General features: G+C 42.9%; 7 protein-coding genes, 2 long non-coding RNA genes and 2 pseudogenes across 22 annotated transcripts in view; 2 read left to right on the top strand and 9 right to left on the bottom strand.

Annotated features, from left to right (window-relative positions):
- LOC125753593 (uncharacterized) overlaps positions 1-812 on the top strand; it is a 1,945-nt gene extending 1,133 nt beyond the window's left edge. The window contains exon 3 of the long non-coding RNA XR_007405739.1: positions 401-812. This is a non-coding gene — a long non-coding RNA (uncharacterized LOC125753593). The remainder of the gene's footprint in view (positions 1-400) is intronic.
- A 32,563-nt stretch (positions 813-33,375) lies between these two features.
- LOC112670013 (olfactory receptor 12-like) lies at positions 33,376-84,224 on the bottom strand. 6 transcript variants are annotated; one of them, XM_049100853.1, is made up of 2 exons: positions 84,084-84,224; positions 33,376-34,576 (listed from the first exon to the last, which is right to left on the bottom strand). In XM_049100853.1, the coding sequence occupies exon 2, from the start codon at positions 34,495-34,497 to the stop codon at positions 33,547-33,549; it is 951 nt and encodes a 316-aa protein (XP_048956810.1). In that variant the 5' UTR covers positions 34,498-34,576; positions 84,084-84,224; the 3' UTR covers positions 33,376-33,546. The 6 variants fall into 6 exon arrangements, with proteins under 6 accessions (XP_048956810.1, XP_048956809.1, XP_048956807.1 ...); XM_049100852.1 differs by lacking the exon at positions 84,084-84,224 and adding an exon at positions 64,946-65,553; XM_049100850.1 differs by lacking the exon at positions 84,084-84,224 and adding an exon at positions 64,982-65,553.
- On the bottom strand, positions 45,427-80,429 carry LOC112670012 (olfactory receptor 12-like). Of its 2 annotated transcripts, none has more exons than XM_035716471.2 (2): positions 80,170-80,429; positions 45,427-47,026 (listed from the first exon to the last, which is right to left on the bottom strand). In XM_035716471.2, the coding sequence occupies exon 2, from the start codon at positions 46,582-46,584 to the stop codon at positions 45,634-45,636; it is 951 nt and encodes a 316-aa protein (XP_035572364.1). In that variant the 5' UTR covers positions 46,585-47,026; positions 80,170-80,429; the 3' UTR covers positions 45,427-45,633. The 2 variants fall into 2 exon arrangements, with proteins under 2 accessions (XP_035572364.1, XP_035572360.1); XM_035716467.2 differs by lacking the exon at positions 80,170-80,429 and adding an exon at positions 54,918-54,964.
- LOC125753592 (olfactory receptor 12-like) lies at positions 55,703-56,700 on the bottom strand (annotated as a pseudogene).
- LOC125752110 (olfactory receptor 12-like) lies at positions 65,739-106,038 on the bottom strand. Of its 2 annotated transcripts, none has more exons than XM_049100849.1 (2): positions 106,008-106,038; positions 65,739-67,250 (listed from the first exon to the last, which is right to left on the bottom strand). In XM_049100849.1, exon 2 carries the CDS (start codon positions 66,806-66,808, stop codon positions 65,858-65,860), a length of 951 nt encoding a protein of 316 aa, XP_048956806.1. In that variant the 5' UTR covers positions 66,809-67,250; positions 106,008-106,038; the 3' UTR covers positions 65,739-65,857. The 2 variants fall into 2 exon arrangements, with proteins under 2 accessions (XP_048956806.1, XP_048956805.1); XM_049100848.1 differs by lacking the exon at positions 106,008-106,038 and adding an exon at positions 84,084-84,219.
- On the top strand, positions 66,600-120,191 carry LOC125753594 (uncharacterized). Its single transcript, XR_007405740.1, has 3 exons — positions 66,600-67,169; positions 78,522-78,753; positions 119,741-120,191. It is a non-coding gene; the product is annotated as an uncharacterized LOC125753594 (long non-coding RNA).
- LOC112670011 (olfactory receptor 12-like) lies at positions 84,721-106,131 on the bottom strand. Of its 2 annotated transcripts, none has more exons than XM_035716462.2 (2): positions 106,008-106,131; positions 84,721-85,975 (listed from the first exon to the last, which is right to left on the bottom strand). In XM_035716462.2, exons 1-2 carry the CDS (start codon positions 106,025-106,027, stop codon positions 84,961-84,963), a joined length of 1,035 nt encoding a protein of 344 aa, XP_035572355.2. In that variant the 5' UTR covers positions 106,028-106,131; the 3' UTR covers positions 84,721-84,960. The 2 variants fall into 2 exon arrangements, with proteins under 2 accessions (XP_035572355.2, XP_035572351.2); XM_035716458.2 differs by lacking the exon at positions 106,008-106,131 and adding an exon at positions 92,409-92,638.
- LOC125752127 (olfactory receptor 12-like) lies at positions 94,069-118,288 on the bottom strand. 6 transcript variants are annotated; one of them, XM_049100857.1, is made up of 4 exons: positions 101,679-101,888; positions 98,761-98,952; positions 95,444-95,686; positions 94,069-95,322 (listed from the first exon to the last, which is right to left on the bottom strand). In XM_049100857.1, the coding sequence occupies exon 4, from the start codon at positions 95,251-95,253 to the stop codon at positions 94,306-94,308; it is 948 nt and encodes a 315-aa protein (XP_048956814.1). In that variant the 5' UTR covers positions 95,254-95,322; positions 95,444-95,686; positions 98,761-98,952; positions 101,679-101,888; the 3' UTR covers positions 94,069-94,305. The 6 variants fall into 6 exon arrangements, with proteins under 6 accessions (XP_048956814.1, XP_048956816.1, XP_048956815.1 ...); XM_049100859.1 differs by lacking the exon at positions 95,444-95,686; XM_049100858.1 differs by lacking the exon at positions 98,761-98,952.
- Positions 116,874-118,045, bottom strand: LOC112642131 (olfactory receptor 12-like). The gene has a single exon (XM_025419553.3). It carries the CDS (start codon positions 117,997-117,999, stop codon positions 117,049-117,051), a length of 951 nt encoding a protein of 316 aa, XP_025275338.3. The 5' UTR covers positions 118,000-118,045; the 3' UTR covers positions 116,874-117,048.
- A 6,778-nt stretch (positions 120,192-126,969) lies between the features above and the next one.
- Positions 126,970-128,666, bottom strand: LOC112642309 (olfactory receptor 12-like). The gene has a single exon (XM_035716455.2). The coding sequence runs from the start codon at positions 128,238-128,240 to the stop codon at positions 127,272-127,274; it is 969 nt and encodes a 322-aa protein (XP_035572348.2). The 5' UTR covers positions 128,241-128,666; the 3' UTR covers positions 126,970-127,271.
- Positions 128,667-139,952: 11,286 nt separating this feature from the next.
- On the bottom strand, positions 139,953-141,634 carry LOC112642304 (olfactory receptor 12-like; annotated as a pseudogene).
- Positions 141,635-143,803: the final 2,169 nt, after the last annotated feature.

The following is a 143,803-nucleotide window of genomic DNA, read 5'->3' as shown; positions in this document are numbered from 1 at the left end:
CTGTGTGGCTTGTGCCGTTTTGCGTCGGGGCTGGCTGGGGCTCAGACCCGCAGCGACCCTGCAGTGACCCCTGTGTTGAGTGTCACCAAGGAGCTGTGGGCCCCGCCCAACCCCCCTCACCTGTCGGGCCTCCTTCTTTGTCGGCAGACGAGGCCCTTGGTCCCTGACATGGCTCCTGGTTCTTGGGCCTCTGCTTGTCAGCAGGAGGGGGTGGCCCGAGGTGGAGGAAGGGGAACCAGAGCACGGGAACTCCATGGCTGCAGTGGGGAGCTCTGTGTGAGCCTTAGAATCCCGGGCGAGTCTGTCCCAGCAGCTGTGTGAGTGCTAATCCCCGTGTGTGTGACACACGCGGTTAGACCCGTTAGGCATTTGTGCCCTGGACCACCTTTTGCCTTCACAGAAGCTGCAGCTTCCTGGTGCCATGAGGCTCAGAGACAGAATTTGCACCTTCTCCCCCTTTGTCTCGCTGCGCCTCGGCCATCCCCATGGGGAAGCGGCGAGTACGGTAGGAGACAGCAGCATCCGCTTGTCCTGTGCGTGTGCGGACTCTTGCCGTTGTCAGTCATGTGTCTTCATTGACAGTGGCAAAAACACACTTCCTCTAATTTTTTCTACCTCCTTGCCTTGATCATGGGGCCTCGTGTGCCCATCTCTGGCACATTTAGAAATGCTGTGGGACGCCTGGGGGGCTCAGCGGTGGAGCGCCTGCCTTCAGCTCAGGTCATGATCCCGGGATTGAGTCCCACATCGGGCTGCCCGCTGGGAGCCTGCTTCTCCCTCTGCCTGTGTCTCTGCCTCTCTCTCTGTGTCTCTCATGAATAAATAAATAAATCTTAAAAAAAAGAAATGCCGTGGAGTTATGCCACACTTGACGTCAGGCCCAGCTGCCAGCCAAGGGGTGGAACGTGAGAAGGTGAGGCACAGCTGGGCCGGAACCCCTGGGGCTGCTTGGAGACCCAGCTGAGGGTAAGGAGACTCCTCAGTGAGGACGGGAGGCAGCTTACGCACCAGAGCCTGTGAGTGGAAGCGGGGATTTGTGGGCAGGCTGGAAGGACAGGTGAACAGAGGACAGCTGGCCCCAGGCTCTGGGACCCTCGAGGGGGCCGTCCCCCCACTTCCCCTGCCACGGGCTTCTCGGGCCAGGTGGGGCCAGGGTCCTGACAGTGCTGGCTGTAGCTGGCCCCGTGTGCCCCCCGACCTGCCAGCCGTGGCCAGGCTGCCGCTGGGACAGTGGGTGGCAGTGCCCACTCAGACCCCGGAGCTGGGGAAGCACCTTTGTACAGAGCGGAAGGTGTCCGCTCCATGGCCGTGATGGGTTCTTTGGGGAATATTCTGTTAACTGTTGGGGGATCCTCGGGATCTGAAGTTACCGGTCCTTGGATGTGAGGATGCTAACGAGAGGGAGCCCTTTCAAGACCTCGTGACCAACTACACGTGTGGGGCTCAGGAAGCGACCCGAGAGGAAGACTGTCCCGAGTTTCACACTGGCAGGACTTCAGTCGGGGCCTCTGAAGGGACCGTCCCCTCTCCTGGCCCTCGTGTCCTCCCGAGTGGGGGCAGCGTTCACCTCACGCCAGCTCTGGCCCGGCCCTCCGTTCGAGCAGAGATGTGCCTGTGGCCTCTCAGGACTCCGGATACCACCCGAGACGGGGCGGGGGGCCGGCCTCTGAGTTCTGGCACAAACACCAGACAGCTGGGCTGAGCACGCTTCCAAAACAAGTCACATTTTTTAAAAAGCAGCGTTAGTGATTTTAGAAATCTTACCGCTGTGAATTCCGCCTGGAGCCAGGAGAAAGTGCTGAGGAGAGGCGCCCAGATAATAGGGCCCTTTGTTTCTCCAGAGGCTGAAGATGGACCCCGAGGGGCCGCAGAAGCAAAGCCTCGGCCAAGGGCAAGGGTGACTGCCCCACTCCCGCCCCCAAGGAGGTGGATGCAGCATCTCTGCACCCACCTCCTGCACCCAGCTCAGGTCAGTGCGGGGGTGTCAGCCCCACGGTGAGATCTGCGGGTGCCGCGTGTTGTGTGGATGATGCTTAACCCCGACGAGCCAGAAAGTGAGCTGCTCAGAGGTATGGCTCACTGGTGTAACTCGGGGGAGCGCATGTGGTGCCCTGGAAATGGCAAGTGCCCTCCAGGCGAAGAGCATCACCCCTTGGGGAGGGGCGGTGGCAGGGAGGGAGAGTCCCCTGGCCCGTGAGTGGCCGCGCACCGGAGGGGCAGCTTGTAGCCAAGCAGTGGCTGCCACGCAGTCGTGCTCAGGAAGCGCCTGGATAATAAGTGGCACTTGTGTGTGGTGCTGCGGCAGCGTGCGTCCCCACCACAGTGCACAAGGGCTCCTTTTCTCCACGGCCTCGCCAGCACCTGTTTCTTGTGTTTCTGACTTTAGCCATTCTGACAGGTGTGGGGTGATTCCTCATCGGCATCGTGATTTGCCTTCCCTTGCTGATGAGCGATGTGGAGCATCTCTCTGTTGGCCGTCTGGGCATCTTTAGAGAAACGTCTCTTCAGGTCCTCAGCGTGTTCTTGAATCACGTTATTTGGGGTGTTGTGGTTGTTGTTGAGTTGTAGAAGTTCTTTACGTGTTCTGGACACGCACCCTTCACTGAATACGTCATTTGCGGATACCCTCTCCCATTCGGTAGGCCGCCCTTTACACGTTGCTGACAGTGGTCTCCACCGTGTGAAAGCTTTTTATTTTGGTGAAGTCCCAGTAGTTTATGTTTGCTTTTATTTTTCTTGCTTCAGGAGACACATCTAGGAAAAGTTGCCATGTCTGATGTTGGAGAAATCACCGCCGCTGGTGCTCTTTTCTAGGAGTTTAGAAAAGGGTTTCTTGCCTCACATTTAGGTCTGAACTTATTTTTGTGTGCGGCGTAGCAGAGTGGCCCAGTGTCCCTGTTCTGCACGCGGCTGTCCAGTGCTCCAGCACCATTTGTGGAAGAGCCTGTCTTGTCCCCCCCGTGTACCCGCCCCTGCCCTGTCCAGGGTTGGGTGACCATATAAGCAGGGGCTTATTTCTGGCCTCGCTTTGCTCCCATGGACGCAGGTGTCTGTTCCGGTGCCGGTACTGCGCTGCTTTGATTACGGTGGCTTTGTGGGATTGTTGAAATTTGGGGTTGCGATGTCTCCAGCTTGGTTCTTCTTTCTCAAGAAAGAGCACCTTTGGCTGTTGGGAGTCTTTAGTGGTTCCACACAGACGTTAGTGATATTTGTTCTAGTTCTGTGAGAAGTGATCCAGCCAAGTGCACCACGCACCACTGGGTACTCACCCAAAGGAAAGGAAGAACACTAATTGGAAAAGATGCACGCAGCTCGTGTTTGTTGCAGCATGATTTGCAGTAGCCGAGACCTGGAAGGAAGGGCTGCGTGTGTGTAACGGATTATCACTCAGCCGTAACAAAGGCCGAGGTCTTGCAGCTCCGTGGATGGACCTAGAGGGTGTTATGCTAAGTGTAGTAAGTCAGAGAAAGATGAATGCCGTGATTTCATGCGTATGTGGAATCTAGAACACAAAACAAATGAATAAACAAAAAGACACAGACCTGTAAACAGAGGACACACTGGTGGCTGCTGGGGCGGGGCGGTGAGCAGAATGGGGAAGGGGAGCGGGAGGCGCAGGCTTTCTGACCGCGGGGATGAACGGCACAGTCGGTGGCACTGGGGAGCGTGTGGTGCCGTGGTAGTGACGTGGTAGTGACGCTGGTGAGCACAGCGTTAACACCCTGGGCACTCTTGTGCTGTCGTGCATCAACTGCACTCAAGAATACGTGAATCTAAATAAACACAAGTGTATTGGATACGCAAGGGACTTTGAAAATAATCAAGTCCTGGGTCCTGCTGGAGGACAGCAGCCCGGGGAGGTTGTGCGTGGGGCCCAGCGCCTGCTCCGCTCACCTCGGGGGCTCCCGGCGCCCCCAGCCAGGCTGGCAGGGCGGGGAGAGTGGGGCCTCCGGAAGTGCCAGGCACGGGGCGTGGGGAAAGGCTGGGACATGGATTTCCATTCGTCTTCCAGTCACAGCTGGCGAGAGAGAGGCTGCCCTGAGAGACCCCTCATCAGGTCCCTAGAGGTGGCACGGGCCAGACCTTGCCGGGACCCAACAGGCCCTGCCAGGTGAAGTGCTGCCCCCGCCTCCCGAAACGTGCAGGCTGTGCTGACCCTGCCTGGAGACAGCCCAATGCTTCGAGGGGCCTGGGCGAGGCTCTAGGCCGTCCCTCCTGGAGCCGGGGGCGGGGGGCGGGAGGGGAGGGCCTGCCTGCACTTTGCAGAGAGCTCCCTGTTCCTGCTTGGGGCCAGCTCTCCTGCTGCCCACCCCCACCCAGTTCATTAGATCATTTGGGGGAGGGAATTGGGGTGCAGATGCTGCACAGAGAGAAGGCGGATCCTGCCGCCAGTAGAGCCCCAGGACCGAGCTGCAAGGTCCTGTGGACTCCGGTGTCGGTGGGCCCAGCCCAGCCCAGCCCAGCCCCATGTTGGATGCACAATGGAGGAAGCCGGGCCTCAGGCAGGAGGAACAAGTGACCTGCGGTCCTGCAGGCCCAACACTCCAGGAGGTGGGGTCCTCACAGCCCCAGGTGACCTCCTAGACTTGGGGTCCCGGGGCACATCGGGATGAGAGATTGTGCAAACACATCCCAGTCCGAGGCTGCCTGCCACACGGCCCAGGGGCACAGGGGACCTGAAGGTGCGCCCCTCCTGGTGGGGAGACAAAGGCAGAGGGGCAGGCGGGGTGCACAAGGTGGCGGTGACCAGGCTCCCTGGAGCTGCTCCCCCCCCGACTTGCCCCCCCTGTGCCTGCCTGAGCTGTGAAGTGGGGCTGCTGAGAGTGAGCAGGGCCCGAGTTACGCCCAGATTGCCCCCTGCACGTGGCACTGCGAGCTGTGAGCACGCCCGTGGGCCCCGGGAACCTTGGGTCCTCTGTCCTCCGCCTACCCCTGCCCCTGAGTTCCTGTCCCTGTGGAGTCACCATCTGCTCACGGCACAAGGGGATTTGCCCCCCGTGGCGCAGGTCTCAGGAGGCGCCTGGCCCCAGCCCCAGCCCCGGGCTCGGGCGGCCTTCTCTCTCCCCAGAGGTGCGGACAGGCCGGGAGACAAACGGCGAATGTGGAAGGACCCACGGGAAGCGCACACCACAGACGCAGGGCCGCGGGGCCAGTGTGGACCGGGGTCGGGCGCCTGTGCAGAAGGGCAGCGGAGCCGCGCAAAGGAAAGGATGGGCCCGGGGACCGGGAAGACCGTGCGCAGAACCACGGCCCGTGCGAGGCTGCAGCTGCCGGTAGATGTCCGGTGAGGCAACACCTCACTCTCCTCACTAGAGGGGCAGACGTTTAAAAGACTTCATTATGTTGACTTGAAGATAGTGTAGTTGGGGTACACGATCGGTGTCGGGTGTACCACGTGGGTCACACGGTCTGTGCGTGACTCCGTGCTCGCCATCTGAGCGTGGTCCCTCCTCCCCGCGCAGCGCCACGGCGATCTCACTGGCCACCCTCCCCACGCGGCCCTTCCCGGCCCTGCGCCCCACTGCTTCACAGCCGGGGCTTTATCCGTCTCCGTCCCCTTCCCTACTCTGCCCACCCCCGCCCTGGCAACCACCAGTTTGAACAGGTCTGTGTTCACAGGGCTGATTCTGTTTTCAGTTTGTTTATTCATCTATTTTTGTGGATTCACATAAATAAGTGGAATCATATGGTGTTTGTCTTTCTCTGACTTGTTTTCACTTAGCGTTAACACCCTCCAGCTTCGGGACGCCTGGGTGGCTCCGTGGGTGAGCGTCTTCGCCCAGGGTGTGACCCCGGGGTCCTGGGATCGAGTCCCGCATCAGGATCCCTGCAGGGAGCCTGCTTCTGCCTCTGCCTGTGTCTCTGTGTCTCCTGAATAAGTAAATACAATCTTTAAAAAAACAAAACAAAAAAAAACAACCGACACCTAGCTTCATCCAGGTCATCGCAAATAGCAAGACCTCCTCCTTTTGTATGGCTGACGGGTATTCCACTGTGTGTGTGCAAGGTGAGGTGCAGGGGGTGGGGCGGTTACTTGATACACTTACACCTATTCATCTAATACATAGAATTGACCTTTTGCTGTGCGTGTACAGATGTGTGTTCCGGGGGAGGGCACGCACGCGGTGTGTGCCCACCTGTACCTGTACGGCCGCCCCCCCTCAGCCCATGGCTGTGACCATACACAGGGTACATGCTCACATATGTGGGGGGGTGTGTCCCAGAAGGTGGAACTCACGGCCCCGCGGGGAAGGACACACCTGAAGAGCCTGAGCAAGTAGCGTGAGGGCAGGTGCTGGGGCAGGTGTAGGCTGCACTCTGGAGGAAGCCCCGGGTGGTGAGGAGGAGAGGGAGAGAAGAGTGGCCGGGTGTGTGCAGGATCCGGGCCAGGTGGCCGGTGGGGTGGCCACGGGGAGATTCGTGCGGGGCTCGGGGTGATTGGTTTTAGCCGCAGTCTCTGGACCGTGTTACTGGTTTTGTTCTGTTTGGTCCATCTCTGTACTCTTCCAACTTGAACTTTCATTTTGCTGAGACCTAATTTATCCTGTCACTAGGGGGGCAGGCTTCAGCCCCCAGCCGTGCCCAGCACGGTTAAGTAAATGTTGAAAGAACCTGTTGGAACTTTTGCTGAGACAGGAAAACCACCAGGCCTGCCGTGAAAATAACATTTGGAGCAATTGGCTGTGTTTTTTCTTAGCCTCTTGCTGAGGATCTGAACAGTCCCACAAGGTGGCATTCATTGAAAGCCAACTCTGAGCACCACGTTTCCATTATTCCATCGTGAAGCCCCAGGATGTCCCAGAGGGCAGGTGGTGTGCCACTGGCACGAATAAACTGAGGCTCACCACGGCGACGTGACTTGCCCGGGCAGGTCCTCTGAGGACAGGAGGAGCAGGACGGTGCCTGGAGAGGTACAGCAGGGCCACCCTGCCTAGGACACGGGTGCGGGTCTCACCCTCTGAGATGTGTGACCTGGGGCCCGGCCCTCTGCTCCCGTAGGGTTAGAGAGACACCTAGCTCAAGACGAAATGAACACTTTCTGCTTGACAAAAGATGCCATTGGGGGACCATCAAGCTGCAGACGGAGGAATATCGTAGCTGACAAGGGGCCCACCTCCAAAATACACAAAGGGCTTCTGCAAATCAACAATAAAAGCAGGAACAACCTAATGGAACTGGGAACAGGGCGTTTATAAAAGGAGGTAGGCAAGTGACCAGGGCCCCCTGAGAGGATGCCGGGCATCATGGATCAGGGCAATGGCGCCGGGATGTGATCTCGCATTTGCTTGAATGGCCACAGTCTGAAACAACAAGGACGGATGTCGGGGCTGGGGGGCCCTCGGGGGGCCGTGTCCGGCCTGCCATGCGGGGCGGTGGCTGGGCAGCCGCCTTACTAGGCTAAGCCTCCACCCTCCTGCAGGCCCTCTGCCTGCGAGCTGCACTTTCAGGCATTTGCCTAAGAGGGAGGAGTCTGCCAGCACCAAGCTGGGCCCAGACTGGCCCCTGCCCCCGTGCGCCCAGCCGTGGAGCCCGGAGAGCGCGTGGGGGACACCGCAGCCTGGGGCTAGAGAAAGCAGCCAGGCCCGGAGGAGAGCAGGAGCAGGTGCGGGCGGAGCTCATCCAGGGGACACGGGTTAGAGCCTGGAGGGGTGGGGGTGGCCCTGACGGGCAGTGCAGGCTGAAGCGGCCGCTGGGTCGGAAGTTTCCGTCTCGTGTGCAGCTGGTGGTTTTGTGGTTGTATTTAATCATCAGGACCCATCAGACTGAGCGCTTAGGTGTGTGCATTTGATGATCTGTCGGCTGCTCGATGATTTTTTTTCAAGGGCAGCACGTTATTGTTATTAGTGTGCTGGGGCGGCTTCAACAGCAGAGACTTTCCTCCGAGTCTGGAGGCAGGAGGTCCCAGATCACGGTGTTGCCAGGGCTGGTTTCTGCTGAGACGGCTCTCCGCGGCCTGCAGACGGCTGTCTCCTCCTGTCCTCCCTGGCCTCGTCCCCGTCGGCGTCGGGTGTCTCCTCCTCCTCCTGGAGGGACACCAGGCCTATGGAGCCGGGGACCCACTCTTCGGCCTCATTTAGCTTCAGCTGTGTCCTCAAAAGCCCTGTCACCAGATCCAGTCACGTGGGGTGTTGGGCTTCAATCTGTGAACTTCGCGGGGGTGGGGAGGGACACAACTCAGTTCATAACAAAGAGTTTTTTTTTTATTATTATTGGTGTTCAGTTTGCCAACATATAGCATAACACCCAGTGCTCATCCCATCAAGTGCTCCCCTCCGTGCCCATCACCCAGTCACCCCACCTCCCGCCCACCTCCCTTTCTACCACCCCTAGTTCGTTTCCCAGAGTTAGGAGTCACAAAGAGAGTTTTTGAAAGAGAAAAAGAATACCTGCTCGCAGAGTGGTCGTGAGGATTACACCAAGGAAGACAGCCCTGAACACAGCCCCCGCCACGCACCCCGCCTGAGCAAGAGGGCGCCGTCATGGTCAGCAGCTCTGGAAGGCCGGGCTGTTTGGCCTCCATCCTTAGGGGCTGTTCACCCGGATCGCGTGCGGGTCCTAGCTCGTCCTGGCACGAAACCGCTGTGGAAGGAAGGAGCACTTTGTCAACTAAGGAATTCGCGCCGCCTGCTGACCGAGGACACCGCCCTGGTTGCTGATCAGAGGCAAGATGGTCTTCCCAGCGTGCCTGGGTCTGGCCGCTTTCGCCTCTCACCCTTGGAAGCAAAATGCAGGGAACTCGTTGAATCCTCGAACTGTGTTCTATGGAGAGGTGTGGACATTTAAGGTAAAAGAAAAGAAAACGGCTCCGGATGTCTGTATTCAGAACCGAAATAAGAAATGAAGCTGCCCCTGCTCCTCGAATCACCAGGCAGAAAACAAGAATTTTCAAGTGCTTATTCGTTCAGAGTAACTTTGCTGCCGTTCCGTTCACCCGCAGTTCAAGGCACCCATTTTAAGGGTACGGGTGATGATGTGGGAAATGTGTGTATCCACGTAACTTGTGTCACATTCAAGATCCAGGACATTTCCATCATCCCCAAACCCCAGACATCCCCTCCTACTCCTCCGTAGTCAGAACCCTCCACCTGCAATGTCTAACCCACTTTCTGTAACCACAGCAGCGTTGTGCCGCTCTAGCGTCTCATACACACACGTCATACCCCTTCGCATCTGGGGTATTTTCCCGAGATGATGTTTTTGAGATTCGTCCACCCCAATCCGTGTACCAGCAGCTCATTCTTTATTGCTGAATATGTGCCATCGTACGGGCGCCGTCTTCTATGTTTTTTTTTTTCTAGAAGTTATGTTTTGTACCTGTGATCCATTTCAAATTAATATATATGCACAGCAAGGGCAAGATTTGAGGATCATTTTATATTTTCACATGGATGTCTAGTTTGTCTAGCAATTGATTTCCATATTGATAATAGCATCAGATAATCAGACTGTCTTTATTACTATAGCAATGGGGTGAGTCTTGAAGTCAGGTAGTATCAATCCTCCAACTTTGTTTTGCTCCTTTGATGTTTTGTCGTCTCCTCCCAGTCTTTTACTTCTCCACAGAAAATTTAGAATCAGTTTCTTAATATCCACAAGATAACTGCCTGTGACTTTGATTGGGATTGCATTGAATCTATAGATTGAGTTGGAAAAAACTTCACATCTTGACAATAGTGAGCCTTGCTATCCATGAACATGAGATGTCCCTCCATTTATCTGGCTCTCCTTTGTTTCCTTTCATCACACATTTGTAGTTTTTCTCATACAGATTTTGTACCTACTTTGTCAAATGTACACCCGAGCATTTCATTTCCAGGGAGTGATAATGTGAGCAGTGATACTATAAATAGTGTTGTGTTTACAATGTCAATTTCTGCTCATTTATTGCTGGTATATAAGGCTAAAAATTAGCCTTATATCCTGCAAGCTTGCTGTAATTGCTTATTAGTGCCAAGAGGTTTTGTTGTTGTTGCTGTTGATTCTTTTGGATTTTGTACAGGTGATTGTGTCATCTGTGAACAAAGTTTTATTTCTTCCTTCTCAATCAGGAGGTCTTATGTTTCCTTTTTTTCCTCTCTGTTTTATGGAATTTGCTTGGACTTCCAGCATGATCTTGAAACGGCGTGGTGAGAGGGGATATCCTTTTCTTGCTCCTGATCCAAGTGGAAAAGCGTCACATCGCACACCATTAAGTATGATGTCAGCTCTAGGTTTCTTGTAGACATTCTCTATCAAGTTGAGGAAGTTGCTTTCATTCCTAATTTACTGATAGTTTTTTTTAAAAATCATAAATGGATGTTGGATCATGACAAATGCTTTTTCTACATCTATTGATATGATCACATGATTTTTTTTCTTTAGCCTGTTAATTTGATGGATTATATTATTTGACTTAAAATGTTTAATTAGCTTTGCATACCTGGGATAAATCTCACTTGGTTGTGGTGTGTGATTATTTTTATATTGTTTCTTTTTCAGATGTAGAGTTCGGTAATTCATCAGTTGCATATAACAGCCAGTGGTCATCCCATCAAGTGCCCTCCTCAAGGCCCATCACCCCGTTACCCCATCCCCCCCCACCTCCCCTGCAGCAACCCTCAGTTTATTTCCTATAGTTAAGTGTCTCTCATGGTTTGTCTCCCTCTCTGATGACTTCCCATTCAGTGTTCTCTCCCTTCCCCTATGATCCTTTGTGCTGTTTCTTATGTTCCATGTATGAGTGAAATCATATGATAATTGTCTTTCTCTGATTGCCTTATTTCACTCAGCATAATACCTTCTAGTTCCTTCCATGTCGATATAAATGGTGGATATTCATCCTTTCTGATGGCTGAGTAATATTCCATTGTATATATAGACCACATCTTCTTTATCCGTTCATCTGCCCGTGGACACTTGGTCTCTTTCCATAGTTTGGCTCTTGTGGACATTGCTGCTATAAACACTGGGGGGCAGGTGTCCCAGTGTTTCACTTCATCTGTATCTTTGGGGTACATACCCAGTAGTGCAACTGGGTCATAGGGTAGCTCTATTTTTAACTTTCTGAGGAACCTCCACACTGTTCTCCAGAGTGGCCACACCAGCTTGCATTCCCACCAACAGTGCAAGAGGGTTGGTTCCCTTTTCTCTGCATCCTCGCCAACATTTGTCGTTCCTGACTTGTTAATTGTAGCCATTCTGGCTGGTGTGAGGTGGTATCTTACTGTGGTTTTGATTTATATTTCCCTGATGCCCAGTGATGTTGAGCATTTTTTCATGTGTCTGCTGGCAATTTGTATGTCTTCTTTGGAGAAATGTCTGTTCATGTCTTCTGTCCATTTCTTGACTGAATTATTTGTTTTTTGAGTGTTGAGTTTGGTAAATTCTTTATAAATCTTGGATCAATATGCTAATATTTTGTTGGGGATTTTTGTATCTTTGTTCATGAGAGGTATTGGTCTGTACTTTTCTTGTGATGTCTCTACCTGGTTTTGGTATTAGGGTAATTCTGGCCTCATATAATGACTTGGAAAGCATTCCTCTGAGAGAGATTGTAGAGGATTTGTACAATCTATTCTTTAAATGTTTGGTAGAATTCATCAGTGTCTGAGTTTAGTGCTTTCTGTTTTGGAAGGTTATTAACTACTGGTTTCAATTTCTTTAAAAGATATAGGCATATCCAGATTGCCAGTTTCTTCTTGTGTGAATTTTGGCAAATTGTGTTTTTAAAGAAATTGGTCCATTTAATTTACCAAGTTTTTGGACATTGAGTTGTTTTAGTAATCTTTTATGATCCATTTAATGTCCATAGGTCTGTAGTGATGTCCTCTTTGTCATTTCTGATATTAATAATTTTTGTCCTCTCTGTTTTCCTTAGTCTGGCTAGAGGCTCATCAGTTTTGTCGATTTTTTTTAAGTGACAATGTTTGATTTCATTGTTTTCCTCTATCGTTTTTCTGTTTTTAATTAGTTTCTGCTCTAATTATTTTTCCTTTTACTTATTTGGATATAATTAGTGCTTCTTTTTCTATTTTTTAAAGACAGAACCTTAGATGATTGACTGTAGATCTTTCTTGTACTCTTATATATGCATTCAGTGCTGTAAATTTCCCCCTGAGCACTACTTTATATGCACCCCACAAATTCTGATGAGTTATGTTTTCATTTTCACTTACTTCAAAATATATTTAAATTTATTTTGATATTTCTTTAACCCTTGTGTTATTTAGAAGTATGTTTAATATCCATGTATTTTGGGATTTTGTAGCTATCTTTCTGTTACTGAGTTCTAGTTTTTTTCTACTGGGGGCTGAGAGTAGACATTGCATGTTTTCTATTTTTTAAATTTGTTTAAGATGTGTTTTATACCCAGAATGTAGTCTACCTTGATGAATGTTCCAAGGAAGTTTGAGAACAATATGCCTTCTCAAATGTTGTTGGATAAAATGATCTGTAGATGTCTGTTACGTCCAACTGACTGATAGAATTGTTGAACTCAACCATGTCCTTACTACTTTTCTGCCAGTTGGATATAACCATTGGTGTTAAAGTCTTTGACTATAATAATAATGGATTTATCTGTTTTTCCTAGCAGTTCTACCAATTTTTGTGCTGTGCAATTTAATGCTGTCTTGTTTGTCCCATACACATTAAAGATTGTTTTATCTTCTTAGAGAACTGACCCCTTTATCATTATGTAGTATCTCTCTCTATTCCTGATAATTTTCCTTGCTGTGAAGTCAGCTCTGTCTGAAATTAATATAGCTGCTCCTGCTCTCTTTTGACTAGCTTGGATTCTCTTTCTCCATTCATTTCATTTTAATCAATATTTTAAGTGGGGTTTTTATAAACTACATGTAATTGGGTTTTGTTTTTTGATACATCCTGACAATCTATATAATTTAATTGGTGCATTTAGACCATTGACATTCAAAGTGATTATTGATATGGTTGGACTAATATCTACCATATTTGTTACTGTTTTCTACTCTTCCCCTTGTTCTTTATCCCTGTTTTTGTCTTATACTCTTTTTCTGCCTTTTGTGGTTTAATGGAGCATTGATTTGATTTCATTTTATCTTTTCTTGCCATAATAATTATGTGTGTGTGTATATATATATATATTTGTATATTTTTATTGGAGTTCAATTTGCCAACATACAGCATATCATCCAGTGCTCATCCCGTCAAGTACCCCCCTCAGTGGCCGTCACCCAGTCACCCCAACCCCCTGCCCATCTCCCCTACCACTACCCCTTGTTCATTTCCCAGAGTTAGGAGTCTCTCATGTTCTGTCTCCCTCTCTGATTTTTCCCATTTTATCTCCTTTCCCCTATAATCCCTTTCACTACCTTTTATATTCCCCGTATGAATGAAACCATGTGATGATTATTCTTCTCCAATTGACTCACTTCACTCAGCATAATACCCTCCAGTTCCATCCACGTCTAAGTACAGGGTAGGTATTTGTCATTTCTATTGGTGTTCAATTTACTAACATACAGAATAACACCCAGTGCCCGTCACCCATTCACTCCCACCCCCCGCCCTCCTCCCCTTCTACCACCCCTAGTTCGTTTCCCAGAGTTAGCAGTCTTTACGTTCTGTCTCCCTTTCTGATATTTCCCACACATTTCTTCTCCCTTCCCTTATTTTCCCTTTCACTATTATTTATATTCCCCAAATGAATGAGAACATATAATGTTTGTCCTTCTCCGACTGACTTACTTCACTCAGCATAATACCCTCCAGTTCCATCCACGTTGAAGCAAATGGTGGGTATTTGTCATTTCTAATAGCTGAGTAATATTCCATTGTATACATAAACCACATCTTCTTTATCCATTCATCTTTCGTTGGACACCGAGGCTCCTTCCACAGTTTGGCTATAGTGGCCATTGCTGCTAGAAACATCGGGGTGCAGGTGTCCCGGCGTTTCATTGCATTTGTATCTTTGGGGTAAATCCCCAACAGTGCAATTGCTGGGTCGTAGGGCAGGTCTATTTTTAACTGTTTGAGGAACCTCCACACAGTTTTCCAGAGTGGCTGCACCAGTTCACATTCCCACCAACAGTGTAGGAGGGTTCCCTTTTCTCCGCATCCTCTCCAACATTTGTTGTTTCCTGCCTTGTTAATTTTCCCCATTCTCACTGGTGTGAGGTGGTATCTCATTGTAGTTTTGATTTGTATTTCCCTGATGGCAAGTGATGCAGAGCATTTTCTCATATGCATGTTGGCCATGTCTATGTCTTCCTCTGTGAGATTTCTGTTCATGTCTTTTGCCCATTTCATGATTGGATTGTTTGTTTCTTTGGTGTTGAGTTTAATAAGTTCTTTATAGATCTTGGAAACTAGTCCTTTATCTGATATGTCATTTGCAAATATCTTCTCCCATTCTGTAGGTTGTCTTTGAGTTTTGTTGACTGTATCCTTTGCTGTGCAAAAGCTTCTTATCTTGATGAAGTCCCAATAGTTCATTTTTGCTTTTGTTTCTTTTGCCTTTGTGGATGTATCTTGCAAGAAGTTACTATGGCCGAGTTCAAAAAGGGTGTTGCCTGTGTTCTTCTCTAGGATTTTGATGGAATCTTGTCTCACATTTAGATCTTTCATCCATTTTGAGTTTATCTTTGTGTATGGTGAAAGAGAGTGGTCTAGTTTCATTCTTCTGCATGTGGATGTCCAATTTTCCCAGCACCATTTATTGAAGAGACTGTCTTTCTTCCAATGGATAGTCTTTCCTCCTTTATCGAATATTAGTTGCCCATAAAGTTCAGGGTCCACTTCTGGATTCTCTATTCTGTTCCACTGATCTATGTGTCTGTTTTTGTGCCAGTACCACACTGTCTTGATGACCACAGCTTTGTAGTACAACCTAAAATCTGGCATTGTGATGCCCCCAGATATGGTTTTCTTTTTTAAAATTCCCCTGGCTATTCGGGGTCTTTTCCGATTCCACACAAATCTTAAAATAATTTGTTCTAACTCTCTGAAGAAAGTCCATGGTATTTTGATAGGGATTGCATTAAACGTGTATATTGCCCTGGGTAACATTGACATTTTCACAATATTAATTCTGCCAATCCATGAGCATGGAATATTTTTCCATCTCTTTGTGTCTTCCTCAATTTCTTTCAGAAGTGTTCTATAGTTTTGAGGGTATAGATCCTTTACATCTTTGGTGAGGTTTATTCCTAGGTATCTTATGCTTTTGGGTGCAATTGTAAATGGGATTGACTCCTTAATTTCTCTTTCTTCAGTCTCATTGTTAGTGTATAGAAATGCCACTGACTTCTGGGCATTGATTTTGTATCCTGCCACGCTACCGAATTGCTGTATGAGTTCTAGCAATCTTGGGGTGGAGACTTTTGGGTTTTCTATGTAGAGTATCATGTCATCGGCGAAGAGGGAGAGTTTGACTTCTTCTTTGCCAATTTGGATGCCTTTAATGTCTTTTTGTTGTCTGATTGCTGAGGCTAGGACTTCCAGTACTATGTTGAATAGCAGTGGTGAGAGTGGACATCCCTGTCTTGTTCCTGATCTTAGGGGAAAGGCTCCCAGTGCTTCCCCATTGAGAATGATATTTGCTGTGGGCTTTTCATAGATGGCTTTTAAGATGTCGAGGAATGTTCCCTCTATCCCTACACTCTGAAGAGTTTTGATCAGGAATGGATGCTGTATTTTGTCAAATGCTTTCTCTGCATCCAATGAGAGGATCATATGGTTCTTGGTTTTTCTCTTGCTGATATGATGAATCACATTGATTGTTTTACGGGTGTTGAACCAGCCTTGTGTCCCAGGGATAAATCCTACTTGGTCATGGTGAATAATTTTCTTAATGTACTGTTGGATCCTATTGGCCAGTATCTTGTTGAGAATTTTTGCATCCATGTTCATCAGGGATATTGGTCTGTAATTCTCCTTTTTGGCGGGGTCTTTGTCTGGCTTTGGAATTAAGGTGATGCTGGCTTCATAGAACGAATTTGGAAGTACTCCATCTCTTTCTATCTTTCCAAACAGCTTTAGGAGAATAGGTATGATTTCTTCTTTAAACGTTTGATAAAATTCTCCTGGGAAGCCATCTGGCCCTGGACTCTTGTGTCTTGGGAGGTTTTTGATGACTGCTTCAATTTCCTCCCTGGTTATTGGCCTGTTCAGGTTTTCTATTTCTTCCTGTTCCAGTTTTGGTAGTTTGTGGCTTTCCAGGAATGCGTCCATTTCTTCTAGATTGCCTAATTTATTGGCGTATAGCTGTTCATAATATGTTTTTAAAATCGTTTGTATTTCCTTGGTGTTGGTAGTGATCTCTCCTTTCTCATTCATGATTTTATTAATTTGAGTCTTCTCTCTCTTCTTTTTAATAAGGCTGGCTAATGGTTTATCTATCTTATTAATTCTTTCAAAGAACCAACTCCTGGTTCTGTTGATCTGTTCCACAGTTCTTCTGGTCTCGATTTCGTTAAGTTCTGCTCGAATCTTTATTAACTCCCTTCTTCTCTTGGGTGTAGGATCTATTTGCTGTTTTTTCTCTAGCTCCTTTATGTGTAAGGTTAGCTTTTGTATTTGAGTTCTTTCCAGTTTTTGAATGGATGCTTGTATTGCGATGTATTTCCCCCTTAGGACTGCTTTTGCTGCATCCCAAAGATTTTGAACGGTTGTATCTTCATTCTCATTAGTTTCCATGAATCTTTTTAATTCTTCCTTAATTTCCTGGTTGACCCTTTTATCTTTTAGCAGGATGGTCCTTAACCTCCATGTGTTTGAGGTCCTTCCAAACTTCTTGTTGTGATTTAGTTCTAATTTCAAGGCATTATGGTCCGAGAATATGCAGGGGACAATCCCAATCTTTTGGTATCGGTTCAGACCCGATTTGTGACCCAATATGTGGTCTATTCTGGAGAAAGTTCCATGTGCGCTTGAGAAGAATGTGTATTCAGTTGAGTTTGGATGTAAAGTTCTGTAGATATCTGTGAAATCCATCTGGTCCAGTGTATCATTTAAAGCTCTCGTTTCTTTGGAGATGTTGTGCTTAGAAGACCTATCGAGTATAGAAAGAGCTAGATTGAAGTCACCAAGTATAAGTGTATTATTATCTAAGTATTTCTTCACTTTGGTTAATAATTGATTTATATATTTGGCAGCTCCCACATTGGGAGCATATATATTGAGGATTGTTAAGTCCTCTTGTTGAATAGATCCTTTAAGTATGATATAGTGTCCCTCTTCATCTCTCACTACAGTCTTTGGGGTAAATTTTAGTTTATCTGATATAAGGATGGCTACCCCTGCTTTCTTTTGAGGACCATTCGAATGGTAAATGGTTCTCCAACCTTTTATTTTCAGGCTGTAGGTGTCCTTCTGTCTAAAATGAGTCTCTTGTAGACAGCAAATGATGGGTCCTGCTTTTTTATCCAGTCTGAAACCCTGCGCCTTTTGATGGGGTCATTAAGCCCGTTCACATTCAGAGTTACTATTGAGAGATATGAGTTTAGTGTCATCATGATATCTATTCAGTCTTTGTTTTTGTGGACTGTTCCACTGAACTTCTTCTTAAAGGGGAATTTTAAGAGGCCCCCTTAAAATTTCTTGCAGAGCTGGTTTGGAGGTCACATATTCTTTTAGTTGCTGCCTGTCTTGGAAGCTCTTTATCTCTCCTTCCATTTTGAATGAGAGCCTTGCTGGATAAAGTATTCTTGGTTGCATGTTCTTCTCATTTAGGACCCTGAATATATCCTGCCAGCCCTTTCTGGCCTGCCAGGTCTCTGTGGAGAGGTCTGCTGTTACCCTAATACTCCTCCCCATAAAAGTCAGGGATTTCTTGTCTCTTGCTGCTTTAAGGATCTTCTCCTTATCTTTGGAATTTGCAAGCTTCACAATTAAATGTCGAGGTGTTGAATGGTTTTTATTGATTTTGGGGGGGATCTCTCTATTTCCTGGATCTGAATGCCTGTTTCCCTTCCCAGATTAGGAAAGTTTTCAGCTAGAATTTGTTCAAATACATATTCTGGCCCTCTGTCCCTTTCGGCGCCCTCGGGAACCCCAATTAAACGTAGGTTTTTCTTCCTCAGGCTGTCGTTTATTTCCCTTAATCTATCTTCATGGTCTTTTAATTGTTTGTCTCTTTTTTCCTCAGTTTCCCTCTTTGCTATCAACTTGTCTTCTAGGTCACTCACTCGTTCTTCCACCTCGTTAACCCTCGTCGTTAGGACTTCTAGTTTGGATTGCATCTCATTCAATTGATTTTTAATTTCTGCCTGATTAGCTCTAAATTCTGCAGTCATGAAGTCTCTTGAGTCCTTTATACTTTTTTCTAGAGCCACCAGTAGCTGTATAATAGTGCTTCTGAATTGGCTTTCTGACATTGAATTGTAATCCAGATTTTGTAACTCTGTGGGAGAGAGGACTGTTTCTGATTCTTTCTTTTGAGGTGAGGTTTTCCTTCTAGTCATTTTGCTCAGTGCAGAGTGGCCAAAAGCAAGTTGTATTGGGAAAAAGAGAAAAAGAGAGGAGAGAAAGAAGGAAAGAAAAGAGAAAGAGAAAAAAAAAGGGAAGAAAAAGAAAAAAAAAAAAAGAAAAAAAAAAGAAAAAGAGAAAGAAAAAGAAAGGAGAAAAAAAAAGGGGGTGGGGGAAGGAAACAAATCAAAAAGCAAAACAAAATAAAAACAAAAACAAAAACAAACAAACAAAAAAAGAACCACGGGGCAGTATCTTCTGATTCTGTGTACTTTAAGTCCCTTGGCTTCCTCTGGAAGTTGTCCGTCCAGCTGGTCTTCTGGGGGAGGGGCCTGTTGTGCTGGTTTTCAGGTGTTAGCAGTTGGGGGAGCTGCTGTGCCCCTGCCTGGTGCAGGGCTCAGTGGGGGTTGTTTACCCCGTGAGGCCGCAGGAGGAACAGCCCCAGTGGCGGGGCAGCTCTGGAAACCTGGATTCAGCTCCGGCAGGAACTCCGTCTGCAGGGCCTGGAGGCTCCGGGGCGGGGCCGCTGATCTGCTCAGCTGGGGCAGGAGCGTCCTCGCTGTCCTGGGCCCTCCCGGCCTCTGCCTGTCCCGGGGGAGGCGGGATCCTGGGCTGTGTCCCGGCGCCCTGTGCTCCGGAGCCTGCGCTGGTGGATTCGCGCTCCCGGGCCGCGCAGCCCCCTCCGCGGAGCCGCCGCCCGAGCCCCTCCGAGCTGCTCCTGGAACCGCGCAGCCCCCTCCGCACGGAGCCTCCTCCTCTGCCCGAGCCCCTCCGAGCTGCTCCCGGGGCCGCGCAGCCCCCTCCGCGGAGCCGCCGCCCGAGCCCCCCGAGCTGCTCCGGGTCCCGCCGGTCCCGCCGTGCGCGCTGCAGCCCTTAGGGAGCTCGGCGCACTCTCCTGGGCGCGCAGTTGCTGTTACTGTCCCCGGGAGCCCGAGGGCATCCCCGCCCTCCTGGTCCTGCTCCACCTCCCCGCGAGCCCCTTTCCCCCGGGAAGGTCGGTGCAGCTCCTGCTCCTCCGGGACGGGGCTCTCCTGTCCTGGGGACACTCGCCCCGGCCTCAGCCCGGCTCCTCGCGGGCCCCTCCCCCTTGGAGGCCTTTGTTTCTTTATTTCTTTTTCCCCGTCTTCCTACCTTGATAGATGCGCGAACTCTTCTCACTGTAGCATTCCAGCTGGTCTCTCTTTAAATCTCAGGCCGAATTCATAGATTTTCAGGATAATTTGAAGGTTTTCTAGGTAGTTTGGTGGAGACAGGTGATTTGGAGACCCTACTCCTCCGCCATCTTGCTCCTCCCCCCGGTATTTGTCATTTCTAATGGCTGAGGAATATTCCATTGTATATATAGACCACATCTTCTTTATCCATTCATCTTTCAATGGACACCAAGGCTCTTTCCACAGTGTGGCTATTGTGGACATTGCTGCTGTGAACATTGGGATGCAGGTGCCCCTTTGAATCACTGTATTTGTATCCTTTGTATGCAATTGTTGGATCATAGAGTAGCTCTGATTTTAAGTTTTTGTGGAATTTCCATATTGTTTTCCAGAGTGGATGCACCAGTGTGCATTCCCACCAGCAGTGTTAGGAGAGCTCTCTACATCCTCACTAATACCTGTTGTTCTGAGTTGCTCATTTTAGCCATTCTGGCCAGTGTGGTGTGGTATCTCATTGTGGTTTTGATGTGTATTTTCCTGATGCTGATGTCTGAGAAAGTCTGTATTTCTGCTTCACTTTTGAAAGATGATTTCACAGGGTACAGAATTCTAGGTTGATTTTTTTCCCTCTCAACATTTTAAGTATTAATGCTACTCTCCTCTTGCTTGCATGTTTTTTGAGAAGTTGGTTATAATTCTTACCTTTGCTCCTATATAGATAAGGTAATCTCTTTTCTCTCTGGCTCCTTTCAGGATTTTTTCCTTATTTTTGGTTCTGAATATGATATGTCTAGGTATAGTTTTTTTTTTTTTTTTTTTTGGTATTTAATATACCTGTCATTCTCTGAACTCCCTGGATCTGTGGTAGGTGTTTCATAGAAACTGAATGTGTCTCCCGCCCCCCAACAACCAAATTAATCTATTAAGTCCCTAATCCCTACTGTGATGATATTCAGAGATTATACATCAGGAGGTAATTAGATCTTGAAGGTTGGGCCCTCATAATGAGACAGGTGCCCTTATAAGAAGGGACCCCAGAGAGCTTGCTTCCTCTCTATCAGCCACGTGGACACAGTTAGGAGGTGACCATCTACAAACCAGAAAGAACGTCCTCACCAGACCCTGGATCTTGGATTTTCCAGCCTCCAGAACTGTGAACAAAACCCACAAATGTTTGTTGTTTAGCCCCCCTTGTCTGATCTTAATGTAGGGAAAATTACCAGTCAGTGTTGCTCCTTCCCCACTTTCCCTTCGGGTGTTCCATTACATGTATATTACACCTTCTCTACACTGTGTCTCACAGTTCTTGGATATTATGGGGGCTTTTCCCTTAGTTTTTCTTCCTATGCTTTTCAGTTTTGGAAGTTTCTGTTGTCATGTTTTCTAGCTCATCGGAGCATAACTTGGTTGTGTCCCCCACTAATAAGCCCATCCGAGACATCCTCCATTTCTATCAGTGTTTTTTATGTCTTACATTTCCTTTGGATTCTTCCTTAGAATTTATACCTCTCCATTTACATTTTCTCATCTATTTTTTGAAACTGTCTACTTTATCCACTAGACCCCCATAGTGTATTACTCAGAAGTGTTTTAGATTCCTGGTCTTACAATTCCAGCATCTCTGTCATACCTGGACCTGGTTCTGATGCTTCCTTTCTTTTTTTAAACTTTGGTTTTATGGTTTTAGTATGCCTTGTAATTTTTTCCTCAGACATGAGGTACTGGGTAAAAGTTGCTGCTGGAAACAGGCCTTTGGTGAGATGGTGATGAGATGTAAGGGGAAGGGAAGCACTCTGTAGTCCTGTGATTTCATCTCCATCTTGTAATGAGCCTAAGTCTCTGGACTGTGACCTCACAACTGCTTCTCAATTGTCATTTGTTTTCACACACGCCTGGCACAATGTGGTTAGAATGGACTGCAGTTGGATGTTTCCCTTCCCCCCAGGTCACTATTTCCACTAGATAATTTCCACTAGATTGGACCATGGTTAAATGATAATTTCCACTAGATTGGACCATGGTTAAATAGTGAAGTAGCCCTTTCCTGAAGGCACACCTTAGAAAGACAGAAAATTCTGGCATATTTCAGAATGGCCGCTTGCCTCCTCCCTCTTCCAGAAGCATGAAGGGATTTTTCTCGAGTATTTATGTGAGACCTGGTAGGACTCCAGGAGGTAAACTCCCCAGAGTGTGGGGCCCCTGATGGGTGCATCCCCCTTGAGTTTTTATCTCTCAGCCTTATTCACACCAAGCCTCCAGTAGTTCATCAGCTGTGGTTCAGGTTTTCCAAGATGGTGCTGGTCCCATAGACTTTTCAGCTCTGAGTTTCTGCTCCAGTATGTTGTGATTCTCTGTAATCCCTGTCTTTGGAAGCAGTGGTTTACCCTCTGACCTCACTTCTCTTGTGGATCTAAGAAGAGTTGTTGATTTCTCAGTTTGTTCAGCCTTTTACTTCTTGGTAGGATTGAGTGGGGAATTATGAGCCCCTCTCATGCTGGAGAAACCACAAGTCTCCATGCCTATTTTTATTCCTGTCATCCCTTCCTTGTCCTTCTCAGGCAACCACTGACCTCTTTTCTATATAGATAATGTTGTATTTGATAGAGTTTTATACACATTGAATCATGCGGTACATACTCATTTCTTTGGCCTTTTAAATTGAGCATACTGATTCTGAGATCCATCCCTGCTGTTGGGTGTATCAATAGTTTGTTAATTTTTATTGCAGAGTTACTCATACATTGTATGCATTTACCGCAATCTCTTTATTCATCTATCTGTTGATGTACTTGGGTTGTTTCCATTCTTTGGCTATTATATTGTGGATGCTATGAACATTCACTCATAAGTCTCTGTATTGACATATGCTACCATTTCTCTTGGGTAAATATCTGGGAATGGATTGGCTAGGTCATATGGTAGGTGTATGTTTAACTTTTTAATAAATTGTTAAACTGTTTCCCAAAGAAATTGTATCATTTTACATTCTTACCTGCAATATATGAGAGTTCTTAATTTTCTTTTTTATTAGACTTAAATTTTAGCCATTCTGGCGAGCATATAATGGTGTCTCATTGTGATTTTCATTTGTATTTCCTAATTAATTATGTTGAACATAATTTGTTCATTTGTTTATTTGGTTGTATATAATATATATATAATTTTATATAGTATAATATACTATATTATATTTGTTATATGTAATCTTAAATGAGGAGTGGCAGATATTCTCTTCTATTCTGTGATTTGTATGGTGTGTAGGCAACCTTCATGATGGCGCTAAAGATCTTCATCACCACCACCACCTCCGCCCTCCCTGCCCCCCCCCACCCCGGTTTCACATTGTTGTTTTATCCCCTTCCTGGAGGTGGGTGTGATTTAGTTACTTCCTTCTAATGAGTAGAATATGGCAGAAGTGATGGTATGTTTCTGTCGATATTAGTTTAGTTATATAAAGCCAGACTTCTCATTCGCTCCCTTTATTCCCTTCTCTGTCTCATCATTTTCTTAAATAAGACAGTTTGCATATTTTAAGGACACTTAGGCACCATATAGAGATATCTGCTTAGAAAACTGGTGCAGCCACTCTGCAAAACAGTATGGAGTTATCTCAAAAACTTGAAAATAGAGCTACCCTGTAACCCAGCAATTGCACTACTAAATTTTTATCCGAAGGACACAAATACAGCGATTTGAAGGGGCACATGCACACCAATATTTATAACAGCAATGTCCATAGTAGCCAGACTATGGAGAATCCTAGATGCCCTTGACAGATGACTGGATAAAGAAGATTAAAAAAAAGAAGAAGAAGATGTGGTATGTATACAGTGGAATATTATGTAGCCATCAAAAAGAATGAAATCTTGCCATTTGCAATGATGTAGATGGAACTAGAGGGTATTATGCCAAGTGAACCAAGTCAGTCAGAGAAAGACAAATACCACATGATTTTACTCATATGTGGAATTTAAGAAACAAAACAGATGAACATAGGGGAAGGGAAAGAAAAATAAGATGAAAACGGAGACAAAACATAAAAGATTCTTAACTATAGAGAACAAACGGAGGGTTGCTAGAGGGGTGGGGGTATGGGGTAACTGGGTGATGGGCATTAAGGGGGGCACTTGTGATGAGCACTGAGTGTTATATGCAACTGATGAATCACTAAATTGTACCCTGGAAATTAATAATATACTATAAGTTAACTAACTTGAATATAAAACAAACAAACGAGATATCTACTTGACAAGGATGTGAGTTATTCAGTGAATAACTGACATTTATCAACAATCACATGGGTAACCTTAAAAGCAGATCTTTCAGTCGGCTGCTTTCTCATTATTAACCCTGAGAAAGAATCACCCACCTAAGCTGTTTCCAGATTGCAGATGCTCAGTAACTTTGTGAGATGATGTATATTCTTTGTTTTAAGCTGCTGAGTTTGGGGGTAATTTGTTATGCATCAATACATAACTAAAACAGACTTTGGACCTGGAAGTGGGGTGCTTCCATAAAAGATGGGAAACTGTGGAAGTGGCTTTGGAACCAGATCATGGGCTTTGGAGGTAGTATTTGTGAAAGTCTAGAGTGCCTAGAGGAAACTGACGGTCTCTGATAAAGGCTCACAGGAAAGTGAGGTGAATTTTATTGGAAACCGTATAGAAGCAGAAGCTATGTAGTGGCACAAAGTGTGGCAACATTGTTGCTTAGATAATGAGGAAAGCAGAAATTATGCCAAATGCATTAGAAAATCAAGCTAAGGAAATTACAAGTGCCACTTGTTTCCTTGCTGCTTATACTAAAGTGCAAGACGATCAAGATTTTTTTTTTTAAAGAGAAATACTCTTAAGCAGAAAGGTACCAGAAATTTATATTTTGAAAATTCTCAGCCTTTCCAGATGACAAATGATGTTAAAATTAAGAAATGGCCTCTAAGAAAGGCTCAAATCTAAGGCATTTCCAGGAAAACTAGACACAGAAATCAAGCCAAGAGTATGACTGAACTCCTTTGTTAAGACCTTAGAAAGATCTAAAGTTGTGCCTAAGTCATATAAGTCTTTGGAAGAGAGTAAGAATGTGCATCCAAGATGCTTTTACTCACACAGTAGCATCACTAGGAAGCTAAGGACCTCATCCTTACCAGTCTGAGCAGGAAGCCAAAGCGTGGAGGAATTACTTCAAAGGGCCTCAAGATTTGCAGAGACCTTCGTGTTCTTAAAAGGGTTCAATATGCATCAACACCACCAGCTAGCTGTGAGAAGGACAGTGATAAATGAGAATGGGGAGAAGCCTTTGGGCCCCCAGAATCATACTGGCAAAAATCAGGGTGAGAGAGCTATTTAGTTAAAAGCATTTTATACCATTCACGCAAAAGGAGAGATGACCCAGAGGGCAGAGCCACAGAGAATTATTCCCGGGCCATCAGACACAGTTAAGGAACTTAAGAGAATTTCCCAGCTGGATTTCAAAATTGCTAGGTCCAGTGACACCTCTGTGCCTCTCACTTCCCTGTTTTTGAACAGGAACTTCTACAGAAGTTTTTCCATGTGCATCCAGTGTTGCATGTTGGGTATATGTGGATTCACATGACTTCTCTCTGTAGGTTCACCAATCTACATATTGAGAAAAACTGTACTCAATGAGCCATAATTAAGGAAATGTTCCTGAGAAGCTACATCCACATGTGGACCCAATATAAATTATGAGATTCTAGATGATGCAGTCATGAGATAAAATTGTGGGAGCCTTGTGATGAAATGAGTGTATCATCTCATACTGGAGAGAAATAAACCAAATGAATACAGAAAAAAATGCTGGGATGTTATTCTGTGTTTATTTTTTTAAATAAATTTATTTTTTTATTGGTGTTCAATTTGCCAACATATAGAATAACACCCAGTGCTCATCCCGTCAAGTGCTCACCTCAGTGCCCGTCACCCAGTCACCCCCACCCCCTGCCCACCTCCCCTTCCACCACCCCTAGTTCGTTTCCCAGAGTTAGGAGTCTTTCATGTTCTGTCTCCCTTTCTGATATTTCCACTCATTTTTTCTCCTTTCCCTTTCATTCCTTTTCACTATTTTTTATATTCCCCAAATGAATGAGACCATATGTTTGTCCTTCTCCGATTGACTTATAAATTATGACTCTACTTCCACACTGGTGTCTTCTCTTCCCCCCAGACCACCCCCCCTTTCACTGCCCATTTGGAGAGAGTCAGCTGCAGTGTCATTGGTTAGTCCTGGGGCCGAGCTGCATGAACAAGCTTGGGAGAAGGGCTTTTGAGGCCTTGTCTGTGGACACATGAGTGATCTCAGGCCTTTAGGTGACCACAACCCAGGGTGACACTTCGCTGCCTCCAGAAAGACGTCAAGCTAGGACTGCCTGCTACGGTGTGTCTGCATTCCTGGCCCACAGAAACTGGTGTGATAACATGTTTGGGTTTTTTTTTTTTAAGCTTCTATAACAAATAGAACTGTTTGCCTTTTTATGTAAATTTTAGAATTAGCTCATCAATATCTTTAAAGAGCCTATTGCAATTTTGATCAGGTTTGCATTGAATCTATAGAGCAAATTTGGGTGAATGGATATCTTAACAATATAGAGTATTCCAATTCATAAACACAGTTTATCTCTCCATTTATTTAGACTTTCTTTAATTTTTAAAGCAGCCTTTATAATTTTACACAAATATATCTTCATTTTGTTAGATTTATACTGAAGCATTCTATTTTTGTGATGTTATTGTAAACTATACTATTGAAATTTCAAATTCCAACTGTTTATTGCTAATCTATAGATATATTACTGATTTTGTATTCTGACTTTGCTCCCTGAGACTTTGCTAAACTAATTTATTGTTCTAGGAGATATTTTGTAGATTCCTTGAAAATTTCCATATAACTGGAATTAGCTACTAATGTTAAACAGGCCCCAATGACCCAGAAACTTCAGTTCCTTGGCATAGTTGCAACACAAATCAGTGCTTATGGCCATCAAAACACATGCAAACGATTGCTCATAGCAGTTTGAGTTGTAACAGCTCCCAAATTGGAACAACTTAAATGACCATCAGCAGTAGAGAGGATAAGTTGTGTGTTTATGTAATAACATAGTATGCAGCAGTAGGAAAGAGTGAACTTCTACAACAAGAACAGCATGGAGGACTTACACAGGAATTACACTGAGCCAAGTAAGCCAGACAAAAGAGGACACAGTGTATAATTCTATTCTTAAGATGTTTAGAATAGAAAAAACTGATTTATATTATTAGAGATTAGAATAGTTATCACCCTAGGTATTGATTGGGAAGGGGCACAAAAGGGCTTCTTTGGTTCTGAAAATGTTTCAGTCTTGGCATGGGTGGTAGTTTTATGGGGATTTTCACATGTGAGAATCACTAAGCTGCACATGTAATAATTGTGCATTATGGCTGGGGATGGATGTGATTGGAGGGTCTCATATGGAGACCGTGACCTCAGAGGTCAATGATGGGGGCAAATGGACCCTGGAGAGATGGGAGGCAGGAACAGCCCCCAGGCGGGCATCAGCATTTAAATGGCATGAAAGAGAGGGCCCACCATGAGTGTCTGGGTAGGAATGATCAGAGGCATTTGGAAAGAACAGGGATTGCCACATGCCCCAGACATTAAAGGAGGAGAAGCTGTCAAAGAAGAAAGGGGTAACATTGACATTTTCACAATATTAATTCTGCCAATCCATGGGCATGGAATATTTTTCCATCTCTTTGTGTCTTCCTCAATTTCTTTCAGAAGTGTTCTTTAGTTTTTAGGGTATAGATCCTTTACCTCTTTGGTTAGGTTTATTCCTAGGTATCTTATGCTTTTGGGTGCAATTGTAAATGGGATTGACTCCTTAATTTCTCTTTCTTCAGTCTCATTGTTAGTGTATAGAAATGCCATTGATTTCTGGGCATTGATTTTGTATCCTGCCACACTGCCAAATTGCTGTATGAGTTCTAGCAATCTTGGGGTGGAGGCTTTTGGGTTTTCTATGTAGAGTATCATGTCATCGGTGAAGAGGGAGAGTTTGACTTCTTTGCCAATGTTAATGTTACCCAGGGCAATTTACACGTTTAATGGAATCCCTATCAAAATACCATGGACTTTCTTCAGAGAGTTAGAACAAATTATTTTAAGATTTGTGTGGAATCAGAAAAGACCCCAAATAGCCAGGGGAATTTTAAAAAAGAAAACCATATCTGGGGGCATCACAATGCCAGATTTCAGGTTGTACTGCAAAGCTGTGGTCATCAAGACAGTGTGGTACTGACACAAAAACAGTCACATAGATCAATGGAACAGAATAGAGAACCCAGAAGTGGACCCTGAACTTTATGGCCAACTAATATTCGATAAAGGAGGAAAGACTATCCATTGGAAGAAAGACAGTCTCTTCAATAAATGGTGCTGGGAAAATTGGACATCCACATGCAGAAGAATGAAACTAGACCACTCTCTTTCACCATACACAAAGACAAACTCAAAATGGATGAAAGATCTAAATGTGAGACAAGATTCCATCAAAATCCTAGAGAAGAACACAGGCAACACCCTTTTTGAACTCGGCCACAGTAACTTCTTGCAAGATTCATCCACGAAGGCAAAAGAAACAAAAGCAAAAATGAACTATTGGGACTTCATCAAGATAAGAAGGTTTTGCACAGCAAAGGATACAGTCAACAAAACTAAAAGACAACCTACAGAATGGGAGAAGATATTTGTAAATGACGTATCAGATAAAGGACTAGTTTCCAAGATCTATAAAGAACTTATTAAACTCAACAGCAAAGAAACAATCCAATCATGAAATGGGCAAAAGACATGAAGAGAAATCTCACAGAGGAAGACATAGACATGGCCAACACGCACATGAGAAAATGCTCTGCATCACTTGCCATCAGGGAAATACAAATCAAAACCACAATGAGATACCACCTCACACCAGTGAGAATGGGGAAAATTAACAAGGCAGGAAACCACAAATGTTGGAGAGGATGCGGAGAAAGGGGAACCCTCTTACACTGTTGGTGGGAATGTGAACTGGTGCAGCCACTCTGGAAAACTGTGTGGAGGGTCCTCAAAGAGTGAAAAATAGACCTGCCCTACGACCCAGCAATTGCACTGCTGGGGATTTACCCCAAAGATTCAGATGCAATGAAATGCCAGGACACCTGCACCCGATGTTTCTAGCAGCAATGTCCACAATAGCCAAACTGTGGAAGGAACCTTGGTGTCCATCGAAAGATGAATGGATAAAGAAGCTGTGGTCTCTGTATACAATGGAATATTCCTCAGCCATTAGAAACGACAAATACCCACCATTTGCTTCAACGTGGATGGAACTGGAGGGTATTATGCTGCGTGAAATAAGTCAATCGGAGAAGGACAAACATTATATGTTGTCATTCATTTGGGGAATATAAATAATAGTGAAAGGGAATAGAAGGGAAGGGAGAAGAAATGGGTAGTAAATATCAGAAAGGGAGACAGAACATAAGGACTCCTAACTCTGGGAAATGAACTAGGGGTGGTGGAAGGGGAGGAGGGCAGGGGGTGGGGGTGAATGGGTGATGGGCACTGAGGGAGGCACTTGACGGGATGAGCACTGGGTGTTATTCTGTATGTTGGCAAATTGAACACTAATAAAAAATAAATTTATTATTAAAAAGAAAAACAAGAAAGGGGGTAACCCAAATCCACTCAGGTCATCACTGATAAGGGCCAGAAAGTGTCTCTTAGACTTAGTGGCACTATAGTCAGTAGTTTGAGAGATTTGATTGCAGAGGGATGCAAGACAGCACAGGTAGAGACAGTGAGTACACAGTACAGGTTTAAAAAACATTCATGGGGAGTGAGTGAGAGATATAACCAGGCTACGGAGATGGCTGTGTTAAAGGGAAGGGTGAGAGAATTTTGGATAAGCTTGAAGGTTGAAGAGAATGAATTGGGAAGGAGAAAGGTCAAAATCAAATGAGAGAGAGGACACTTGTTGGCAGAGAGCCCTGAAGGAGCCCAGAGGAGTGGATGCAGTAGAATTCCAGACCCAGTATAATGTTCAGCCTTGAGCAGGATGGGGACAGTTTATCCTGCGAAGACAGAGGAGGTAAATAAAGATGAATGCGCCTGAAGGCCCCATGTTTTTTTTTTTTAATTTATTTTTTATTGGTGTTCAATTTACTAACATACAGAATAACACCCAGTGCCCGTCACCCATTCACTCCCACCCCCCGGCCCCATGTTTTTAACAAAGTTGTGATGAGGTGGTTTGCTGATAGTAAGGCAGTGTGGGTGACTCAGTTCAGTTCAGCAAACATTCAGCATCCAACTAGGTGCCATGAGCAGAGGCTACAGAGACAAGTGAGATGTGATCTCTGTTGTTGAGAAGGTGCACATGCATGGACATGCACACTCACACAGGCACACAGAATTGTCATTCATGTGACATGGGAGATGCACCAGTAGAAGTATCCAGAGTAGAGGGGAGCCATGCAAGAAGGGTACATAGATCTGTCCTGGCCTTGATGCTGGGACTGTGCTGGCAGAGGGCAGAGGTAAACAAGATAGAGGTGTAGCCAGCAAGCTAGGCGGGAAGTTCATTCTAGGCACCATTGTTACAAGAGGAACACTGGCTTCCTGTGACAAGAGAGGATCTGTGATTGCCAAGAGAGAGTGCTAACATGGCCAGACTTCTCTGGGCTTGATCTTTTAAACCTCACTATAAGGGTTGCTCCTCTCTGAGCCTAAGATCGAGGCACTGGTAGAAGCCCTTTCCAGGGGCTCAGATAAACTGCATGGTCAGAGGCTGAGGCAGCAGTGATTTGCATTGAAGCCATGGTGGGCAGTGGGAGCATGGAATGGGTTAAGGGGCTGAGAGCCAGAAATGGCAGGGCCTCTGCTTAGGGTCCATTCATCATTCAACCTGGTATGCTCTTGGTTGTGGGAGAGTTTGAGGTAAGAAAGGTACATTCCTTTCCTTTGTTCTAATTTTTCATGTCACTTTGGTTATTCGTATGGCTGGTTTCTATATAAAAATGTTAGAATCATGTGTCCAGTAATATAAAAAAATATATGTTAAGAGCAAGGCAACATTGGAACACCTCAACTGACATCTCAGTCAGTTAAGTGTCTGACTCTTGGTTTCAGCTCAGGTCATGAGATCAAGCTCTGTGTCGGGCTCTATGCTCAACATGGAGTCCTCCATCTCCCCTCCCCTCCTCCGGCTTGCTCTCTCTTGCTTGCTCGCTCTAAAATAAATAACAAAGGGTTGTGGAAGGGAGGAATGTAAGGGGATGGGGTAGTTGGGTGATGGGCACTGAGGAGGGCACTTGATGGAATGAGCACTGGGTGTCATACTACATGTTGGCAAAATGAATTTAAATAAAATTTAAAAACTAATAAAATAAATAAATATACCAAAGAGTAAGACAACATTGAGTATATTGGTTATGTTGTATAATAAGGATCTTTGTGTTAAAACTTCTCATCCATGAACATGATACAGCTTTCCATTTACTCAGTTCTTTCATATATTTCAACAACATTTAAAATTGTTTTGCTAAATGTATTGCACATCATTTGTTATTATTTATTCATATATACTGAAGAGTTTTATGATATTTTACTTTTTAAACATTCAACAATATGTTATAAAATAGCACAAGAGGGATCCCTGGGTGGCGCAGCGGTTTGGCGCCTGCCTTTGGCCCAGGGCACGATCCTGGAGACCCAGGATCGAATCCCACGTCGGGCTACCGGTGCATGGAGCCTGCTTCTCCCTCTGCCTGTGTCTCTGCCTCTCTCTCTCTCTGTGTGTGACTATCATAAATAAATAAAAATTAAAAAAAAATAGCACAAGAATAGACAAATAGTCCAGGTGGGACAGAATAAGACTCTAGAAACACATCAACATATATAGGGACACTTGGTTTATGACAAAGGTGACATGACATAGCAGTGGAGGGAAAAACATATATATTTTTAAAAAGGCCAGTAGGATAACCATATGGAAAAAATAAAACAACCCCTATATCACAAAAGCTACAAAAAGTTAATTCTATATGACTTATAGATACTAATATAAAAGACTAAGGAAGAAAACTTCACTAGATAGTATAGAGAAATATGTTTTTGGATCCAATATGGGAAATAGTTCTTTAAAAGTGCTATAGAATAAAGTAACCATGAAGAAAATGAGTGATTAATTTTACTAAGAGAATTTAAGAACTTCTGTTAATAGAAAAAATTAATACAAGTGCAAATGTGGAAGCAGCAGAGAGGAAGATGATATTTGCAAATCATATAACTGATGAAGGGCTCATACCCAGAATATAGGAAAAATTCTATAACCAATATAAAAAGAAAAACAATAGAAAAACCAAGCAAAGCATATATACTTTCCCAAAAGGACATCCAAATTGCTGTTAAATATATGAAAATCTGCTTAGCCCATTGGCCACTGGAGAAATGAAAATGAAAGCCACAATGATATGTGGCTACATACCTACCAGAATGGCTAAAATTGATAAATATGACTTGTTTGTGATGGTGTGCAGCAACAGGAACTCTCAGGCACTATTTTTGGGAACAAAGATTGCTGTAACATTTTTGGAAAACTTGCATTATCCAAAAAGATGAACAATTCCACTCCTAAGAATGCCCAAATGAATTCGTTCACAGCAAAAACAAAACAAAATATGTAAAAGTATTTCATAGCAGCATTATTTTAAAAGACAATAACTGGAAACAACCCATGTGTTCATAACAGTAAGATGAACAAGTTATGGTATCTTCATATAATGAAATGTATATAGCAACGAAAATTAAAGAACTGCTTCTATACACAATCACAAGGGTTAACGTCACAGAGAGAATATTAGCAAAAAAAAAAGTCACAAAAGAAGAAAAATTGTGTGCTTCTATTCCTAGGAAGTTCACAGCAGGCAAAACTAATCTGTGTATTAGAGGCGGGATAGCTGTTGACCTTGCAGGGCAATGACTAAATGGAGGTAGGGGTATAGTGGAAACTGGGTAGGTTTTTTTCTTGACCTGGGGGTTGGTGATCTCCCTGAATGGATATGATGTTATTTTTTTTCTGTAGATACATACAAATTATATCTGTTTATACTTCATGTCTCTCATTATGTGACTAGGAAGGTGGATGTCACGGCTGGAGCTCTGGGTCATCTTTTCTAGTGTCAGTGTCTCCCATGCCCTTGGTGTCATGAAGCGGAGCCCAAAGGAGCTCCTTCCTCTGAATGAGGCCAATGCATTGCTTCAGACCACTAACCTGGCTTCTCTGTGAGAGAGGCCCTATCATCAGACCTGAACTGCTACAGCCAAGCCCATTTCTATTGACACCAAACCCACCATGAGGAATACCTTGGACACACATTACATTATTATCTTAAACAGATGTCTATGGCAATGGTATTGAGGATGGCCTGATGAGAGGTAAATGTTCAGATCTTGCCAAAAATAGATAGCAAGGGCATTTAGAGGATAGGAGGTTGGAGGTACAGTGTATGCAGACACTTTTTTCATCCAGTTCGATCAAGATACATAAACATCTGACTCCTCTCCTACTAAATCTCATGGATGGTATAGAGAACCATGATAAGAAATAAGCAGAAGACCTACCCCTGCCTCGATGCCCAGTGATTGCTCTCCTTATCTTCATGTGATTCAAGTCATTGCTCTTTCTTCGAACATTTAGAGATTTGAGAGAGAACATCCTCATTTATCCATACATTTCCCACTTAGTAAACATCTGGTCCATTAAATGCTTTTAATCAACATTGATTGAAAGAGTAAATGAATCAGTTTTTCAACATGTCCAATTCCATCTGGAAGTGATGAGGTTTGAGGAGGTCCTCATAGTTCAGTGTCTCCCTGAGGCCTCTATCCAGCCTGCAAGACACACTGACTCCCTTCAGCACATCCTTCACATGGCCGTGTGTTTCTGGCCCAGCCTCCGCAGGGCCTCCTTCACATCCTTGTTTCGCAGACTGTAGATGAGGGGATTGAGCATTGGGATGACCAGCGTGTAGAAGACAGAGACTACCTTGCCCTGCTCCATGGACTCAATTGCTCCTGGCTGGGCATACATGACAAAAACAGTCCCAAAAAATAGGGTCACTGCAGTCATGTGGGAGCCACAGGTGGAGAAGATCTTGCGTCTCCCAGCTCCTGACCGCATCCTCAGGATGGTCACTGTGATGTAGCCATAGGAGATGAGGATCACAATCGTCACAGCCACTATGATGAGCCCACAGATGCCAAACAAGAGAAGTTCATTGATGGCCGTGTTGCCACAGGCGATCTGGAGCAGAGGGGGCACATCACAGAAGAAGTGGTTGATGCGGTTGGAGCTGCAGAATGGGAGGTGGAATGTGAAGCTGGTCTGCACAACAGAGTTGAGGCAGCCTCCACAGTAGGCGCCCAGCACCAGGCGAGTGCAGGCAGACTGGCACATGGTGATGGGGTAGCGCAAGGGGCTACAGATGGCCATGAAGCGGTCATAGGCCATGACACCCAAGAGGAAACCTTCAGTTGTGACCAGCAGGGAGAAAAAGAATAACTGGGTGGCACATCCTGTAAAGGTGATGACCTTGGATGAGGAGAAGAAGTTGGCCAGTGCATTGGGGGCGATGACAGATGAGTAGCACAAGTCCAGGAAGGAGAGGTTCTTGAGGAAGAAGTACATTGGGGAGTGCAGTCGGGCATCCAGGGTGATAACGATGATCATGAGGAGGTTACCCAGGACAGTCACCATGTACAGGGCCAGGAACACAGCAAAGAGCAGGGCCTGGGTCTCCAGACCACCTTCAAATCCCTCCAGCACAAAATCTTGAAGGTAGACCATGGAGAGGTTTCCATTACTGTAGGATGGCATGAGCCTCAGTCCTCACCAGGGGTATTACTTCTTCAGTATAGGCAGTTTAAGTAGGTCAAGCTAAATTCCCTGCTGAAGACTATTTAGAAGATAAATAACAACAAAAAATCTGATTGAAGATATAATGGAGTTAATGGTTTAGCAAAGAATTACTCAACAAAATTCAATATACACAGAGGCCCAGGGATTCATCACTCAGAGCTTTTTTATCCCTTGATTCCTAAGCCAATTTTGAAGAGGAATCTGAGAGGCCAGGTAGCTGAGCAGTGAGGTTTTGTTTGTCTTGCAGAGCTAATGCTGACAGTGGTTGGTTACTAGGGACCAGGCAGGATGTACCATAGGAGTGAGATAAATCTGACCATTTCAATCACTGAAAGTGTTAAGATGTTATCTGAGCGCTAGTGCCTCTGACACCTTGCATAAGTAAACATATCTCAAGAGGCAGACACATTATCTTAGACTGCAGGTACTATCTACAAAAGTTCTGTTTAAATAATGCCAGACATTTTTAAAAATTGAATTATGAATTAAAATAACATAAAAACATAAACAATAAACAAGAAAAATGCAAAGGGATTTCAGATTTTGGAATTCACACACATAAGCGTTAAAGTTATTATGTTTAAAGAATAAAAGATGAGACTAAGAATTTTAGCAGAAATGTGAAAGGTGTAAAGCAAATAATATGTAACTTTTTAAAGTACAATGACTAAAATTAGGAATTCAATGAATGAGTTTTACAGATTAGAAATAGTTAAGGAGAAAATTTGTGAACTAGAATACCAATCAGTAGAAAATATTCAGAGTGAAACATTGAGAGACTAAAAGATAGAAGAAAAATCCAGAAATGAGGGTTAGAGACAAAAGATATAGAAAAATACATAGTATGAGCTCCTAAAAAAGAGGAAAAGAGATAAATAGGCTGAATCAGAGCTTGAAGAAATAATGGCCAAGTATTATCTCAAACCAATGAATGATATTATTTTTTTTTAAATTTTTATTTATTTATGATAGTCACACAGAGAGAGGGAGAGAGAGGCAGAGACACAGGCAGAGGGAGAAGCAGGCTCCATGCACCGGGAGCCTGACGTGGGATTCGATCCCGGGACTCCAGGATCGCACCCTGGGCCAAAGGCAGGCGCCAAACCGCTGCGCCACCCAGGGATCCCTGAATGATATTATTCTATAAATTCAATAACACTTCAAATTAAAGCAGGATTTATACAAAGAACACCAAACTTGGGCATGTCATAGGAAATATTTAGAACCAAATAAATAGAAAAACATTAAAAACAGCTTGAGAATGAACCATAGCCACTTCAGGGATGCCTGGTTGGGACAGTCAATGAGGTCTTCCACTCCTGGATTCTGGGATGTGTATGTAGCTCAGCAGTTGATCATCTGCCTTAGGCTAGAGCGGGATCCCAGGGTCATGTGGTTGAGTCCTGCATCGAGTTCCCAGGGGAGGTGGGTGGGTGGGGGGAGCCTGTTTCTCTCTCTGCCTGTGTCTCTGTCTCTCTCTCTCCGTGTCTCTCATGAATAAATAAATAAAATCTTTTTTTTTTAAAACCCTCCTGGCTTTTGCTCAGATTGTGGTCCCAGAGTTGTGAGATTGAGCCTCATGACAGGCACACATTCAGCAGAGAGTCTGCTTGAGACCCTCTCTCCCTTTCCCACTGCCTCTCCCACCTAAAATAAATAAATAAATTAATTAATTAATTAATTAATTAATTAATCTTTTCTATAAAAGAAGACATAGTCGCTTCAAAGTATGAACATTAGAATTAAGACTGACAATTATCTTACCAGATTAAAATAATGGAAGCAAAAATAAAAGGATTTCTATTTTCCTTTGTTCAAAGAAAATAATTACCAACATCTACCAAAAAGTATCCTTCAAGGCTCAAAGTGAATTTAGCAATAATAGTTAAGACTTCAAGACTCCACTGAATATTGAATACAAAAACAAAACTAAGTATCAGTAAGAAATAACAGATTTGAACAGCATTATAAACCAAATAGACCTAACAGGCATACATAGAGCACACTGTGTCCCCATTGATAGCAGAATACATTAATAGCAGAACACGGTGCATGGGAAACATAATCCAGGATAGCCGATATGTTAGTTCACAAAGCAAGTCTCAATAAATGTTAAAAGATTTAAAGTACATGATGTATGTTCTCCAGACAAAATGGAATGAAATCACAGAACAACCACATAGGGCAATTTGGAAAGCTTACAGACATGTGGAAGCTAAACAACATATTTTTAAATCACAATGAAAATTATAAAATATTTTGAGATTAATGAAAATGGAGACACAACACCCCCAAACTTAGGAGATACAATGAAAGAAGACTCAGAAATTTATAGCTATAAACACCAACATTAAAAAAATATTTAAAATCAATTATTTAAGTTTCCATCTTAGGAAAGAAAGAGTAACAATACAAAACTAAACTCAAAGCATAAAGAATGAGATAATAAAGGTTGGAGAAGACAAAAATGAATTAGAGGAAAGTAATATAAGGCAGAAAATCAAAGACATTAAAAGTTAGTTCCCCAAAAAGTTTAGCCAACTTCATATTCAGTTAGATTGACCTAAAAAATCAGAATTAAATTTCTAAAATCAGGACTGAAAGCAGACACGTGACTTCTGAACTTACATAAATAAAAAGTATCGTAAGAATATATTGGAACAATCGTATGCTAACACATTAGCTAACCTAATGAAATGAACAAATTCCTGGAAACACTCAAACTGACATAACCAACCCAAGGAGAAATAGAAAATCTGAGAAGACATATAACAAAGAGATTGACTCAGTAGTCAAAAACATTTCTAACAAAGAGAAGTTCAGGACCAGATGGTTTCAGTGGTGACTTTTACCAGTGAATATAAGAATTAACATATGTACAACTCAAAGTCTAAAAATGTAGATAGGAGAAACCACTTCTTAATTCATTCCATAAGGCCTGTATTGTTTTCACACAAAATGGAGACAAAGATATTTCAAGAAAATGAAGCTAAAGATCAATATGTCTTAGGAATATAGATACAAGAATCCTTGTCAAAATATGAGCAAGCTAAATAAGCAGAACTTCACAAGGACTATACAGCATGAGACAAGTGAGAGTTATCTCAGGAATGCAAGAGTGGAGCAATATACAAAAATCATTCAATGTGATACACTATACAAGTGGAATTCAGGGAAAATAACCACATGATGATCTCAGTAGATACATAAAAACTACAAAACATTGCTGAACAGAATGCAAGAAGAAATGTAAAGATATCCCATGTTCATGGACTGGAAGACTTACTAATGTCAGGATGTAGTAATCCCCAAATTTACACACAGATTCAATTATAATCCTATTAAAATTCCAATTGTCTTCTTTGATTTGGGGCAGAAATCGCCCTAAATAGTGAAAACAATATTTAAAAGGACAAAGTAGGAGCACTAACACTTCCTGATTTTAAAACTGACTTTGAACCAGAGCAGTGTTGTATTTACACAAGGATAGACATAGACCAAAGAAAAGGAATCAAGAATACAGAAATAAACTCACACATCTGAGATTTTCAACAAGGGGCCCACCAGCACCATCCAACAGTAAAAAATAGTCTTTTTCACAAATGGTGATGGAAAAACTAAATATCCAATATCCACATGCAAAAGAATTAAGTAAGAGCTTTACTTCACATCACATACAAAAATTAACTCAAAATGGACAAAGACCTAAATGCATGTGCTAAAATTATAAAATTATTAGATGTTAAAGAGACATCAATGTCATTTATTGTGACTTGGGATTAGTCAGCAATTTCTTAGATATGACATCAAAGTACAAACAACAAAATAGATTAAAACTAAAATAAGGGATCCCTGGGTGGCACAGCGGTTTGGCGCCTGCCTTTGGCCCAGGGCGTGATCCCGGAGACCCGGGATCGAATCCCACGTCGGGCTCTGGGTGCATGGAGCCTGCTTCTCCCTCTGCCTGTGTCTCTGCCTCTCTCTCTCTCTCTCTGTGTCACTATCATAAATAAATAAAAATTAAAAAAAAATAAAAATAAAATAAGATAAAATAGACAAATTGAACATCAAAATTAAAATATTGCACATTGAAGGACACTATCAAGAATATGAAACAGCCCATTTTATGGGAGAAAATTTAAAAAAATTACATATATTATAGGGATCTGTTATTCATTGAATAACATATATTATTCATTGAATATACAGAACTCTTCCACTCAGCAACAAAAAGACTCAAATTTTACTTTTTAAGATTTTTTATTTTATTTATTCATGAGACACACACACACAGAGAGGCAGAGAGATAGTCAGAGGGGGAAGCAGCCTCCCTTGAGGGAGCCTGATGTGGGACTCGATCCCAGGACCTCGGGATCAAGATCTGAGCTAAAAGCAGACCCTCAACCACAGAGCCACCCACTCAGCCTGACAGTCAAATTTTAAAATGGGTAAAGGACCTGCATGGATATTTCTCCAAAGTTAATATACAAGTGGCCAATAAGTATAAGAGAAGTTATTCAATGTCATTAGTCAAGAGGGAACTGTGGAACAAAACCACTATGAGATTCCACTTCATTTGTTAGAAGGGTTACAATTATTTTTAAAGATAGAGAAGAACAAGGGTTGGTGAGAATTTGGAAATTAGAACCTTCATATACAGCAGGTACAAATATAAGAGTGGTACAGCCTCTGTAGAAAATAGCTTTCCCATTCCACAGAAAGTTAGACACAGGGTTTGCCTATGACCCACCCTAATCCACATGTAGGGATGTGTCCAAGAGAATTGACAATATATGTTCACATACAAGCCTGTTCACAAATGTTCATAATAGCAATATTCATAATAGCTAAAAGCAAATGTGAGCCAAATGTCCATCAAATCGTGAAGAGATAAACAAAATGTGAAATATTTATACAGTGGCAACATCAGTATGAAGCCATTAAAGAAGTGAAATTCTTTTGTGGGGGTTAGGGAGGGAGCACACAGGTGAGCAGGGGGAGGGGCAGAGGGAGAATCTTAAGCAGGATCCATGCCCAGCATGGAGTCCAATATGGGGCTTGACTCACAACCCTGAGATCATGACCTGCACCCAAATCAAGAGTCAGATGCTGAACTGACTGAACCACCCAGGATACACCGTGGATGACCCTTGGAAACATTATGCTGAGTAAATGAAGCTTGACACAAAAGACTGAATAATCTATTGTTCCATTTATATAAAATGTGCAGAAGAGGGACAGAAGTGCATTTGTATTTGCCAAAATATGGTTGGGAGAGAGGGAAAGGAGAGTGCTAATGGGTATAGGGTTTCTTGTGTGATGGAACTATTCTGGAACCAGAAAGTTGAACATGGTGGATATAATAAAATGAAAGACCACGCTTGTTTGTACACTTTGAACTGGTAAAATTGTGACTTTTATGTCATGTGAGATTATTCCTCAATTTAAAATTTTAAAAATACAAATAATGAAGGTTAAATAAGAACATTTACCAGCTATTTAAACTGAGAGAATTTAATTGAGGCACATCAAATATGTTAAAAATCCATGTGTTCATCATACCAAAAAAACCACTTCATTGGTTATCTTAGGAGATGCTGAGGGAATCCACGCAGTGATGCTCATAGTGAGGAAATAAATGTTTAGAGGGATTATCCCTTTATAGAAAATTGCAGCTAATAAATAAAGATTGAATTACACAATTTGAATTTATCGTCCTATAATCCCCTAATGAAACAATGAATTTAGGTAAGATTACTGATGGCTACTAATATTAGAAAACAAGAAATGCAGCCAGGTGGACCCCTAAGTGGAAGTACGCAGAACACTTATGAAATATTCCTGCAAAAAAAATCAATCGTGAGCCAGACTGAGCCTCTAGGGCCTACCAGTTACTGGAAATATAAGGAGCAACAAAGTATGCCAATCAACACTACAGGGACATGATCAGCAAAATCTGTCATGTGTGTGAGTGGCTTTGCAGGATAAACAATCTGTTTTCTTCAATAAATAAGGTGAAGTAATAATTTTGAAATGAAAACAGAGGGACAGGAAGCCAGTGAATGAGAGACTTTAGAGGCATCATGAGAGCACGGTGTAAGGATGTTAATCCTGTTCCAAAACAAACTATAAAGGAAAAATGAGTCAATCAGGACAATTAAAACACTAAATGGCAATTTCATAATATTAAGAAGACATTATTAATTGTTTTATAGATAATAGTGACATTGGAGTTATCTTTCTTTAAAGTCCTCACTCTAATCCCTCAGTTTAGAGGGATTAGATATGATTGGCTCTAGGTTGATAATATTGAAGTTGGTGGGTGCTATAGGTAATCCATTACTACTCTAGTTTCATGTCTGTGTGTTTGAGAACAGCCATAATAAAGAGAGGCCTTTATCTAAAAATAAATAAAATAAAACTAAGTGAAGAGAATTGGTCTCACACAGGAAGAAAAGCAGACGTGACTTTTAGGTAGCAGGAAACTGACCTTGGGGACGAGGGGAGCTCAGTGATGGCAGAAAGAATGAAGGTTATGAAAAATGGCCCCAAATGGATATACCTAAATAAATACAGATTTTATGAAATGTACATCAGGTTGAAAATGGAGAAAGTAAAAAATACAGGTAATTGAGAGTAAATACCTAGAGTAAAAACAGTTTCCTCATTGTTCAGAACATCAATAAAAAATACTAATGTCAGTTATGTTAGGTCAAGAATGCAATTTGCAATTTGTTTGCCACCCCTAACAAAAGAAAAAGAATACTAAACAAATGTAAAACTTCCAAGCTAATATAAAGAAAAGGTGGAATAATACTTTTTTCAATGAATGCAAAAAATGGAAGAAGAGAGAGAGAAAAAATAAATATTGCTAATGAACTCAGTATGCATACAGCCTAAAAATGGGGTATTATGTGAAGGACTAAAGTGTCTTGTACAACATGATTGGAATGAAGTTTCCAATGAAAAGATGTTCCAGTAGGCAGGTTGAAGAAACAAAACTTAACCATACACTATATAAGAGATAGAAAAAGCAACAAAATTGTTGAAAACAAAGTGATGGAAACAAACACAGCAAACTAACATTCCACCAAACAACCACACGACACCACAGTTGCTATACTAATCCCAAAGCCCAATTCAGGATAAAAACACCAGCTGAGAAGAAGACACTTCACAGTGACGAGAAACATTTGGTTCCCCTGAGACGGGCAACCGTGTTAAATGTGTGAGCACCTGCTAGAAGAGCCTCAGGGTGTACAAAGCAAAACTGGGCACTTACGGGAGAAAAGTACAAATCCACAACTATGTGAGAGATTTTAACCCCCTCCCTTGGAACTGATAGAACAATCTCACAAGGTGCCAACCTGGATATGGAACGTTTAGGCAGTAACATAGTGACCATAACCTAAAGGAGCACGGCACAAAATGGCAGGATGTATATTCTTTGTTTTCTTTTTCCTAAAAGCTTTTGTTTAAAGTCCAGTAGAGTTAAGAGAGTATAATATTAGTTTCAGGTGTACAGTATAGTGATTCAGCCCTTCTATACAGCACCTGGTGCTTATCACGACAGGTGTGCTCCTTCATCCCCATCGCCTCGAGCCCCCCATCCCCGGCCCACCTCCCCTCTCTTACCCTCAGTGTGTTCTCTGTAGTTCAGAGTCTGTTTTCTGGTTTGCCTCTCTCCTTTCTTCCCCTATGTTCATTTGTTTTATTTCTGAAATTCCACACATGAGTGAGATCATATGATAATTGTCTTTCTCTGACTTTATGTAGCATAATACCCTCTATATCCACCCATGTTATTGTAAATGGCAAGACTTCATGGGTTTTTATGGCTGAGTAATACTGCATTGCATGTATATGTCACCTCTTTATCAATCAGTCAGAGGATGTACATTATTTTCAAGAGTATAAATAACACATTAACACATTGGTTATATTCTGGACTCATTGCAGCTTTCAACAAATTTCAAAGGACTGAAGGTGTAAAAAATATATTGTGTGCAATTTATATGAAACCAGGCCAAAAGTAAATCACAAATAGATCATGTAAAAATCCTTGTGTATTTTTAATTTTAAAAGTACTTCTAAGTAAGCCATGGGTGTAAACAAGAATTTTGAAATATAGAAATTGCATAAGATGAGTAACAAAAGTAGCAGCTTGGATGCATTACCGTCTGTGTTTAAAGGCAAATTTAAACACTTCTTTAAAGGGAAGAAAGTAAAGAAGAAAATTTATTAAATACAAAACAGACATACACAAGAGAGATGTTATAACAAAAGGTGATAGTTTGGGATGACTGATCAAATAACCAGACTTTTGAGGGATGAAGGAGAAAAGGCAGAAATTACTGAGGTCGGGAATGAAAGGAGGTTATCACTGAGATCCTTGAATCAGAGTGGATCGTGACAGAGTGTTTTCATAAACTTGAAAAGTTGTGGAATTTGCAAACCACGAGAAAGATTTCCCCCAACCCAAATGTCCCAATAATGAACGAGGTTGAAGATCTGTAAGTTTCATAATTCTTGAGAAATGTGATATGTATTGTAAAATCTTTCCATGGAAAAGGTTCCAGGACTAGATGGCTTTGCAGTGGAAAGTAAATACCTTTACTAACTATGACCAAGTCTACCAAAACTGAATCTTACAAAAAACTTCAAAACAATAGAAGGAAAATTTCCGTGTTATTTTATGAGGCTCGTGTAATATTAATGCCAAACTCTAACAAGGATATTATAAAAAATTTTTTACAATTACACTATCTCAATCACAAGTATATAAGCAAATTTACCAAACAAAATCTGATTAAGTACCATATAAAACTTATGGTATGCCCAACACCAAGTGTCTGTATTCCAGGAATGCATAAACTGTAGAGAGAAACCAAAGTAGACTTAAGTAACATGGTGGGATTCCAGATCCCCAAACTGGAACACTCAATATTGCAAAGATGCCAGTTCTCCCCAGTGAAGTGAGTCACTGTGATTTTTTATTGTGGAATCTGAAGAGGTGATCCTAAAACCATGTTGAATTGCAACACTAGTGTTTCCAAGACAGTTTTGAGAAATTATCAAGGGGGGGATTTGCACTATCAGCAAACAGCGAGGGGGATTTGCACTATCAGAAACTCACTGTAGGTGTGATGAAACAATGATAGCGACAGAGGATAGGCCATCTGAGTACGGAACACAACAGAAAGCCTGGAAGTCAACTCAGTGCTTGTTAGACACCCCATTTACCAAACAGGTGGGAAGTCTATGGAAAAGTAAAAAATCTGGGTCAATTAAGAGTCATAGGCTAACCACTGAGATTTGGCTCTTACCTCATACTAGACACACAAAAGAGTCCAGGCTGAATGCAGAGTTAGATTTGAAAGCAAAATAGTGATGAGAATAGAGAAGACCCTCCAGGTCCTCAAGCAGGAAAGTGCCTCCCAAATGTCCCGTGCAGGGAGCAAAAAGGAGTAAAGCACGAAGGAAATACCTTGAGGATGGAGCTACATGAAAATCGAGAGAGTCTGCAGAGTGTGTCAAGGCAGAGCACAGCTTGGGAAGGCACACTGCAATACATGATGGGAAACCGACTTGTCTGCATGATATATAAGTAATCCTTGACCCACAAGAATAAGACAAGCCTGTAGAAATGCGAGAGACAGGTAGAAGCGATGTGCAGAGGAGAGGAGCCAAATGTGCTGGACACATTTGAAATGTGTCCTGTCTCCCCACGGGCTCTCCGTCACCTCTCTGATGAGACTGTTTCCTGTATGTGCCATAGGCAACCTGGTCACACCCCGTCTCACTGCCTGTGTCCCATCATATTGCACATGTTTGTTGTCATGTCTGCCTTCCTGCAGAGCCATGAGCTCCCAGGGCTGGCCTTGATCTACACTATTTCTGCATCCCCCACCCTGGGACCATGTCCCTTAGAAGTGTGTGCTCAGTTCTCTGGTGGGCTACTGATTTGAGCCTGAGAAATACATTTCAGGTCATGAGGGAGCCTGGTGCTGTGATCCTCTGATTAAAATGAAAACCTGTTCCTTCAGATGGAATGACCCTGATCCCAAATAGTGCTGGCCAGGGCAGGAGTGGGTCACCCTTTCAGCTGCTGAGGCAAGCCCTGAGTGCTTCCTGTCTACCATAACTCTGATGCCCCCCTTACACACTCGGTGTCTTTCATACCCTGGACTCCTGAGGGATGGCCGCCTTGACCTTTACCTCCTCCAGGTGAGGGTCATGACTGTTGAAGGTCACACAGCCCATGTCTATGCAGATGATGATGAGGTCGGCTTGTAGAACTGTCACCCCTCCTTCTTAGTTTTGGGTTCCCATGCAATGAAGAGAGTGTTGGGAGGGAGCAGGCGAGGGTCTTGGGGTCACAGGGGCTGTGTGGATGGGTGCTCCATGTTCAAGCTTCAGGAGCTCCTGGTTTCTGGTAGAAGCAGAGGAGGAAATGGCCTCAGCTCACTTCAGCTGCCACATCTTGTTGCTTCATCCAGGCAGTAGTAGTGCAAGGACGTGCACCTTGGGGTCACTGTGCTGGGAAGGTCTCTCCTCCTGAACTGCTGGGACTTGGAGCCTTGAATGGCCAATTAGGTGAGCTTGTTTGTCTTCTGGCCTCTGGAGTGTACTGGGACTCCCAGTTCCCCTGGGTACCACTGTCATCAAGCTCTGTCTGAACCCGTCTGCCCCTACACAGCTAGGCTCCAAAGCAGACAAGTCTCTCTGGGCCTCAGGTGTGAGCAGAAGAGAATCATAGACATCATGTGCCCACCTTAATGCCCGTCATCCGGTTACCCCATTCCCTATACCCTCCACTGCAGCAACCATTAATTTCTTTCCTATATGGAAGACTCATTTTTAACAATTTTATTCAGAAGAGAGCACTTGACCTAGGAACTACCATTTAATACATTTTTTCAGAACACAGTAATCATGTTGGTTGTAGATACAGGGTACAGCACATCTCTAAAGCTTATTCTTTTATGACAGCAGTTTATGTCTGTTACATAATAACTTCATCACCCCACCTGTGGCAATCTCCATACCCTCCATCAAGGTTGCAGGACACATTGACTCCCTTCAGCACATCCTTCACATGGTCGTGTGCTTCTGGCCCAGCCTCCGCAGGGCCTCCTTCACATCCTTGTTTCGTAGACTGTAGATGAGGGGATTGAGCATTGGGATGACCAGCGTGTAGAAGACAGAGACCACCTTGCCCTGCTCCATGGACTCAATTGCTCCTGGCTGGGCATACATGACAAAGAGAGTCCCAAAAAAGAGAGTCACTGCAGTCATGTGGGAGCCACAGGTGGAGAAGATCTTGCGTCTCCCAGTTCCTGAGCGCATCCTCAGGATGGTCACTGTGATGTAGCCATAGGAGATGAGGATCACAATCGTCACAGCCACTATGATGAGCCCACAGATGCCAAACAAGAGAAGTTCATTGATGGCCGTGTTGCCACAGGCGATCTGGAGCAGAGGGGGCACATCACAGAAGAAGTGGTTGATGCGGTTGGAGCTGCAGAATGGGAGGTGGAATGTGAAGCTGGTCTGCACAACAGAGTTGAAGCAGCCTCCACAGTAGGCACCCAGCAGCAGGCGAGTGCAGGCAGACTGGCACATGGTGATGGGGTAACGCAAGGGGTTACAGATGGCCATGAAGCGGTCATAGGCCATGACACCCAGGAGGAAGCCTTCAGTTGTGGCCAGCAAGGAGAAAAAGAAAAACTGGGTGGCACATCCTGCAAAGGTGATGACCTTGGACGAGGAGAAGAAGTTGGCCAGTGCATTTGGGGCAATGACAGATGAGTAGCACAAGTCCACAAAGGAGAGGTTCTTGAGGAAGAAGTACATTGGGGAGTGCAGGCGGGCATCCAGGGTGATAACGATGATCATGAGGAGGTTACCCAGCACAGTCACCATGTACAGGGCGAGGAACACAGCAAAGAGCAGGGCCTGGGTCCTAAGGCCACCTGCAAATCCCTCCAGCACAAAATCTTGAAAGTAGACCTTGGAGAGGTTTCCATTATTGTGCAATGGCATGAGCCTCAGTCCTCCCGACGGGAATTACCCCTCCTTGTTGGCAAAATAAGTGGGTCAAGCTAAACTCCTGCTGAAGACTATTTAGAACAGATAAACAACAACAAAAAATCTAGTTGAAGATATAATGGAGTTAATGGTTTAGCAAAGAATTAATAAACAAAATTCAAGATAGACGCATAGGTCCAAGGATTTCAATACTGAAGATTTCTTCTTCCCTTCATTCCTAAGCCAATTGTGAAGAGGAATCTGATAGCCAGGTGGTTCAGCAGTGAGATTTTCCCTGTCTTCCAGAGCTAATGTGATAATGATTGGTTACTACTGGAGCAGCCAGGATGCACCATGGGAGTGAGTTAAATCAGGAGTAAGTATGCAGCTGAGCTTCTGACCATTTCAATCACTGATAGTATATTAAGACACGATCTGAATGCTATGCTCTAAAACCCTGCAAAAATAAACATATATCAAGTTGAAGACATGTTATCCTAGACTGCAGATGTTTTCTCTAAAAGTTTTTGTAACAACTGCCAGACAGAATTAAAAAATTGAATTCCTGTAATAAAAATTAAAATTACCCGACCATAGAGAAACCCCAAGAGGTTTCCGATTTTGGTGTAACACATATGTAAATTTTATATAAAGTTATTATTTTAAAGAATGAAAGATGAGCGATGCCTGGGTGGCTCAGTGGTTAGGGCCTGCCTTTGCCCCAGGGCGTGATCCTGGAGTCCCGGGATCGAGTCCCACCTTGGGTTTCCTGCATGGAACCTGCTTCTCCCTATGCCTGTGTCTCTGCCTCTCTCTCTCTCTCTCTGTGTGTGTGTGTTTCTGTCTCTGTATCTCTCATGAATAATTTTTTAAAAAGAATGAAAGTTGAGAGTTACAATCTTATTTGAAATTTGCAAGCAATAAAGAATAATATGTAACAGTTTAGAAGTACAATGGCTAAAATTAGGAACTCAATGAATGAATTTTAAAGATTAGCTAAGAAGAAAATTAGTGAACTAGAATACGGATCAGTGGAAAATACTCAGAGTGAAGTATTGAGAGACAAAAGGACAGAAAAAATCAGAAATGAGTGTTAGAGATCAACAACATAGAGATATACATATTATGAATTCCGTAAAAAGATTAAAGAGATTAATATGCTGAATCAGTGCTTGAAGAGTTAATGGCCAGGTGTTATCTCAAAACAATGAAAGATATTATTCTACAGATTCATTAACCTACAAAATCAAAGCAGCATTTATACAATGAACGCCACACTTGGACATATCATAGTAAAAATATTTAGAGTCAAAATAAAGAGAAAAGTATAAAAGCATTCTGAGAAAGAAAACAATCACTTCAGGGGCACCTAAGTGGAACAGTCGGTTAGGACTCTGATTCCTGGCTTCTGCTCAGGTTGTGATCTCAGAGTTGTGAGATTGGTTACCATGGCAGGCTCACATTCAGCACAGAATCTGTTTGAGACCCTCGCTCCCTTTCCCAGTGCCCCTCCTCTAAAATAAATAATAAAACCTTTCTTTACAAAAAAGACAAAAAAGAAGACATAGTCATTTCAATGTTTAAAGTTAGAAATAAGACTGACAATTGTCTTACCAGATTAAAAATAATGGAAGCCAAGGAAATATATTTTCCTTTCTTCAAAGAAAATAATTATCAACTATTATTCTGCATCTAGCCAAACATATCCTTCAGAACTCAAAGTGAATGTAGCTGTAACAATTAAGGAGTCAATCCATTTACAATTGTATCCAAAAGCATAAGATACCTAGGAATAAACCAACCAAAGAAGTAAAGGATCCATACCCTAAAACTACAGAACACTTGTGAAAGAAATTGAGGAAGTCACAAAGAGATGGAAAAATATTCCATCCTCACAGATTGGAAGAATTAATATTGTGAAAATGTCTCTGCTACCCAGGGCAATTTACACATTCAATGCAATCCGTATCAAAATCCCATGGACTTGGGGGCAGCACCGGTGGCTCAGTGGTTTAGCACCGCCTTCAGCCTAGGGCATGATCCTGGAGACAGGGGATTGAGTCCCACGTTGGGCTCCCTGCATGGAGCCTGCTTTTCCCTCTCTCTCTCTCTCTCTTTCTCTTATGAATAAATAAATAAAATCTTTTAAAAATATCCCATGGACTTTCATTAGGGAGTTGGAACAAATAATCTTAAGATTTGTGTGGAGTCAGAAAAGACCCCAAATAGCCAGGGGGATATTGAAAAAGAAAACCAGAGCCGGTGGCATCACAATGCCAAGTTTCAAGTTGTACTACAAAGCTGTGATCATCAAGACAGTGTGGTGCTGGCACAAAAAGAGACACATACATCAATGGAACAGAATAGAGAACCCAGAAATGGGCCCTCAACTCTATGGTCGACTAATATTCAACAAAGCAGGAAAGACTATCCAGTGGAAAAAGGACAGTCTCTTCAATAAATGGTGCTGGGAAAATTGGACAGCCATGTGTAGCAGAACGAAACGAGATCATTGTCTGACACCAGACAAAGATAAACTCAAAATGGATGAAAGATCTAAACGTGAGACAAGAATCCATCAAAATCCTAGGGGAGAACACAGGCAACACCCTTTTTGAAGTTGGCCACAGTAACTTCTTGCAAGATCTATCTATGAAGGCAAGAGAAACAAAAGCAAAAATGAACTATTGGGACTTCATCAAGATAAGAAGCTTCTGCACACCAAAGAAACAGTCAACAAAACTCAAAGACAACCTACAGAATGGGAGAAGATATTTGCAAATTACCTATCAGATCAAGGGCTAGTTTCCAAGACCTATAAAGAACTTATTAAACTCAACAGCAAAGAAACGAACAGTCCAATCATGAAATGGGCAAAAGACATGAAGAGAAATCTCACAGAGGAAGACATAGACATGGCCAACAAGCACATGAGGAAATGCTCCGCATCACTGGCCATCAGGGAAATACAAATCAAAACCACCAGAAGATCCCACCTCACACCAGTGAGAATGGTGAAAATGAACAAGATGGGAAACAACAGATGTTGGAGAGGATGTGGAGAAAGAGGAACCCTCTTGCACTGTGATGGGAATGTGACCTGGTGCAGCCACTCTGAAAACTGTGTGGAGGTTCCTCAAAGAGTGAAAAATAGACCTGCCCTACGACCCAGCAATTGCACTGCTGGGGATTTACCCCAAAGATACAGATGCAGTGAAATGCCGGGACACCTGCACCCTGATGATTCTAGCAGCAATGTCCACAGTAGCCAAACTGTGGAAGGAGCCTCGGTGTCCATCGAAAGATGAATGGATAAAGAAGCTGTGGTCTCTGTATACAATGGGATATTCCTCAGCCACTAGAAATGACAAATACCCACCATTTGCTTCGACGTGGATGGAACTGGAGGGTATTATGCTGAGTGAAGTCAGTCAGTCGGAGAAGGACAATCATCATATGGTCTCACTCATATGGGGAATATAAAAATTGTGAATGGGATTAAAGGGAAAGGAGGGGAACTGAATGGGAAATATCCAAGAAGGTGACAGAACATGGAGGCTCCTGGTTCTGGGAAACGAACAAAGGGTGGTGGAAAGGGAGGTGAGTGGGGGGAAGGGTGATTGGGTGACGGGCACTGAGGGGGGCATCTGACGGGATGAGCACTGGGTGTTATGCTATATGTTGGCAAATAGAACTCCAATAAAAAATATAAAAAAAAGGAGGAGGTGCAAGATGGCAGAAGAGTAGGGTCCCCAAATCACCTGTCCCCACCAAATTACCTAGATAACTTTCAAATCATCCTGAAAATCTACGAATTCAGCCTGAGATTTAAAGACAGAACAGCTGAAATGCTACAGTGAGAAGAGTTCCCGCTTCTATCAAGTTCCCGCTTCTATCAAGGTTCCCGCTTCTTTCAAGGGAAAAAGAAATAAACAAAAGGCCTCCAAGGGGGAGGGGCCCCGCGAGGAGCCGGGCTGAGGCCCGGTCGAGTGTCCCCAGGACAGGAGAGCCCCGTCCCGGAGAAGCAGGAGCTGCACCAACCTTTCTGGGCGGAAAGGGGCTCGCAGGGAGATGGAGCAGGACCCAGGAGGGCGGGGATGCCCTCGGGCTCCCGGGGACACTAACAGACACCTGCGCCCCAGGGGAGTGCGCCGAGCTCCCTAAGGGCTGCAGCGCGCACGGCGGGACCCGGAGCAGCTCGGGGGGCTCAGGCGGCGGCTCCGCGGAGGGGGCTGTGGGGTGGGAGCGTGATTCCAACAGCGCAGGCCCGGGAGCACAGGGCGCTGGGACACAGCCCAGGATCCGGCCTCCCCCGGGACAGGCTGAGGCCAGGAGGGACCAGGACAGCGAGGACGCTCCTGCCCCGAGCTGAGCAGATCAGCGGCCCCGCCCGGAGCCTCCAGGCCCTGCAGACGGAGAGCTTCAGAGCTACTGCGGGGGCTGACTCCAGGGCTGCAGAGCTGGCCCCGCCACTGCGGTTATTCCTCCTGGGGCCTCACGGGGTAAACAACCCCCACTGAGCCCTGCACCAGGCAGGGGGCTGAGCAGCTCCCCCAAGTGCTAACACCTGAAAATCAGCACAGCAGGCCCCTCCCCCAGAAGACCAGCTAGACGGACAAGTTCCAGGGGAAGTCAAGGGACTTAAAGTATACAGAATCAGAAGATACTCCCCCGTGTTTTTTTCTTTTCTTGTTTTTTTTCTTCTTTTGATTCTGATTCCTTCCCCCACCCCTTTTTTCACCTTTCTTTCTTTTTCTCTTTTTCTTCTCTTTTTTCCTTTTTTCTACCTTTTTTCTTTTTTCTTTTTTTTTTCTTTCCTTCTCTCTCTCTCTTTTTCTCCTTTTCCCAATACAACTTGTTTTTGGCCACTCTGCACTGAACAAAATGACTAGAAGGAAAACCTCACCTCAAAAGAAAGAATCAGAAACAGTCCTCTCTCCCACAGAGTTACAAAATCTGGATTACAATTCAATGTCAGAAAGCCAATTCAGAAGCACTATTATAAAGCTACTGGTGGCTCTAGAGAAAAGCATAAAGGACTCAAGAGACTTCATGACTGCAGAATTTAGATCCAATCAGGCAGAAATTAAAAATCAATTGAATGAGATGCAATCCAAACTAGAAGTCCTAACGACGAGGGTTAACGAGGTGGAAGAACGAGTGAGTGACATAGAAGACAAGTTGATGACAAAGAGGGAAACTGAGAAAAAAAGAGACAGACAATTAAAAGACCATGAAGACAGATTAAGGGAAATAAACGACAGCTTGAGGAAGAAAAACCTACGTTTAATTGGGGTTCCCAAGGGTGCCGAAAGGGACAGAGGTCCAGAATATGTATTTGAACAAATCCTAGCTGAAAACTTTCCTAATCTGGGAAGGGAAACAGGCATTCAGATCCAGGAAATAGAGAGATCCCCCCCTAAAATCAATAAAAACCGTTCAACACCTCGACATTTAATAGTGAAGCTTGCAAATTCCAAAGATAAAGAGAAGATCCTTAAAGCAGCAAGAGACAAGAAATCCCTGACTTTTATGGGGAAGAGTATTAGGGTAACAGCAGACCTCTCCACAGAGACCTGGCAGGCCAGAAAGGGCTGGCAGGATATATTCAGGGTCCTAAATGAGAAGAACATGCAACCAAGAATACTGTATCCAGCAAGGATCTCATTCAAAATGGAAGGAGAGATAAAGAGCTTCCAAGTCAGGCAGAAACTGAAAGAATATGTGACCTCCAAACCAGCTCTGCAAGAAATTTTAAGGGGGACTCTTAAAATTCCCCTTTAAGAAGAAGGTCAGTGGAACAATCCATAAAAACAAGGACTGAATAGATATCATGATGACACTAAACTCCTATCTGTCAATAGTAACTCTGAACGTGAACGGGCTTAATGACCCCATCAAAAGGCGCAGGGTTTCAGACTGGATAAAAAAGCAGGACCCATCTATTTGCTGTCTACAAGAGACTCATTTTAGACAGAAGGACACCTACAACCTGAAAATAAAAGGTTGGAGAACCATTTACCCTTCAAATGGTCCTCAAAAGAAAGCAGGGGTAGCCATCCTTATATCAGATAAACTAAAATTTACCCCAAAGACTGTAGAGAGAGATGAAGAGGGACACTATATCATACTTAAAGGATCTATCCAACAAGAGGACTTAACAATCCTCAATATATATGCCCCGAATGTGGGAGCTGCCAAATATTTAAACCAATTAATAACCAAAGTGAAGAAATACTTAGATAATAATACACTTATACTTGGTGACTTCAATCTAGCTCTTTCTACCCTCAATAGGTCTTCTAAGCACAACATCTCCAAAGAAACGAGAGCTTTAAATGATACACTGGACCAGATGGATTTCACAGATATCTACAGAACTTTACATCCAAACTCAACTGAATACACATTTTTCTCAAGTGCACATGGGACTTTCTCCAGAATAGACCACATACTGGGTCACAAATCGGGTCTGAACCGATACCAAAAGATTGGGATCGTTCCCTCATATTCTCAGACCATAATGCCTTGAAATTAGAACTAAATCACAACGAGAAGTTTGGAAGGACCTCAAACACGTGGAGGTTAAGGACCATCCTGCTAAAAGATGAAAGGGTCAATCAGGAAATTAAGGAAGAATTAAAAGATTCATGGAAACTAATGAGGTCCTTAAATAATGAACGAGGTTGAAGATCTGTAAGTTTCATAATTCTGAGAAATGTGATATGTTGTATCTTTCCATGGAAAAGGTTCCAGGACTAGATGGTTTTGCAGTGAAAGTAAATACCTTACTAACTATGACCAAGTCTAACAAACTGAATCTTACAAAAACTTCAAAACAATAGAAGGAAAATTTCCGTGTTATTTATGAGGCTCGTGTAATATTAATGCCAAACTCTAACAAGGATATTATAAAAATTTTTTACAATTACACTATCTCAATCAGTATATAAGCAAATTCCACAAACAAAATCTGATTAAACCATTATAAAACTTATGGTATGCCCAACACCAAGTGTCTTATTCCAGGAATGCATAAACTGTAGAGAGAAACCAAAGGACTTAAGTAACATGGTGGATTCCAGATCCCCAAACTGGAACACTCAATATTGCAAAGATGGCAGTTCTCCCCAGTGAAGTGAGTCACTGTGATTTTTATTGTGGAATCTGAAGAGGTGATCCTAAAACCATGTTGAATTGCAACACTAGTGTTTCCAAGACAGTTTTGAGAAATTATCAAGGGGGATTTGCACTATCAGCAAACAGCGAGGGGGATTTGCACTATCAGAACTCACTGAGGTGTGATGAAACAATGATAGACAGAGGAAGGCCATCTGAGTACGGAACACAACAGAAAGCCTGGAAGTCAACTCAGTGCTTGTTAGACACCCCATTTACCAAACAGGTGGGAAGTCTATGGAAAAGTAAAAAATCTGGGTCAATTAAGAGTATAGGCTAACCACTGAGATTTGGCTCTTACCTCATACTAGACACACAAAAGAGTCCAGGTCAATGCAGAGTTAGATTTGAAAGCAAAATAGTGATGAGAATAGAGAAGACCCTCCAGGTCCTCAAGCAGGAAAGTGCCTCCCAAATGTCCCGTGCAGGAGCAAAAAGGAGTAAAGCACGAAGGAAATACCTGAGGATGGAGCTACATGAAAATCGAGAGAGTCTGCGAGAGTGTGTCAGCAGAGCACAGCTTGGGAAGGCACACTGAAACATGATGGGAAACCGACTTGTCCGCATGATATATAAGTTCCTTGACCCACAAGAATAAGACAAGCCTGTAGAAATGCGAGAGACAGGTAGAGAAGGTGCAGAGGAGAGAGCGGAGAAAGCTGGACACATTTGAAAATGTGTCCTGTCTCCCCACGGGCTCTCCCCGTCACCTCTCTGATGAGACTGTTTCCTGTATGTGCCATAGGCAACCTGGTCACACCCCGTCTCACTGCCTGTGTCCATCATATTGCACATGTTTGTTGTCATGTCTGCCTTCCTGCAGAGCCAAGAGCTCCCAGGGCTGGCCCTGATCTACACTATTTTCTGCATCCCCCACCCTGGGACCATGTCCCTTAGAAGTGTGTGCTCCTCTGGGCTACTGAGAGCCTGAGGAATACATTTCAGGTCATGAGGGAGCCTGGTGCTGTGATCCTCTGATTAAAATGAAAACCTGTTCCTTCAGATGGAATGACCCTGATCCCAAATAGTGCTGGCCAGGGCAGGGTGGGTCACCCTTTCAGCTGCTGAGGCAAGCCCTGAGTGCTTCCTGTCTACCATAACTCTGATGCCCCCTTACACACTCGGTGTCTTTCATACCCTGGACTCCAGGGATGGCGCTTGACCTTTACCTCCTCCAGGTGAGGGTCATGACTGTTGAAGGTCACACAGCCCATGTTATGCAGATGATGATGAGGTCGGCTTGAGAACTGTCACCCCTCCTCTTTTGGGTTTCCCATGCAATGAAGAGAGTGTTGGGAGGGAGCAGGCGAGGGTCTTGGGGTCACAGGGGCTGTGTGGATGGGTGCTCCATGTTCAAGCTTCAGGAGCTCCTGGTTTCTGGTAGAAGCAGAGGAGGAAATGGCCTCAGCTCACTTCAGCTGCCACATCTTGTTGCTTCATCCAGGCAGTAGTAGTGCAAGGACGTGCACCTTGGGGTCACTGTGCTGGGAAGGTCTCTCCTCCGAACTGCTGGGACTTGGAGCCTTGAATGGCCAATTAGGTGAGCTTGTTTGTCTTCTGGCCTCTGGAGTGTACTGGGACTCCCAGTCTCTGGGTACCACTGTCATCAAGCTCTGTCTGAACCCGTCTGCCCCTACACAGCTAGGCTCCAAAGCAGACAAGCTCTCTGCCCGTGTGAAGAAAGAGAACATAGCATCACTGGCCCACCTTAATGCCCGTCATCCGGTTACCCCATTCCCTTACCCTCCACTGCAGCAACCATTAATTTCTTTCCTATATGGAAGACTCATTTTTTACAATTTTATCGAAGAGAGCACTTGACCTAGGAACTACCATTTAATACATTTTTTCAGAACACAGTAATCATGTTGGTTGTAGATACAGGGTACAGCACATCTCTTAAGCTTATTCTTTTATGACAGCAGTTTATGTCTGTTACTATAACTAATCATCACCCCACCTGTGGCAATCTCCATACCCTCCATCAAGGTTGCAGGACACATTGACTCCCTTCAGCACATCCTTCACATGGTCGTGTGCTTCTGGCCCAGCCTCCGCAGGGCCTCCTTCACATCCTTGTTTCGTAGACTGTAGATGAGGGGATTGAGCATTGGGTGACACGCAGCTAGAAGACAGAGACCACCTTGCCCTGCTCCATGGACTCAATTGCTCCTGGCTGGGCATACATGACAAAGAGAGTCCCAAAGAGAGTCACTGCAGTCAGTGGGAGCCACATGGAGAAGATCTTGCGTCTCCCAGTTCCTGAGCCATCCCCAGGATGGTCACTGTGATGTAGCCTAGGAGATGAGGATCACAATCGTCACAGCCACTATGATGAGCCCACAGATGCCAAACAAAGAGAAGTTCATTGATGGCCGGTTGCACAGGCGATCTGGAGCAGAGGGGGACATCACAGAAGAAGTGGTTGATGCGTTGGAGCTGCAGAATGGGAGGGTGGAATGTGAAGCTGGTCTGCACAACAGAGTTGAAGCAGCCTCCACAGTAGGCACCCAGCAGCAGGCAGGTGCAGGCAGACTGGCACATGGATGGGGTAACGCAAGGGGTTACAGATGGCCATGAAGCGTCATAGGCCATGACACCCAGGAGGAAGCCTTCAGTTGTGGCCAGCAAGGAGAAAAAGAAAAACTGGGTGGCACATCCTGCAAAGGTGATGACCTTGGACGAGGAGAAGAAGTTGGCCAGTGCATTTGGGGCAATGACAGATGAGTAGCACAAGTCCACAAAGGAGAGGTTCTTGAGGAAGAAGTACATTGGGGAGTGCAGGGCATCCAGGGTGATAACGATGATCATGAGGAGTACCAGCACAGTCACCATGTACAGGGCAGGAACACAGCAAAGAGCAGGGCCTGGGTCCTAAGGCCACCTGCAAACTCCCAGCACAAAATCTTGAAAGTAGACCTTGGAGAGGTTTCCATTATTGTGCAATGGCATGAGCCTCAGTCCTCCCGACGGGAATTACCCTCCTTGTTGGCAAAATAAGTGGGTCAAGCTAAACTCCTGCTGAAGACTATTTAGAACAGATAAACAACAACAAAAAATCAGTTGAAGATATAATGGAGTTAATGGTTTACAAAGAATTAATAAACAAAATTCAAGATAGACGCATAGGTCCAAGGATTTCAATACTGAAGATTTCTTTCCTTCCTCCTAAGCCAATTGTGAAGAGGAATCTGATAGCCAGGTGGTTCAGCAGTGAGATTTTCCCCCTTCCAGAGCTAATGTGATAATGATTGGTTACTACTGGAGCAGCCAGGATGCACCATGGGAGTGAGTTAAATCAGAGTAAGTATGCAGCTGAGCTTCTACACATTTCAATCACTGATAGTATATTAAGACACGATCTGAATGCTATGCTCTAAAACCCTGCAAAAATAAACAATATATCAAGTTGAAGACATGTTATCCTAGACTGCAGATGTTTTCTCTAAAAGTTTTGTAACTAAACCCAGACAGAATTAAAAAATTGAATTCCTGTAATAAAAATTAAAATTACCGACCATAGAGAAACCCCAAGAGGTTTCCGATTTTGTGTAACACATATGTAAATTTTATATAAAGTTATTATTTTAAAGAAATGAAAGATGAGCGATGCCTGGGTGGCTCAGTGGTTAGGGCCTGCCTTTGCCCCAGGGCGTGATCCTGGAGTCCCGGGATCGAGTCCCACTTGGGTTTCCTGCATGGAACCTGCTTCTCCCTATGCCTGTGTCTCTGCCTCTCTCTCTCTCTCTCTGTGTGTGTGTGTTTCTGTCTCTGTATCTCTCATGAATATTTTTAAAAAGAATGAAAGTTGAGAGTTACAATCTTATTTGAAATTTGCAAGCAATAAAGAATAATATGTAACAGTTAGAAGTACAATGGCTAAAATTAGGAACTCAATGAATGAATTTTAAAGATTAGCTAAGAAGAAAATTAGTGAACCAGAATACGATCAGTGGAAAAATACTCAGAGTGAAGTATTGAGAGACAAAAGGACAGAAAAAAATCAGAAATGAGTGTTAGAGATACAACATAGAGATATACATATTATGAATTCCAGAAAAAGATTAAAGAGATTAAATGCTGAATCAGTGCTTGAAGAGTTAATGGCCGGTGTTATCTCAAAACAATGAAAGATAATATTCTGGATTCATAACCTACAAAATCAAAGCAGCATTTATACAATGAACGCCACACTTGGACATATCATAGTAAAAATATTTAGAGTCAAAATAAAGAGAAAAGTATAAAAGCATTCTGAGAAAGAAAACAATCACTTCAGGGGCACCTAAGTGGAACAGTCGGTTAGGACTCTGATTCCTGGCTTCTGCTCAGGGTGATCTCAGAGTTGTGAGATTGGTCATGGCAGGCTCACATTCAGCACGAACTTGTTGAGAACTCGCTCCCTTTCCGTGCCCCTCCTAAAATAAATAATAAAACCTTTCTTTACAAAAAAGACAAAAGAAGACATAGTCATTTCAATGTTTAAAGTTAGAAATAAGACTGACAATTGTCTTACCAGATTAAAAATAATGGAAGCCAAGGAAATATATTTTCCTTTCTTCAAAGAAAATAATTATCAACTATTATTCTGCATCTAGCCAAACATATCCTTCAGAACTCAAAGTGAATGTAGCTGTAACAATTAAGGAGTCAATCCATTTACAATTGTATCCAAAAGCATAAGATACCTAGGAATAAACCAACCAAAGAAGTAAAGGATCCATACCCTAAAACTACAGAACACTTGTAGAAAGAAATTGAGGAAGTCCAAGAGTGAAAATATACCATCCTCACAGATTGGAAGAATTATATTTGAAAATGTCTCTGCTACCCAGGGCAATTTACACATTCAATGCAATCCCGTATCAAAATCCCATGGACTTGGGGGCAGCACCGGTGGCTCAGTGGTTTAGCACCGCCTTCAGCCTAGGGGGAGATCCTGGAGACAGGGGATTGAGTCCCACGTTGGGCTCCCTGCATGGAGCCTGCTTTTCCTCTCTCTCTCTCTCTCTTCTCTTATGAATAAATAAATAAAATCTTTTAAAAATATCCCATGGACTTTCATTAGGGAGTTGGAACAAATAATCTTAGATTGTGGGAGTCAGAAAAGACCCCAATAGCCAGGGGATATTGAAAAAGAAAACCAGAGCCGGTGGCATCACAATGCCAAGTTTCAAGTTGTACTACAAAGCTGTGATCATCAAGACAGTGTGGTGCTGGCACAAAAAGAGACACATACATCAATGGAACAGAATAGAGAACCCAGAAATGGCCCTCAACTCTATGGTCGATAATATTCAACAAAGCAGGAAAGACTATCCAGTGGAAAAGGACAGTCTCCTTCAATAAATGGTGCTGGGAAAATTGGACAGCCATGTGTAGCAGAACGAAAGAGATCATTGTCTGACACCAGACAAAGATAAACTCAAAATGGATGAAAGATCTAAACGTGAGACAAGAATCCATCAAAACCTAGGGGAGAACACAGGCAACACCCTTTTTGAAGTTGGCCACAGTAACTTCTTGCAAGATCTATCTATGAAGGCAAGAGAAACAAAAGCAAAAATGAACTATTGGGACTTCATCAAGATAAAGCTTCTGCACACCAAAGAAACAGTCAACAAAACTCAAAGACAACCTACAGAATGGGAGAAGATATTTGCAAATTACCTATCAGATCAAGGGCTAGTTTCCAAGACCTATAAAGAACTTATTAAACTCAACAGCAAAGAAACGAACACTAATCATGAAATGGGCAAAAGACATGAAGAGAAATCTCACAGAGGAAGACATAGACATCCAAAAGCACATGAGGAAATGCTCCGCATCACTGGCCATCAGGGAAATACAAATCAAAACCACCAGAATCACCTCACACCAGTGAGAATGGTGAAAATGAACAAGATGGGAAACAACAGATGTTGGAGAGGATGTGGAGAAAGAGGAACCCTCTTGCACTGTGATGGGAATGTGACCTGGTGCAGCCACTCTGGAACTGTGTGGAGTTCTCAAAGAGTGAAAAATAGACCTGCCCTACGACCCAGCAATTGCACTGCTGGGGATTTACCCCAAAGATACAGATGCAGTGAAATGCCGGGACACCTGCACCCTGATGATTCACGCAGCAATGTCCACAGTAGCCAAACTGTGGAAGGAGCCTCTGGTGTCCATCGAAAGATGAATGGATAAAGAAGCTGTTGGTCTCTGTATACAATGGGAATTCCTCAGCCACTAGAAATGACAAACCCACCATTTGCTTCGACGGGATGGAACTGGAGGGTATTATGCTGAGTGAAGTCAGTCATGTCGGAGAAGGACAATCATCATATGGTCTCACTCATATGGGGAATATAAAAATTGTGAATGGGATTAAAGGAAAGGAGGGGAACTGAATGGGAAATATCCAAGAAGGTGACAGAACATGGAGGCTCCTGGTTCTGGGAAACCAACGGGTGGTGGAAAGGGAGGTGAGTGGGGGGAAGGGGGATTGGGTGACGGGCACTGAGGGGGCATCTGACGGGATGAGCACTGGGTGTTATGCTATATGTTGGCAAAGAACTCCAATAAAAATATAAAAAAAGGAGGAGGTGAAGATGGCAGAAGAGTAGGGTCCCCAAATCACCTGTCCCCACCAAATTACCTAGAACTTTCAAATCATCCTGAAAATCTACGAATTCAGCCTGAGATTTAAAGACAGAACAGCTGAAATGCTACAGTGAGAAGAGTCTCCGCCTTCTATCAAGTCCCGCTCTATCAGTCTTCTTCAGGGGAAAAGAAATAAACAAAAGGCTCCAGGGAGGGGCCCGAGAGGGCTGAGGCCGGTCGAGGTCCCCAGGACAGAGAGCCCGTCCCGGAGAAGCAGGAGCTGCACCAACCTTCTGCGGAAAGGGGCTCGCAGGGAGATGGAGCAGGACCCAGGAGGGCGGGATGCCCCCCGCTCCCGGGACACTAACAGACACCTGCGCCCAGGGGAGTGCGCCGAGTCTCCCTAATGAGAGCACGGTGTAAGGATGTTAATCCTGTTCCAAAACAAACTATAAAGGAAAAATGAGTCAATCAGGACAATTAAAACACTAAATGGCAATTTCATAATATTAAGAAGACATTATTAATTGTTTTATAGATAATAGTGACATTGGAGTTATCTTTCTTTAAAGTCCTCACTCTAATCCCTCAGTTTAGAGGGATTAGATATGATTGGCTCTAGGTTGATAATATTGAAGTTGGTGGGTGCTATAGGTAATCCATTACTACTCTAGTTTCATGTCTGTGTGTTGAGAACAGCCATAATAAAGAGAGGCCTTTATCTAAAAATAAATAAAATAAAACTAAGTAGAAGAGAATTGGTCTCACACAGGAAGAAAAGCAGACGTGACCTTTAGGTGCAGGAAACTGACCTTGGGGACGAGGGGAGCTCAGTGATGGCAGAAAGAATGAAGGTTATGAAAATGGCCCCAAATGGATATACCTAAATAAATACAGATTTTATGAAATGTACATCAGGTTGAAAATGGAGAAAGTAAAAAATACAGGTAATTGAGAGTAAATACCTAGAGTAAAAACAGTTTCCTCATTGTTCAGAAACATCAATAAAAATACTAATGTCAGTTATGTTAGGTCAAGAATGCAATTTGTTAATTTGTTTGCCACCCCTAACAAAAGAAAAAGAATACTAAACAAATGTAAAACTTCCAAGCTAATATAAAGAAAAGGTGGAATAATACTTTTTCAATGAATGCAAAAAAATGGAAGAAGAGAGAGAGAAAAAATAAATATTGCTAATGAACTCAGTATGCATACAGCCTAAATGGGGGTATTATGTGAAGGACTAAAGTGTCTTGTACAACATGATTGGAATGAAGTTTCCAATGAAAAGATGTTCCAGGTAGGCAGGTTGAAGAAACAAAACTTAACCATACACTATATAAGAGATAGAAAAGCAACAAAATTGTTTGAAAACAAAGTGATGGAAACAAACCACAGCAAACTAACATTCCACCAAACACCACACGACACCACAGTTGCTATACTAATCCAAAGCCCAATTCAGGATAAAAACACCAGCTGAGAAGAAGACACTCACAGTGACGAGAAACATTTGGTTCCCCCGAGACGGGCAACCGTGTTAAATGTGTGAGCACCTGCTAGAAGAGCCTCAGGGTGTACAAAGCAAAACTGGGCACTTACGGGAGAAAAAGTACAAATCCACAACTAGTGAGAGATTTTAACCCCCTCCCTTGGAACTGATAGAACAATCTCACAAGGTGCCAACCTGGATATGGAACGTTTAGGCAGTAACATATGACCATAACCTAAAGGAGCACGGCACAAAATGGCAAGATGTATATTCTTTGTTTTCTTTTTCCTAAAGTTTTTGTTTAAAGTCCAGTAGAGTTAAGAGAGTATAATATTAGTTTCAGGTGTACAGTATAGTGATTCAGCCCTTCTATACAGCACCTGGTGCTTATCACGACAGGTGTGCTCCTTCATCCCCATCGCCTCGAGCCCCCCATCCCAGGCCCACCGCCCCTCTCTTACCCTCAGTGTGTTCTCTGTAGTTCAGAGTCTGTTTTCTGGTTTGCTTCTTTCCTTTCTTCCCCTATGTTCATTTGTTTTGTTTCTGAAATTCCACATATGAGTGAGATCATATGATAATTGTCTTTCTCTGACTTTATGTAGCATAATACCCTCTATATCCACCCATGTTATTGTAAATGGCAAGACTTCATGGGTTTTTATGGCTGAGTAATACTGCATTGCATGTATATATCACCTCTTTATCAATCAGTCAGAGGAATGTACATTATTTTCAAGAGTATAAATAACACATTACATACATTGGCTATATTCTGGACTCATTGCAGCTTTCACAAATTTCAAAGGACTGAAGGTGTAAAAAATATATTTGTGTGCAATTTATATGAAACCAGGCCAAAAGTAAATCACAAATAGATCATTTAAAAATCCAAAAAAATAAAAATAAAATCCTTGTGTATTTTTATTTTTAAAAGTACTTCTAAGTAAGCCATGGGTGTAAACAAAGAATTTTGAAATATAGAATTGCATAAGATGAGTAACAAAAGTAGCAGCTTGGATGCATTACCGTCTGTGTTTAAAGGCAAATTTATAGGCTTAAGTCCATATGTAAGAAAAGTAGAAAAACAGGAAATAGTATTCGTCTGAAAATATTATAAAAAATTAGTGCATGAATCCCAAAAAATGGAAAGGAAGAAAGTAAAGAAGAAAATTTATTAAATACAAAACAGACATACACCAGAGAGATGTTATAACAAAAGGTGATAATTTAGGATGACTGATCAAATAACCAGACTTTTGAGGGATGAAGGAGAAAAGGCAGAAATTACTGAGGTCGGGAATGAAAGGAGGTTATCACTGAGATCCTTGAATCGGAGTGGATCGTGACAGAGTGTTTTCATAAACTTGAAAAGTTGTGGAATTTGCAAACCACGAGAAAGATTTCCCCCAACCCAAATGTCTCAATAATGAACGAGGTTGAAGATCTGTAAGTTTCATAATTCTTGAGAAGTGTGATATGTATTGTAAAATCTTTCCATGGAAAAGGTTCCAGGACTAGATGGCTTTGTAGTGGAAAGTAAATACCTTTACTAACTATGACCAAGTCTACCAAAACTGAATCTTACAAAAAGCTTCAAAACAATAGAAGGAAAATTTCCATGTTATTTTATGAGGCTCGTGTAATATTAATGCCAAACTCTAACAAGGATATTATAAGAAATTTTTTACAATTACACTATCTCAATCACAAGTATATAAGCAAATTTACCAAACAAAATCTGATTAAGTACCATATAAAACTTATGGTATGCCCAACACCAAGTGTCTGTATTCCAGGAATGCATAAACTGTAGAGAGAAACCAAAGTAGACTTAAGTAACATGGTGGGATTCCAGATCCCCAAACTGGAACACTCAATATTGCAAAGATGCCAGTTCTCCCCAGTGAAGTGAGTCACTGCGATTTTTTATTGTGGAATCTGAAGAGGTGATCCTAAAACCATGTTGAATTGCAACACTAGTGTTTCCAAGACAGTTTTGAGAAATTATCAAGGGGGGGATTTGCACTATCAGCAAACAGCGAGGGGGATTTGCACTATCAGCAACTCACAGTAGGTGTGATGAAACAATGATAGCGACAGAGGATAGGCCATCTGAGTACGGAACACAACAGAGAGCCTGGAAGTCAACTCAGTGCTTGTTAGACACCCCATTTACCAAACAGGTGGGTAGTCTATGGAAAAGTAAAAAATCTGGGTCAATTAAGAGTCATAGGCTAACCACTGAGATTTGGCTCTTACCTCATACTAGACACACAAAAGAGTCCAGGCTGAATGCAGAGTTAGATTTGAAAGCAAAATAGTGATGAGAATAGAGAAGACCCTCCAGGTCCTCAAGCAGGAAAGTGCCTCCCAAATGTCCCGTGCAGGGAGCAAAAAGGAGTAAAGCACGAAGGAAATACCTTGAGGATGGAGCTACATGAAAATCGAGAGAGTCTGCAGAGTGTGTAAAGGCAGAGCACAGCTTGGGAAGGCACACTGCAATACAGGAAGGGAAACGGACTTGTCTGCACAATATATACATAATCCTTGACCCGCAAGAATAAGACAAGCCTGTAGAAATACAGGCGAGAGACAGGTAGAAGCGATGTGCAGAGGAGAGGAGCCAAACGTGCTGGACACATTTGAAATGTGTCCTGTCTCCCCACGGGCTCTCCGTCACCTCTCTGATGAGACTGTTTCCTGTATGTGCCATAGGCAACCTGGTCACACCCCCTCTCACTGCCTGTGTCCCATCATATTGCACATGTTTGTTGTCATGTCTGCCTTCCTGCAGAGCCATGAGCTCCCAGGGCTGGCCTTGATCTACACTATTTCTGCATCCCCCACCCTGGGACCATGTCCCTTAGAAGTGTGTGCCCAGTTTTCTGGTGGGCTACTGATTTGAGCCTGAGAAATACATTTCAGGTCATGAGGGAGCCTGGTGCTGTGATCCTCTGATTAAAATGAAAACCTGTTCCTTCAGATGGAATGACCCTGATCCCAAATAGTGCTGGCCAGGGCAGGAGTGGGTCACCCTTTCAGCTGCTGAGGCAAGCCCTGAGTGCTTCCTGTCTACCATAACTCTGATGCCCCCCCTTACACACTCGGTGTCTTTCATACCCTGGACTCCTGAGGGATGGCCGCCTTGACCTTTACCTCCTCCAGGTGAGGGTCATGACTGTTGAAGGTCACACAGCCCATGTCTATGCAGATGATGATGAGGTCGGCTTGTAGAACTGTCACCCCTCCTTCTTAGTTTTGGGTTCCCATGCAATGAAGAGAGTGTTGGGAGGGAGCAGGCGAGGGTCTTGGGGTCACAGGGGCTGTGTGGATGGGTGCTCCATGTTCAAGCTTCAGGAGCTCCTGGTTTCTGGTAGAAGCAGAGGAGGAAATGGCCTCAGCTCACTTCAGCTGCCACATCTTGTTGCTTCATCCAGGCAGTAGTAGTGCAAGGACGTGCACCTTGGGGTCACTGTGCTGGGAAGGTCTCTCCTCCTGAACTGCTGGGACTTGGAGCCTTGAATGGCCAATTAGGTGAGCTTGTTTGTCTTCTGGCCTCTGGAGTGTACTGGGACTCCCAGTTCCCCTGGGTACCACTGTCATCAAGCTCTGTCTGAACCCGTCTGCCCCTACACAGCTAGGCTCCAAAGCAGACAAGTCTCTCTGGGCCTCAGGTGTGAGCAGAAGAGAATCATAGACATCATGTGCCCACCTTAATGCCCGTCATCCGGTTACCCCATTCCCTATACCCTCCACTGCAGCAACCATTAATTTCTTTCCTATATGGAAGACTCATTTTTAACAATTTTATTCAGAAGAGAACACTTGACCTAGGAACTACCATTTAATACATTTTTTCAGAACACAGTAATCATGTTGGTTGTAGATACAGGGTACAGCACATCTCTAAAGCTTATTCTTTTATGACAGCAGTTTATGTCTGTTACATAATAACTTCATCACCCCACCTGTGGCAATCTCCATACCCTCCATCAAGGTTGCAGGACACATTGACTCCCTTCAGCACATCCTTCACATGGTCGTGTGCTTCTGGCCCAGCCTCCGCAGGGCCTCCTTCACATCCTTGTTTCGTAGACTGTAGATGAGGGGATTGAGCATTGGGATGACCAGCGTGTAGAAGACAGAGACCACCTTGCCCTGCTCCATGGACTCAATTGCTCCTGGCTGGGCATACATGACAAAGAGAGTCCCAAAAAAGAGAGTCACTGCAGTCATGTGGGAGCCACAGATGGAGAAGATCTTGCGTCTCCCAGTTCCTGACCGCATCCTCAGGATGGTCACTGTAATGTAGCCATAGGAGATGAGGATCACAATCGTCACAGCCACTATGATGAGCCCACAGATGCCAAACAAGAGAAGTTCATTGATGGCCGTGTTGCCACAGGCGATCTGGAGCAGAGGGGGCACATCACAGAAGAAATGGTTGATGCGGTTGGAGCTGCAGAATGGGAGGTGGAATGTGAAGCTGGTCTGCACAACAGAGTTGAAGCAGCCTCCACAGTAGGCACCCAGCAGCAGGCGAGTGCAGGCAGACTGGCACATGGTGATGGGGTAACGCAAGGGGTTACAGATGGCCATGAAGCGGTCATAGGCCATGACACCCAGGAGGAAGCCTTCAGTTGTGGCCAGCAAGGAGAAAAAGAAAAACTGGGTGGCACATCCTGCAAAGGTGATGACCTTGGACGAGGAGAAGAAGTTGGCCAGTGCATTTGGGGCAATGACAGATGAGTAGCACAAGTCCACAAAGGAGAGGTTCTTGAGAAAGAAGTACATTGGGGAGTGCAGGCGGGCATCCAGGGTGATAACGATGATCATGAGGAGGTTACCCAGCACAGTCACCATGTACAGGGCGAGGAACACAGCAAAGAGCAGGGCCTGGGTCCTAAGGCCACCTGCAAATCCCTCCAGCACAAAATCTTGAAAGTAGACCTTGGAGAGGTTTCCATTATTGTGCAATGGCATGAGCCTCAGTCCTCCCGACGGGAATTACCCCTCCTTGTTGGCAAAATAAGTGGGTCAAGCTAAACTCCTGCTGAAGACTATTTAGAACAGATAAACAACAACAAAAAATCTAGTTGAAGATATAATGGAGTTAATGGTTTAGCAAAGAATTAATAAACAAAATTCAAGATAGACGCATAGGTCCAAGGATTTCAATACTGAAGATTTCTTCTTCCCTTCATTCCTAAGCCAATTGTGAAGAGGAATCTGATAGCCAGGTGGTTCAGCAGTGAGATTTTCCCTGTCTTCCAGAGCTAATGTGATAATGATTGGTTACTACTGGAGCAGCCAGGATGCACCATGGGAGTGAGTTAAATCAGGAGTAAGTATGCAGCTGAGCTTCTGACCATTTCAATCACTGATAGTATATTAAGACACGATCTGAATGCTATGCTCTAAAACCCTGCAAAAATAAACATATATCAAGTTGAAGACATGTTATCCTAGACTGCAGATGTTTTCTCTAAAAGTTTTTGTAACTACTGCCAGACAGAATTAAAAAATTGAATTCCTGTAATAAAAATTAAAATTACCCGACCATAGAGAAACCCCAAGAGGTTTCCGATTTTGGTGTAACACATATGTAAATTTTATATAAAGTTATTATTTTAAAGAATGAAAGATGAGCGATGCCTGGGTGGCTCAGTGGTTAGGGCCTGCCTTTGCCCCAGGGCGTGATCCTGGAGTCCCGGGATCGAGTCCCACGTTGGGTTTCCTGCATGGAACCTGCTTCTCCCTATGCCTGTGTCTCTGCCTCTCTCTCTCTCTCTCTCTGTGTGTGTGTTTCTGTCTCTGTATCTCTCATGAATAATTTTTTTAAAAAAAGAATGAAAGTTGAGAGTTACAATCTTATTTGAAATTTGCAAGCAATAAAGAATAATATGTAACAGTTTAGAAGTACAATGGCTAAAATTAGGAACTCAATGAATGAATTTTAAAGATTAGCTAAGAAGAAAATTAGTGAACTAGAATACGGATCAGTGGAAAATACTCAGAGTGAAGTATTGAGAGACAAAAGGACAGAAAAAATCAGAAATGAGTGTTAGAGATCAACAACATAGAGATATACATATTATGAATTCCGTAAAAAGATTAAAGAGATTAATATGCTGAATCAGTGCTTGAAGAGTTAATGGCCAGGTGTTATCTCAAAACAATGAAAGATATTATTCTACAGATTCATTAACCTACAAAATCACCCCAGTGACAGTGGGTCCTTGACGGAGGGACCTGGGGGCTGATGCACAACACGCTCCTCCCCGGTGGCTCGTCCGCGTCCCCCTGGGAGCTTGTAAAAGCCTGAAGCCCAGGGTGCACCCCCCACCAGCTCGGTCAAGGGTGGGCCCCAGGCCCTGCACGCTGCTTCTCGGAGTGGCCCAGACGTCCCCGTGAGCCACGAGGTGGAGAAGCCCCAAAGCGGGGTCCTCTGTGCAGCGACTGTGAGTCCCCGGCCCCGATGCCCCCTCCCCGGCGGCTCAGGAGAGCTCTAGGAGCCCTCTGTCGCACGGGAAATGAAAGAGCCTCTGGGGAGCTAGTGGCCACAATGCACCACACCGGGCTCGTTTCCTTGCACTTCTGGAAGCAGGGACGCCCGAGACCAGGGTACCAGCGGGTTTCTCCAGGGCCTGTCTCCTTGGCTTGAGGAGGCTATCCCCGCCACCCGGGGCCCCCACATGGCCTCCCTCTATATGTATCTCCTTATAGGGACACCAGTCAGACTGGATTGGGTAACCTACAAAATCAAAGCAGCATTTATACAATGAACGCCACACTTGGACAGATCATAGTAAAAATATTTAGAGTCAAAATAAAGAGAAAAGTATAAAAGCATTCTGAGAAAGAAAACAATCACTTCAGGGGCACCTAAGTGGAACAGTCGGTTAGGACTCTGATTCCTGGCTTCTGCTCAGGTTGTGATCTCAGAGTTGTGAGATTGGTTACCATGGCAGGCTCACATTCAGCACAGAATCTGTTTGAGACCCTCGCTCCCTTTCCCAGTGCCCCTCCTCTAAAATAAATAATAAAACCTTTCTTTACAAAAAAGACAAAAAAGAAGACATAGTCATTTCAATGTTTAAAGTTAGAAATAAGACTGACAATTGTCTTACCAGATTAAAAATAATGGAAGCCAAGGAAATATATTTTCCTTTCTTCAAAGAAAATAATTATCAACTATTATTCTGCATCTAGCCAAACATATCCTTCAGAACTCAAAGTGAATGTAGCTGTAACAATTAAGGAGTCAATCCATTTACAATTGTATCCAAAAGCATAAGATACCTAGGAATAAACCAACCAAAGAAGTAAAGGATCCATACCCTAAAAATACAGAACACTTGTGAAAGAAATTGAGGAAGTCACAAAGAGATGGAAAAATATTCCATCCTCACAGATTGGAAGAATTAATATTGTGAAAATGTCTCTGCTACCCAGGGCAATTTACACATTCAATGCAATCCCTATCAAAATCCCATGGACTTGGGGGCAGCACCGGTGGCTCAGTGGTTTAGCACCGCCTTAGATCAGCTTAGGGCATGATCCTGGAGACAGGGGATTGAGTCCCACGTTGGGCTCCCTGCATGGAGCCTGCTTTTCCCTCTCTCTCTCTCTCTCTTTCTCTTATGAATAAATAAATAAAATCTTTTAAAAATATCCCATGGACTTTCATTAGGGAGTTGGAACAAATAATCTTAAGATTTGTGTGGAGTCAGAAAAGACCCCAAATAGCCAGGGGGATATTGAAAAAGAAAACCAGAGCCGGTGGCATCACAATGCCAAGTTTCAAGTTGTACTACAAAGCTGTGATCATCAAGACAGTGTGGTGCTGGCACAAAAAGAGACACATACATCAATGGAACAGAATAGAGAACCCAGAAATGGGCCCTCAACTCTATGGTCGACTAATATTCAACAAAGCAGGAAAGACTATCCAGTGGAAAAAGGACAGTCTCTTCAATAAATGGTGCTGGGAAAATTGGACAGCCATGTGTAGCAGAACGAAACGAGATCATTGTCTGACACCAGACAAAGATAAACTCAAAATGGATGAAAGATCTAAACGTGAGACAAGAATCCATCAAAATCCTAGGGGAGAACACAGGCAACACCCTTTTTGAAGTTGGCCACAGTAACTTCTTGCAAGATCTATCTATGAAGGCAAGAGAAACAAAAGCAAAAATGAACTATTGGGACTTCATCAAGATAAGAAGCTTCTGCACACCAAAGAAACAGTCAACAAAACACAAAGACAACCTACAGAATGGGAGAAGATATTTGCAAATTACCTATCAGATCAAGGGCTAGTTTCCAAGATCTATAAAGAACTTATTAAACTCAACACCAAAGAAACGAACAGTCCAATCATGAAATGGGCAAAAGACATGAAGAGAAATCTCACAGAGGAAGACATAGACATGGCCAACAAGCACATGAGGAAATGCTCCGCATCACTGGCCATCAGGGAAATACAAATCAAAACCACCAGAAGATCCCACCTCACACCAGTGAGAATGGTGAAAATGAACAAGATGGGAAACAACAGATGTTGGAGAGGATGTGGAGAAAGAGGAACCCTCTTGCACTGTGATGGGAATGTGACCTGGTGCAGCCACTCTGAAAACTGTGTGGAGGTTCCTCAAAGAGTGAAAAATAGACCTGCCCTACGACCCAGCAATTGCACTGCTGGGGATTTACCCCAAAGATACAGATGCAGTGAAATGCCGGGACACCTGCACCCTGATGATTCTAGCAGCAATGTCCACAGTAGCCAAACTGTGGAAGGAGCCTCGGTGTCCATCGAAAGATGAATGGATAAAGAAGCTGTGGTCTCTGTATACAATGGGATATTCCTCAGCCACTAGAAATGACAAATACCCACCATTTGCTTCGACGTGGATGGAACTGGAGGGTATTATGCTGAGTGAAGTCAGTCAGTCGGAGAAGGACAATCATCATATGGTCTCACTCATATGGGGAATATAAAAATTGTGAATGGGATTAAAGGGAAAGGAGGGGAACTGAATGGGAAATATCCAAGAAGGTGACAGAACATGGAGGCTCCTGGTTCTGGGAAACGAACAAAGGGTGGTGGAAAGGGAGGTGAGTGGGGGGAAGGGTGATTGGGTGACGGGCACTGAGGGGGGCATCTGACGGGATGAGCACTGGGTGTTATGCTATATGTTGGCAAATAGAACTCCAATAAAAAATATAAAAAAAAGGAGGAGGTGCAAGATGGCAGAAGAGTAGGGTCCCCAAATCACCTGTCCCCACCAAATTACCTAGATAACTTTCAAATCATCCTGAAAATCTACGAATTCAGCCTGAGATTTAAAGACAGAACAGCTGAAATGCTACAGTGAGAAGAGTTCGCGCTTCTATCAAGGTAGGAAGACAGGGGAAAAAGAAATAAACAAAAGGCCTCCAAGGGGGAGGGGCCCCGCGAGGAGCCGGGCTGAGGCCGGGTGGAGTGTCCCCAGGACAGGAGAGCCCCGTCCCGGAGAAGCAGGAGCTGCACCAACCTTTCTGGGCGGAAAGGGGCTCGCAGGGAGATGGAGCAGGACCCAGGAGGGCGGGGATGCCCTCGGGCTCCCGGGGACACTAACAGACACCTGCGCCCCGGGGGAGTGCGCCGAGCTCCCTAAGGGCTGCAGCGCGCACGGCGGGACCCAGAGCAGCTCGGAGGGGCTCGGGGGCGGCTCCGCGGAGGGGGCTGCGGGGTGGGAGCGTGATTCCAACAGCGCAGGCCCGGGAGCACAGGGCGCTGGGACACAGCCCAGGATCCGGCCTCCCCCGGGACAGGCTGAGGCCAGGAGGGACCAGGACAGCGAGGACGCTCCTGCCCCGAGCTGAGCAGATCAGCGGCCCCGCCCGGAGCCTCCAGGCCCTGCAGACGGAGAGCTCCAGAGCTACTGCGGGGGCTGACTCCAGGGCTGCAGAGCTGGCCCCGCCACTGCGGTTATTCCTCCTGGGGCCTCACGGGGTGAACAGCCCCCACTGAGCCCTGCACCAGGCAGGGGGCTGAGCAGCTCCCCCAAGTGCTAACACCTGAAAATGAGCACAGCAGGCCCCTCCCCCAGAAGACCAGCTAGACGGACAAGTTCCAGGGGAAGTCAAGGGACTTAAAGTATACAGAATCAGAAGATACTCCCCCGTGTTTTTTTCTTTTCTTGTTTTTTTTCTTCTTTTTGATTTCTGATTCCTTCCCCCACCCCTTTTTTCACCTTTTTTTCTTTTTCTCTTTTTCTTCTTTTTTCCTTTTTTCTACCTTTTTTCTTTTTTCTTTTTTTTTCTTTCCTTCTCTCTCTCTCTTTTTCTCCTTTTCCCAATACAACTTGTTTTTGGCCACTCTGCACTGAACAAAATGACTAGAAGGAAAACCTCACCTCAAAAGAAAGAATCAGAAACAGTCCTCTCTCCCACAGAGTTACAAAATCTGGATTACAATTCAATGTCAGAAAGCCAATTCAGAAGCACTATTATAAAGCTACTGGTGGCTCTAGAAAAAAGCATAAAGGACTCAAGAGACTTCATGACTGCAGAATTTAGATCCAATCAGGCAGAAATTAAAAATCAATTGAATGAGATGCAATCCAAACTAGAAGTCCTAACGACGAGGGTTAACGAGGTGGGAGAACGAGTGAGTGACATAGAAGACAAGTTGATGACAAAGAGGGAAACTGAGAAAAAAAGAGACAGACAATTAAAAGACCATGAAGACAGATTAAGGGAAATAAACGACAGCTTGAGGAAGAAAAACCTATGTTTAATTGGGGTTCCCAAGGGCGCCGAAAGGGACAGAGGTCCAGAATATGTATTTGAACAAATCCTAGCTGAAAACTTTCCTAATCTGGGAAGGGAAACAGGCATTCAGATCCAGGAAATAGGGAGATCCCCCCCCTAAAATCAATAAAAACCGTTCAACACCTCGACATTTAATAGTGAAGCTTGCAAATTCCAAAGATAAAGAGAAGATCCTTAAAGCAGCAAGAGACAAGAAATCCCTGACTTTTATGGGGAAGAGTATTAGGGTAACAGCAGACCTCTCCACAGAGACCTGGCAGGCCAGAAAGGGCTGGCAGGATATATTCAGGGTCCTAAATGAGAAGAACATGCAGCCAAGAATACTGTATCCAGCAAGGCTCTCATTCAAAATGGAAGGAGAGATAAAGAGCTTCCAAGTCAGGCAGAAACTGAAAGAATATGTGACCTCCAAACCAGCTCTGCAAGAAATTTTAAGGGGGACTCTTAAAATTCCCCTTTAAGAAGAAGGTCAGTGGAACAATCCATAAAAACAAGGACTGAATAGATATCATGATGACACTAAACTCATATCTGTCAATAGTAACTCTGAACATGAACGGGCTTAATGACCCCATCAAAAGGCGCAGGGTTTCAGACTGGATAAAAAAGCAGGACCCATCTATTTGCTGTCTACAAGAGACTCATTTTAGACAGAAGGACACCTACAACCTGAAAATAAAAGGTTGGAGAACCATTTACCCTTCAAATGGTCCTCAAAAGAAAGCAGGGGTAGCCATCCTTATATCAGATAAACTAAAATTTACCCCAAAGACTGTAGAGAGAGATGAAGAGGGACACTATATCATACTTAAAGGATCTATCCAACAAGAGGACTTAACAATCCTCAATATATATGCCCCGAATGTGGGAGCTGCCAAATATTTAAACCAATTAATAACCAAAGTGAAGAAATACTTAGATAATAATACACTTATACTTGGTGACTTCAATCTAGCTCTTTCTACCCTCAATAGGTCTTCTAAGCACAACATCTCCAAAGAAACGAGAGCTTTAAATGATACACTGGACCAGATGGATTTCACAGATATCTACAGAACTTTACATCCAAACTCAACTGAATACACATTTTTCTCAAGTGCACATGGGACTTTCTCCAGAATAGACCACATACTGGGTCACAAATCGGGTCTGAACCGATACCAAAAGATTGGGATCATTCCCTCATATTCTCAGACCATAATGCCTTGAAATTAGAACTAAATCACAACACGAAGCTTGGAAGGACCTCAAACACGTAGAGGTTAAGGACCATCCTGCTAAAAGATGAAAGGGTCAATCAGGAAATTAAGGAAGAATTAAAAAGATTCATGGAAACTAATGAGAATGAAGACACAACTGTTCAAAACCTTTGGGATGCAGCAAAAGCAGTCCTGAGGGGGAAATATATCGCAATACAAGCATCCATTCAAAAACTGGAAAGAACTCAAATACAAAAGCTAACCTTACACATAAAGGAGCTAGAGAAAAAACAGCAGATGGACCCCACGCTCAGCAGAAGAAGAGAGTTAATTAAAATTTGAGCAGAACTCAATGAAATCAAGACCAGAAGAACTGTGGAACAGATCAACAGAACCAGGAGTTGGTTCTTTGAAAGAATTAATAACATAGATAAACCATTAGCCAACCTTATTAAAAAGAAGAGAGAGAAGACTCAAATTAATAAAATCATGAATGAGAAAGGAGAGATCACTACCAACACCAAGGAAATACAAACGATTTTAAAAACATATTATGAACAGCTATACGCCAATAAATTAGGCAATCTAGAAGAAATGGATGCATCCTGGAAAGCCACAAACTACCAAAACTGGAACAGGAAGAAATAGAAAACGTGAACAGGCCAATAACCAGGGAGGAAATTGAAGCAGTCATCAAAAACCTCCCAAGACACAAGAGTCCAGGGTCAGATGGCTTCCCAGGGGAATTCTATCAAACATTTAAAGAAGAAATCATACCTATTCTACTAAAGCTGTTTGGACAGATAGAAAGAGATGGAGTACTTCCAAATTCGTTCTATGAGGCCAGCATCACCTTAATTCCAAAACCAGACAAAGACCCTAAAAAAAATTTATAGCTATAAACACCAACTTTAAAAATAAACATCTCAAATCAATAATTTAACTTTCCATCTTAGGAAAGAAAGGAGAAAGAGAATAAAATACCTCATAGCAAATAGAACAAATAAAGGTTAGAGTAGAGGTAAAAGAATTAGAGTAAAATAATTCAGAATATAGATGATACTAACATTTAGTTCTCTGAGAAGTTTAACCGACTTGGCAAACCGTCTGCTAGATTCACCCCCAAAAAGCAGAATACTTAAATTTCTAAGATCAGAAAAAAACAGAGACATGACTTCTGATGTTATAGAATTAAAAAGTATTATAAGAACATATTGGAATATGGCATGCCAACACATTAGCTAACCTAGATAGAATGACCAAATTCCCAGAAATAGACTAACATAACTGACTCAAGGAGAAATAGAAAATCCGAGCAGACATATAATAAACCGATTGAGTCAATAGTCACGTAACATTTCTAACAAAGAAAAATTTAGGAACAGATGGCTTCAGTGGTGACTTTTACCAGTATACAAGAATTAACACTGGTACACCTCAAATTCTAAAAATTAGATGGGAGAAAACACTTCCTAATTCATTCCATAAGGCCTGTATTATTCTCATGCAAAGTGGAAACAAAGATAGTGCAAGAAAACGAGGCTACAGACAAATATCTCATATGAAGATAGATACAAAAATCCTTATCAAAATACTAAAAGCTAAATGCAGCAGAACTTCACAGGGATTATACAGCATAACCAAGTGAGAGTTATCCAGGAATACGAGAGTAGACCAATATACAAAAAAAATCACTCTATATAATACACCATAGACATGGAATTCAGGGGGAGAAACTACATGATCATCTTAGGAGATCCAAAAAAGTACAAATCATTGTGGAAAGATGAAGAGGACCCACATCAATGCGAGGATATCCCATGATCATGGACTGGAGGACTTACTAATGTCAAGATGTAGTACTCCTCATGTTTACATATAGATTCAATGTAATCCTATCAAAATCCAATTACCGTTTTATATTTCGTGGGGTTTTTTTGGCAAAAATTGACCCTAAATGGCTGAAAAAATATATGAAGAGACCAAAGTAAGAGGACTGACACTTCCTGATTTCAAAACTGACTTTGAAGCAGTGTTGTGCTTGCACGAGGATAGACATAGAGCAATGGAATAGAATCAAAATACAGAAATAAACTCACCTGTGATTTTCAACGAGGGGCCCAAGGGCACCATCCAACAGTGAAAAAAGAGTATTTTTCATAAATGTTGAGGAAAAAAGTGTATAATCCACATGCAAAAGAATGAATTAAGAGCTTTACCTCACACCACATACAAAAATTAACTAAAAATGGACAAATACCTAAATGCTTGTGCTAAAACTATAAAACTATATAGTGAGGTGAAATAGACATCAGTATCAATTATTGTGACTTGGGATTAGTCAGCAATTTCCTATATGACATCAAAGTACAGACTACAAAATAGGAGAATCAAAACTAAAATATGATAAAATAGACCAATTGAACTTCTTCTAAATTAAAATCTTGTGCATCAAAGGACACTCTCAAGACGATGAAGACAAAAATCTATATTAAGGTAAATACTTTTGACAATTGATACATATCTAATAAGGATAAAATATCCATGGAATATACAGAATTCCTCCAACTCAGCAACAAAAACACAGTCAAATGTTTAACTGGGCAAAGGGTTTGCATGGGCATTTCTCGAAAGATATATACAACTGGCCAATAAGTTAAAGAGACATTATTCAATGTCGTTAGTCAAGAGGGAACTGTGGAACAAAACCCCTATGAGGTTCCACTTTGTTTGTTAGAATGGTTACAATTATTTTTAAAGACTGAGAAGAACAAGGGTTGGTGAGAATTTGGAAAATAGAACCTTCATATCCGGCAGGTACAAATATAAGAGTGCCACAGCCTCTGTAGAAAGTAGTCTTGCCATCCCTCAAAAAGTTAGACACAGGGTTTCCCTATGACCCACCCTAATCCACATGTAGGGATATGCCCAGGAGAGTTGACAATATACGTTCACACACAAGCCTGTTCACAAGTGTTCATAGTAGCAATATTCGTAATAGCTAAAAAGCTAATGGAAGCTGAATGTCCATCAAATGGTGAAGAGATAAACAAAATGTGAAATATTCATACAGCGAAACAATATTCATCCACAAAAGAAATAAAGTTCTTGTGTGTGTGTGTGTGTGTGTGTGTGTGTGGTGAGGGGGGTGGTTAGGGAGGGAGCACACAGGTGAGCAGGAGGAGGGGCAGAGGGAGAGAAGGGGAGAGGGGGAATCTTAAGCAGAATCCAGGCCCAGCATGGAGCCCAATATGGGGCTTGACTCACAACTCTGAGATCATGAGCTGAGCCCAAATCAAGAGTCGGATGCTGAACTGACCGAACCACCCAAGTTCCCTGAAAGAAATAAAGTTCTAGTACAAGATACATCATGGATGAGCCTTGAAAAAATTATGCTAAATAAATGAAGCTTGGCACAAAAGCCTGAATATTCTGTAAATTCATTTTATAAAATATGCAGAAGAGGGACAGAAGTGCATTTGTATTTGCCAAAATATGGTTGGGAGAGGGAAGGGAGAGTGCTGATGGGAATAGGGTTTCTTTGGGTGATGAAACTCTTCTGGAACCAGAGAGATGAACGCTGTGGATACAATAAAAAATGAAAGACCATGCTTATTTGTACACTTTGAACTGGAAAAAATGTCATGTGAGCTTTGTTCCTCAATTTAAGATTTTATTTATTTTTTTTTAAAATAAATTTATTTTTTATTGGTGTTCAAATTGCCAACATACAGAATAACACCCAGTGCTCATCCCGTCAAGTGCCCACCTCAGTGCCCGCCACCCAGTCACCCTCACCCCCCGCCCTCCTCCCCTTCCCTTCCACCCGCCCACCTCCCCCCTTCCACCACCCCTAGGTCGTTTTCCAGAGTTAGGAGTCTTTCATGTTCTGTCTCCCTTTCTGATATTTCCCACTTATTTTTTCTCCTTTCCCCTTTATTCCCTTTCACTATTTTTTATATTCCCCAAATTTAAAATTTTAAGAATACAATGAAGGTGAAATAAGAACACTTACCAGCATTTTATTTTTTAATTTTTGTATAGATTTATTTTTTATTGGTGTTCAATTTGCCAACATATAGAAGAACACCCAGGGCTCCTCCCATCAAGTGCCCCCCTCAGTGCCCGTCACCCAGTCACCCAACCCTCCGCCCACCTCCCTTTCTACCACCCCTAGTTCGTTTCCCAGAGTTAGGAGTCTCTCATGTTCTGTCTCCCTTTCTGATATTTCCCACTCATTTTTTCTCCTTTACCCTTTATTGCCTTTCACTATTTTTTATATTCCCCAAATGAATGAGACCATATCATGTTTGTCTTCTCCAATTGACTTATTTCACTCAGCATAATACCCCCAGTTCCATCCACGTTGAAGCAAATCTTACCAGCATTTTAAACTGAGAGAATTTAATTGAAGCATATCAAATGGATAAAAATTCACGAGTTTATAATACTGAAAATAAAAACCCCTTCATTGGCTTCTTTGGAGTATGATGCAGAGGGAAGCCACACAGTGACCCTCACAGTGAGGAAATCAATGTTTAGAGGGATTTTTCCTTTACAGAATATTGCAACTAATAAATGAAAATTGAAGTACAGAATTTGAATATTATCATCTGATAAACCCATAATGAAACAACAAGTTTAGGTAAGATTACTTATGGCTACTGTTACTACAGGACAAGAGATGCAGCCAGGTGGACCTCTCAGTGGAAGTACACTCAACACTTATGAAATATTCCTGCCAGAAAAATCAGTCATGAGTCCGACTGAGCCTCTAGGACCTACCAGTTACTGGAAATAAAAGGAACAACAGAATACGCTAATCAACCCTACAGGGACAAGGTCAGCAAAATCTGTCGTGTGTGAGAAGCTTTGCAGGATAAACCATCTGTTTGTTCAATAAAGAAGGTGAGTAGTAATATTGAAATGAAAATAGAGGGACAGGAAGCCAGTGAATGAGAGGTTTTAGAGGCATCATGAGAACATGGAGTAAGGATGTTATGAATCCTGTTCCAAAACATACCAGAAAGGACAAATGAGTCAATCAGGACAATTGAAACACTAAATGGCAATTCTATAATATTAAGAATTCATTATTAATTGTTTAAAGATAATAGTAACATCAGAGTTGTCTTTCTTTAAAGTCTTCAATGTTTAAAGGGATTAGTTATGATGGGCTCTAGGTTGATAATATTGAAGTTGGTGGGTGCGATAGGTAATCCATTACTGCTCTAGTTTCATGTCCATGTGTTTGAGAACAGCCATAATAAAGAGAGGCATGCATCTAAACATAAATAAAATAAAACTAAGTTAAGAGAATTTGTCTCACACAGGAGGAAAAGCAGACGTGACCTTTAGATAGCAGGATACTGACCTTGAGGGTGAGGAGAGCTCAGAGATGGCATAAAGAATGAAGATTATAAAAAAGGGCCCCAATATGGATACACCTAAATAAATACAGATTTTATGCAATGCACATCAGGTTGAAAATGCAGAAAGTAAAGTACACCACACCAAAGACAGGTAATTGGGAGTAAATATGTAGAGTTGAAAGGGTTTCCTCATTGTTCAGGGAGTCAATAACTATACTAACGTAGGTTGTATTAGGTCAATAATGTAAGTTGTAATCTGTTTGCCAACCCTAACAAAAGAAAAAAAAGAGCAAATGGAAGTAAAACGTAGAGCTAATATAATAAAGGTGGAATAATACTTTTCAATGAATGTTAAAAAAAAAACGGAGAAAGAAATAAAGAGCACTAAAGAACATGGTATACATAAAGCCTAAATTTATCTGTATTATGTGAAGGACTAAACTGTCTTGTGTACAACATGATTGAAGTGAAATTTCCAATGAAAAGTTGTGTGCTAGTAGGCAGGTTGAAGAAACAAAACTTAAAAATATGCAATCGGAGAAGGACAAACATTATATGTTCTCATTCATTTGGGGAATATAAATAATAGTGAAAGGGAATACAAGGGAAGGGAGAAGAAATGTGTGGGAAATATCAGAAAGGGAGACAGAACATAAAGACTCCTAACTCTGGGAAACGAACTAGGGGTGGTGGAAGGAGAGGAGGGCGGGGGTTGGGGGTGAATGGGTGACGGGCACTGAGGGGGGGCGCTTGGTGGGATGAGCACTGGGTGTTATTCTGTATGTTGGCGAATTGAACACCAATAAAAAATAAATTTCTTATTAAAAATAATATGCAATATTAAGAGATATAAAAAGCAAACATAAAATGTTGAAAATGAAGGTGATGGGAACATACACAGCAAAATAATATTTTAGCAAAAACCACACGCCACCACAGTTACTATACTAACCAGAAAGCCGACTTCAAAGTGGAAAAACCAGCTGAGAAGAGGACACTTCACAGTGATGAGAAACATTTGGTTCCCCCGAGACGGGCAACTGTGTTAAACGTGTGAGCACCTGCCAGAAGAGTCTCAGGATATACAAAACAAAACTGGGCACTAAAAAAAAACAAAAACAAAAAAAAACAAAAAAAACAAAAAAAAAACTGGGCACTTATGGGAGAAAAGTACAAATCCACAACTATGTGAGAGATTTTAATCCCCTCCCTTGGAACTGATAGAACAATCACACAAGATGCCAACCTGGATACGGAACGTTTAGGCAGTAGCATAGTGACCATAACTTAATGGAGCACGGCACCCAACAGCAGGATGTATATTCTTTGTTTTCTTTTTCCTAAAAGGTTTTGTTTAAAGTCTAGTATAGTTAAGAGAGTATAATATTAGTTTCAGGTGTACAGTATAGTGATTCAGCCCTTCTATACAGCACCTGGTGCTCATCACGACAGGTGCACTCCTTCATTCCCATCGCCTGGAGCCCCCCGTCCCCCACCTACCTCCCCTCTCTTACCCTCAGTGTGTTCTCTGTAGTTCAGAGTGTTTTCTGCTTTGCTTCTTTCCTTTCTTCCCCTATGTTCATTTGTTTTGTTTCTGAAATTCCACACATGAGTGAGATCATATGATAATTTTCTCTGACTTCATTCACTTAGCATAGGACCCTCTATATCCATCCATGTTATTGTAAATGGCAAGACTTCATGGGTTTTTATGGCTGAGTAATACTGCATTGCATGTATATATCACCTCTTTATCAATCAGTCAGAGGATGTACATTATTTTCAAGAGTATAAAGAACATATTAACACATTGGTTATATTCTGGATTCATTGCCGCTTTCAACAAATTTCAAAGGACTGAAGGTGTAAAAAATATATTTGCGTGCAATTTATATGAAACCAAGCCAAAGGTAAATCACAAATAGAACATTTTAAAATCCTATTGTATTTTTAATTTTAAAAGTACTTCTAAGTAAGCCATGGGTGTAAACAAGAATTATGAAATATAGAAATCGCATAAGATGAGTAACAAAAGTAGTAGCTTGGATGCATTATCGTCTGTGTTTAAAGACAAATTTATGGGCTTAAGTCCATATGTAAGAAAAGTAGAAAAACAGGAAATAGTATTGGTCTAAAAATATTATAAAAATAATTGTTAATGAAATCCCAAGGTCTCATTCATTTGGGTAATATAAATAATAGTGAAAGGGAATAGAGGGGAAGGGAGAAGAAATGGGTAGGAAATATCAGAAAGGGAGACAGAACATAAGGACTCCTAACTCTGGGAAATGAACTAGGGGTGGTGGAAGGGGAGGAGGGTGGGGGATGGGGGTGAGTGGGTGGCGGGCACTGAGGTGGGCACTTGACGGGATGAACACTGGGTGTTATTCTGTATGTTGGCAAATTGAACACCAATGAAAAATAAATTTATTATTAAAAAGAAAGTTCTTTCATCCAAAAAAGAAAAAAGAAAAGAAATCCCAAGAAAATGGAAGGGAAGAAAGTAAAGAAGAAAAAAAAAATTTTTTTTTTTTTCAGGGTTGGAAGTTGTATTTTTTTTTTTTATTGGTGTTCAATCAGATAAAGGGCTAGTTTCCAAGATCTATAAAGAACTTATTAAACTCAACACCAAAAAAATTTTTAATGGCAAGATTTCATTCTTTAGTTTTTCTTTTTTTAATTAATTTATTTATTTATTCATAAAGACAGGGAGAGAGAGAGGCAGAGACACAGGCAGAGGGAGAAGCAGGCTCCATGCAGGGAGCCTGAAGTGGGACTCGATCCAGGGTCTCCAGGATCACGCCCTGGGCTGCAGGAGGCGCTAAACTGCTGCGCCACCAGGGCTGCCCAGAAAATTTATTAAATACAAAACAGACATACACCAGAGAGATGTTATAACAAAAAGTGATAATTTGGGATGACTGATCGAATAACAAGACTTTTGAGGGATGAAGGAGAAAAGGCAGAAATTACTGAGGTCGGGAATAAAAGGAGGTTATCACTGAGATCCTTGAATCGGAGTGGATCGTGACAGAGTGTTTTCATAAACTTGAAAAGTTGTGGAATTTGCAAACCACTAGAAAGATATCCCCCAACCCAAATGCCCAAATAACAAGGTTGAAGATCTGTAAGTTTCATAATTCTTGAGAAATGTGATATGTATTGTAAAATCTTTCCATGGAAAAGGTTCCAGGACTAGATGGCTTTGCAGTGGAAAGTAAATACCTTTACTATGACCAAATCTACCAAAACTGAATCTTACACAAAATCTTCAAAACAATAGAAGGAAAATTTCCATGTTATTTTATGAGGCCCATGTAATATTAATGCCAAACTCTAACAAGGATATTATAAGAAATTTTTTACAATTACACTATCTCAATCACAAGTATATAAGCAAATTTACCAAACAAAATCTGATTAAGTACCATATAAAAGTCACGGTATGCCCAACACCAAGTGTCTGTATTCCAGGAATGCATAAACTGTAGAGAGAAACCAAAGTAGACTTAAGTAACATGGTGGGATTCCAGATCCCCAAACTGGAACACTCAATATTGCAAAGATGCCAGTTCTCACCACAGTGAAGTGAGTCACTGTGATTTTTTATTGTGGAATCTGAAGAGGTGATCCTAAAACCATGTTGAATTTTGCAACACTAGTGTTTCCAAGACAGTTTTGAGAAACTGTCAAGGTGGGGGATTTGCACTATCAGCAAATAGCGAGGGGGATTTGCACTATCAGCAAACAGCGAGGGGGATTTGCACTATCAGCAACTCACAGTAGGTGTGATGAAACAATGATAGCGACAGAGGATAGGCCATCTGAGTACGGAACACAACAGAGAGCCTGGAAGTCAACTCAGTGCTTGTTAGACACCCCATTTACCAAACAGGTGGGAAGTCTATGGAAAAGTAAAAAATCTGGGTCAATTAAGAGTCATAGGCTAACCACTGAGATTTGGCTCTTACCTCATACTAGACACACAAAAGAGTCCAGGCTGAATGCAGAGTTAGATTTGAAAGCAAAATAGTGATGAGAGTAGAGGAGACCCTCCAGGTCCTCAAGCAGGAAAGTACCTCCCAAATGTCCCGTGCAGGGAGCAAAAAGGAGTAAAGCACGAAGGAAATACCTTGTGGATGGAGCTACATGAAAATTGAGAGAGTCTGCAGAGTGTGTCAAGGCAGAGCACAGCTTGGGAAGGCACACTGCAATACAGGAAGGGAAACGGACTTGTCTGCACAATATATACATAATTCTTGACCCGCAAGAATAAGACAAGCCTGTAGAAATACAGGCGAGAGACAGGTAGAAGTGATGTGCAGAGGAGAGGAGCCAAACGTGCTGGACACATTTGAAATGTGTCCTGTCCCCACGGGCTCTCTGTTACCTCTCTGATGTGACTGTTTCCTGTTTGTGCCATAGGCAACCTGGTCACACCCCCTCTCACTGCCTGTGTCCCATCATATTGCACATGTTTGTTGTCATGTCTGCCTTCCTGCAGAGCCATGAGCTCCCAGGGCTGGCCTTGATCTGCACTATTTCTGCATCCCCCACCCTGGGACCATGTCCCTTAGAAGTGTGTGCCCAGTTCTCTGGTGGGCTACTGATTTGAGCCTGAGAAATACATTTCAGGTCATGAGGGAGCCTGGTGCTGTGATCCTCTGATTAAAATGAAAATCTGTTCCTTCAGATGGAATGACCCTGATCCCAAATAGTGCTGGCCAGGGCAGGAGTGGGGTCACCCCTTCAGCTGCTGAGGCAAGCCCTGAGTGCTTCCTGTCTACCATAACTCTGATGCCCCCCTTACACACTCGGTGTCCTTCATACCCTGGACCCCTGAGGGATGGCCGCCTTGACCCTTACCTCCTCCAGGTGAGGGTCATGACTGTTGAAGGTCACACAGCCCAGTGTCTGTGCAGTAGATGATGAGGTCAGCTTGTAGAACTGTCACCTCTCCTTCTTAGCTTTGGGTTCCCATGCAATGAAGAGAGTGTTGGGAGGGGGAAGGCGAGGGTCTTGGGGTCACAGGAACTGTGTGGATGGGTGCTCCATGTTCAAGCTTCAGGAGCTCCTGGTTTCTGGTAGAAGCAGAGGAGGAAATGGCCTCAGCTCACTTCAGCTGCCACATCTTGTTGCTTCATCCAGGCAGTAGTAGTGCAAGGACGTGCACCTTGGGGTCACTGTGGTGGGAAAGTCTCTTCTCTTGAACTGCTGGGACTTGGAGCCTTGAATGGCCAATTAGGTGAGCTTGTTTGTCTTCTGGCCTCTGGAGTGCACTGGGACTCCCAGTTCTCCTGGGTACCACTGTCATCAAGCTCTGTCTGAACCTGTCCGCCCCTACACGGCCAGGCTCCAAAGCCCAGAAGTCTCTCTGGGCCTCAGGTGTGAGCAGAAGAGAATCATAGACATCATGTGCCCACCTTAATGCCCGTCATCCGGTTACCCCATTCCCTATACCCTCCACTGCAGCAACCATTAATTTCTTTCCTATATGGAAGACTCATTTTTAACAATTTTATTCAGAAGAGAGCACTTGACCTAGGCACTACCACTTAATACTTTTTTCAGGGCACAGTAATCATTGTTGGTTGTAGATACAGGGTACAGCACATCTCTAAAGCTTATTCTTTTATGACAGCAGTTTATGTTTGTTACATAATAGCTCCATCACCCCACCAGTGGCAATCTCCGTATCCTCCATCAAGGTTGCAGGACACATTGACTCCCTTCAGCACATCCTTCACATGGCCGTGTGCTTCTGGCCCAGCCTCCGCAGGGCCTCCTTCACATCCTTGTTTCGCAGACTGTAGATGAGGGGATTGAGCATTGGGATGACCAGCGTGTAGAAGACAGAGACCACCTTGCCCTGCTCCATGGACTCAATTGCTCCTGGCTGGGCATACATGACAAAGAGAGTCCCAAAAAAGAGAGTCACTGCAGTCATGTGGGAGCCACAGGTGGAGAAGATCTTGCGTCTCCCAGCTCCTGATCCCATCCTCAGGATGGTCACTGTGATGTAGCCATAGGAGATGAGGATCACAATCGTCACAGCCACTATGATGAGCCCACAGATGCCAAACAAGAGAAGTTCATTGATGGCCGTGTTGCCACAGGCGATCTGGAGCAGAGGGGGCACATCACAGAAGAAGTGGTTGATGCGGTTGGAGCTGCAGAATGGGAGGTGGAATGTGAAGCTGGTCTGCACAACAGAGTTGAAGCAGCCTCCACAGTAGGCGCCCAGCACCAGGCGAGTGCAGGCAGACTGGCACATGGTGGTGGGGTAACGCAAGGGGCTACAGATAGCCATGAAGCGGTCGTAGGCCATGACACCCAGGAGGAAGCCTTCAGTTGTGGCCAGCAGGGATAAAAAGAAAAACTGGGTGGCACATCCTGCAAAGGTGATGACCTTGGATGAGGAGAAGAAGTTGGCCAGTGCATTGGGGGCAATGACAGATGAGTAGCACAAGTCCACAAAGGAGAGGTTCTTGAGGAAGAAGTACATTGGGGAGTGCAGGCGGGCATCCAGGGTGATAACGATGATCATGAGGAGGTTACCCAGGACAGTCACCATGTACAGGGCCAGGAAAACAGCAAAGAGCAGGGCCTGGGTCTCAAGGCCACCTGCAAATCCCTCCAGCACAAAATCTTGAAAGTAGACCTTGGAGTGGTTTCCATTACTGTGGGATGGCATGAGCCTCGGTCCTCCAGAGGGGAATTGGCAGATTAAGTGGGTCAAGTTAACTTCCTGCAGCACACTATTTAGAAAGATAAACAACAACAGTCAAAAATCTGGTTAAAATATAATGGAGTTAATGGTTTAGCAAAGAATTAATAAACAAAATTCAAGATAAACGCATAGGTCCAGCGATATCAGTACTGAGGATTTCTTCTTCCCTTGATTCCTAAGTCTTTGTGAAGCAGAATCTGAAAGGCCAATTGGTTAAGCAGTGAGATTTTGCCTGTCTTGCAGGGCTAATGCTGGTAGTGGTTGGTTACTACGAACCAGCCAGGATGCATCATGGGAGTGAGTTAAATCAGGAGTATGTATGCAGCTCAGCTTCTGACCATTTCAATCATTGAAAGTATATTAAGACATGATCTGAATGCTATGCTCTAAAACCCTGCAAAAATAAACATATCAAGTTGAAGACATGTTATTCTAGACTGCAGTTGTTTTCCCAAAAAGTTTTTGTAACTACCCAGGCAGAATTAAAAAATTGAGTTCCTGCAATAAAAATTAATATTACCAGACCATAGAGAAACCCCAAGAGGTTTCAGATTTTGGAGTAACACTTAAGAAATTTTATATAAAGTTATTATTTTTAAAGAATGAAAGATGAGGGATGCCTGGGTGGCTCAGTGGTTTAGGTCCTGCCTTTATCCCAGGGCATGGCCCTGGAGTCTCAGGATCAAGTTCAACGTTGGGGTCCCTGCATGGAGCCTGCTTCTCCCTGTGCCCCCCCCATCTCTCTCTGTGTGTCTCTTATGAATAAATAAATAAAATATTTTTTAAAAAGTCCCATGGACTTTCGTCAGAGAGTTGAAACCAATAATCTTAAGATTTGTGTGGAATCACCATTTGCTTCAATGTGGATGGAACTGGAGGGTATTATGCTGAGTGAAATAAGTCAATCGGAGAAGGACAAACATTATATGGTCTCATTCAATTGGGGAATATAAAAAATAGTGAAAGGGAATAAAGGGGAAAGGAGAAAAAATGAGTGGGAAATATCAGAAAGGGAGACAGAACATGAAATACTCCTAACTCTGGGAAATGAACTAGGGGTGATGGAAGGGGAGGAGGGCGGGAGGTTGGGGTTACTGGGTGGCAGGCACTGAAAGGGCACTTGATGGGATGAGCACGGGGTGTTATTCTGTATGTTGACAATTTGAACACCAATAAAAAATAAATTTATTATTAAAAAAATAATAAAAAGATTTTTGTGGAATCAGAAAAGACTCCAAATAGCCAGGGGAATATTAAAAAAGAAAACCAGAGCTGGGGGCATCACAATGACAGGTTTCAAGTTGTACTACAAAGCTGTGACCATCAAGACACTGTGGTACTGGCACAAAAACAGACACATACATCAATGGAGCAGAATAGAGAACCTAGCAAAGGACCCTCAACTCTATGGTCGACTAATATTCAACAAAGCAGGAAAGACTATACTCTGGATAAAGCATAGTCTCTTCAATAAGTAGTGCTGGGAAAATTGGACAGTATATGCAGAAGAATGAAACTAGACCATTGTCTGACACCAGACACAAAGATACACTCAAAATGGATGGAGATCTAAAGGTAAGACAAGAATCCTTCAAAATCCTAGAGGAGAACACATTCAACACCCTTTGGAACTTGGCCATGGCAACTTTTTGAAGATCCATCCATGAAGGCAAGGGAAACAAAAGCAAAAATGAACTATTGCGACTTCATCAAGATAAGAAGCTTCTGCACCGCAAAAGAAAGAGTCAACAAAACTAAAAGATAACCTACACATAGGAGAAGATATTTGCAAATGACATATCAGATCAAGTGCTAGTTTCCAAGATCTATAAAGACTTTATTAAACTCAACAGGAAAGGAACAAACAATCCAATCATGAAATGGCCAAAAGACATGAACAGAAATCTCACAGAGGAAGACATAGACATGGCCAACAAGCACATGATAAAAATGCTCCACATCTCTTGCTTTCAGGGAAATACAAATCAAAACCACAAGGAGATCCCACCTCACACCAGTGAGAATGGGCAAAATGAACAAGATGGGAAACAACAGATGTTGGAGAGGATGTGGAGAAAGAGGAACCCTCTTGCACAGTTGGTGGGAATGTGAACTGATGCAGTCACTCTGGAAAACTGTGTGGAGGTTTCTCAAAGAGTTAAAAATAGACCTGCCCTATGACCCAGCAATTGCACTACTGGGGATTTACCCCAAAGATAGTGATGCAGTGAAATGGCAGGACACCTGCACCCCAAAGTTTTTAGCAGCAATGTCCACAATAGCCACACTGTGGAAGGAGCCTTGGTGTACAATAACAGATGAATGGATAAAGGAAAACTGGGCACTTACAGGAGAAAAGTACAAATCCACAACTATGTGAGAGATTTTAACACCCTCCCTTGGAACTAATAAAACAATCTCACAAGATGCCAACCTGGATACAGAACGTTTAGGCAGTAACATTAGTGACCATAACCTAATGGAGCACAGCACCCAACAGCAGGATGTATATTATTTGTTTTTTTTTTTTTAAAGAGTGGACTTTTGTTTAAAGTCCAGTGTAGTTAACAGGTGTACAGTATAGTGATTCAGCACTTCCATAACAGCACCTGGTGCTCATCACGACAGGTGCGCTCCTTCATCCCCATCGCCTCGACCCCTCATCACCCCCACCCACCTCCCCTCTCTTACCCTCAGTGTGTTCTCTGTAGTTCAGAGTCTGTTTTCTGGTTTGCCTCGCTCCTTTCTTCCCCTATGTTCATTTGTTTTGTTTCTGAAATTCCACATGTGAGTGAGATCATATGATAATTGTCTTTCTCTGACTTTATTTAGCATAATACCCTCTATATCCATGTTGTTGTAAATGGCAAGACTTCATGGTCTTTTATGGCTGAGTGATATTCCATTATATGTATATACCAATTCTTCTTTATCCATTCATTAGCGGATATTCATTATTTTTAAGCCATAAAGACCATATTCACACATTGATTATTGATTCACACATTGATCTGGACACAGAGTAGCTTTCAACAAACTTCAAAGGTTTGAAGGTATAATATATATTTTTGTGTAATTTAAATTAAATGAATAGTAAATCAAATAAAGCATTTTAAAATCCTCATATACTTTTTAATGTAATTATTTCTTCTATGTAAGCCATGGGTCTAAATAATATTTTTGATATTTAAAAATTGCATACGAATAACAAAAATAATGCTGCGATACATTTAAGTCCACTTTTAAGGAGAAATTTATAGGCTTAAATCCATATGTTAGAAGAAAAACAGGAAATCAGGATTTATCTGAAAATATTATAAAAAGACTAGTGAATGAAATCCCAAGGAAATAGAATGGATGGATGTAAAGAACAAGACTCATGAGGTAGGAAACACACAAGAAGATGTTATATCAAAAGGTCATTATTTGAGAGAACCGATCAAATGACAGGACTTCAGAGAGATGAAGGAGAAAAGGTAGAAATTATTGATATTGGGAACGAAAGGAGGATATCATTGAGATCCTAGATTTGGAGTGGAACATGAAAAATGTTTTCATAAACTTGAAATGTTGAAATTGTTGAAATTGGCAAATTACTAGAAATATATTACCCACCTCAACTGCCTCCCCAGTGAAGTAGAAGATAGGTGAGGTCCATACTAATTGAGAAATGTAATATGTACTATAAAATCTTCCCATGTAAAAGATTCCAGACGAGATGGCTTTACTTCTGAAAGTAAACCCTTCATGAAATATGAACAAATCTACCAAAATATTAATCTCATACAAAATCAATGAAATCATAAAGAAGGACAACCTTCCATGTTATCTTATGAGGCCCATGTAATATTTATGCCAAAATCTGAAAAGGGCATTATAAGAAAATTTTAAAAATTGTGCTATCACAATTACAAGCATATAAACAAATTTACCAAACAAAATCTAATTGAATAACATATAAAAATTACTGTCCAACACCAAGTTGTCTGTATTCCAGGAATGTATAAACTGTTGAGAGAAACCAAAGTAGATCCAAGTAACATGGCAGGATTCCAAGGTCCTAAAAGGGTACACTCAGTGTTGCATAGATGCCAGTTCTTCCCACACTGAACTGAGTCAGTGTGATCCTGGTGATTTTTTATTGTGAAATCTGAAAAGCGGATCTAAAATGCATATTGAAATTGGGAACCAAATGTTTGCAACACAATCTTGAGAAGAGAAATGAGGGGGATTGCGCTACCAGATGTGGACACATAGTAGGTGTAATAAAACAATAATGGTGGCAGAGGTTTGACCGTCTGTGGAGGGAACAGAACAGAGAGCCGGGAAGTCAACCCCGTGCTAGTCTAGACACCGCATTTACCAAACAAATCAGTAGTCTATGGAAAAGTCGGAACACCTGGGACAGTTGATAGTCATAGTCTAAACACTGAGATTTGGCTCTTTCCTCATACTAGACACACAAAACAGTCCAGGCTGAATGGAGATGTAAGTTTGAAAGTGTAAGAGTGAAGACAGTGGAGAAGACCCTCCAGGTCCTCGAGCAGGAAAGCACCTCCGAAATGTCCTGTGCAGGGAGCAAAAGGGACTAAATCACAAAGGAAATATCTTGTGGATGGAGCTACATGAAAATCGAGACAGTCTGTGGTGTTTGTAAAGGCAGAGCACAGCTTGGGAAGGCACACTGCAATACATGATGGGAAACCGACTTGTCTGCACGATATATAAATAATCCTTGACGCAAGAATAAGACAACCCAGTACAAATACAGGTGAGAGATTCATACAAGTGATGCACAGAGGAGAGGAGTCAAATGTTCTGTACACGTTTGAAAATGTGCACGATCCTGCTAATCATCAGGAGAAAGCAAGTTCCCACGTTAGACACGTCCTCCTGCACACCCGCCCAAATGTCTCAAACTAAGCAGAGGGCAGTAACCAGCGGTGTCGAGGACGGGAGCCACCGGAAGGGAGTGTAAATCAGGACACGTTTGTCATTTTCTACTGATGTGGAGGATCCCCGTCCTCACCTGTATCTTCACTTTCCCTCTGGAAGTGCGCACAGGTGCACAAGGAGACCACGGGGAGGCTGTTCTCGGCAGCGTTAGCACCATAGCTGCACTAGTGAGTTGTGGTGTGTTGTCTGGCGGAGAACTAGACAACCGTAAACAGGAAGCAGCATGATGCTGACCATGGACTGCAGCCTGAGAACAGCTGCTCATCACAGGTCAGGCTCAGGTCACTCACTCTCAGAGCCTGGGCTTCCAAGGGCAGCTGGTCCCCAAGGACCCAAGTCATCCTGTTCAAAACTGCTTGCTCAGGTCCAGGTGGAGGAGGTCACCACCAGGAGCCAGGCGGGACACTGTCCACCCTCTCCCTTGCCCATCCTGGGCTGTCACCTGACATTCTAAGTGCATTCACTGTCCTTGCCTCCTGCTTCTCACTTGTCAACTCCAGACCTTTCCAATCTCCATCTGAAAGGCCACCATGCTTTCATAATGAACTCCAGCCTGTCCATTCCCTGCTTTGTGTCCCCACAGAGCTCCCTGGGCAGAGTCACCAAAGTCTCCCTCGGGTCATGTTGCTCCCTAATGCAAATGAGTGACAGCTTCCTGACCAGCTGAGGGATCCTGGAGAGGAGCCCAGAAGGGTCTTCTCTGGTGACCTCAGCTCCAGGAGGGGACATCATGCTCCGCAATTCTCTGATTCTCTTCTTCTGTCATGAATGTCTATCTTGCCCCCTCCAATTTCTGTGTGTGACAGCTCTCCCTGCTCCCCATAGCTCTCCATCACCTCTCTGATGTGACTGTTTCCTCCTTTGAGCCATTAGCAGCCTGCTCCCCCGCCAATCACTGCCCATGTCCTAACAAATTGCAGGTGTTTGTGGTCATGTCTGCCTTCCTGCAGAGCCATGAGCTCCCAGAGATGGCCTTGGTCTATGCTATTTCTGCATCTCCCACCCTGTGGCCATGACCCTTAGAGGTGTGTGCTCAGTACTCTGGGGAGCTAATGATTTGAGCCTAAGAAATTCACATCAGGTCATGAGGGAGCCTGGTGCTGTGATCTCTGATTGTATTGAAAACCTTTTCCTTCAGATGGAATGACCTTGAAGCCCAAGAGAGTGCTGGCCAGGGCAGGAGTAGTGTCACTCCTTCAGGTGCTGAGGCAAGCTCTGAGTGCTTCCTGTCTACCATAGCTCTGATGCCTCCCTTACTTATTTTTTTTAATTTTTTTATGATAGTCACACACAGAGAGAGAGAGAGGCAGAGACACAGGCAGAGGGAGAAACAGGCTCCATGCACCGGGAGCCTGACGGATTCGATCCTGGGTCTCCAGGATCGCGCCCTGGGCCAAAGGCAGGCACCAAACTGCTGCGCCACCCAGGGATCCCTGATGCCTCCCTTACACACACTGTGTTCTTCATACCCTGGGACCCCTAGGGATGGCTGCCTTGACCCTTACCTCTTCCAGGTGAGGGTCATGACTGCTAAGTATCACACAGCCATCACCTGCTCTCCCAGGGTCTCTGAGCTCCTGGCCTTCATGTGCTGATGATAATGAAGTGTGAGCCGAGGAATGACACCCCTCCTCCTTCAGCTCTGGCTTCCCAGGCAATGAAGAGAGAGTGGGAAGGGGATAGGAGAGGGCCCTCAGTGAGGGTCCAGGGACAGTCTAGATGGGTGCCCTTAGTTCCAGATTCTAGAAGCTCCTTGTCCTGGTAGAATCAGGGGACATAATGGTCTTTGCTCACCTCAGCTTCTGAGTTTTGTTGCATCCTCCAGGCAGCAGCACAAGGACCTGTATCTTGGGGTCACTGTGCTGGGAAATTCTCTCCTCCTGCTGGCTGGGACTTGGAGCCTTAAATGGCCAATTAAGTGAGCTTGTTTGTGTTTTGGCCTCTGGAGTGCATTGGGACCTCTGGTTCTCCTGGGTACCCCTGTCCCTAAGCTTTATCTGACCCACCCTCCCCTACATGGCCAGGCACCAAAGCCCAGAAGTCTCTTGAGGCCCCAAGATGAGCAGAAGACATGAGCAGACTAAGAGCTGATTCTGTGGCCCTAAGTGTACTATCCTCCCGGGAGTGGCAAGTGTGAAGTCCTGAGCCTAAAGACATTTTCTCATGGCTTCCTACTATCACCTTAGGCGTACCATTCTTCTGTGAGCTGAAATGATCTGTCAGGAAACAATCCTCTTTGGGTTCATCTCAGTTTGTTGTGGTCCCCCGACAGCAAAGAGTGATCCACGAGTGGGAGAGGACCACCCTGAGTACATTTCTGTTCCTGGAAGAGGATCAGTTAAAGGTTGCTTTTCAAATTTATAAAACTGAAATGTGTTTGAAAAACAAGAACTTATGAAGTATTTGGCGAGCAGTGAGGATGCCTCTCTATTTACCCCAGTCACTGTCCCTACTCTGTGGAAGGGCAAGGGTTTCAACCTCCACACTACTAGGAGAGGAGGTGCTCTAGTGGTGGATGTGTCTTTCATTAATTTGTCTTTTTTTAAGAGAATAAGAGCACACCCCACAACAGGTCTGCATTTTTAAAAATCTTTTTACCAATTGCCATGTAATCATAACCTTTGTAAGATCATGACATTCTCCTTCAGGGTCTCGAGTGTACTGATGTGTGGGGGACCAGGAGTTCTTCTTTTAACTATGTGAATGGCTATTTATGATTGTACTTTTATTTTTTTTAAAGAATTTGTTTTTTTTTTTAATTTTTATTTATTTTTGATAGTCACACACAGAGAGAGAGAAAGAGAGAGAGAGAGAGAGAGAGAGAGAGAGAGGCAGAGACATAGGCAGAGGGAGAAGCAGGCTCCATGCACCGGGAGCCTGATGTGGGATTCGATCCTGGGTCTCCAGGATCTCGCCCTGGGCCAAAGGCAGGCGCTAAACGGCTGCACCACCCAGGGATCCCCTATGATTGTACTTTTAAAAATTTAATTCAGTTAGCCAATATATGCTATAGCACGTTTCAGATGTAGTTTTCAATAATTCATCAATTGAATATAACACCCGTGTTCATCACATCACAGGCCCAGCTTAATGCCCATCACCCAGTTACTCCATTCCCCAGACCCTTCTGTCCAGTAACCCTCAGTTTGTTCCAAGACTGAGGAGTCATTTCTAAAAATTTTATTCTGAAAAGAGCACTTAAACTAAGATCTACCCATAAATTAATTTTCAAGGGCACAATATATCATTGTTGGTTGTAGATAGCATATGGCATTTATCTAAAGCTTATTCTTCTTGTTTGAGAAATATGCCAGTTAAAAAAGACCTGAGCTCCCCATATGTGGCAACCTCAATATCTTCCATCAAGCATGCAGGACACACTGACTCCCTACAGCGCATCCTTCACATGACTGTGTGTGAAGAGAGCCTCTGCACAGCCTCCTTCACATCCTTGTTTCGCAGACTGTAGATGAGGGGATTGAGCATTGGGATGACCAGCGTGTAGAAGACAGAGACCACCTTGCCCTGCTCCATGGACTCAATTGCTCCTGGCTGGGCATACATGACAAAGAGAGTCCCAAAAAAGAGAGTCACTGCAGTCATGTGGGAGCCACAGGTGGAGAAGATCTTGTGTCTCCCAGCTCCTGATCCCATCCTCAGGATGGTCACTGTGATGTAGCCATAGGAGATGAGGATCACAAACGTCACACCCACAATGATGAGCCCACAGATGCCAAACAAGAGAAGTTCATTGATGGCCGTGTTGCCACAGGCGATCTGGAGCAGAGGGGGCACATCACAGAAGAAGTGGTTGATGCGGTTGGAGCTGCAGAATGGGAGGTGGAATGTGAAGCTGGTCTGCACAACAGAGTTGAAGCAGCCTCCACAGTAGGCGCCCAGCACCAGGCGAGTGCAGGCAGACTGGCACATGGTGCTCGGGTAGCGCAAAGGGCTACAGATGGCCATGAAGCGGTCATACGCCATGACACCCAGGAGGAAGCATTCAGTGGTTGCCATAAGGGAGATAAAGAAAAACTGGGTGGCACATCCTGCAAAGGTGATGACCTTGGATGAGGAGAAGAAGTTGGCCAGTGCATTGGGGGCAATGACAGATGAGTAGCACAAGTCCACGAAGGAGAGGTTCTTGAGGAAGAAGTACATTGGGGAGTGCAGGCGGGCATCCAGGGTAATTATGATGATCATGAGGATGTTCCCCAGAAGAGTCACCATGTACAGGGCCAGAAACAGAGTGAAGAGTAGCGCCTGGGTCTCCAGGCCACCCCCAAATCCCTCCAGCACAAAATCTTGAATGTAGACCTTAGAGAGATTTTCATTACTGTGGGATTTCATGAGCCTCACTCCTCACCAGGGTAATTACTGGTCCAGTATTAGCAGATTAAGCTGAATTTCTGCTGAAGTCTATTTAGGAAACATATACAACAAAAACCAAAATGTGATTGAAGGTATAAGGGAATTAATGATTTAGTAAAGAATTACTAAGCAAAATTCAATATACACAGAGGCCCAGGGATTTCCTTACTCAGTGTTTCTTTTTCCCTTGAGACATAGCCATTTTGAAGAGGAATCTGAGAGGCCAGGCGGCCTAGCAGTGAGGTTTTGTCGGACTTGCAGAACTGATGCTGACAGTGGTTGGTTACTAGGGACAGGCAGGTTGCACCATGGGAGTGAGATAAATCAGGAGTTGGAATGCAGCTCAGCTTCTGACCATTTCAATCACTGAAACTGTATCAAGATGTGATCTGGGTGCTAGTGCCTCTGACACCTTGAAAAAATAAACATATCTCCAGAGGAAGACACATCTTAGATGGCAGATATTATCTATAAAAGTTCTGATTAAATAATGCCAGACAGGGTCGCCTGGGTGGCTCAGTGGTTGGGCACCTGCCTTCGGCCTAGGTCATGATCCCAGTATCCGGGAATGAGTCCCGCATCAGGGTCCCTGTGAGGAGCCTGCTTCTCCCTCTGCCTGTGTCTCTCATGAATAAATAAATAACTCTTTAAAAAAAAATAAATAATGCCAACCGAATTTAAGTATTGTATTATGAACTTAAAGAACAGAAGCAATAGAAAAACCAAAAGAGTCTTTGGTTTTGGAGTTAGCACACATGAACTTTAAATTAAAGTTATTAAAAGATGAGACTAAGAATTTTAGCAGAAATGTGGAAGCTCTCTCATTCAGAATAGAAGGAGAGATAAAGAGCTTCCAAGACCGGCAAGAACTGAAAGAATATGTGACCACCAAACCAGCTCTGCAAGAAATTTTAAGGGGATCTCTTAAAATTCCTCTTTAAGAAGAAGTCCAATGGAACAATCCACAAAAACAGGGACTGAATAGGTATCATGATGACACTAAATTCATATCTTTCAATAGTAACTCTGAACGTGAATGGGCTTAATGACCCCATCAAAAGGCGCAGGGTTTCAGACTGGATAAAAAAGCAGGACCCATCTATTTGCTGTCTACAAGAGACTTATTTTAGACATAAGGACACCTACAGCCTGAAAATAAAAGGTTAAAAAATTTAAAGACAGTTGTTTTAAAACTAATATTTATTGTAGGTTTTTTTGTTTGTTTGTTTACAGACAGACAGTGAGAGAGCTTGTGCACAGGGGAAGGAGCAGAGGAAGAGGCAGACAGCCCCAGTCAGACTCCACGTTCAGTGGGGAGCCCAATGCAGGGCTCAATCTGATGACTTTTAGTTTCTGACCTGAGCCAACATGAAGAGTCGGAGCTTAGCCAACTGAGCCACTCAGACACCCCCGTATTGTAGGATTTCATACGTATATAGAAATAACATATATGAAAGAATGGGTTAAAGAATGGGAGGGGAGAAATAGAAGTATGCTCTGAGAATGTTATTACTTTATACATAAATGGTTATGGATTAGTTGAAAATAGACTACTAGATTAAAGATGCATATTATAAATGCTAGTGCAACTGCTAGGTAAACACAAGAACATATAGCTAAAATGCCAATAGTAGAAATAAAATTGAATTTAGTAACATGCTAGATTATTCCATAATAATGTGAAAGGAAGAAAAATAACAAAGAGTAGAAAGAAAAACTGAAAACCATGGCATATTGGCATATATAAACCAATCATATTTGATAATTACATTAAGTATAAATGTAGGAGAGGTGATGGTTACAAAGGTATAGCATCAGAGAAATTTTGGGGGGAGATAGAACTATACTGTACCTTGATTGTGGTAGTGGTTATTTAACCCTGTGGATTTGTCATAAACACATGAACTAAGAAATTGAATTTTTCTTTATGTATTTAATTAAATAAATTAAAAAAGAAAGCAATGCTTAACATCATTAATTGTCTGGGAAATGCAAAATGAAGTTGCAATGTGAGGGTGCCAGGGTGGCTCAGACTCTTGATTTTGGCTCAGGTTATGATTTCAGGCTCATGAGATCGAGTCCCAAGTCTGGCTCCACACTCAGCAAGGAGTCTGCCTGGGATTCTGTGTCTCCCATCTGTCTCTCTCCCTTCTCTCCCAAGCTCTCTCCATCTCTCAAAATAAATAAATAAACATTTAAAAATAAAAAAATAAAAAATAAAATGAAATAGACAAATTGATCTTGCACATTGAAGGACACTATCAAGAAGATGAAACAAAACCCATATGGAACAAAATTTTGACAAATTACATAACTCATAGGAATCTAGTATCGATGGAATACACAGAGCTTTTCCAACTCTGCAACAAAAATAGAGTCAAATTTTAAAATGGCCAAGACTTGCATGGACATTTCTCCAAAGAAAATGTACAACTTGCCAATAAGTATAAGAGAAGATACTCAATGTCATTAGTTGTTAGGGAACTGTGGGTCAAAACCACCATGCGATTCCACTTTGTTAGTTAGAATGGCTACAATTATTTTTAAAGGTAGAGAAGAACAAGTGTTGGTGAGAATTTGGACATTAGAACCTTCACTCACTGCCGGTACAAATATAAGAGTGGCACAGCCTCAGTAGAAAGTAGTCTTGCCATCCCTCAGATAGACACAGGGTTTCCCTATGATGCACCCTAATCCACATGTAGGTATGTGACCAAAAGAAATGACAATACATGTTCACATGAAAGCCTGTACACAAATGTTCATAATAGCAATATTCATAAGAGCTAAAAGTAAATGGAAGCCAAATGCCCATGAAATGGTGAAGAGATAAACAAAATGTGAAATATTCATACAGTGGAACAATATTCATCTAGAAAAGAAATAGAGTTCTCATGTGTGTGAGGGGGGGTCTGAGAGGGAGTGTACAGGTGAGCTGGGAGAGGGGCAAAAGGAGAGAAGGGGAGAGGGGGAATCTTAAGTAGGATCCATGCCCAGCATGGAGTCCAATATGGGGCTTGACTCACAACCCTGAGATCATGACCTGAGCCCAAATCAAGAGTCCGATGCTGAGCTAGGTGATCCACCTGGACCCCCAAAAGGTATTCCTTGATCTCCTATGATCTACTACAAGACAGAACACAGATGAGCCTTGAAAACATTATGTTGAGTAAATGAAGCTTGACACAAAAGCCTGAATATTCTATAAGTCCATTTATATAAAATGTGCAGAAGAGGGACAGAAGTGCATTTGTTTGCCAAGATATGGTTGGGAGAGAGGGAAGGGAGAGTACTGGTTTCTTTGTGTTATGAAACTCTTCTGGAACCAGAGAATTGAACACAGTGGATATAATAAAAAAAATGAAAGGCCACACTTGTTTGTACAATTTGAACTGGTAAAATTGTGACTTTCATGCCATGAGAGGATCATTCCTCATTTTAAGTTTTAAAAATAATAAATAATGAAGGTGAAATAAGAATACTCACCAGCACTTTTAAATTGAGAAATTTAATTGAAGGACAAAAATATTATAAAAATTCCACGAGTTCATGTTAAGAAAAAGTCCCTTCTTCTTCTTTGGCTATCTTTAGAAGGTGATGTTGAGGAAATCCACACAGTGACCCTCACAGTGAGGAAGTAAATGTTTAAAGTGATTTTTCCTTTAAACAATCCTGCAACTAATAAATAAAAATTGAATTATGGAATTTGAATATTATCATCTGATAAACCCATAATGAAACAAAAAGTTCAGGTAAGATTATTCATGGCCACTAATATTACAAAACAAGAGATGCAGCCAGGAGGACCTCTCAGTGGAGGTACACACAACACCTATGAAATATTCCTGCCAGAAAATCAATTATGAGTCAGACTGAGTCTTTAGACCTACCAAATTACAGGAAATATAAGGAGCAATAGAATATGCTAATTAACCCTACAGGGACAAGGTCAGCAAAATCTGTGATGTCTGTGAGAAGCTATGCATGATAAACAACCTGTTTGTTCAATAAATAGGGTGAGTAATAACATTGAAATGAAAATAGAGGGACAGGCAGCCAATGAATGAGAGACTTTAGAGGCATCCTGAGAACACAGTGTAAGGATGTTATGAATCCTGTTCCAAAACAGACCAGAAAGGAAAAAGGAGTCAATCAGGACAATTAAAACACTAAATGGAAATTTTACAATATTAAGAAGTCATGATTGTTTAAAGGATAATAGAAACATTAGAGTTGTCTTTCTTTAAAGTCCTCACTGTTTAGAGGGATTGGATATGATCAGCTCTTGGTTAATAATATTGAAGTTGGTGCGTGTGATAGGTAATCCATTACTGCCTTAGTTTCATGTCCATGTGTTTGTGAACAGCTGTAATAAAGAGAGGTATTTATCTAAAAATAAATAAAATGAAACTAAGTGGAGAGAATTTGTCCCCACACTGGAGGAGAAGCAGATGTGACCTTTAGGTAGCAGGAAACTGACCCTGGGGGTGAGGGGAGCTCAGTGATGGCAGAAAGAATGTGAGACAAGAATCCATCAAAATCCTAGAGGAGAACACAGGCAACACCCTTTTTGAACTTGGCCACAGCAACTTCTTGAAGATCCATCTATGAAGGCAAGGGAAAGAAAAGCAAAAATGAACTATTGGGACTTAATAAGATAAAAAGCTTCTGCACAGCAAAAGAAACAGTCAACATAACTAAAAGACAAGCTACAGATGTGAGAAGATATTTGCAAATGACCTATCAGATCAAGGGCTAGTATCCAAGATCTATAAAGAACTTATTAAACTCAACAGCAGCAAATAAAATAAAATAAATAAACTCAACAGCAAAGAATCAACAATTCAATCGTGAAATGGGCAAAATATTGAACATAAATGTCACCAAAGAAGACATACACATGGACAACAAGCACATGAGAAAATGCTCCACATCTCTTGTCATCAGGGAAATACAAATCAAAATCACAAGGAGACCCCACTTCACACTAGTGAGAATGCTGAAACTTAACAAGACAGGAAACAACAGATGTTGGAGAGGATGTGGAGAAAGGGGAACCCTCTTGCACAGTTGGTGGGAATGTGAACTGGTACAGCCACTCTGGAAAACTGTGTGGAGGTTCCTCAAAGAGTGAAAAATAGATCTGCCCTATGACCCAGCAATTGCACTTCTGGGGATTTACCCCAAAGATACAGATGCAATGAAACGCCGGGACACCTGCACCCCGATGTTTATAGCAGCAATGTCCACAGTAGCCAAACTGTGAAGGAGCCTCGGTGTCCATCGACAGATGATGGATAGAGAAGCTGTGGTCTATGTATACAATGGAATATTCCTCAGCCACTAGAAATGACAAATACCCACCATTAGCTTCAATGTGGAGGGACCTGGAGGGTATTACGCTCAGTGAAGTAAGTCAATCGGAGAAGGGCAAACATTATATGGTCTCATTCATACGGGGAATATAAAAATTAGTGAAAGGGATTATAAGGGAAAGGAGAGAAAATGAGTGGGAAATATCAGAGAGGGAGACAGGACATGAGAGACTCCTAACTCTGGGAAACGAACAAGAGGTGATGGAAGGGTAGGTGGGTGGGGGTTGAGGTGACTGGGTGACGGGCTCTAAGGAGGGCACTTGGCGGGATGAGCACTGGGTGTTATGCTATATGTTGGCAAATCGAACTCCAATAAAAAGTATACAAAAAAAGATAAAGGGCCCCAAATAAATACAGATTTTATTCAGTGCACATCAGGTTGAAAATGCAGAAAGTAAAGTACACCACACCAAAGACAGGTAATTGGGAGTTAATACATAGAGTTAAAAGGGTTTCCTCATTGTTTAGGGAGCCAATGACTATATTAACGTAGGTTGTGTTAAGTCAATAACGCAGGTTTTACTTTGTTTGCCTCATTTAAATGACTGTGAAAAATCAAGTAAGAGAGAAAAAATAAAAAGCACTAAAAAGAACAGTATGCATAAAGCCTAACTTTGTCTTTATTTTATTGATTTATTCATGAGATATACAGAGAGAGAGAGAGAGACAGAGACATTGAGAGAGGGAGAAACAGGATCCTTGCGGGGAGCCCGATGAGGGACTTGATCCCTGGACCCAGGAGCACACCCTGAGCTGAAGGCAAACGCTCAACCACTTAGCCATCCAGGCGTCCTTAAATACGCCTGTATAATGTGAAGGACTCATGTGTCTTGTACAATATAAATGGAATAAAGTTTCCAATGAAAAGATGTGCCAGTAGGCAGGTTGAAGAAACAAAACTTAACCATACGGTATAAAAACAATTAGAAAAAAGCAAACATAAATTGTTGAAAACAAAGTGATGGAAACATACACAGCAAACTAACATTCCACCAGACAACCACACGACACCACAGTTGCTATACTAACCCCAAAGCCCACTTCAGGATGGAAGCACCAGCTGAGAAGAGGACACTTCACAGTGACCAGAAACATTTGGTTCCCCCAAGACGGGCAACCATGCTAAATGTGTGAGCACCTGCCAGAAGAGCCTCAGGATGTACAAAGCAAAACTGGGCACTTTCAGGAGAAAAGTACAAATCCACAACTATGTGAGAGATTTTAACCCCCTCCCTTGGAACTGATAGAACAATCTCACAAGATTCCAACCTGGATATGGAACGTTTAGGCAGTAACGTAGTGACCATAACCTAATGGAGCACAGCACCCAACGGCAGAATGTATATTCTTTGTTTCTTTTTTTTTTTAAATTGTTTAAAGTCCAGTATAGTTATCAGAGTATAATATTGGTTTCAGGTTTACAGTATAGTGATTTAGCCCTTCCATAGAGCACCTGGTGCTGCTCATCACGACAGGTGCTCTCCTTCATCCCTATCACCTTGTCCCCACCCACCCCCCGCCACCCACCTCCCTCTCTTACCCTCAGTGTGTTCTCTGTAGTTCAGAGTCTGCTTTATGGTTTGCATCTCTCCTTTCTTCCTCTATGTTCATTCGTTTTGTTTCGTAAATTCCACACATAAGTGAGATCATATGATAATTCTCTTTCTCTGACTACTTTCATTTAGCACAATACCCTCTATATCCACCCATGTTGTTGTAAATGGCAAGACTTCATGGTCTTTTATGGCTGAGTCCATTATATGTATATATCACCTCTACCAAATCCATTCATCAGAGGACGTACGTTATTTTCTTTTTCTTTTTTCTATTGGAGTTCAATTTGCCAACATATAGCATAACACCCAGTGCTCATCCTGCCAAGTGCCCCTGTCAGTGCCCATCACCCAGTCACCTCAACCCCCCGCCCACCTCCCTTTCCACTACCCCTCGTTCGTTTCCTAAATTTAGGTGTCTCTCATGTTTTGTCACCCTCACTGATATTTTCACTAATTTTCTCTCCTTTCCCCTTTAGTTCCTTTCACTAATTTTTATATTTCAAATGAATGAGACCATATAATGTTTGTCCTTCTCCGATTGACTTATTTCACTCAACATCATACCCTCCAGTTCCATCCACGTCGAAGCAAATGGTGGGTATTTGTCGTTTCTAATGGCTGAGTGATATTCCATTGTAAAAAAGAACTGCCCTAGGACCCAGCAATTGCACTGCTGGGGACTTACCCCAAAGATACAGATGCAATGAAACGCCGGGACACCTGCACCCCAATGTTTATAGCAGCAATGTCCACAATAGCCACACTGTGGAAGGAGCCTCGGTGTCCATTGAAAGATGAATGGATAAAGAAGATGTGGTCTATGTATACTACATGTACATTATTTTCAAGTTTACAAAGGACATATATACACAGTGACTATATTCTGGACACAGAGCCACTTTCAACAAATTTCAAAGGATTCAAAGTGTATAAAATATATTTGTGTGCAATTTAAATTAAACCAAAAGTAACGACAAATACCCACCATTTGCTTCAATGTGGATTGAACTGGAGAGTATTATGCTGAGTGAAGTAAGTCAATCAGAGAAGGACAAACATTATATGTTCACATTCATTTGGAGAATATAAATAATAGTGAAAGGGAATATAAGGGAAGGGAGAAGAAATGCGTGGGAAATATCAGAAAGGGAGACAGAACATAAAGACTCCTACCTCTGGGAAACGAACTAGGGGTAGTGGAAGGGGAGGAGGGCAGGGGGTGGGGGATAAATGGGTGATGGGCACTGATGGGGGCACTTGATGGGATGAACACTGGATGTTATTCTGTATATTGGTAAATTGAACACCAATAAAAAATAAATTTATTATAAAAAATAAACCAAAAGTAAGTCACAAAGAGCATTTTAAAATCCTCATGTATTTTTTCATTTAAAATGTTGGCAAATCAGGGACGCCTGGGTGGCTCAGTGGTTGATTGTCTGCCTTTGGCCCAAGGCATGATCCTGGAGACCCAGGATAGAGTCCCACATCGGGCTCCCTGCATAGAGCCTGCTTCTCCCTCTACCTGTGTCTTTGCCTCTCTCTCTCTCTGTGTGTCTCATGAATAAATAAATAATAATAAAATCTTTAAAAAAAGTGTTGGCAAATCGAACTTCAATTAAAAATATACATATCAGGGATCCCTGGGTGGCACAGCGGTTTGGCGCCTGCCTTTGGCCCAGGGCGCGATCCTGGAGACCCGGGATCAAATCCCACATCGGGCTCCCGGTGAATGGAGCCTGCTTCTCCCTCTGCCTATGTCTCTGCCTCTCTCTCTCTCTGTGACTATCATAAATAAAAAAAAAATTTAAAAAAAATATACATATCAAAATAAAATGTAAGTAAGCTGCAGGTCTAAACAATAATTTTGAAATTTAAAATTGTGTAAGATGAGCAACAAAAATATTATCAGGATACATTTAAGACTGTGTTCAAAGGGAAATTTATAGGTTTCTATCCATATGCTAGAAAGGCAGAAAAACAGCAAATCAGTATTTATTTGAAAATATTATAAAAGATTAGTGAATGAAATCCCAAGGAAATAGAAAGGAAGAAAGTAAAGAATCAACTTCATTAAACAGTAAACAGAAACACACCAGAGATGTTATACCAAAAGATGATTATTTGGGAAGACTGATAAGATGACAAGACTTTGGAAGGATGAAGGAGAAAAGGCAAAAATTTCTGATGTCAGGAGTGAAAGGAGGATACCACTGAGATCCTAGAATTCGAGTGGATCGTGACAGAATGTTTTCATAACTTGAAATGTTGATAAAAATGGCAAACTATTAGAAAGATATCACCCATGCCCAGTGGATTCTCCCAACAAAGTAGAAGATACATGAGATCCATAGTTTGAGAAATATAAGAAGTTCTTTAAAATCTTTCCATATAAAAGATCCCGGTACTAGATGGCTTTCCCTGTAACAGTAGATACTTCTCCTAATTACGACAAAATCTAACAAAATAATCATACAATATCTTCAATATAATAGAAGAGGGTCAAACTTCCATGTTATTTTATGAGCACATGTAATCATAATGGCAAAATCTGAAAAGGACTTTATAAGAAAAAATTTTAAAAATACGCCATCTCAATTACAAGTATATATGCAAATTTACCAACAAAAGCTAATTAAGTAACATATAAAAATTATCGTATGTTGGACACCAAGTTGTCTGTAATCCAGGAATGCATAAAACTGTTGAGAGAAACCAAAGTAGATTAAGTGACATGGCGGGATGTGGCAGGTTCCCAACCAGCACACCGAGTATTGCAATGATGCCAGTTCTCCCCACACTGAACTGAGTCAGTGTGATCCCAGTGATTTTTTTATTGCGGAGTCAGAAAAGCTGATTCTAAACCGCGTGCTGAAATGTGTAAAATTGAGTGTGTCTAAGACATTCTTGAGGAGACAAACAGCGTGGGGGGATTTGCACGACAGACAACCATAAGTAGCGGCAATGAAACGATGACGGCATTAGCAGATTGACCATCTGCTGATGGAACAGAACAGGGAGCCTGGAAGTCAACCCCGTTCTTCTCTAATAATCCCATTTAACAAACAGGTGGCTAGCTCCCAGTGTGGAATAGTCACAATCTCCCTCATGTCATATTGCTCCCTAATACAAATGAGTGACAGCTTCCCCACCAGCTGAAGGATCCTAGAGAGGAACCCAGGAGCAGCCATGTGAGGTGATCCCGGATCCAACAGGGGACATCATGCTGGGAATTATCTATTTTCTGGTTATGCCACTAATGTCTGTCACCCCCATGCACTGTTTCGCTGTGATCAGCTCTCCTGTCTCCCATCTTTACCTCTCCATCACCTCTATGATGTGACTGATTTCCTCTTTGTGCCATCAGCAGCCTGGTCACAGCCCCTCACTGCCCGTGTCCCAATATATTGCAGTCTTTGTTGTCATGTCTGCCTTCCTGCAGAGCCATGAGCTCCCAGGGCTGGCCTTGGTCTACACTATTTCTGTATCTCCCACCCCGTGGCCATGTCCTTTAGAAGTGTGTGTGCTCAGTACTCTGGGGAGCTAACGATTTGAGCATGAGAAATGCACTTCAGGTCATGAGGGAGCCTGGTGCTGTGATCCTCTGATTGAATTCAAAACCTGTTCATTCAGAATGAATGACCCTGAAGCCCAAGACAGTGCTGCCAGGGCAGGAGTGGGGTCACCCCCTCTGCTGAGGCAAGCCCTGAGTGCTTCCTGTCTACCATAGCTCTGATGCCTCCCTTACACCGGTGTCCTTCATACCCTGGGACCCCTAAGGGATGGTTGCCTTGACCCTTACCTCCTCCAGGTGAGGGTCATGACTGTTGAAGCTCACACAGCCAGCACCTGCTTCTCCCAGGGTCTCTGAGCTCCTGGCCCTCAGGTGCTGATGATAAAGAAGTGTGAGCTGAGGAATGCCACCCCTCCTCCTTCAGCTCTGGCTTTCCAGGCAATGAAGAGAGAGTGAGAAGGAGATAGGAGAGGGCCCTCAGGGTCCAGGGACAGTCTAGATGAGTGCCCTAAGTTCCGGATTCTAGAAGCTCCTTCTCCTGGTAGAATCAGGGAATAGAATGGTCTCTGCTCACCCTCAGCTTCTGAGTTTTGTTGCCTCCTCCAGGCAGCAGCACAAGGACGTGTATCTTGGGGTCACTGTGCTGGGAAGTTCTTTCCACCTACAAGGCTGGGACTTGGAGCCTTGAATGGCCAATTAAGAGAGCTTGTTTGTATTTTGGCCTCTGGAGTGCATTGGGATCTCTGGCTCTCCTGGGTACACCTGTCCCTAAGCTTTATCTGACCCACCCTCCCCTACATGGCCAGGCACCAAAGCCCAGAAGTCTCTTGGGGCCCTAAGATAAACAGAAGAGATAAGCAGACTAAGAGCTGACTCTGTGGCCCTACGTGTACTGTCCTCCCGGGAGTGGCAAGTGTGAAGTCCTGAGCCTAAAGACATTTTCTCACGGCTTCCTACTATCACCTTAGGTGTACCATTCTTCTGTGAGCTGAAATGAACTGTTAGAAAACAATCCTCTTTGGGTTCATCTGAGTTTGTTGTTGGTCCCCGACAGCAAGAGTGATCCACGAGTGGGAGAAGACCACCCTGAATACATCTCTGTTCCTGGAAGAGGATCAGTTAAGAGTTGCTTTTCAAATTTATAAAACTGAAATGTGTTTGAAAAACAAGAGCTTATAAAGTGTTTGGTGAGCAGTGAGGATGCCTCTCTATTTACTCCAGTCACCGTCCCTACTCTGTGGAAGGGCAAGGGTTGCGACCTCCACAACTACTAGGAGAGGAGGTGGTCTAGTGGTGGATGTGTCTTTTAATTAATTAAATAATTTGTCTCTATTTTTTTAATTTTTTATTTTATTTTATATCTTTCATAATGCATTTATTTTTTACTGATGTTCAATTTGCCAACATACAGAATAACACCCAGTGCTCATCCCGTCAAGTGCCCCCATCAGTGCCCGTCACCCATTCACCCCCACCCCCCTCCTCTTCCACCACCCCTAGTTCGTCTCCCAGAGTTAGGAGTCTCTCATGTTCTGTCTCCCTTTCTGATATTTCCTACCCATTTCTTCTCCCTTCCCTTCTATTCCCTTTCACTATTATTTATATTCCCCAAAAGAAGAGAACATATAATGGTTGTCCTTCTCCGATTGACTCATTTCACTCAGCATAATACCCTCCAGTTCCATTCACATCGAAGCAAATGGTGGGTATTTGTCATTTCTAGTGGTTGAGGAATATTCCTTTTCTTTTGATATAGCTATAATTTTTAATAAAACAATATATTAAGCTAAAACTAAATTGATTTTCTTTATCTTTTTTTTAAATTTATTTTTTATTGGTGTTCAATTTACTAACATACAGAATAACCCCCGGTGCCCGTCACCCATTCACTCCCACCCCCCGCCCGCCTCCCCTTCTACCACCCCTAGTTCGTTTCCCAGAGTTAGCAGTCTTTACGTTCTGTCTCCCTTTCTGATATTGTGCACACATTTCTTCTCCCTTCCCTTATATTCCCTTTCACTCTTATTTATATTCCCCAAATGAATGAGAACATATAATGTTTGTCCTTCTCCGACTGACTTCACTCAGCATAATACCCTCCAGTTCCATCCACGTTGAAGCAAATGGTGGGTATTTGTCATTTCTAATGGCTGAGGAATATTCAATTGTATACATAAACCACATCTTCTTTATCCATTCATCTTTCGATGGACACCTAGGCTCCTTCCACATGTTGGCTATCGTGGACATTGCTGCTAGAAACATCGGGTGCAGGTGTCCCGGCGTTTCATTGCATCTGAATCTTTGGGGTAAATCCCAACAGTGCTATTGCTGGGTCGTAGGGTAGCTCTATTTTTAACTCTTTGAGGAACCTCCACACAGTTTTCCAGAGTGGCTGCACCAGTTCACATTCCCACCAACAGTGTATGAGGGTTCCCTTTTCTCCGCATCCCCTCCAACATTTGTTGTTTCCTGCCTTGTTAATTTACCCCATTCTCACCGGTGTGAGGTGGTATCTCATTGTGGTTTTGATTTGTATTTCCCTGATGGCAAGTGATGCAGAGCATTTTCTCATATGCATGTTGGCCATGTCTGTTTAATGCAATCCCTATCAAAATACCGTGGACTTTCTTCAGAGAGTTAGAACAAATTATTTTAAGATTTGTGTGGAATCAGAAAAGACCCCGAATAGCCAGGGGAATTTTAAAAAAGAAAACCGTATCTGGGTGCATCACAATGCCAGATTTCAGGTTGTACTACAAAGCTGTGGTCATCAAGACAGTGTGGTACTGGCACAAAAACAGACACATAGATCAGTGGAACAGAATAGAGAACCCAGAAGTGGACCCTGAACTTTATGGTGAACTAATATTCGATGAAGGAGGAAAGACTATCCATTGGAAGAAAGACAGTCTCTTCAATAAATGGTGCTGGGGGGGAGGAGCAAGACGGCGGAAGAGTAGGGTCTCCAAATCACCTGTCTCCACCAAACTACCTAGAAAACCTTCAAATTATCCTGAAAATCTATGAATTCGGCCTGAGATTTAAAGAGAGACCAGCTGGAATGCTACAGTGAGAAGAGTTCGCGCTTCTATCAAGGTAGGAAGACGGGAAAAAGAAATAAAGAACAAAGGCCTCCAAGGGGGAGGGGCCCGCGAGGAGCCGGGCTGAGGCCGGGGCGAGTGTCCCCAGGACAGGAGAGCCCCGTCCCGGAGGAGCAGGAGCTGCACCGACCTTCCCGGGCGGAAAGGGGCTCGCGGGGAGGTGGAGCAGGACCCAGGAGGGCGGGGATGCCCTCGGGCTCCCGGGACAGTAACAGAGCAACTGCGCGCCCAGGAGAGTGCGCCGAGCTCCCTAAGGGCATGCAGCGCGCACGGCGGGACCCGGAGCAGCTCGAGGGGCTCGGGCGGCGGCTCCGCGGAGGGGGCTGCGCGGCCCCGGGAGCAGCTCGGTCGGGCTCGGGCAGAGGAAGAGGCTCCGTGCGGAGGGGGCTGCGCGGTTCCAGGAGCAGCTCGGAGGGGCTCGGGCGGCAGCTCCACGGAGGGGGCTGCGGGGCGGGAGCGCGAATCCACCAGCGCAGGCTCCGGAGCACAGGGCGCCGGGACACAGCCCAGGATCCGGCCTCCCCCGGGACAGGCAGAGGCCGGGAGGGCCCAGGACAGCGAGGACGCTCCTGCCCCAGCTGAGCAGATCAGCGGCCCCGCCCCGGAGCCTCCAGGCCCTGCAGACGGAGTTCCTGCCGGAGCTGAATCCAGGTGTCCAGAGCTGCCCCGCCACTGGGGCTGTTCCTCCTGCGGCCTCACGGGGTAAACAACCCCCACTGAGCCCTGCACCAGGCAGGGGCACAGCAGCTCCCCCAACTGCTAACACCTGAAAATCAGCACAACAGGCCCCTCCCCCAGAAGACCAGCTGGACGGACAACTTCCAGGAGAAGCCAAGGGACTTAAAGTACACAGAATCAGAAGATACTCCCCTGTGGTTCTTTTTTTTTTTTTTTTTTTTTTTTTTGGTTTTTTTTTTTTTTTTTGGTTTTTTTTTTGTTTTGTTTTGCTTTTTGATTTGTTTCCTTCCCCCACCGCCCCTTTTTTTTCTCCTTTCTTTTACTTTCTCTTTTTCTTCTTTTTTATTTTCTTTCGTTTTTTTTTCTCTTCCCCTTTTTTTTCTCTTTCTCTTTTCTTTCCTTCTTTCTCTCCTCTCTTTTTCTCTTTTTCCCAATACAACTTGCTTTTGGCCACTCTGCACTGAGCAAAATGACTAGAAGGAAAACCTCACCTCAAAAGAAAGAATCAGAAACAGTCCTCTCTCCCACAGAGTTACAAAATCTGGATTACAATTCAATGTCAGAAAGCCAATTCAGAAGCACTATTATACAGCTACTGGTGGCTCTAGAAAAAAGTATAAAGGACTCAAGAGACTTCATGACTGCAGAATTTAGAGCTAATCAGGCAGAAATTAAAAATCAATTGAATGAGATGCAATCCAAACTAGAAGTCCTAACAACGAGGGTTAACGAGGTGGAAGAACGAGTGAGTGACATAGAAGACAAGTTGATAGCAAAGAGGGAAACTGAGGAAAAAAGAGACAAACAATTAAAAGACCATGAAGATAGATTAAGGGAAATAAACGACAGCCTGAGGAAGAAAAACCTACGTTTAATTGGGGTTCCCGAGGGCGCCGAAAGGGACAGAGGGCCAGAATATGTATTTGAACAAATTCTAGCTGAAAACTTTCCTAATCTGGGAAGGGAAACAGGCATTCAGATCCAGGAAATAGAGAGATCCCCCCCTAAAATCAATAAAAACCGTTCAACACCTCGACATTTAATTGTGAAGCTTGCAAATTCCAAAGATAAGGAGAAGATCTTTAAAGCAGCAAGAGACAAGAAATCCCTGACTTTTATGGGGAGGAGTATTAGGGTAACAGCAGACCTCTCCACAGAGACCTGGCAGGCCAGAAAGGGCTGGCAGGATATATTCAGGGTCCTAAATGAGAAGAACATGCAACCAAGAATACTTTATCCAGCAAGGCTCTCATTCAAAATGGAAGGAGAGATAAAGAGCTTCCAAGACAGGCAGCAACTAAAAGAATATGTGACCTCCAAACCAGCTCTGCAAGAAATTTTAAGGGGGACTCTTAAAATTCCCCTTTAAGAAGAAGTTCAGTGGAACAGTCCACAAAAACAAAGACTGAATAGATATCATGATGACACTAAACTCATATCTCTCAATAGTAACTCTGAACGTGAACGGGCTTAATGACCCCATCAAAAGGCGCAGGGTTTCAGACTGGATAAAAAAGCAGGACCCATCTATTTGCTGTCTACAAGAAACTCATTTTAGACAGAAGGACACCTACAGCCTGAAAATAAAAGGTTGGAGAACCATTTACCATTCGAATGGTCCTCAAAAGAAAGCAGGGGTAGCCATCCTTATATCAGATAAACTAAAATTTACCCCAAAGACTGTAGTGAGAGATGAAGAGGGACACTATATCATACTTAAAGGATCTATTCAACAAGAGGACTTAACAATCCTCAATATATATGCCCCGAATGTGGGAGCTGCCAAATATATAAATCAATTATTAACCAAAGTGAAGAAATACTTAGATAATAATACACTTATACTTGGTGACTTCAATCTAGCTCTTTCTATACTCGATAGGTCTTCTAAGCACAACATCTCCAAAGAAACGAGAGCTTTAAATGATACACTGGACCAGATGGATTTCACAGATATCTACAGAACTTTACATCCAAACTCAACTGAATACACATTCTTCTCAAGCGCACATGGAACTTTCTCCAGAATAGACCACATAGTGGGACACAAATCGGGTCTGAACCGATACCAAAGGATTGGGATTGTCCCCTGCATATTCTCGGACCATAATGCCTTGAAATTAGAACTAAATCACAACAAGAAGTTTGGAAGGACCTCAAACACGTGGAGGTTAAGGACCATCCTGCTAAAAGATAAAAGGGTCAACCAGGAAATTAAGGAAGAATTAAAAAGATTCATGGAAACTAATGAGAATGAAGATACAACCGTTCAAAATCTTTGGGATGCAGCAAAAGCAGTCCTAAGGGGGAAATACATCGCAATACAAGCATCCATTCAAAAACTGGAAAGAACTCAAATACAAAAGCTAACCTTACACATAAAGGAGCTAGAGAAAAAACAGCAAATAGATCCTACACCCAAGAGAAGAAGGGAGTTAATAAAGATTCGAGCAGAACTCAACGAAATCGAGACCAGAAGAACTGTGGAACAGATCAACAGAACCAGGAGTTGGTTCTTTGAAAGAATTAATAAGATAGATAAACCATTAGCCAGCCTTATTAAAAAGAAGAGAGAGAAGACTCAAATTAATAAAATCATGAATGAGAAAGGAGAGATCACTACCAACACCAAGGAAATACAAACGATTTTAAAAACATTATGAACAGCTATACGCCAATAAATTAGGCAATCTAGAAGAAATGGACGCATTCCTGGAAAGCCACAAACTACCAAAACTGGAACAGGAAGAAATAGAAAACCTGAACAGGCCAATAACCAGGGAGGAAATTGAAGCAGTCATCAAAAACCTCCCAAGACACAAGAGTCCAGGGCCAGATGGCTTCCCAGGGGAATTTTATCAAATGTTTAAAGAAGAAATCATACCTATTCTCCTAAAGCTGTTTGGAAAGATAGAAAGAGATGGAGTACTTCCAAATTCGTTCTGTGAAGCCAGCATCACCTTAATTCCAAAGCCAGACAAAGACCCCACCAAAAAGGAGAATTACAGACCAATATCCCTGATGAACATGGATGCAAAAATTCTCAACAAGATACTGGCCAATAGGATCCAACAGTACATTAAGAAAATTATTCACCATGACCAAGTAGGATTTATCCCTGGGACACAAGGCTGGTTCAACACCCGTAAAACAATCAATGTGATTCATCATATCAGCAAGAGAAAAACCAAGAACCATATGATCCTCTCATTGGATGCAGAGAAAGCATTTGACAAAATACAGCATCCATTCCTGATCAAAACTCTTCAGAGTGTAGGGATAGAGGGAACATTCCTCGACATCTTAAAAGCCATCTATGACAAGCCCACAGCAAATATCATTCTCAATGGGGAAGCACTAGGAGCCTTTCCCCTAAGATCAGGAACAAGACAGGGATGTCCACTCTCACCACTGCTGTTCAACATAGTACTGGAAGTCCTAGCCTCAGCAATCAGACAACAAAAAGACATTAAAGGCATTCAAATTGGCAAAGAAGAAGTCAAACTCTCCCTCTTCGCCGATGACATGATACTCTACATAGAAAACCCAAAAGTCTCCACCCCAAGATTGCTAGAACTCATACAGCAATTCGGTAGCGTGGCAGGATACAAAATCAATGCCCAGAAGTCAGTGGCATTTCTATACACTAACAATGAGACTGAAGAAAGAGAAATTAAGGAGTCAATCCCATTTACAATTGCACCCAAAAGCATAAGATACCTAGGAATAAACCTAACCAAAGATGTAAAGGATCTATACCCTCAAAACTATAGGACACTTCTGAAAGAAATTGAGGAAGACACAAAGAGATGGAAAAATATTCCATGCTCATGGATTGGCAGAATTAATATTGTGAAAATGTCAATGTTACCCAGGGCAATATACACGTTTAATGCAATCCCTATCAAAATACCATGGACTTTCTTCAGAGAGTTAGAACCAATTATTTTAAGATTTGTGTGGAATCAGAAAAGACCCCGAATAGCCAGGGGAATTTTAAAAAAGAAAACCATATCTGGGGGCATCACAATGCCAGATTTTAGGTTGTACTACAAAGCTGTGGTCATCAAGACAGTGTGGTACTGGCACAAAAACAGACACATAGATCAGTGGAACAGAATAGAGAATCCAGAAGTGGACCCTGAACTTTATGGGCAACTAATATTCGATAAAGGAGGAAAGACTATCCATTGGAAGAAAGACAGTCTCTTCAATAAATGGTGCTGGGAAAATTGGACATCCACATGCAGAAGAATGAAACTAGACCACTCTCTTTCACCATACACAAAGATAAACTCAAAATGGATGAAAGATCTAAATGTGAGACAAGATTCCATCAAAATCCTAGAGAAGAACACAGGCAACACCCTTTTTGAACTCGGCCATAGTAACTTCTTGCAAGATACATCCACGAAGGCAAAAAAACAAAAGCAAAAATGAACTATTGGGACTTCATCAAGATAAGAAGCTTTTGCACAGCAAAGGATACAGTCAACAAAACTCAAAGACAACCTACAGAATGGGAGAAGATATTTGCAAATGACATATCAGATAAAGGGCTAGTTTCCAAGATCTATAAAGAACTTATTAAACTCAACACCAAAGAAACAAACAATCCAATCATGAAATGGGCAAAAGACATGAACAGAAATCTCACAGAGGAAGACATAGACATGGCCAACATGCATATGAGAAAATGTTCTGCATCACTTGCTATCAGGGAAATACAAATCAAAACTACAATGAGATACCACCTCACACCAGTGAGAATGGGGAAAATTAACAAGGCAGGGAACAACAAATGTTGGAGAGGATGCGGAGAAAAGGGAACCCTCTTACACTGTTGGTGGGAATGTGAACTGGTGCAGCCACTCTGGAAAACTGTGTGGAGGTTCCTAAAACAGTTAAAAATATACCTGCCCTACGACCCAGCAATTGCACTGTTGGGGATTTACCCCAAAGATACAAATGCAATGAAACGCCGGGACACCTGCACCCCGATGTTTATAGCAGCAATGGCCACGATAGCCAAACTGTGGAAGGAGCCTCGGTGTCCAACGAAAGATGAATGGATAAAGAAGATGTGGTTTATGTATACAATGGAATATTACTCAGCTATTAGAAATGACAAATACCCACCATTTGCTTCAACGTGGATGGAACTGGAGGGTATTATGCTGAGTGAAGTAAGTCAGTCGGAGAAGGACAAATATTATATGTTCTCATTCATTTGGGGAATATAAATAATAGTGAAAGGGAATATAAGGGAAGGGGGAAGAAATGTGTGGGAAATATCAGAAAGGGAGACAGAACGTAAAGACTGCTAACTCTGGGAAACGAACTAGGGGTGGTAGAAGGGGAGGAGGGCGGGGGTGGGAGTGAATGGGTGACGGGCACTGGGTGTTATTCTGTATGTTAGTAAATTGAACACCAATAAAAAAAATAATAACAAACTCTAAAAAAAATATAAAAAAAATAAATTGTGCTGGGAAAATTGGACATCCACATGCAGAAGAATGAAACTAGACCACTCTCTTGCACCATACACAAAGATAAACTCAAAATGTCTTGATGAAGTCCCAATAGTTCATTTTTGCTTTTGTTTCTTTTGCCTTCATCAAGATAAGAAGCTTTTGCACAGCAAAGGATACAGTCAACAAAACTCAAAGACAACCTACAGAATGGGAGAATATATTTGCAAATGACATATCAGATAAAGGGCTAGTTTCCAAGATCTATAAAGAACTTATTAAACTCAACAGCAAAGAAAAAGACAATCCAATCATGAAATGGGCAAAAGACATGAACAGAAATCTCACAGAGGAAGACATACACATGGCCAACAAGCACTTGAGAAATGCTCTGCATCACTTGCCATCAGGGAAATACAAATCAAAACCACAATGAGATCCCACCTCACACCAGTGAGAATGGGGAAAATTAACAAGGCAGGAAACCACAAATGTTGGAGAGGATGCGGAGAAAAGGGAACCCTCTTACACTGTTGGTGGGAATGTGAACTGGTGCAGCCACTCTGGCAAACTGTGTGGAGGTTCCTCAAAGAGTTAAAAATAGACCTGCCCTACGACCCAGCAATTGCACTGCTGGGGATTTACCCCAAAGATTCAGATGCAACGAAACGCCGGGACACCTGCACCCGATGTTTCTAGCAGCAATGTCCACAATAGCCAAATTGTGGAAGGAGCCTCGGTGTCCATCGAAAGATGAATGGATAAAGAAGATGTGGTTTGGGATCCCTGGGTGGCGCAGCGGTTTAGCGCCTGTCTTTGGCCCAGGGCGTGATCCTGGAGACCTAGGATTGAATCCCACATCGGGCTCCCGGTGCATGGAGCCTGCTTCTCCCTCTGCCTGTGTCTTTGCCTCTCTCTCTCTGTGACTATCATAAATAAATAAAAATTAAAAAAAAGAAGATGTGGTTTATGTATACAATTGAATATTCCTCAGCCATTAGAAATGACAAATACCCACCATTTGCTTCAATGTGGATGGAACTGGAGGGTATTATGCTGAGTGAAATGAGTCAATTGGAGAAGGACAAACATTATATGTTCTCATTCATTTGGGGAATGTAAATAATAGTGAAAGGGAATAGAAGGGAAGGGAGAAGAAATGGGTAGGAAATATCAGAAAGGGACACAGAACATGAGAGACTCCTGACTCTGGGAGACGAACTAGGGTTGGTGGAAGGGGAGGAGGGCGGGGGTGGGGGTGAATGGGTGATGGGCACTGATGGAGGCACTTGACGGGATGAGCACTGGGTGTTATTCTGTATGTTTTCAAATTGAACACCAGTAAAAAAATAAATTTATTATTTAAAAAATCTCAGGGAAGACATAGACATGGCCAACATGCACATGAGATAATTTGTCTTTTATTATTTTTTTATTTTTATTTTTATTTTTTTTGTTAATTTGTCTTTTTAAAAGAGGATATGACCACTCCCCAGAACAGGTCTCTAATTTTTTATCTTTTTACTAGTTGCCATGTAATCATCACTTTTTGTAAGATCATGACATTCTCTTTCAGTGTCTTGAGGGTATTGTTGTGTGGAGGACCAGGACTTCCTCATTTCACTATGTGAATGGCTTTTTATGATTGTATTTTTAAAAAATTTAATTCAGTTAGCCAATATATGCTACATCATGATTCAGATGTAGTTTTCAATCATTCATCAATTGAATATAACACCTGTGTTCATCACATCACATGCCCACCTTAATGCCCATCACCCATTTACCCCATTCCCCGACCTTTCTGTCCAGCAAACCTCAATTTGTTTCCAAGACTGAAGAGTCATTTCTAAAAATTTTATTCTGAAAAAAAGCACTGAAACTAAGATCAACCCATTAACTTTCAAGGGCACAATATACCATTGTTGGTTGTAGATAGCATATGACATTTATCTAAAGCTTATTCTTCTTGTTTGAGAAATATGCCAGTTAAAGAAAACTGAGCTCCCCATCTGTGGCAACCTCCATAGCTTCCATCAAGCCTGCAGGACACACTGACTCCCTACTGCACATCCTTCACGTGACTGTGTGTTTCTGGCCCAGCCTCTGCACAGCTTCCTTCACATCCTTGTTTCGCAGACTGTAGATGAGAGGATTGAGCATTGGGATGACCAGCGTGTAGAAGACAGAGACCACCTTGCCCTGCTCCATGGACTCAATTGCTCCTGGCTGGGCATACATGACAAAGAGAGTCCCAAAAAAGAGGGTCACTGCAGTCATGTGGGAGCCACAGGTGGAGAAGATCTTGCGTCTCCCAGCTCCTGACCGCATCCTCAGGATGGTCACTGTGATGTAGCCATAGGAGATGAGGATCACAAATGTCACACCCACAATGATGAGCCCACAGATGCCAAACAGAAGAAGTTCATTGATGGCCGTGTTGCCACAGGCGATCAGGAGCAGAGGGGGCACATCACAGAAGAAGTGGTTGATGCGGTTGGAGCTGCAGAATGAGAGGTGGAATGTGAAGCTGGTCTGCACAACAGAGTTGAAGCAGCCTCCACAGTAGGCGCCCAGCACCAGGCGAGTGCAGGCAGACTGGCACATGGTGCTGGGGTAATGTAAGGGGTTACAGATGGCCATGAAGCGGTCATAGGCCATGACACCCAGGAGGAAGCATTCAGTGCTGGCCAGGAGGGAGAAAAAGAAAAACTGGGTGGCACATCCTGCAAAGGTGATGACCTTGGATGAGGAGAAGAAGTTGGCCAGTGCATTGGGGGCGATCACAGATGAGTAGCACAAGTCCACGAAGGAGAGGTTCTTGAGGAAGAAGTACATTGGGGAGTGCAGGCGGGCATCCAGGGTAATTATGATGATCATGAGAATGTTCCCCAGCAGAGTCACCATGTACAGGGCCAGAAACAGAGTGAAGAGTAGCACCTGGGTCTCCAGGCCACCCCCAAATCCCTCCAGCACAAAATCTTGAATGTAGACCTTGGAGAGGTTTTCATTACTGTGGGATGGCATGAGCCTCAGTCCTCACCAGGGGAATTACTTGTCCAGTATTAGCAGATTAAGCCATTTTCTGCTGAAGTCTATTTAGGAAACATATACAACAAAACCCAAAATGTGATTGAAGGTATAAGGGAATTAATGATTTAGTAAAGAATTACTAAGCAAAATTCAATATACACAGAGGCCCAGGGATTTCATTACTCAGTGTTTCTTTTTCCCTTGAGACATAGCCATTTTGAAGAGGAATCAGCCAGGCTGCTGAGCAGTGAGATTTTGTCTGGTTTGCAGAACTAATGGTGACTGGTTGGTTACTAGGGACAGGCAGGTTGCACCATGGGAGTGAGATAAATCAGGAGTTGGAATGCAGCTCAGCTTCTGACCATTTCAATCACTTAAATTGTATCAAGATGTGATCTGAGTGCTAGTGCCTCTGACACCTTGAAAAAATAAACATATCTCCAGAGGAAGACACATCTTAGATGGCAGATATTATCTATAAAAGTTCTGATTAAATAATGCCAGACAGGGTCGCCTGGGTGGCTCAGTGGTTGGGCACCTGCCTTCGGCCTAGGTCATGATCCCAGTATCCGGAATGAGTTCCGCATCAGGGTTCTGTGAGGAGCCTGCTTCTCCCTCTGCCTGTGTCTCTGCGTCTCTCTCAGTCTGTGTCTCTCATGAATAAATAAATAACTCTTTAAAAAAATAAATAAATAATGCCAACCGAATTTAAGTATTGTATTATGAACTTAAAGAACAGAAGCATGTATCCCTGGGTGGCTCAGCGGTTTAGCGCCTGCCTTTGACTAGGACGTGATCCTGGAGTCCCAGGATTGAGTCCCACGTCGGGCTCCCTGCATGGAGCCTGCTTCTCCCTCTGCCTGTGTCTCTGCCTCTCTCTCTCAGTCTGTGTCTCTCATGAATAAATAAAATAAAATTAAAAAAAAAAAGAACAGAAGCAATAGAAAAACCAAAAGAGTCTTTGGTTTTGGAGTTAGCACACATGAACTTTAAAGTTATTAAAAGATGAGAGTAAGAATTTTAGCAGAAATGTGGAAGCTCTAAAGAGAAATAATATCTAACTCTTTATAAATACAATGGCTACAATTAGAACTCAATGAATGAATTTTACAGATTAGAAAGAGCTAAAGAGGAAATTTGTGACCTAGAATACAGATCAGTAGAAAATATTCAGAGTGAAATATCGAGAGACAAAAAGAGAAAAATCAGGAATGAGGATTAGAGATCAAAGATTAGATACATACATACTATGAATTCCTCAAAGAAGAGGAATGAGATAAATAGGCTAAATCAGGGATCCCTGGGTGGCGCAGCGGTTTGGCGCCTGCCTTTGGCCCAGGGCGCGATCCTGGAGACCCGGGATCGAATCCCACGTCGGGCTCCCAGTGCATGGAGCTTGCTTCTCCCTCTGCCTGTGTCTCTGCCTCTCTGTCTCTCTCTGTGTAACTATCATGAATAAATAGATAAAATCTTTAAAAAAATAGGCTAAATCAGAAGTTGAAGAAATAATGGCCAGTTGTTACCTCAAACAAATGAATGATATTATTTTGCAGATACATGAAACCTCCATAGTCAAGGCGGGATTTATACAAAGAACATCACCCTTGGATCTATCATAGTAATAATATATAGAACCAAATTAAGAGGAAAAAATCAAAAGCAGCCTGAAAACGGAAACAGGAATCCTGGGTGGCACATTTGGTTCCATCTCTAACTTCTATTTTTTTTTTCTTAGGTTGTGATATTAGAATTGTGAGATTGGTCCTCCTGGAACATACAGACTCAGCACAGAGTCTCCTTGTGCTGAGAGTCTCCATCTCTCCCACTCCTATTGCCCCTCCCTGTAAAATAAGTAAGTAAATTTTTTTTGAAAAAAGAAGACATAGTGGCTTTAAGGTATCAACCTTAGAAGTAAAACTGGCAATGGTTTACCTGATTAAAAACCATGGAAGACAGAGTAAAATGAATTATATTTTCCTTGGTTCAATGAAAATAGTTACCAACTAGAATTCTACCTCTACCCAAAAATATCCTTCAAGACTCAAAGTGAATTTAGCAATGATAATTAAGACTTCAATACTCCTCTTTCAATAATGAATACTACAGAAAATCTTTTTTTTTTTCAAACAACGTGGAACAAGGCTTTATTTTAAGCTATGGAGGAAACTCCTAGAACATAGAAAGAACATGGGGAGAGCCAGTGTCAAGTGTGGGCCATGGAGGAGTCCTGTGTGCTGCAGGTCTGGAGGCAGAAGGGACACGGGCCTCCGCAAGCTGTCCTGGGGTTTGTAGCCACTGGGACCTGACACAGCTCAAGCCACCCACCTTTGGGAAAACTGCGGGGCAAGGCTTGGGAATATTCCGGATGCTGGCTTTCCAGATGCCCAGTGTTGCTCCAAGACCACAGAGGTCAGGTTTCCCTGACTAGGGTTTCCCATGGACATGAGGTCCATACACATGCAGCCTAGAGGGAAGGGGCACACTGGTGACTTGCCAGGTAGCTACGGACTCATGCCCACATTTTCCTCTTAGATCCCAAAAGAGTGGATTGGGAGGTGGAGGGAAATGACCTGTGGCTCGGCGCAGCTCTTTTGTGACTCCCCAGGCCCTGGGCAGCTGACAAAGGGCTCCTGGCTGTGCTCAGCACAGAGGCAGGGCTGCTCCTGGCAGGGCTGCTCCTGGCTGTGCTCAGCACAGAGGCAGGGCCGCGAGGAGTAGGGCCCAGGTTGCACACGACCCTGCAGGTGGCCTCACTGCCAGTGCTGCTGGGCTCTGGGCTGGGCCTTGGGGGCCTCTGAGTGGGTAGGTTCCTCAGGCTGGGACTTACAGTAGGGGCATTCGGGCCTCCAGACACAGGATTGTGTTTGGTGCTGGCTTTGGTGGTTGTCATGGGGGTGCTCCCGCAAGGGTGGTCCTGGGTGTTCGGGCCCAAGCTGTTTCTAAAGTGGTGTGTGCTGCTCGGGGCCCTGCTGGTTTGTGGTGTAATGCTGAGAGCTCCAAAGCTGCAGCTCCGGTCTGGGGCAGCCTGTCGCCTCCCCAATCCTGCAGGGGCTGCTGCAACCCCCAAGCTCAAGGGGACTGGGCTTGTGCTGCCAGCTATTGGGCAGTGCTGCCAGCTGTTGGGCCCAGCATTGGTCATGGAGCCAGGGGCAGTGGCTGTGCCAGGGGGCACGACAGCTGGGGTGGCAGCAAAGCCTGGCTGGGAGCCAGCATGGGTCCCTGAGGTGCAGGATGTTGGAAAGGAATCCCGAAAGCCACCTGTGTGACGCTGCCCAAGGAGAGCTGGCCTGAAGCAGAGGTCAGGGCCCCGGCTGCTGTTGAGGCTGGAGCTGCCCGTTGTCCATAGGGGAGAGGGCTGTAAAGGGTGGTGGCTTCCTGACACTACCCATCAGTGGCCGTGAATAGGGGCTGAGCTGGAGTTCCTGGGTTCCCACAGGGGTGTTACACAGGTGGGCTCAGGCTCTAGAACCCAGTGCATGCAGGCCAGTGTTGCCTGTGATGTACAGCAAATCTAAGTGTCAGCAAGGAAATAATAGATTTCAAAAGCAACATAAACCAAATGGTCATAAAGAGCATATGTGGGACACACTGTGCTCATCAATAGCAGAATACATTCGTCTCCAGTGCACGTGGAACATTATCCAGGATAGACATATGTTAGTTCACAAAGCAAGTCTCAATAAATGTTAGAAGATATAAACTACACCAAGTATGTTCTCCAAACAAAATGGAATGAAATCACAGGGCAAAAACATAGCCTTACATAGCATTTGGAAAACTTACAAATATGTTGAAGCTAAACAACATATTTTTAATAACAGAATATAGGTCAAAGAAGAAATCACAATGGTAATACAGTATTTGGAGATGAATAAAACTGGTAACACAGTACACCAAAATTTAGGAGATGCAATGAAAGAAGGACTCAGAAATTTATATCTTAAACATGAACATTAAAAAAAAAAGATTTAAAATCGATAATTTAACTTTCTTAGGAAAGAAAACAAACAAAAAAAGAATACAAAACTAAGCTGAAAGCAAATAGAATGAATGAGATAATAAAGATTAGAAAAGAGATAAATGAATAGGAGGAGAGTAAAATAAGGCAGAAAATCAATGACACTAAAAGTTAGTTCTCTGAAAAGTTTAACCAACTTTGTAAACCTTCAGCTAGATTGACCCAAAAAAAGGCAGAAGACTTAAATTTATAAAAATCAGAAATGAAAGCAGACACATGACTTCTGATCTTGCAGAAATAAAAAGTATTATAAGAATATATTGGAGGTTCCTCAAGGAGTTAAAAATAGATCTGCCCTACAACCCAGCAATTGCACTGCTGGGGATTTACCCCAAGATACAGACACAGTGAAAAGCTGAGACACCTGCACCCAATGTTCACAGCAGCAATGTCCACAATAGCCAAACTGTGGAAGGAGCCTCGGTGTCCATCGACAGATGAATGGATAAAGAAGCTGTGGTCTCTGTATACAATGCAATATTCCTCAGCCATTAGAAATGACAAATACCCACCATTTGCTTCGACGTGGATGGAACTGGAGGGTATTATGCTGAGTGAAGTAAGTCAATCGGAGAAGGATAAACATTATATGTCTCATTCATTTGGGGAATATAAAAAATAGTGAAAGGGAATAAAGGGGAAAGGAGAAAAAATGGAGGGAAATATCAGAGAGGGAGACAAAACATGAGAGACTCCTAACTCTGGGAAAAGAAATAAGGGTGGTTTAAGGGGAGGTGGGCAGGGGGTGGGGATGACTGGGTGACCGGCATCAAGGTGGGCACTTGACGGGATGAGCACTGGGTGTTATTCTATATGTTGGCAAATTGAACACCAATAAAAATAAAAATAAAGTTGTAAGTAAAAAAATAAAGAAAGAAAGAAAAGAAAATCCTCATGTATTTTTTCATTTAAAATGTTGGCACGAAAGATGAATGGATAACTCGAACTTCAATAAAAAATGTACATAATAAAATAAAATGTAAGTAATCTGCAGGTCTAAACAATAGTTTTGAAATTTAAAATTGCATAATATGAGTAACAAAAATACTATCAGGATACATTTAAGACTGTGTTCAAAGGGAAATTTATAGGCTTCTCTCCGTATGCTAGAAGGGCAGAAAAACAGCAAATCAGTATAACTCTGGGAAACGAACTAGGGGTGGTGGAAGGGGAGGAGGGCGGGGAGTGGGGGTGACTGGGTGGCGGGCACTGAGGGGGGCACTTGACGGGGTGAGCACTGGGTGTTATTCTGTATGTTGGCAAATTGAACACCAATAAAAAATAAATTTATTATTAAAAAAGAAAATATTATAAAAGATTAGAGAATGAAAATCATGGAAGTTTCTACTCAATAAATTTTGCCTGTGATTCAGGAGTCTTGTGAAAAAAAAAAAAGATTAGTGAATGAAATCCCAAGGAAATAGAATGGAAGAAAGTAAAGAATAAACTTAATTAATCAGTAAACAGGAACTCACCAGAGAGATGTTATACCAGAAGGTGATTATTTGGGAAGACTGATCAAATGACAAGACTTTGGAAGGATGAAGGATAAAAGTCAAATTTTCTGATGTCAGGAGTGAAAGGAGAATATCATTGAGATCCTAGAATTGGAGTGGATCGTGACAGAATGGTTTCATAACTTGAAATGTTGATAAAAATGGCAAACTACTAGAAAGATATCACCGACCCCCCAGTGGACTCCTCCAACGAAGTAAAAGATATATGAGATCCATAGTTTGAGAAATATAAGAAGTTCTTTAAACTCTTTCCATATAAAAGATCCCAGTACTGAAATATCAGAAAGGGAGACAGAACATGAGAGACTCCTAACTCTGGGATATGAACTAGTGGTGGTGGAAGGGGAGCTGGGCGGGAGGTGGGGGTGCCTGGGTGATGGGCACTGAGGTGGGCATTTGACGGGATGAGCACTGGGTGTTATTTTATATGTTGGCAAATTGAACACCAATAAAAAAATAAATTTATAAAAAAAAAGATCTCAGAACTAGATGGTTTTCCTTGTCAACGTAGATACTACTCCTAAATACGACAAAATCTAACAAAAAATTAATCATACGATATCTTCAAAACAATAGAAGAGGATCAAATTTCCATGTTATTTTATGAGCACATGTAATCATAATGGCAAAATCTGAAAAGGACTTTATAAGAAAAAAATTTTTTAAATACGCCACCTCAATCACAAGTATATACACATATTTACCAAGCAAAATCTAATTAAGTAACATATAAAAATTATCGTATGTCAGACACCAAGTTGTCTGTAATCCAGGAATGCATAAAACTGTTGAGAGAAACCAAAGTAGATTAAGTGACATGGCGGGATGTGGCAGGTTCCCAACCAGCACACTGAGTATTGCAATGATGCCAGTTCTCCCCACACTGAACTGAGTCAGTGTGATCCCAGTGACTTTTTATTGCGGAGTCAGAAAAGCTGATTCTAAACTGCGTGCTGAAATGTGTAAAATTGAGTGTGTCTAAGACATTCTTGAGGAGACAAACAGCGTGGGGGGATTTGCACGACAGACAACCATAAGTAGCGGCAATGAAACGATGACGGCATTAGCAGATTGACCATCTGCTGATGGAACAGAACAGGGAGCCTGGAAGTCAACCCCGTTCTTCTCTAATAATCCCATTTAACAAACAGGTGGCACATCAGTAGAGGGGGCACATCAGGTGGCTAGCTCCCAGTGTGGAAGAGTCACACCCTCCCTCATGTCATATTGCTCCCTAATACAAATGAGTGACAGCTTCCCCACCAGCTGAGGGATCCTGGAGAGGAACCCAGGAGGGGCCATGTCAGGTGATCCCAGATCCAATAGGGGACATCATGCTGGGATTTATCTATTCTCTGGTTATGCTGCTAATGTCTGTCACCCCCATCCACTGTTTTGCTGTGACAGGATCTCCTGTCTCCCATCTTTACCTCTCCATTACCTCTCCATCACTTCTCTGATGTGACTGTTTCTTCTTTGTGCCATCAGCAGCCTGGTCACACCCCCTCACTGCCCATGTCCCAATATCTTGCGGTCTTTGTTGTCATGTCTGCCTTCCTGCAGAGCCATGAGCTCCCAGGGCTGGCCTTGGTCTACAGTATTTCTACATCCCCCACCCCGTGACCATGTCCCTTAGAAGTGTGTGTGCTCAGTACTCTGGTGAGCTGCTGATTTGAGCCTGAGAAATGCACTTCAGGTCACGAGGGAGCCTGGTGCTATGATCCTCTAATTATAATAAAAACCTGTTCCTTCAGATGGAATGACCCTGAGCCCAAGACAGGGCCAGGGCAGGAGTGGGGTCACCCCTTCAGCTGCTGAGGCAAGCCCTGAGTGCTTCCTGTCTACCATAGCTCTGATGCCTCCCTTACACACACCGTGTCCTTCATACCCTGGGACCCCTGAGGGATGGTGCCCTTGACCCTTACCTCTTCCAGGTGAAGGTCATGACTGTTGAAGCTCACACAGCCATCACCTGCTCTCCCAGGGTCTCTGAGCTCCTGGCCTTCATGTGCTGATGATAATGAAGTGTGAGCCGAGGAATGACACCCCTCCTCCTTCAGCTCTGGCTTCCCAGGCAATGAAGAGAGAGTGGGAAGGGGATAGGAGAGGGCCCTCAGTGAGGGTCCAGGGACAGTCTAGCTGGGTGCCCCATATTCTGGCTTGTGCAAGCTCCTTCTCCTGGTAGAATCAGGGGACAGAATGGTCTCTGCTCACCTCAGCTTCTGAGTTTTGTTGCATCCTCCAGGCAGCAGCACAAGGACCTATATCTTGGGGTCATTGTGCTGGGAAATTCTTTCCTCCTGCTGGCTGGGACTTGGAACCTTAAATGGCCAATTAAGTGAGCTTGTTTGTGTTGTGGCCCCTGGAGTGCATTGCGACCTCTAGTTCTCCTGGGTACCCCTGTACTTAAGCTTTATCTGACCCACCCTCCCCTACTTGGCCAGGCACTGAAGCCCAGAAGTCTCTTGGGGCCCCAAGATGAACAGAAGAGATGAGCAGACTAAGAGCTGACTTTGTGGCCCTACGTGTACTGTCCTCCCGGGAGTGGCAAGTGTGAAGTCCTGAGCCTTAAGACATTTTCTCATGGCTTCCTACTATCACCTTAGGGTTACCATTCTTCTGTGAGCTGAAATGATCTGTCAGGAAACAATCCTCTTTGGGTTCATCTCAGTTTGTTGTTGATTCCCTGACAGCAAAGAGTGATCCACGAGTGGGAGAGAACCACTCTGAATACATTTCTCTTCTTGGAAGAGGATCAGTTAAGAGTTGCTTTTCAAATTTATAAAACTGAAATGTGTTTGAAAAACAAGAACTTGGGCAGCCCTAGTGGCTCAGTGGTTTAGTGCTGCCTTCAGCCCAGGGCCTGATCCTGGAGACCTGGTATCAAGTCGCACGTTTGGCTCCCTGCATGGAGTCTGCTTCTCCCTCTGCGCGTGTCTCTGCCTCTCTCTCTCTCTGTGTATCTCATGTATAAATAAATTAAATCTTTAAAAAAAAAAGAAAAACAAGAACTTATAAAGTGTTTGGTGAACAGTGAGGATGCCTCTCTATTTACCCAAGTCACTGTCCTACTCTGTGGAAGGGCAAAGGTTTCCACATCCTCAAATACTAGGATAGGAGGTGATCTAGTGGTGGATGTGTCTTTGTTAATTCGTCTTTTTTTAGAGAATATGACCATACCCCAGCACAAGTGTGCATTTTTAAAATCTTTACCAATTGCCATGTAATCATCACTTTTGTAAGATCATGACATTCTCTTTCAGTGTCTCGAGGGTACTGTTGTGTGGGGGACCAGGACATCCTCATTTCACTATGGGAATGGCTATTTATGATCGTACTTTTAAAAATTTAATTCAGTTAGCCAATATGTGCTATAGCATGTTTCATATGTAGTTTTCAATAATTAATCAATTGCATATAACACCCATGTTCATCACATCACAGGCCCACCTTAATGCCCATCACCCAGTTATCCCATTCCCCAGACCCTTCTGTCCAGCAACCCTCAATTTGTTTTCATGGCTGAAGAGTCATTTCTAAAAATTTTATACTGAAAAGAGAAATTAAACTAAGATCTACCCATTAATTTGTTTTCAAAGGCACAATATATCATGTCGATTGTAGATAGCGTAGCTTATTCTTCTTGTTTGAGAAATATGCCAGTTAAAAAAAATGAGTTCCCCATATGTGGCAACCTCCATATCTTCCATCAAGCCTGCAGGACACACTGGCTACCCACAGCACATCCTTCGTATGGCTGTGTGTTTCTGGCCCAGCCTCTGCACAGCCTCCTTCACATCCTTGTTTCGCAGACTGTAGATGAGGGGATTGAGCATTGGGATGACCAGCGTGTAGAAGACAGAGACCACCTTGCCCTGCTCCATGGACTCAATTGCTCCTGGCTGGGCATACATGACAAAGGCAGTCCCAAAAAAGAGTGTCACTACAGTCATGTGGGAGCCACAGGTGGAGAAGATCTTGTGTCTCCCAGTTCCTGAGCGCATCCTCAGGATGGTCACTGTGATGTAGCCATAGGAGATGAGGATCACAAACATCACACCCACAATGATGAGCCCACAGATGCCAAACAGAAGAAGTTCATTGATGGCCGTGTTGCCACAGGCGATCTGGAGCAGAGGGGGCACATCACAGAAGAAGTGGTTGATGCGGTTGGAGCTGCAGAATGGGAGGTGGAATGTGAAGCTGGTCTGCACAACAGAGTTGAAGCAGCCTCCACAGTAGGCGCCCAGCACCAGGCGAGTGCAGGCAGACTGGCACATGGTGCTTGGGTAGCGCAAAGGGCTACAGATGGCCATGAAGCGGTCATACGCCATCACACCCAGGAAGAAGCATTCAGTGGTGGCCAGCAGGGAGATAAAGAAAAACTGGGTGGCACATCCTGCAAAGGTGATGACCTTGGACGAGGAGAAGAAGTTGGCCAGTGCATTGGGGGCGATCACAGATGAGTAGCACAAGTCCACGAAGGAGAGGTTCTTGAGGAAGAAGTACATTGGGGAGTGCAGGCGGGCATCCAGGGTAATTATGATGATCATGAGAATGTTCCCCAGCAGAGTCACCATGTACAGGGCCAGAAACAGTGTGAAGAGTAGCGCCTGGGTCTCCAGGCCACCCCCAAATCCCTCCAGCACAAAATCTTGAAAGTAGACCATGGAGAGGTTTTCATTACTGTGGGATGGCATGAGCCTCAGTCCTCACCAGGGGAATTATTCCCCAGTATTAGCAGATTAAGCTGAATTTCTGCTGAAGTCTATTTAGGAAACATATACAACAAAAAACCATAATGTGATTGAAAGTATAAGGGAATTAATGATTTAGTAAAGAATTACTAAACAAAATTCAATATACACAGAGGCCAGGGATTTCATTACTCAGAGTTTCTTTTTCCCCTGTGACATAAGCCAATTTTGAAGAGAAATCTGTGAGGCCAGGCAGCTGAGCAGTGAGGTTTTTTTGGTCTTGCAGAACTAATGCTGACAGTGGTTGGTTACTAGGAACCAGGCAGGATGCACCAATGGAATGAGATAAATCAGGAATAGGTATGCAGCTCAGGTTCTGACCATTTCAACCACTTAAACTGTACCAAGATGTGATCTGAGTGCTAGTGCCTCTGACACCTTGCAAAAATCAACATATTTCCAGGGGAAGACACATCTTAGATGGCAGATGGTATATATAAAAGTTCTGATTAAAACCCAGGGTCGCCTGGGTGGCTCAGTGGTTAGGCTCCTGCCTTCGGCCTAGGTCCTGATCCCGGTATCTGGGAGTGAGTCCTGCATTAAGGTCCCTGTGAGGTGTCTGCTTCTCCCTCTGCCTGTGTCTCTGCTTCTCTCTCTCAGTCTGTGTCTCTCATGAGTAAATATTTCTTTAAAAATAAATAAATAATGCCAATCGAATTTAAATATTGTATTATGAACTTAAAGAACAGAAACAATAGAAAAAGCAAAAGAGTCTCTGATTTTGTAGTTAGCACACATGAACTTTAAATTAAAGCTATTAAAAGATGAGACTAAGAATTTTAGCAGAAATGTGGAAGCTCTAAAGAGAATAATATCTAACTCTTTAGAAATACAATGGCTACAATTAGAACTCAATGAATGAATTTTACAGATTAGAAAGAGCTAAAGAGGAAATTTGTGACCTAGAATACAGATCAGTAGAAAATATTCAGAGTGAAATATCGAGAGACAAAAAGAGAAAAATCAGGAATGAGGATTAGAGATCAAAGATTAGAAACATACATACTATGAATTCCTCAAAGAAGGGGAATGAGATAAATAGGCTAAATCAGAAGTTGAAGAGATAATGGACAATTGTTACTTCAAACAAATGAATGATATTATTTTGCAGATACATGAAACCTCCATAGTCAAGGCAGGATTTATACAAAGAACACCACCCTTGGATCTATCATAGTAATAATATATAGACCAAATCAAGAGGAAAAATTTAAAAGCAGACTGAGAAAGAAAACAGGAATCCTGGGTAGCACATTTGGTTCCATCTCTGACTTCTGTTTTTTTCTCAGGTTGTGATATTAGAATTGTGAGATTGGTCCTCATGAAACATACAGACTCAGCACAGAGTCTCCTTGAGACCATCTCTCCCACTCCTATTGCCCCTCCCTGTAAAATAAGTAAGTAAATCTTTTTGAAAAAAGAAGACATAATGGCTTTAAGGAATCAATGTTAGAAGTAAGACTGACAATGGTTTACCTGATTAAAAACAATGAGAGCCAAAGTAAAATTAATTATATTTTTCTTTGTTCAATGAAGATAATCACCAACTAGAATTCTACATCTACCCAAAAAAATCCTTCAAGACTCAAAGTGAATTTAGCAATAATAGTTAAGACTTCAATACTCCTCTTTCAATAATAAATACTACAGCAAACCTAAGTTTTAGCAAGGAAATAATAATTTCAACAGCAACATAAACCAAATGGTCATAAAGAGCATATGTGGAACACACTGTGCTCATCAATAGCAGAATACATTAGTCTTCAGTGCATGTAGAACATTATCCAGGATATACCATTAGTTCACAACATAAGTCTCAATAAAAGTTAGAAGATATAAAGTACACCAAGTATGTTCTCCAAACAAAATGGAATGAAATCACAGGGCAACAATATAGCCTTACATAGCGTTTGGAAAATTTACAAATATGTTGAAGCTAAACAACATATTTTTAATTACAAATAGGTCAAAGAAGAAATCACAATGGTAATACTGTATTTGAGATGAATAAGTGTAGGAACACAGGATACCAAAACTTAGGCGATGCAATTAAAGAAGGACTCAGAAATTTATATCTCAAACATGAACATTAAAAAGGATTAAGAATCAATAATTTAACCTTCTGTCTTAGGAAAGAAAGCAGAAAAAGAATACAAAACTAAGCTGAAAGCAAATAGAATGAATGAGATAATAAAGGTTAAAGAAGAGATAAATGAATTAGAGGAGAGTAAAATAAGGCAGAAAAATCAATAACACTAAAAGTTAGTTCTCTGAAAAGTTTAACCAACTTTGCAAACCTTCAGCTAGATTGACCCCAAAAAAGGACAGAAGACTTCAATTTCTAAAATCAGAAATGAAAGCAGACACATGACTTCTGATATTACAGAAATAAGGAATATTATAAGAATATATTGGAGGTTCCTCAAAGAGTTAAAAATAGAGCTACCCTCGACCCAGCAATTGCACTACTGGGAATTTACCCCAAAGATACAGACACAGTGAAAAGCCAAGACACCTGTACCCCAATGTTCACAGAAGCAATGTCCACAATAGCCAAACTGTGGAAGGAGCCTCGGTGTCCATAGAAAGATGAATGGATAAAGAAGATGTGGTCTATATATACAATGGACTATTTCTCAGCCATTAGAAATGACGAATACCTACCATTTGCTTCAATGTGGGTAGAACTGGAGAGGATAATGCTGAGTGAAGTAAGTCAATCAGAGAAGGACAAACATTATATGGTCTCACTCATTTGGGGAATATAAAAAATAGTGAAACAGTGGGAAAAATCAGAGAGGGTGACAAAGCATGAGCGACTCCTAACTCTGGGAAACAAACAGGGGCAGTGGAAGGGGATATGGGTGGGGGAATGGGTGACTGCATGACAGGCACTGAGAGGGACACTTGATGGGATGAGCTCTCGCTGTTATACCATATGTTGGCAAATCAAACTCCAATAAAAAATGTACAAAAATTTAAAAAAAGAATATATTGCAACTATTGTATGCCAACACATTAACTAACACAGATGAATTGAACCAATTCCCAGAAACACTGAAACTGACATAACCGACTCAAGGAGAAATAGAAAATCTGAGCAGACATATAACAGATTGAGTCAGTAGTCAAAAAAACGTTTCTAACAAAAGTTCAGGACCAGATGGTTTTAGTGGTGACTTTTACTACTGAATACAAAAATTAAAACTAGTATGTCTCCAAGTCTAAAAAGTAGAGAGGAGAAACCACTTCCTAATTCATTCCATAAGGCCTATAATGTTTTTACACCAAATTGAGACAAAGATATTGCAAGAAAATGAAGGTACAGATCAATATTTCTCATGCATATAGACACAAAAACTCCTTACCACAATACTAGCAAGCTAATACCAGCAGAACTTTAATGGGATTATGTAGCATATGTGTGACAATTATCCCAGGAATGCAAGAGTGGATCAATATACAACAATCACTATCACTCAATATAATACAACATACATATGAAATTCAGGGAAATAAACCACATGATTATTTCAGTAGATACAGAAAAACTACAGAACATTGCTGAAATAAATGAAAGAAGACCTACATAAATGTAAAGATATCCCATGTTCATGGACTGGAAGATTTACTAATGTCAAGATGTAGTACTCCCCACATTTACATACAGATTCAATGTAATCCTGTGAAAATTCAAATTGCCTTATTTTTTCATATAAGTTGGCCCAAAATAGCCAAAGCAATATTTTAAAAGAACAAGGTGGAATGCCTGGTTTTCTCAGTGATTGAGAATCTGCCTTCACCTTAGGTCATGATCCCAGGGTCCCAGAATCGAGTCCTAGACTCACTGCAGGGAGTCTGCTTCTCTCTCTGCTTCTGTCTCTGCCTCTCTCTGTGTGTCTCTCATGGACAAATAAATACAAAATCTTTAAAAAATAAAAAATAAAATGAACAAAGTAGGAGGACTAACACTTCCTGATTTCAAAACTGACTTTGAAGCAGAACAGTGTTGTGTTTGCATGAAGATAGACATAGGCCAAATGAATGCAATCAAAATACAGAAATAAACTCACACATCTTCGATTTTCAACAAGGGGTTAAAGGTACCACCCAACACTGAAAAAGAGTCTTTTCAACAAATGGTGATGAAAAAACTGAATATCCATATCCAAAAAATGAATTAATTAGTTTTACTTGACACCACAAACAAAAATAAACTCAAAGTGGACAAAAAAAATGTGCTGAAACTACAAAACTATTTCAAGTCAAAGGGACATCAGTATCAATTATTGTGACTTGGAATTACTTGCTAGTTTCTTACATATGACATCAAAGTACAAACAACAAAATAGAATAACTAAAATAAAAATAAAATGAAACATGAGGATATACATAAGAAAAACTTTTATATTTACCCAGACCTCATCTCCATTGGCTCTCATTTTCCTTGTTTTTGAAGAACTTCCTTTCATGTACACATCTATTATTAGCACATTCTCTCATCTTTTGTTGATATGGAAAAGTCTTCATTTTGTCTTCACATTTCTGGTGGAAATTTTTGCTGGATACTGACTTCTAGATTTGCAGTTATTTTTTTCGTTGTTCATACTGTGTTTGGGTTTCATGGAGTTTCTTGATTCTGTAAATTACAGTTTTCCTACAGTTAAAAAACTTTTCAACTATTATTTCCTCAATTACCATTTCCGTCCCTCTCTCAGGGCCAGGTCTCCTGGGACTTCATTTAAATGTGTTAGGTCACCTGATAAGGCCCTGAAGGTCACTGAGGGTTTTCATTATTTTTTTTAAAGATCTTGTTTATTTGAGAAAGAGAGAGAGTGCACACGGACACATGGGGGGAGGCGCAGAGGCAGAGGGAGAAGCAGATATCCCTCTGAGCAGGGACGATGACGGAGGCTCCATCCCAAGACCCTACAATCATGACTTAAACTGGAGGCACGTGTTTAACCAACAGAGCCACCAAGGTGCCCCCTTTTTCATTATTTTAAAATCTTTTTTTCTGCTATAAACATCGGGGTGCAGGTGTCCCGGCATTTCATTGCATCTGCATCTTTGGGGTAAATCCCCAGCAGTGCAATTGCTGGGTTGTAGGGCAGATCTATTTTTAACTCTTTGAGGAACCTCCACACAGTTTGCCAGAGTGGCTGCACCAGTTCACATTCCCACCAACAGTGCAAGAGTGTTCCCCTTTCTCCACATCCTCTCCAACATTTGTGGTTTCCTGCCTTGTTAATTTTCCCCATTCTCACTGGTGTGAGGTGGTAACTCATTGTGGTTTTGATTTATATTTCCAAGAAGAAAAAATGAGTGGGAAATATCATAAAGGGAGACAGAACATGAGAGACTCGTAATTCTGGGAAATGAACTGGGGAGGGTGGGGGAAGGGGAGGTAGGCGGGAGTGGGGGGTGGGGGTGGGGTGACTGGGTGACGGACACTGAGGGGGGTACTTGATGGGATGAGCACTGGGTTATTCTATATGTTGGCAAATTGAACACCAATAAAAAATAAATTTATATAAAAATCTTTTTTAATGAGCTTAATTTTAGATAGTTTCTATTGTTATCCTTTCAGATTGAAATCTCTATAAGTCAGAGCTCAACAAACCTGTTAAAAAATTTAAAGACAGTTGTTTTAAAAACTATATTTATTGTAGGTTTTGTTTGTTTGTTTACAGTCAGAGAGCTAGAGTTCTTGTGCACAGGGAAGCAGCAGAGGAAGAGGGAGAGTCCCAGGCAGGCCTCTCGTTCAGTGGGCAGCCCAATGCAGGACTCAATCTCATGACTTTTAGATCCACCTGGGCCATAATCAAGAGTCGGAGCTTAACCAATTGAGCCACTCCGACACCCTTGCATTGTAGGATTTCATAATATATAGAAATAACATATATGAAAGAATGGGTTAAAGAATGGGAGGGGAGAAATAGAAGTATGCTCTGAGAATGTTATTACTTTATACATAAATGGTTATGGATTAGTTGAAAATAGACTACTAGATTAAAGATGCATATTATAAACGCTAGTGCAACTGCTGGGTAAACACAAGAACATATAGCTAAAATGCTAAATGAATTTTGGAACATGCTAGATTATTCCATAATAAGGTAAAAGGAAGAAAAATAACAAAGAGTAGAAAGAAAAATTGAAAACCATGGCATATTGGTATATATAAACTAATCATATTTGATAATTACATTAAGTATAAATGTAGGAGAGGTGCTGGTTACAAAGGTACAGCATCAGAGAAATTTTGGGGGGAGATAGAACTATACTGTACCTTGATTGTGGTAGTGGTTATTTAACCCTGTGGATTTGCCATAAGTACATGAACTAAGAAAGTGAATTTTACTTTATGTATTTAATTAAATAAAATTTAAAAAGAAAAGCAATGCTCAACATCATTAATTGTCTGGGAAATGCAAAATGAAGTTTCAGTATGGGGGTGTCAGGGTGGCTCAGACTCTTGATTTTGGCTCAGGTCATGATCTCAGGCTCATGAGATCGAGCCCCAAGTCCGGCTCCACACTCAGCAAGGAGTCTGCCTGGGATTCTCTGTCTCCCATCTGTCTCTCCCACTGCTCTCACATGGTCTCTCCTTCTCTCAAAATAAATAAATAAAAATTTAAGAATAAAATAAAAATGAAAAATAAAATGAAATAAATTGAACTTGCACATCAAAGGACATAATCAAGAACATGAAACAAAACCCATGCTATGGAAGAAAATTTTGACAAATTACATATCTCATAAGAACCTAGTATCGATGGAATACACAGAACTTTTCCAACTATGCAACAAAAACAGAGACAAATTTTAAAATGGCAAAGACTTGTGTGGACATTTCTCCAAAGAAAATGTACAACTTGCCAGTAAGTATAAGAGAAGATACCCCATGTCATTAGTCGTTAGGGAACTGTGGGTCAAAACCACTATGAGATTCCACTTTTTTCATTAGAATGGCTACAATTATTTATAAAGATAGAGAAGAACAAGTGTTGGTGAGAATTTGGAAATTAGAACCTCACTGCAGGTACAAATATAAGAGTGGTACAGCCTCAGTAGAAAGTAGTCTTGCCATCCCTCAGATAGACATAGGGTTTCCCTATGTGCACCCTAATCCACATGTAGGTATGTGACCAAAAGAAATGACAATACGTGTTCACATAAAAGCCTGTACACAAATGTTCATAATAGCAATATTCATAAGAGCTAAAAGTAAATGCAAGCCAAATGCCCATGAAATGGTGAAGAGATAAACAATGTGAAATATTCATACAGTGGAACAATATTCATCCATAAAAAAATAAAGGTCTCGTGTGTGTGTGGGGGGGTGTCTGGGAGGGAGCGTACAGGTGAGCCGGTGGAGGGACAGAGGGAGATAAGGGGAGAGGGGGAATTTTAAGTAGGATCCATGCCCAGCGTGGAGTCCAATATGGGGCTTGACTCCCAACTCATATCATGACCTGAGCCAAAATCAACAGCCCGATGCTGAGCTAGGTGATCCACCTGGAGCCCCAAAAGGAATAATGATCTACTACAAGACAGAACACTGATGAGCCTTAGAAAACATTATGCTGAGTAAATGAAGCTTGACACAAAAGCCTGAATATTCTATAAGTCCATTTATATAAAATGTGCAGAAGAGGGACAGAAGTGCATTTGTTTGCCAAGATATGGTTGGGAGAGAGGGAAGGGAGAGTACTGGTTTCTTTGTGTTATGAAACTCTTCTGGAACCAGAGAATTGAACACAGTGGATATAATAAAAAAATGAAAGACCACACTTGTTTGTACAATTTGAACTGGTAAAATTGCGACTTTCATGCCATGAGAAAATCATTCCTCATTTTAAGTTTTGAAAATAATAAATAATGAAGGTGAAATAAGAACACTCACCAGTGGTTGTAAACTGAGAGAATTTAATTGAAGCACAAAAATAGTATAAAAATTCAAAGAGTTCATAATATTGAAGAAAAAAAATCCCTTCCATGGCTATCTTTGGAAAATGATGCTGAGGGAATACACACAGTGACCCTCACAGTGAGGAAATCAATGTTTAGAGTGATTTTTCCTTTATACAATATTGCAACTAATAAATGTCCACAATAGCCAAACTGTGGAAGGAGCCTTGGTGTCCATCAAAAGAATAATGGATAAAGAAGATGTGGTTTATGTATACTATGGAATATTACTCAGCCATTAGAAATGACAAATACCCACCATTTGCTTCGATGTGGATGGAACTGGAGGGTATTATGCTGAGTGAAATAAGTCAATCGGAGAAGGACAAACATTATATGGTCTCATTCATTTGGGGAATATAAATAATAGTGAAAGGGAATAGAGGGGAAGGGAGAAGAAATGGGTAGGAACTATCAGAAAGGGAGACAGAACATGGAAGACTCCTAACTCTGGGAAATGAACTAAGGGTGGTGGAAGGGGAGGAGGGCAGGGGGTGGGGATGACTGGGTGATGGGCACTGAGGGAGGCACTTGACAGGGTGAGCACTGGGTGTTATTCTGTATGTTGGCAAATTGAACACCAATAATAAATTTATTATTAAAAAAATAAATGAATATTGAATTACAGAATTTCGATATTATCATCTGATAAACCCATAATGAAACGAGTTAGGCTAGATTACTTATGGCTACTGTTACTACAGGACAAGAGATGCAGCCAGGTGGACCTCTCAGTGGAGGTACACACAACATTTGTGAAATATTCTTGTCAGAAAATCAATCGTGAGTTAGACTGAGCCTTCAGACCTACCAGTTTACAGGAAATATAAGGAGCAACAGAATATGCTAACGAACCCTACAGGGACAAGGTCAGCAAAATCTGTGCTATGTGTGAGAAGCTATGCACGATAAACAACCTGTTTGTTCAATAAATAAGGTGAGTAATAATATTGAAATGAAAATAGAGGGACAGGAAGCCAATGAATGAGAGACTTTTGAGGCATCATGAGAACACAGTGTAAGGATGTTATGAATCCTGTTCCAAAACAGACCAGAAAGGAAAAATGAGTCAATCAGGACAATTAAAACACTAAATGGCAATTTTATAATATTAAGAAGACATTATTAATTGTTTAAAGATAAGAGTAACATTAGAGTTGTCTTTCTTTAAAGTCCTCACTGTTTAGAGGGATTACATATGATCTATTTTTTTTAAATACGCCATCTCAATCACAAGTATATACGCAAATTTACCAAGCAAAATCTAATTAAGTAACATATAAAAATTATCGTATGTCGGAAACAAGTTGTCTATAATCCAGGAATGTCTATAATCCAGGATTTCTCTCAAATCTCAGGTTTGAGAGAAACCAAAGTAGATTAAGTGACATGGCGGGATGTTGCAGGTTCCCAACCAGCACGCTTGAGTATTGCAATGATGCCAGTTCTCCCCACACGGAACTGAGTCAGTGTGATCCCAGTGATTTTTTTATTGCGGAATTGGAAAAGCTGATCCTAAACTGCGTGCTGAAATGCATAAAATTGAGTGTGTCTAAGACATTCTTGAGGAGACAAACAGTGTGGGGGGATTTGCACGACAGACAATCATAAGTAGCGGTAATGAAACGATGACGGCATTTGCAGATTGACCATCTGCTGATGGAACAGAACAGAGAGCCTGGAAGTCAACCCCGTTCTTCTCTAATAATCCCATTTAACAAACAGGTGGCTAGCTCCCAGTGTGGAATAGTCACACCCTCCCTCATGTCATATTGCTCCCTAATACAAATGAGTGACAGCTTCCCCACCAGCTGAGGGATCCTGGAGAGGAACCCAGGAGGGGCCATGTCAGGTGATACCGGATCCAACAGGGGACATCATGCTGGGATTTATCTATTCTCTGGTTATGCCGCTAATGTCTGTCACCCCCATGCACTGTTTCACTGTGACCAGCTCTCCTGTCTCTCATCTTTACCTCTCCATTACCTTTCTGACATGACCGTTTCCTCTTTGTGCCATCAGCAGCCTGGTCACACCCCCTCACTGCCCATGTCCCAATATCTTGCGGTCTTTGTTGTCATGTCTGCCTTCTTGCAGAGCCATGATCTCCCAGGAATGGCTCTGGTCTACCCTATTTCTGCATCCCCCACCCCGTGGCCATGTCCCTTAGAAGTGTGTGTGCTCAGTACTCTGGTGAGCTGCTGATTTGAGCCTGAGAAATGCACTTCAGGTCATGAGGGAGCCTGGTGCTGTGATCCTCTGATTATAATGAAAACCTGTCCCTTTAGTTGAAATGGCCCTGAGCCCAATACAGTGCTGGCCAGGGCAGGAGTGGGGTCACCCCTTCAGCCGCTGAGGCAAGCCCTGAGTGCTTCCTGTCTACCATAGCTCTGATGCCTCCTTTACACACACGGTGTCCTTCATACCCTGGGACCCCTAGGGGTGGTTGCCTTGACCCTTACCTCTTCCAGGTGAGGGTCATGGCTGCTCAATATCACACAGCCATCACCTGCCCTCCCTGTGTTCCTGAGCTCCTGGTCCACATCTGTGCAGATGATGATGTTTGGCCCAAAAACTCTCACCCCTCCTCCTTCAGCTCTGGGTACACATGCAATAAAGATATTGTGAAGAGGGAGTAAGGGAGGGCCCTCTAGGTACCTGGGAAATTCAGACCGGGTGGTATATTTGGGCTTCAGGAAGCTCCTAGATCATGGTGATTGCAGGGGACAGAATGTTCTCAGATAACCTCAGCTTCCATGTCTTGTTGCTTCATCCAAGCAGCACAGCAAAGGCCTGCACCTTAGAGTGACTGTGCTGGGAAGGTCTCTCTACCTGCAAGGCTGGGACTTGGAGACTTTATGGCCAATTAGGTGATCTTGTTTGTGTTCTGGCCTCTACAGAGCCCTGGGACTCCTGGTTCTCCTGGGTTTCCCTATCAGTAAGCTTTGCCTGACACCCCCTCCCCTACATGGCCAGGATCCAAAGCCCAGAAGTCTCTTGGGGCCCCAGGTATCAGGAGAAGAGGAGCATAGACTAAGAGCAGACACTGTGGTCCAGAGTGTACTGTCCTTTCAGGGATGGCAGGTGTGAACTCCTGAACCCAAAGCCATTTTATCAGTCCTTCACTCCATCACCTTAGGTGTCCATTCTTATGTGAACTCAAATGATCTGTCTGGAAAGACAATCCTCTCTGGGTTCTTCTCTGCTTGCTGCTGGTCTCTGTGCAGCAGACGCTAATCCATGTTGGGAGAAGACCACTCTGAATACATTTCTGTTCCTGAGGGAGGATTAGTTGGAGGTTGTTTTTAAAAAGTGTGAAACTGAAATGTGCCTGAAAAATTCAAGCACATAGAAAGTGCTTGGCCTGCTGTGAGGATGCCCTTCTGTTTACACCAATCACTGTCCCAACTCTTTGGAGATTTGGGGTCTACTTCCACACCTTTGGGGAGTAGGAGGCCTGAGGTTCATGTGTCTTTCCCTTAGTTTTTTCACTTATAGATTATGACCATACCCACACCGGGTCAAAAATTTTAATCTTTCACCAAATATTGTGTAATCCTCACCTTCATGACAGTGACATGCTCTTTCAGTGTCCCAGTGTTCCATTGTGTGTAGGACCAGGACTTCCTTATTTCACTCTGTGAATGGCTATTTAGGATTGTACTTTTTGTAAAATTTATTCAGTTTGCCAACATATAGTCTACCAGTAGTTTCAGATGTACTTTTCAATAAATCATCAGTTGCATAAAACACCCAGTGCTTATCACATCATATGCCTACCTTAATACCCATCATCCAGTTACCCCATTTCCCACGCCTTCCCCTCCAGCAACCCTCAATTTCCTATATAGAAGAGTCATTTTTAAAAACTTTAAAAAGGGCACTTAACCTAAGATCTACTGCTTAATATTTTTGAGGGCACAGTATATCATTGTTGATTGTAGGTACAGTGTACAGTACATATCTCTAAAGTGTATTACTCTTGTTGACAGATGTTTATGTCTGCTAAATAATAACTCCTCCACCCCACCTGTGGCAACCTCCATATCCTCCATCAAGCCTGCAGGACACACTGACTCCCTACAGCACATCATCACATGGTCATGTGTTTCTGGCCCAGCCTCTGCACAGCCTCCTTCACATCCTTGTTTCGCAGACTGTAGATGAGGGGATTGAGCATTGGGATGACCAGCGTGTAGAAGACAGAGACCACCTTGCCCTGCTCCATGGACTCAATTGCTCCTGGCTGGGCATACATGACAAAGAGAGTCCCAAAAAAGAGAGTCACTGCAGTCATGTGGGAGCCACAGGTGGAGAAGATCTTGCGTCTCCCAGCTCCTGACCGCATCCTCAGGATGGTCGCTATGATGTAGCCATAGGAGATGAGGATCACAAACATCACACCCACAATGATGAGCCCACAGATGCCAAACAAGAGAAGTTTATTGATGGCTATGTTGCCACAGGCGATCTGGAGTAGAGGGGGCACATCACAGAAGAAGTGGTTGATGCGGTTGGAGCTGCAGAATGGGAGGTGGAATGTGAAGCTGGTCTGCACAATAGAGTTGAAGCAGCCTCCACAGTAGGCACCCAGCACCAGGCGAGTGCAGGCAGACTGGCACATGGTGATGGGGTAGCGCAAGGGGTTACAGATGGCCATGAAGCGGTCATAGGCCATGACACCCAGGAGGAAGCATTCAGTGGTGGCCAGAATGGACAAAAAGAAAAACTGCATGGCACATCCTGTGAAGGTGATGACCTTGGACGAGGAGAAGAAGTTGGCCAGTGCATTGGGGGCAATGAAAGATGAGTACCACAAGTCCACGAAGGAGAGGTTCTTGAGGAAGAAGTACATTGGGGAGTGCAGGCGGGCATCCAGGGTGATAACAATGATCATGAGGAGGTTGCCCAGCACAGTCACCATGTACAGGGCCAGGAACACAGCAAAGAGCAGGGCCTGGGTCTCAAGGCCAACTCCAAATCCTCCAGCACAAAATCTTGAAAGTAGACCTTGGAGAGGTTTCCATAACTGTGGGATGGCATGAGCCTCAGCTTCTCCAGGGGAATTATACCTCCAGCTTGGGCAGATTAAGTATGTCAAGCTAAAATTCTGCTGAAGAGTGTTTGGAAGACAAAAACAAAAACAAAATCAAAATGAAGGTATAAGGGAGTTAATGGGTTAATGAAGAATTACTAAACAAAATTCAAGACAAACACATTGTACCAGATATTTCAATACTGAGGACCTTTTTTTCCTTGTTACATAAGCCCATTTTGCAAAAGAATCTGTGAGGGCAGGTGGTTATGCGGTGAGGGTTTAACTGTTGTGTGGAACTCCTGCTACAGTGGTTGGTTACCAGGGACGATGCTAGATGCACCACAGGAGTGAGATAAATCAGAAGTAGGTATACAGCTCAGCTCCTGACCATTTCAATCCCTGAAACTGTATTAAGATGTGAACTGCGTGCCAGTGCCTCTGACACTTTGCAAAAATAAACATATCTCAAGAGGAAGACACATCATCCTAGACCACAGGTGTTATCTATAAATGTTTTGTGTCAATACTGCCAGACAGAATTTAAAAATTGAGGACTTCCTGCAATATGAATTAAAAATTCAGAAACAATAGAAAAACTCAAAGAGGTTCTAGATTTTGGAGTTAACACACCATCTTTAAATTAATTATATTTAAAGGGAAAAGTTGAGTCTAAGAATTGTAGCCAAATGAAGAAGCAATGATTACTCAGCCATTAGAAATGACAAATACCAAAAAAAAAAAAAAAAGAAATGACAAATACCCACCATTTGCTTCAATGTGGATGGAACTGGAGGGTACTATGCTGAGTGAAATAACTCAGTCGGAGAAGGACAACCATTATATGTTCTCATTCATTTGGGGAATATAAATAATAGTGAAAGGGAATAGAATGGAAGGGAGAAGAAATGGGTAGGAAATATCAGAAAGGGAGACAGAACATAAAGACTCCTAACTCTGGGAAATGAACTAGGGGTGGTGGAAGGGGAGGGGGGGTGGGGGTGAATGGGTGACGGGCACTGAAGGGGGCACTTGACGGTATGAGCACTGGGTGTTATCTGTATGTTGGCAAATTGAACACCAATAAAAAATAAATTTAGTATTAAAAAAAGAAGCAATGAAAAGAATAATATGTAACTTTTTAGAAGTACAGTGGCTAAAATTAGGAACTCAATGAATGTACTTTATAGAGTAGAAATAGCTAAGGAGAAAATTTGTGAACTAGAATATAGATCAGTAGAAAATATTCAGAGTGAAACATTTAGAGAGTAAAAGATAGAAAAATCAGAAATGAGGGTTAGAGGCAAAAGATATAGGGACATCCATCTTATTAGCTCCCAAAGGAGGGTTAAAGATAAACAGGCTGAATCACGGATTGAAGAGAGAATGGTCATGTATAATTTAAACTAATGAAGGATATTATTCTACAGGTTCATTAACACTACAAAATCAAAACAGCATTTATACAAAGAACACCACACTTGGACATATCAAGTAATAATAATAATTAGAATTAAAATAAAGTGAGATGTATTAAAAGCCTCCTGAAAGGGATCCCTGGGTGGCGCAGCGGTTTGGCGCCTGCCTTTGGCCCAGGGCGCGATCCTGGAGACCCGGATCGAATCCCACATCAGGCTCCCGGTGCATGGAGCCTGCTTCTCCCTCTGCCTGTGTCTCTGCCTCTCTCTCTCTCTCTCTCTCTCTGTGACTATCATAAATAAATTTAAAAAATTAAAAAAAAAGTAAAAAAAAAAAGCCTCCTGAAAAAGAAGACACAATCACTTCAAAGGCACCTAAGTGGCACAGTCTGTTCGTCCTCTGACTTCTGGCTTTTGCTCAGGTTGTGATCACAGGGTTGAGATTTCAGGCCTCATGGTAGGCGCCCATTCAGCACAGAATCTGCTTGAGACCCTCTCTCTCTCTGCCACTGCCCCCCCTACAATAAATAAATCTTTAAAAAAGAAGTCGCTATGAATTATCAATGTTAGAAGAAAGACTCACAATTGACTTACCAGTTTAAAAATAATGGAAGTTAAATTAAAAGGAAATATATTTTCCTTTCTTCAAAGAAAATAATTACCAACTAGAATTCTACCCAAAGTTATCCTTCAGAACACAAAAAGAATGTAGAAATAATAGTTTAAGACTTCAATATGCCACTTTCAATAATGAATAGTGCAACAAAACTAAGTATCAGTAAGGAAATAACAGATGTGATCAGAATTATAAACCAAATACTTAGGCAGATTTAGAACACACTGCGTTCATCAATAGCAGAATACATTCGTTCCAGTGCACGTGGAACATTATTAAGGATAGACTATATGTTAGTTCACAAAGCAAGTCTCAATAAATGTTAGAAGATTTAAAGTACACTAAGTATGTTCTGAAAACAAAATGGAATGATATCACAAAACAACAGCATAAGGCCTTTGGAAAACTTACAAACATGTGAAAGGTAAATACATTTTTTTTAACTCCAGTGGGTCAAAGAAGA

This window comes from Canis lupus, chromosome 25 (assembly GCF_003254725.2).
Source record: "Canis lupus dingo isolate Sandy chromosome 25, ASM325472v2, whole genome shotgun sequence".
Lineage (NCBI taxonomy): Eukaryota > Metazoa > Chordata > Mammalia > Carnivora > Canidae > Canis > Canis lupus.
This window is presented reverse-complemented; position numbering and strand designations above follow the sequence as displayed.

Excerpts from the sequence above, each read along its gene's own strand:
- LOC112670011 (XM_035716462.2), bottom strand. The coding sequence starts at position 106,027 with ATGACCCTCACCTGGAGGAG. Across the intron at positions 85,976-106,007 it reads ATGACCCTCACCTGGAGGAG|TGTGCTGCAGGAAGTTAACT; the intron begins GTAAGGGTCAAG and ends CTTTCTAAATAG.
- LOC112670013 (XM_049100853.1), bottom strand. The coding sequence starts at position 34,497 with ATGCCATCCTACAGTAATGGAAACCTCTCCATGGTCTACCTTCAAGAT.
- LOC112642309 (XM_035716455.2), bottom strand. The coding sequence starts at position 128,240 with ATGCCATCCCACAGTAATGAAAACCTCTCCATGGTCTACTTTCAAGAT.
- LOC112642131 (XM_025419553.3), bottom strand. The coding sequence starts at position 117,999 with ATGCCATCCCACAGTAATGAAAACCTCTCCAAGGTCTACATTCAAGAT.
- LOC112670012 (XM_035716471.2), bottom strand. The coding sequence starts at position 46,584 with ATGCCATTGCACAATAATGGAAACCTCTCCAAGGTCTACTTTCAAGAT.
- LOC125752110 (XM_049100849.1), bottom strand. The coding sequence starts at position 66,808 with ATGCCATTGCACAATAATGGAAACCTCTCCAAGGTCTACTTTCAAGAT.
- LOC125752127 (XM_049100861.1), bottom strand. The coding sequence starts at position 95,253 with ATGAAATCCCACAGTAATGAAAATCTCTCTAAGGTCTACATTCAAGAT.